This window comes from Sceloporus occidentalis, unplaced genomic scaffold, assembly GCF_023333645.1.
Source record: "Sceloporus occidentalis isolate IW3139 unplaced genomic scaffold, rSceOcc1.0.p SCAF_173, whole genome shotgun sequence".
Lineage (NCBI taxonomy): Eukaryota > Metazoa > Chordata > Lepidosauria > Squamata > Phrynosomatidae > Sceloporus > Sceloporus occidentalis.
Genome location: NW_028317153.1, coordinates 608970 through 737276, shown reverse-complemented (window position 1 = coordinate 737276; position 128307 = coordinate 608970). Strand labels below are relative to the sequence as shown.

Sequence of the window (128307 nt, the reverse complement as noted above, 5' to 3'; positions counted from 1 at the left end):
CTGGTGAACTCTTTGCTGATTTGCTGGCACATCGTACTGACATCAGGCCCGTCACCTTCCCAGGTATCTCCCCCGACCGCGAAGACGTCGTTCCCAGAAACGGTGGACAAACTCTCTGAAACCGAACAGAGACATAAAGATGGACGGACCGTCTGACACCTCTTACTATACCTCCCCAGAGCGAAGCTGCCGATGTAATCCTTTCGATGGATATATATTTACCATGAAGCTGCTATGTGGATACCCTTACACTCCAACTCTTTATAGGATGCAGACGCGTATTATTCTTACCTCTGTCGTCCGTGGGTGGAAAAAGTTTACGTGGAAGCAGTTTTCCCTTCCTGCGTTTTATTTGTTCCTCGCTCCGTATGGGTTGGATGTCCTCGCAGTCGTTGTACACACGCTTCAGGTTGGACGTGCTGCCGCGAACTGTGGGACCTTTTGGTACACCGCTGATTAATTCACATCTTACAGAACATTTTATCATAAAAAGGGGGGTTCTGACACATCTTCACTTCCTATGGGACACTGGTAGTGTTTAAATACCCCAGTGGTGCATCTGTTTTAAAGTATCAGTGGGCCATCCCAAGTAACTGATCTTCCGGGAGAACGTGGCACAGAGAACAAACTCTGGGTATCACTTGGAATTGCCCGGCATTGAGTTAAAGCACAAGCCCCATGGCAAATATCAAGCAACTAATTGCCCTTTTGTGTTTATACCCACCACTGTCGACAGTTTTTTACTGAATTAAACACCAACCCAGTCACTTCTGTGACTCTTTTGATGTTCAAGCATGACACTTTTTGACGTAATGAACATACATACAAGGTGCTGTCACACGGAAGCTTCATTGAGGATAAACAGGACATACCAGATTTGTGATTATTCAGGTTTCGCATTTCACAGCTCGACCTCCTCCTGCTACTGTCAGGTTGGCCTGATACCGGGTTATTGTCCTGAAATAAAAGGTTCAGTACTGCTTCGGTACCACACTTTTCATCACCGAGAAAAAAAGTAATTTTTAATAAACAGAAATCTGGGTTTGTCGGACATTCTGTTCTTTAATTTTTTTTACATGTAAGGAAAATTCCAGCTACCGAAGAAATGGAAACCTGCACCGAATTCATTTACTGCCTCTTACAAATAAGATGTTTTTACCTATCATGTCACAAAATCCGTTTAGCTCCAAATAAATGTGATTAGGTCCTAAGCTACATAAGCATTAGTTAATCCATATGTATTTCCCTATTATTTCCCTTAATGGAAAAAGCATCTCAAGAAACCTGGGCACACTGTCTGCATCCAGCTGCATTAGGAGCTGGCCGAGTTTGGACAGGGGCAGGTGCTGAACGCAACAGGTAAATTAGAGCAATGATACAGAACGATGCAATGAAATATGAGTAACATGCATGACAAGGACCTGGGCTATTAGTGGCTCTTACTCACCTGTATCTGGGTTTGCTTTGTCAGGGCTGATTTGGCCACTTGTTTATCAGACCCGGGAGTGGACGTGCTTTTTGGCAGCTCACAGTTTTCCTGCTCGGCTTCCTCTGTCGAAGAAAGCTCCTGATTCACACCGCCGGTTACAGGCTGATCCGGGGTCTGATTGCTCAAAGCGCGCTGCAAGTGGAGGCAACAAAACTTCTAAAGGTTCTTTAAAGTGGGAAAAAACCACAAGCTGCCTGTGACCTTACACTATAAGACACAATTACAATGGTGATGATTCCCAGAGTCACTCTGCATGCCCATATAACCACCAAAATAATAGCGATTCGCTATTGAACAAACCCAAAAGAATACATTTAAAAGTACAAACATCAGAATGAATCGTCTCTGTAAAGCGAATTGGTTCTTGTATGATTTTACCAGAGACGCGATGCTGGAGGATGGAGAAGAGGACTTGTTTCCTGTAATGTCCTTTGTAGCCTTTTCTTTTCCGTACGTGCTTAAAGACTTGTCCATGCATTTGGCCCAATGATTGCTCCTGTCTACTCCAGAAGGGTAAAGCTTTGGTGCTGGGGTGATTTTTGGCGCCTCAGGGGTTACTTTTTCTGGGGATGATGCATCCGGTGACGGGGACAAAGATTTTGCCATAGTGTAATGTTCGGCGTTTAATTCATTATCCAACGTGTATCTTTCAGCTGGAATCAAAAATGCATTTTTATTGTATGATACAGAACACTAAACCTACTAATGGCCGGTACTATTCTGAGCAGTTACATATTAAGTCCCTGGGCTAACAGGAACCCTACCTGTCCGCCGCGGCTGTTTATACTCACATCTGTTTTGCTCGATGGAAGCTGGGCTTGTAGGAAGGGATTCTGGCTTCGGACTGACTGTTGTTGTCTTTTTCTGCTTTGCTGTCTTGGTCTCGGTTTTCTGGGGCCTTTTGGGGAGTTTTCCGACATTTTCAGGTTTCTTCTGTTTTTCAACAGGCTGATTATTATAAAATTAAAGTCATCTAATAAACCTGTCGCACTCAGCACTAAGAATGCAGGTAACACTTTACAAGCTTACTTTACATGATAAACTGAAAACAAACAGAAACTAAAGAGCACAAGAAAAAAGGAGGAACATGACACAAACAAGACACGTACTGGGGTTTTTTTCAGTAACTCATTCTGAAATGTTTTCTCATTTTTTAATAACCAGCTTTAAAATATATTAGTCAGACAATAGTAAAATATACATTGAAACAATCATCTATTCAGGGATGGATGAAGAAGCTGAGCAATGCTTGTATCACCAGAGAGCAGTGTGAAGTACACGAAAAAATGCGACGCCTAGCAGATATGTTGCACCAATCTACCTTTTAGGTTTGTGTTCTTTTAATGCCCCTCCAACAGGGTAAGATACTAGTCATGTAGGAAATGGAATATCCCTTTCCATCTAAAGAAGAGACTCTGAGGTCCTAAAACTATACATCTTTTTCTATGTCGAACAATTAAAATGTATAAACTTTGACTAAAGACCCCAACAGGATACAAAGATAGTTAGGCTACTCTTTCACACCTTCTACCTTTAAAAAAAATTTATATATATATATCTATAAAGAAACAAAATGCTGACCGTAAACTATAACCAAATGAAACGCTTTCCTGTAACACTGCATTGTTTTTGTACTTTTGAGAGCTTGTAGGACTCCTCTGCCCCCTGGTGGCTATAGAGTGAAAGGACAAAATAACTTTTCCTGCAGAAATTACACCCAGAATTATTGAAGACAGTCGACTGAAAGATAAATTGCTCCCAAGAACTTGTAAAATTATATTATACAAATTGGCGATACCTACATCACATTTAGCGGCTGCTTTGCATCCATCCCCCTCCGATTCGGGTCCAGAATCTGAAAGCTCCTTGTAGTTTTTCTTAGTGACAGCTTCCCTCTGTGGACGTGTTTTTTCCCCCTTTTCGGCTTCATACCTCTTATTCTTTCTGTTTACATTTCTGTCACGTGGTTCCTTTTGCAAAAAAAAAACAACAAACCCAAAAGCAAAGATGAATTTAATCTATATAAACCCATCCAGACGTAAATAAAACTCTCCACTAACTGCAGGTTCTCAACCGCTTATATCATCCAAAAATACCCAAACAGTAGATAATACAGACTTTGGAGTGTGTTTCTCTAATTAGAGCTGTTTAAGTTCAGCACACCTAGTCCCTGGTATCCTGCGATCCCAAACTGAAAGGTATATTTCTCTGCAGTTAAGTACAAAAGAAAAATAATGCAAGCCGTCCAATAAAGAGGTACACTTCAGAGCCAAAAACTTGGAAGAAGGTGCCTTCTCAGCAAAGGCACCCAACGTACACCTGCTTAGGGGATTCCTTGGGATATCCAGGGGCCACAATTACTGTGCTGCTTTTGGAAGGGATGGCAATGCAGATTTAGAAATGCGATTAATTACCTTGCACGCTTTATTTTTTCTCTCCTTTGGAATACTTTTAAATGCGTCCACTAATTTATCTACAACAAATAATACAAACAAACAGAGAAATTAAAAAGCAACGGCGGCAAAACTGGTGTCCGGATAAAGAAGCATCAGTTGTAATCGGTTGAAATATAACAAACATAAGAAAATAAATTATGAATAAACCAGGGACATATCCATGTTCCCGATGACACTGTTACCATCATGGAACATGGCACACGGTTACATATTTTTCTAGTCACGGTATTAATTTAAAGTCCTCCTAATAGCTCTGGAATCTCCAGACAGGACGCAGAGTTCCATTGGGTTAACCGATCTCTGGCTTGCGCTGGCATCGTGAGGCAGTATTGGTAAGATGGGATACGCTATTCACCTGATCTGCAGGAAGAGCCTGCGGTTTATGCCGTGATTGTGTGACTTGAGAGAACGCTAGAATGCTGAATGTGTTGGGCTTTCACATAATCTACTGCCAATGCTTTCATTTCAGAAAACACAAATTGGTACAATACACAATAAATCCAGTCACTTACGTTGCGCAGCTTCCTCTGCCTTTTTTCTCTGCTTTTGCTTGCCGTAACCTACGATTTTCGGTTTGGTTTTGCTCCCGGTGTTTCGTAACCAGCTAATGTCGGTTTTGCTGTCATCAACCCCTCTATCAGTATCCGTGTCACTGAACAGATGCTTACGGGGATCCGTTTTAGGCTAAATAACAGAAAAACACATACCGTTTGTGAAATCTGCTTGCTGTTAAACCCATTGTCCTTAAACCCATTAAAAACAATGCATTGTGAGCCCGTACATGCACCGGCTTTGTCATGAAGGGGTTAAACTTTAGTATTACTTTTCCAAATCTGATCTACTTGCTTATCAGTGCAAAGCATTACATGTAAAGCAGGAGTGCCAAACATCTGTGCAACCTCTGCACGGTGTATCAGGGTGAAACATGGACCCTCTGTGTATTGCGAGCTGTCATCATATATGTGCTCGGTCTGAAAGTGATCCCAGGGATCTGGGTGATGAAAGGGTGTGCGAGGGCATGTCTGTGAACACTATGGGATCTTGTGAGTGCATGTCTGATTACTGTGAGTTCTTTTATACATGCGTGTCTGTGTGCACTGTGAGTTCTTAATGAGTGCCTATCTCTGATTGTTGAGTTGTGTGTATATGTCTGTAAAGGCTGTGAACTGCGTGACTTAGCAATATGCGTTGTGTGTCTGTCTGTCTGCGAGTTGTGTGAATATTTTTAGGGTGCTTGTCAGGCTGCAAATAAACTTGTATTTACACCACAAATAACTAAACTTACCTGTGAATTGGATTACTTTATGACTTGAGTTCGACCCCCTGATGTAAATACAACACAGGGATGGGGGCATGTATGAAAAACTATTTACTCTAGCATCCGACAGACAGACACACATGGTGACTTTATAAAAGAATCCCCATTGAGTGTGATACAGCGGTTCTAAGTGGTGGGGACTAGGAATTAGTAGTGAAATGTTATAAAAGATACATAAACACGGCTTGTTGGTTACCAATGCATTTGTAACAAGTACTGCGTAAAATACAGATATAAAAAACACATTAACATACAAGATCAGTTAACAACCTTGGAGCTGACATGTAATAACAAAAACCCTGTAGTGAAGGAGTAATAATCAGAGGCCTTCCCTCATGAGATTCATTTTTACCTTTCTCAAGGTATCTTTTTGTTTGGCATCAGTGGATTTCCTATAAAAGAGTAAAACCACAAATGTTTTCAGGATCCCACGATGAAATATGTTACTAGTTAACTGATTAATTTCCTTGTTCACATCATAAGAATACTCCCGCTAAGATGTAATTGGTGTCACGTGACATCATTTCTGTACACAGAAATTAGTTTGTGAAACCATAGTCTTACTCTGAACGCCTGGGTGTTACGCCGGTTTCCTTTGATAAAGATGAAACCTACGAGAAAGAAAAAATAAACTCACTTTTCGTGATAAACCAAGTCAAAGCACAAGGCAGCCTCCCGACAAACACCTACCCCAAGGTTTATGATAGGCTCATCAGATCCTCGAAAATGAAAACTATAGACATCGTCCCTGCGGATAACAGGAAAACATTCAATCAGACGGTGTTCTGGTCAGAGCCGGCCTTAGGCGTTGCGCCCCCCCTTCACCCCCCCCTCTGCCCCTTCAAACTACCCCTCCCCTCTGCCCCTTCAAACTACCCCCCCTCTGCCCCTTCAAACTACCCCTCCCCTCTGCCCCTTCAAACTACACCCCCCTCTGCCCCTTCAAACTACACCCCCCCTCTGCCCCTTTAAACTACATCCCCCCCTCTGCCCCTTCAAACTACACCCCCCCTCTGCCCCTTCAAACTACACCCCCCCCTTACCTTGTTGCCGGAGTCCTGCGGTGAGAGCGGGAGGCATCCGTCTTCTTGCTCTGCCGCTGTGCCGGCATTTAATGTTGAGCGTCGGAATAGTCCGGCGCTCAACACGAGATGCCGGCACCGCGACGGAGTCACGGAGAGTAAGAGGCGTCGAGCGGTTGCTGAGAACTTCACGAGCAACCGCTCGGCGCCCCTGCCCGGGACTTAGATTAAAGCATCGGGTTTTTTTTACTTTAAAAAAAAAAAAACAAACAAAAACCCCCCCGATGTTTTAATTTAAGTCCCGGGCAGGCGCCCCTGCTGCCATGGCGCCCTGTGCGGTCGCACACCCCCAAGGCCGGCCCTGGTTCTGGTTGATGAACGTAAGACCCCAAATAATTTGACTTACTCGTGCTCCTTTGTATTAATACCAAACTCTTTTGGTTTTCGTAGATTGGAGCTTCTGTTTTGTTGCTTTACCTACACACACAACATATATGTTTTAAAACGTCAACTTTCTGCTCAACGCAGCAATCTCACACTTGATGTCAGATAGATTGCGTAAAATGTCACAACTAATGATGGTTTTGAGTGTAACTGCCCCAGTGCTGGGTTTAGGACAAATCCTTGAGCTGGTACACACTTTGCAAATATTCAATGAGATGAGAAAAAATATTGATTATGAATTATTTTGCATTAAAGGTGACTAAACTAAAGAAAAATATATATATGTGTTATTGAATGGGAATTTCTGCCACTGTACGGCAGTTGGTATAATACCCATGAAGAAGAGAAAGCTAGAAAGCTTGCAGTCTATTATACTTCACTTAGCCATAAAAAGGTATCATCTTAGCCAAATTTGCTTTCTCTCTTTCTATGGCTAACAGAAAATAAGTAAAAGCTTGAATGTCCTTTACCTTGTTTGAGTGCAGCGTAAAACTGTTTGCATTTCTAAAATTATAAAAAATCATTAGATTATCATTAAACACAAGAAAACACAATTCACTCAGTTCCCAGAGCACACAAAATGAATACACAATAGTGACATTTCCAACTAATAAAACTAAACCTACCGCAACAAATGCTCCTCCCCTGGCTTTTTTGTGTATTTGCATCCAATGTTACTGATTAATGACTGAGTTGCCTCTTTAAATGCTTTTTCCTTCTCGTGCTGCTGAGAAAAAAAAAAGAATGTTACAGGGAATAAGATAGAAAGAGAATAATAGTAAAAGGATATGCCAGTAATCATGTGCGTGTTAATGCATTTGGCAGCTGTTGCTTTTAAATTAACTATTTATCGGCACAGAGGGGTTCGTCAGAATCCCCTACTTTCGGTTTGCAGGTCTCCTTAATCTACTTTCCCTTAGTGTACAAAATACAAAGCAGTAATGACGACACTAAGGAAACCGTACCAAACACATTCTACAACTTTTTATACTACTATTATGTTACCTTTGCTTTCTGGGCATCTTTTTCAGTGGAGCGAGGAAATACTTTTTGTTGTGGTCCAAGCAAACTTGGTGCCTCCTCTGCATCGGTGGAGAGGCCTTTCTTCCGAGGTGACACATGGCTTTGGTCACTGATCCTGGACATCTCATTTGGTCTTCTGCATTTGCTGGGGTTTAAGGAGGCCGCAGGCCCTGTCCTCTTTTCTATGTGACCTATTGTTCTTTGATCTTGAGTTGTGATTTTACGGGGCTCTGCTTGTTGACAGGTCTTCTGGTTACTGATGGGGTTTATCGCCTCCTTTGGTGATCTTTTTCCATCAGAGACTGAACTGAAAGATTGCTGCTTGCCAATTTGGTCACTGACACCTACATCTAGAAAGTATTGTGTACAGAATTTGTGAGTAAAGAGGATAAACACAAAGTAGAGTCTCCTCTACAGATTAGAGTCTCCTCTAAAAAAATAATTAATTAATTAAAAAATAATAAGGCTGCCAGCCCATGTTTTACCTCGATTGGACAAAAATACTTTTGATACACTTATCATCTGTTTCATACACTTAGCGCTTGGCTGCATTGTGCGTTTGTCTCGGCTGTATTCTTGTTCTCTGTGATAACTCTCAGCAAGACCTGGAACTCTATAAAGAGGAGTCAGAAAAATATATTTCAAAAACCCTACTTAAATTACTTGTTCAAATGCAGTCTTTTTCACCCCTCTATATGAAACTGTAAAATCAAATTATATATTTTCACAAATGTCTTCTAACCACAAGGTAAACAGTACCACCAGACATGAACTGTCAGAATGTGATCCTAACAGGGTGGCTACAACAATTATATATATTTTAAAAAAATATGTTGACTTATTTAAATAGCGTATTATGAAATTGATCAGAAGTATAGCTTTGTCCGGATAGATTACATCACAAACATATAATGCATGTCTTCTTATCGCCCTTCACTTTATTTTTGCATGCCATAAGAGACTGAGAATTGCCAATTCGCTACCAAAGACACCAATGGAATGCCTGGAAATGCTACATACATTGGAGGATCTCTTCTGGTAACAGGCTGTGTGTCTGGAACAATGTCTGTTTTCTCCTCTGTAAGCCAAAAAGAATGTCACAAAGCAGTATCTTATAGGTATATAAACTAAGAAGCATTGCAGTTAACAATAAGACAATACTAACCATTGGAAAGACTCTGAACCTTCTCCACCACTTTCCTAATTTCTGAATTATCTGCTGATTTAAGCTACATCACAGAATAATAATGAAATAACAGAATAATAAAGATTTTGCCTACCTCATTTAACATATTTAATCCCCTGAGACCTACCTTCTCTGATTTTTGTCCTGCCCGGCTATCGCATTTATTTGAAACAGGTACCGTGCATCTTTCTGAGGATCTAACCATTTCTAACGGTGGCTTCACTCTTCCTTTACGTAATGTTGCTGCAAAAAATATGATCCACGTACATTTTAAACGTTTTTACATGTCAATAGGTCCCTTCCAGTCCGTATTATGATTTACTAAAATAATATATTTTAAACCTTAAACAAGGTGAATACTAATTTGAAACAGGCAACCAGGAAAGAATAAGCTGTGTTTAACTCACGTGTCCTGGTTGCAAAAGATGGGTTTATGATTGAGGCTTCAGAGATTTTACTTCTGCTTGGCGTAACCAGCTGAAAACCAAAAAAATAACAAATTTAAACATCTACAGGATTTGAATCAATGAAACCAGTACAGGTTTACCAATTATTAATAATCACTGACATTCATTAAAAGGTTTCGAAAAACAGCAAATCACGTTTTTGAAGTAAATACTGAATTAATGTTAACGCAATAAAAGACAGATGGGAGGAATATGCCAGCATAGAGGATGGTACAGGTTCCAGATAGGAAACATTTCTGTTCCACTGTTAAAAGAGAGATGCACAAGTAATAAGAACTGCACGGTCTGGCACCTTTCATCTATACATGTCCTCCTAAATTCCATGTCCATGGATATGTAAAACCAATGCCCTTTCTATGCATTCAGGCTAATGCTTGCCTTTGAATGATCACTCTGGCCATCACTCACGAGGCTGTGTTGATTAAGGCCTGATGTTGTTGAAGGAGGCCGTTTATGTGACTTGGCTTCACTCCCACCACATGCTTCTCTATACTTTGTAGAAAAGGAAGACTCCTGGCTCTCGGGAACAATAACCTGCATAACAAAGTGAACTCTTTGAAAAGGTTCTAGGACATGTTTCTTATTTGTAATAAGTGAATGAAAGTCAGATACCTTTCAATCTCTCCAACTATTATTTGTAGGTTTGTTAAAAGAAAAAAAAAAGCCCTTACCCAAATGTTCCAACTGTATTCTGTGGCCTATCAGAGCTAGAAAATGCATTTCAGCTGATGTTTGTTACATAAATTACCTGGGATCTACTTTCTTCAAAGATAATATGCACGGCTGCTTTAGCCACAGAACCTGTTCGGTTTTTGGGGATTGCCTAGAGTTGAAAAAATGAATATTTCATCAATGATTCAAAACCTTATAATCCATTACAAATGATAAAAGATGATAATTTGTGTTACATCTGTACTATCCACGTAAACACGACGTGATATACATTTATGTGGGATTATAACAGTATGATTTTATCACACGTAACAAGGTTATAAATCAAAACATAAATCTATTGATGCTTCGATCTATGGAAAACATGAAAACTGTACCTTACATTTATTGGCACCAAATATTCTTCTAGTAACATCACCAATATCGAATAAAGAGTGAAAATAGATCTGAATCTGCGACCCTCCGTGTCTGCCGACTGTTGCTGGTGTATTAAGCGTTATGGTTAATAACTTCTTATTCTCTATTTCTGTTGTGGGAAAAAAGAACACTTTCACTAGTGGATATTTTTAAGGGTCTCGTTGTTAACTTCTATGTACAAATATAAGTTAAGTTGCTATTTAACTACCATATTTGCTCGATTATAAGACGACCCTGATTATAAGACGACCCCCCCCAAAATCTGAATATTAATTAAGAATTAATTAAGAATATTAAAAAAAAGCCTGAATATAAGACGACCCTACAGGAAAAAAATTTTACCAGTAAATGTTAATTCATGTAAACTATGTAAACTATTTTAAAGCTATGATTGAGAAAAATATTTCATATTTTTCCTGGCGAGGGGAACTCTGATCTCTGACAGTCGGGGAAGGTCTGCACGATGGACGCAGACAACCCCCGCCACTAACCGCACCTCATTCCGGCAGCAGCGGAAGCTGTCTACGCGAATCGCGTAGAGCTCTACACGCTGCCCCGGCTACTCAGAAGCACCGGTAAGTTGGGGGGGGGGGCAGGAGGTCAGACCTATTTGAGGTCTGATTATAAGACGAGGGGTATTTTTCAGAGCATTTGCGCGGAAAAAACCTCGTCTTATAATCGAGCAAATACGGTATTTCTCCTATCTATCTTTCGACCTATAATGTAAAATTAAATATTGATGGATGCCATACCTGTTACACTATACATACTGACATCGCTTTCAGGCACACAGACTGTTTCCCACTGGTGATCCTGAAAACGGAAAGACTCAAGCATCTCAGGATATAAGGAGGTAAACACAGGGACGGAAAAACAGGATAAACTGAATGGAACATCCCATCTGGATTGTTCTAATAAACATAGGTACCCATGTTGCATGGACATTAATTCTTTATCTGGCGTGAAATGTACAGAATCTAAAACATCTAGTGAACAGCTGCATATTACTTAACCTACCTCCCCATCTTCTGAAACATAGAATGAAATGCTTTGGCTGCCGACGTTGAAGTCAATCCAGAATTCTTCTAATTTCTCATCAGAAGGAGCTGAGAGCTGGCAAATGTGTAAATTACATACAAATGATTACTGTATACATGGATATTATATTAACATATTTGGTTACATTAGATAATGGACCATTAGATAAAATGGTCAGGCTAGGGCAGAGCTATGCAATATTTGTGTTTACCAAGATTAGTTTTGTTCATTTTGGCTGATTTAGTAATTCACTTGAATAATGTGTTTGTTACCTTGTGATCTTCTAAGTGTGCAGAAAGACAGGGGTAGGTAAAAACTCTGAAAAATACAGATATTTGGGTATAAAAAGAAAGTAGTTGAAATAAATATGGTCATGTATGGGTTTCAAAAACAATAAATAAAAATGTTTCTAAACATAAAAGTTTATAGATATAAATGGATTTAGATTCAGGTTTTTATTAACTCAAATAAAACATTTCCAGGCTGGAAACCTGTATAGATAATAGTTTACCTTCTTTTGTCACCAAGCATGCCATTGACCAGGTTAAGGAACTTTCTGCAGTCCTGTTTGAAAACCAAATAACACATATTAGGTTTTTCTTTTTAAACTGTTTATATCTGGATTTATATAATAATCCAACATACTGTTTCAAACTCAGAGTCCTTGATGGCTTTAAATGCATTGGTCACAAACTCCATGTGGAAACACTGGCAAGCAAACTCTCCTCTCTGTTTTTCGGATGTCATTCTGCACAAAGCTTCCGTGATAGCCACTTGCAAATCATAATCTGTAACAGTAATTATTAATTATTATTGACGATAACATAAGCTATATAAACATTTACAGGCTTATGGTGCAAAAACTATACCCGTAGTGACAATAACAAGCTCCTATATTATATATAATAATATATATATATAATATATATATATATATATTATATAGACAGGTTCGATTTCATTAACCGCGACAGTTATCACTACTTTTTTTACTATCTGTACTTAAGCTGAATTTCTGAGACTGGTTTGTACCTCAGAATCTATACAGACAAATATAAAAACCATAATATTTCTCTTAGCACTATTAGATATTGTATAGAAGTAAAGGTTTCCCCCAGAAACACAATTATATGGAAATTTAGATCAATTGGAAAAACTTTATCAGTTGGACAAACTTTAACATTCTATATCAATAGAACAACTTACCTCCAGCATCTAAAAGTTGTTTACCCATTGCTGGCCTAAACATAACAATAAAATGAGAAATGCATTATTAAAACGGAAAAAAGGGACAAATCACATCTGTTACAGGGACAATTAAATAATTCCAACAAAATATGTGATTTTCCTCCAAGACGCAAAACCCAAAGCACACAAAACCTCTCAGACAATTGTTTTTAAATTCTGACAACGGACTTTGGTGCTGCCTCACTAAAAGCAGTCAGACTGAATGAAAACATAAAATAAGCAGAGATTATGCTTTATATTTGGTTACTTCAGAAGATTTATATTGCCCATTTCACAATTCACTGGGTTCATTCACACAATACAAGGACCTAAAGGGGGAGATAACACAAATTAAAGTATAGTGTATAATAGACAAAAAATATTTACATGGCAGACATGACCTCATCAGTACAAAGAATCTTTTTCCTGAGGTCTCGGGGCATTTTATCCAGCAGCGTGTTTAGTTTCCGCACCACCTACAAATATACAAATGTGTAAGCGTCAAGTTGCCGGCCATGACATATTTTGGAATAAAAATTAATTCACATTAAAAGGGAGACTTGAATTTAGACAGGTTAAAGGTGCTGTTCCACTTAGGCACAATATGAATTGAGCTCTCTAATATGTTAAGCAAATAAAGCTAAGCAGCCCTTCATTTCATTCTTTCCTCTGAATGTTTCATCACATAAAAGGAACATGGAATCATTAAAAAGCCTTCTTTCAGTTCCTCTGACAACAATCTGAGCAAAGATGCCTACGTCTATGAAGGTGTCCTGATAAAATGTAATATTTCATCAAAGGCAATGGACTAGAAGAATTTGAAGTACTGGTATTGTACTAAGTCATTTTTAGAAGTGAACAAGTAAAACAATATTTACCTCCTGTTTAATAAAAATAGCAATTTCTGTGTCAGCTAGTAAAGAACACGCCAGCCAAATAAAATTTTCAAGGACTTGTATTTTGCCTGTGTAAAGACAAAACAAAATAGATAAGGAACTGTGACTACAAAGAATGATGCTGCTTGCAGATTATGTGAAAACCATTGGTTTACTTACCATCGTTACTGTGGTTATGAATTACCTGAAATGTAAGAATTTAAAAAGAAAATGCTTTATTATATAAAGATGATGTAGTTCTGGTAAACCAATACAAGGGTATTTGCATGCATACTGACTGCAATAGGGGTACAAGTCTGAGGAGATTTACATGCATCTGTTATGGAACCAAAATATATCAGCAAGAAACGCTTATTGCTTTAATGAAAATAAGCTGGCTTCGACCAATATAAAGGGTCACACCTCCCTCAGGGATGTGGGAGACACAAGCTGCAGTTTCAGTTTGACTTATATCAGTTTCTGCAATTATACGGTTGACCTAGAGAATGCTAACATAATCTTTTTTGCAGCTGGCTGCCGTCCAACTATATCATTTGCATATAACGGTAGCTTGTTTACAACCCCTATCATATATAAACTTTGTACAATTTTCTGCCTTGTTCCGCATAGTTTCAGGATTAACCACATAACACGATTTATGTAACCTGACGCCCCTCTATATAAACTATAGTGTAAACGTAATAAAGCAGAGTGATTTTGGACCGGACCCAGAGTGTGTCGTGTGTCTTATTTCTCTCTCCGTGCACGTACATTTATATTCACATAATTTGGAGCAGTTCAACAATTGAAGAAAGGCTTTATTGGAAAGCATCCAAAACAGTTGGTGCCCAACGTGGGGCTCGAGGAAGCCGTACCCGTCGGAGGTCCCTCCCGGGGAGAGTTCACGCCGTGAGCTGACGATTGGACCCTGGGACTGCAGCCCAGTTACGAGGTAAGATCGTTTCTTATCTACCTTGTGTGTCTCTCGTTACTCACGTGTGTATTCGGAGGAGCGAACTCAGGTGATTGACGCACCCTCGAGAGGCAATAAAAGAACCCCATGTAAATATACTGTTGTAGTCACTTGTTGAACTGTGGTGCCTCCCTTTTCTGGCAAGCACACTGTAGTGGGAAGGAATCGGTAAAGTGTTGCAAGTCTACACCGGATCAACCCAGTTGCTCTGATCCCCAGACGGTGCCGTAAGACTAACACTATTTTGGACAGCCCAGTCGCCTGTCCCCAGTGCATAATATTACTACAGTGTGTGTGTGTGCCTCGTATCAGCAGGTTTCGGACGGTTGCGGACAAGGACAAGGTTACAATATCGTTGCGGAATGGGGAACGATAACAGCGTTCCAAGTGGGTTTTGTACGCCCTCCCAACTAGTTGCCGACAGACGAGGGAAAAGGTACATTAAGCAGTTATCTAAGTTGGAAAAACGATACAAAATACCCAAAGGAGGAACCTTATCTTGTGCAAAGGCTCCATGGATTAAAAACGTTATTAAAAAAACCTCACTGGACTGTACATCTAACCCCTGATAGAAGAACCAGATACAGACTTTGTGTACTAAAAAAAAAATAAACTTAACTTTTTAAATAGCTTTGAAATATATTTGTAAAAATGTTTTTTTTATTGTTTATTACTATTAAAATTATTATTATATACGCATTTCAGAAACTTGTATAAACCTTCTCTTTCCGTAGTTCTGTTCTTCTTCGGTTATAAAACTTGCTACAAATATTTCAAAAGGCACACATCTTGTCAATAAGATAGAGGACTTCTGATCTATGCTCCAATGGTTATGACCAGCAATGCACGTACATTGGACACATATTTAAAACAAGTTAATGTGGAATATGGTCAGTAATTATTGCCCATGGGGTTCATTTAAGTTTTTAGGCCACAGGTCTACGTTAACCTTGCCATAGTCAATATGTTTAACACTTAGTTAAAGCGGTTTACCCTTAGCATACCATAACAACATCAAAGAAATCTTCAGTGAGGTTGATTAAGGAATCGTTTTTCTCTTTTCCGCCATGTGCCAGGATGTTCCTGATCTTTTCAAACCAAAGAACCATGTAAAAAAAAAAAATATATATATATATATCATTACCTGAATGTCAGTGAAATCTGTAATGTTATAAATCACAACAGGTTAGTGAAAGAGAGTTTAGGTAACTAATGTAATGAACACCCATTAAACACTTATCTTTTCGATGATGCCTTGCTTTAATGATGCACTCAGCCACTCTTCGCCATTTGATGTCATATATTTGCCAAACTTACAAATAACATTAAGGACGGTTGAAACAGTCTTCACTTCTTGACGATCAAGTTCCTGAGACAATAGATCATAAAAACTGTAAATGATTTGAAATCCATTTCACATCGGGAATAAACACTTCAACATTACAAATGATCTAGCCCTTCTCAAATACAGCAGAGAAAGAATGTGAGCTTAGACCGATACTGTTACTTATCTCTTAGATACAATGCATAAGGAGTAAGATATTTAGAAAAATACTAATCAAATAACTAATTTTTCATGTACAGAGCCAGAAGAGCTACACAAACAATGTAAAATGGGATGAAGACAGCCCTCTAAAAAAACAATGCATATGGAAGAAGTTTGTATGTACTTTCATACGCATTGTTCAAATTGAATAAAGGGAAACAAGGATACTTACCTGAATCTGCAGCCCTGCTTCTGCAGAGGCCCTCCTTCTCCAGGACTTAAGCAGCCAATCAGTGACAGGAAAGCGCTTCTACTGAAATTAATAGAAGCACTTTCCATGCATGTGGGTCTAAACAGATCCCTGTCCGCTGTCATAGCCAGTGCTGGAGCTGACTAGAGATGTGATCAGCCGGACATATTTTCTCTATGGAAAATAGCTGGGGGATAAGGACAAAATGCATATGGGGATGGGGGGTGCAGACAACACCCTCTCAGTTATAATATGCATTACAGTACATACGATGACTGGAGTGCCCCTTTAATACTTAATTTAGAAGCAAAGTGCATAAAATGTAGGCACCCTGACGATCAGTCTGTGGAGTTTCGCTGTCAGCTGCTTGCTGCATTTCTGGGAACTTGGCTCCTTCTGTAGAAACTCTTCCAGGGGATCGAAATCGTGTCTTCTGAGCGCTTGGTCAATAAACGTCTCTAACTAAAAAAAAGACAACAAAAACCTCTTCATCAAAATGCAGGAATTAGTATTTTCTTAGAATGCTGTCATTACATCACGCGTACCTGCGTGTCTCCTTTAGGCGCCATGTTCAGAGTCTCACTGACGACCAAGAGCTAAAGGAAATCTGTATATAAACATAAAGTTATTGATTAGTTCTGGAAATAGGGACCTACCCCATATACGCCACCCACCACGGCTCCTGTCACTAACCCCACACTCCCATCACTAACTCCACCCCCAACGGCTTGTCACCACTCCATCTCCACAGTCTGTCACTAACCCTACTGTCCCAATGGCATCTGTCATTAACCCCAACTATCCATTGGCTCCTGTCATTAACTACATCCTCCGATTGGCTCCTGTTACTAACCTCATCCTCCCATTGGTTCCTGTCATTAACCCCATCCTCCCATTGGCTCCTGTCATTACCCCCATTGGCTCCTGTCATTAATCCCATCCTCCCATTGGCTCCTGCCACTAACTCCCAATGGCTCCTGTCATTAACCCCAACCTTCTATTGGCTCCTGTCATTAACTCCATCCTCACATTGGCTCCTGTTACTAACCTCATCCTCCCATTGGGTCCTGTCATTAACCCCATCCTCCCATTGGCTCCTGACACTTACCCCAGCCTCACATTGGCTCCTGTCACTAACCTTACCTCCCCAATGGCTCCTGTCATTAACCCCATCCTCTCAATGGCTCCTGTTATTAACCCCATCCTCCCATTGGCTCCTGTCACTAACCCCCAATGGCTCCTGTCATTAACCCCATCCTCCCATTGGCTCCTGTCATTAATCCCATCCTCCTAATGGCTCCTGTCACTAACTCCATCCTCCCAGTGGCTCCTGTCACAAACCCTGGGCTGTGTCCCCTGTTACTAACCTCCAACACCAATGCCTCTTGTCACGAACCCCATACCCATCCCAATGGCTCCTGTCACTAAGCCAACCCATACAATGGCACCTATCATAAATCCCACCCACAGTGGCTCCTCTCGCTAACCCCCATCAGTGGCTCCTGACCCTCATCATTGCCCCTGTCACTGATGTGTCTCACGTTATAGTCACCTCACAGCCTCTCATCTGGGCCGAACTGCGCAATTTCCCGCCACTAGTTTTGACTGAACAACTGCCACGCACTTGGCCTTTTCGTCACGTGACAACGCTCTTCATCTCCGAGGACAGCCAATGAGGCGCTGAGACAACGAACAGCCAATGAGGTGATTAGACTTAGGACAGTCAACGAGGTTCCGAGAATAAGGACAGACGACGAGGTGGGGAGATCAACAACAAATTAAATGCGGAGCCTATAAACAGCCAATGAGGTACTAGGACGTTGAGGAGCCAATGAAGTGCTGAGACTATGATCAGCCAATGAGGTGCTGAGATTATATTAATATCGGAATTGAAGGAGTAGGAGGCGGCTGCTTTCTGCCATGTGTGTCCAAAGAGCAATGAGGGACGTAGGCCTAGAACCCAGTGCCAGTGCCAGTGCCAGTGCCAGGGCCACAAGGGCCACACCCGGAACCAAAACCAACCAGGCATGTGGTTGAATGAGGTACATGTTAATAAACTCTGTCATGTTAATAACAGGGTAATTGTGTAGTGCTGAGCCATATGCATAGTGATGTTATTACACAGTGATGTTATTAGCTGTATGTTACGTGTTCCCTATATGCAGTAAGTTATTTAAGTGTGTCAGCGGGGCAGGTGCGGGCCCCTGTGGGCCGCTGTGATACTTTGCACTGATATCAACCACCATGGCCCAGGTTCAAAGCTGAGGCCACATAAGTCTCTAGAACACATTTGTGTGGTGGCTCCAGAGCCTCATTAAGACCACCTGCATGGGGGGTATATTAATGGACGCCGTCATACCTAGTTCTAGATGAGAAGAAATCATTTTTTTCCCATTACGTTCTGGGAACAGGAGAACCATGCGACGCATTCTTACCGTGACCTTCTCAGATTGAGGTTGAATCAATGAGTATAAGAAGTAAGTGATACGGTATCCTTAACGCTAAGGGTTAAATACACAATGACAGGTCTGAACACACAACTTTGCTTTATTTTGTCAGCGTGAAAATCCTGCATCGCAGATATTTCTGACCCCCCCCCCCCTGTCATTTGCTGGAAAAATACAACATTCACAAAACAATTAGAACGGCAGATAAATCACTCCAGGTGTGTAAATGCCAAAAATAAAACGCCTAGTTTTATGCCCAGTTTTTTGGTAAAAAAAAAATCACAAAAAGGGATTATGATGAACTGTAATTGGGTTATAGATTTTCCAGGAACAGGGCCTGAGGTTAGGACAATATCAGGCATATGTAGGTAGGTAGGATTGCCAGATCTGTCCGTATGTACAGCTACACGGATCTCCTGTATGTACAGCTACACGGATCTCCTGTGATCCCACAGTATAACAGTCTGTATGTACAGCTACACGGATCTCCTGTGAGTTCACAGTGCGTCAGTCTGAATGTACAGCTACACAGATCTCCTGTATGTACAGCTACACAGATCTGTATGTACAGCTACACAGATCTCCTGTATGTACAGCTACACAGATCTCCTGTATGTACAGCTACACAGATCTGTATGTACAGCTACACAGATCTCCTGTATGTACAGCTACACAGACCTCCTGTATGTACAGCTACACAGATCTCCTCTATGTACAGCTGCACGGATCTCCTGTGATCCCACAGTATAACAGTCTGAATGTACAGCTACACGGATCTCCTTTGAGCTAAAAGTATAACAGTCTGTATGTACAGCTACACAGATCTCCTGTTTGTACAGCTACACGAATGTCCTGTGCGGTAACAGTATATCAGTCAGTATGTACAGCTACACGGATCTCCTGTGAGCTCACAGTGTATCAGTCTGTATGTACAGCTACACGGATCTCCTGTGAGCTAAAAATATAACAGTCTGTATGTACAGCTACACAGATCTCCTGTATGTACAGCTACACGAATGTCCTGTGCGGTAACAGTATATCAGTCAGTATGTACAGCTACACGGATGTCCTGTGAGCTCACAGTGTATCAGTCTGTATGTACAGCTACACGGATCTCCTGTGAGCTAAAAGTATAACAGTCTGTATGTACAGCTACACAGATCTCCTGTATGTACAGCTACACGAATGTCCTGTGCGGTAACAGTATATCAGTCAGTATGTACAGCTACACGGATGTCCTGTGAGCTCACAGTGTATCAGTCTGTATGTACAGCTATACGGATCTCCTGTATGTACAGCTACATGGATCTCCTGTATGTACAGCTACATGGATCTCCTGTATGTACAGCTACACGGATCTCCTGTATGTACAGCTACACGGATCTCCTGTATGTACAGCTACACAGATCTCCTGTATGTACAGCTACACGGATCTCCTGTATGTACAGCTACATGGATCTCCTGTATGTAGAGCTACACGGATCTCCTGTATGTACAACTACACGGATCTCCTGTATGTACAACTACACGGATCTCCTGTATGTACAGCTACATGGATCCCCGTATCAGTGATTGTATTCGGAACTATTTCCTGATTGGAAATGTATTTTCCCGGCTGGCACTCAGGTAAACGCGTTAGTCTGTAGCCCTTATGCGTACTTAATACTGATATTTTGAAACACACTGCAATACTGACTACCAAACATTCCTGAGTACAAAATGTAAAAAAAACTTCAACGGACCATTATAAATTAGATTTGTCTTTAAATCAACCATTTTTGCATAAAAAGGTACCTCAAATGACATAATCTTTCATACTGTGCTATTCATAGTTTGTAAATTATTGGGGTCGAGGACCTCTTTAAGTTTTAAATATATTTTTTCAGCCCAAATATAGGCCAAACCTGAAAATTTTAAAGCAATTTTTCATAATTTTCTTTTTAAATTAAAAATAATAAAGAATTGGCTTTAAAATTGGTTCCAAAGTTGCATATTATTTTTGCATTATATAAATCCGATGCCTTTTCTTTTCTCAGGGGGCTGGAGAATGCAATCTTCTAGCAGTCGGTTACCCCGGTAACTGCCCCCCGAAGGGAATTTTTTCACCTCAGTCGGGTGCGTGACGGCCACGAGTGCTGGTAAACAGTTAATATAGAATGCAGGATATCCCAGAAGTCCATGTTTTTGTGGCTCCTAAAGGTTAATGAGGGGCATTCGACTTTTTTATACAGAAGGACTTATTTCTAACCAAGTTGTCCAAAAATGTGTAGTTTTACCGCCAAGTATTAGTATTAACTGTTTGTCAACCACATTGTGAACCTTGCAGCCGATGGGTATCCAATAAATACGGTTAATCTGAGTACTCCCTTGCCATTTTAGAAGTATGCCGGGGGGGGGGGAGTTCCTGAGAACCCCATTCTTAAAAATTATAAAACATTAAATACCTCAGTGTTCCTCGGAGGTCACCTTCAATTCCATGCCCGGGGCATATTAAGGCAACACAAGAGGGAACTTTAAATAAATTCACTTTTACGTCAGTGTGCTCCACGACTAAACAGAAGCATTCACCGTGTCGGCAGATGTTCACCTTTTGGCACGAGTGCTGCATGTGCTAGATTTAAAACACAATGCCGCGCAGGTGCTTTCAGACTGAAAGCTCTAGAATCGTGACCTTTCATGTCTTTGTGTTCCGTGTCCCCACCCCCGACACATTGTTCATTTCTGGAAAACATTTCACTCCATTTTTTTTTTATTTTAGATAAAGTGAATCCAGCTCTGCTCGCTGTCTTTAGGCATTTTCAGAGAGTGGCTCCTGTACGTGAAGCTGTAGTTTTTGCCCCGGTTGTTATCCCAGTATTCTTTTCCGTTAACCTGGTACTTGACGGCAAAGTGTACGGCCGAGCAGATGTGCTGCAAATACGGGGGAAGCGGCAGAACGAATGAAAATACATCGGACTCCGGGTCGCTGGATTTGTCGCTGCTTTGCCAAAGGGCGTGTGCTTCGTAGTGAGTCTTCCAATCGGTGAAGGAATATCTAACGCAGACCAACTTTTCAAAAGCCAAGTTGAGAACTCGGATGGTGCCCGAAATCCCCAGCTCCACCGAGCTGGTGACCTGTTCCAAACAGACGCAGTCCTGCTGCAGCCTGCGCCAGAAATCCCTGCCGTCCGACGGCAGCTGGAAATCCGGCTCCAAGTATAGGATGGAGAAGTCCAGATCCTGACTGCAACACAAGTCCGAGTTGATTGACAGCCTGGAGAGGACATGCAGGGGGATGGACGGGTAGTCGCCAGCATTGAAAACCTTGATCTCGGCCAGCTCCAAACCAAGGGAGTCTGCAAACCTCACTTTATGGCATCCAGGCCGGCATTTAGCGGCACTTCTCCTTTCGGGAGAGCAGGGAAGTGATTTGGTTCTCCGACGCATTATTGGCCGGAGTTCTGGATCGCAGCTGTTGCTTACTGTGCTTTGCGTTCGGGGAAGCTGTCGGAAGGCATGCTGATTTTTGGCGATCCCGCCGGCCGATCCTCGACCACCAAATCCCTCGGCCAGTTGCGCGTTCTGATACAGGTTATTGATGTAGCTCAGGCTGCGTGGAATACACTGTTCGACCTGTTCTTTAAAGCTGCGCGGCAGCGACAGAGGATGTATTGCATAGGACATTGCGATAAACTGGTGGGAATTCAGTATTTAGAAGACGTTCTGATTCTGCTCCGGTAACTATAGTCGGCTCATGTCCTCAACACTGTATCGTCCGCTGCCCAGGTCAGTTAGGATGTCTGCAAAAAGCCCCATTAAAGGACACGGGTAGCTTAGCCCACCTTTACCTGCCCAGGCAGGAGCCCGTCTGTTGTAATGACAGCTGACCACCCCCGATGTGGCTTAATGTCTCCGCAGCCGAGACCTTCCTGATGTGAGCTTTGCGAGAGGACAGAGCATTTGACGCTGAGCTTATCGGCGCATGCATTGAGTGCTCCAGAGAATCCTGGAAGAGGCTGTTGAGACAGCAATAGCTTCCAACAGCCTGGTGACAATACGCTGTTCCTGAGTCCGCATTTCCTATCACAACAGAAGCGAACGGCTGTGGGAATTGGTGTCAGATGTCAGCGTTGGAACACCCTCTCTTCTGATTGGAGCAGGGACCTGTCTATCACCACATGCTGGCCATGCCCCTTTAGGTTTTAGGAAGCTGCTTGTCACAGCTTCAGGAAGAGATTGATGCCTTTCGAGCACAAGACAGGGCTGTGCAAAAATAGAAACGGTCTTTAAGGAGACAGACATAAAACGTCAAGATGGCTGGAGATAAACTAAAGAATCAGCACAATCTTCAGTCATTCTATGTGTTTTATGCCAGCGGCATACATAAGGGTTAACTCCAGTCCATTGTGTTACATTTATATAACGCCAGCAGATTCTGTAGCGCTGTGAAGACTAACAATAACCTTAAAACAAAACAAAATACAATCTGACAATGAGATTACAAATAGGGAAGCGTGCCCTGATCCCAGGAGTTTACAATCTATTATTATTTATGTTAATGGTACATGGTATGATATATGTTTTCCCTTGTGTGTAGTGATCCCGGACACAAAACAGGCACCGGCAGCTGCATCCCATGTGGCCGCATAATCCCAGTGACATTTTCTTTACACGTATTCATAGCACTTGAGAATGCGGCGCCGTGCGCTTTAGCAGGTTCACACTCGGGTGATCCCGATTGTGCGAGCTTTGACCCATGATGCTTTGCAAACGCTATGACAAAGGCTGGATAGGAGGAGCTGTGGACGAATTTTACCAGTGACATCAAAGCAAACAGTACCAGGGAGACCGTAGCCAAAGGAAAAGAGACGTCCGCTGGGAAAAGAGACGTCCGCTGTGCAGATCAGAATACGTACAGCATCAGCAAATTGGCCGGGGTGACCCCCCATCTCTGGAATTATCCATGCAGGGTGGATGACCGGCACGGATCTGTCCTTTTTTCAGGTTGCTGCGTTACGTCGGGCTGATTTTCTTTTTATTTAACCCCTACAGTGCTGCTGCGGTGTCAAACATGATGTCACTGTGGTACCCGACGAGATAAATCGAGTAACAGATGTACGCGTCTTATATGTCGTAGGGAGATTTCTGTATGATGCGTCTCCTGGAGAGGATGGGATCTAATCCGTATACATTTAGGATTTTGGCTATTTACAAAAGCAGTTTTGTAAATAACTTGCAACGTTTTCTCGCTACTCTTCCCTCTCAATATTGTTTTACTGTTTTCTCTCTCCCTCTGTTCCAAAATGCTTTAATTGTTTGCTTAAATGTAATATACCGGTGCAAAAATACCAAGATAAAAAGGTGTTGGCTTCAGTCACGAATTATTATTCTAAGCAACAGAAGAGGCGTTTTAAATGTTTCTCCCCAAGTACCTGAGTTAAAATCCGGATTTCTGTTTCTTGATTCCTTTAATTCTGCTTTTAATTAAAAAAGGGATCTGTTTTCAGTTCAATTATCCAGACTCTGGAACGTCTTAAGATTCTACTCCAAGCCATTCCTTATTTTAGTTGCCAAAAACTCTTTTTTCTCTTCTTTTTTTTCTTACACTGTGCCTCTGGATCCAGCAAGAAAGATATGGTTCATAGATTTCTGGTGGGCCTCACGGGATAAAGGTAATGTAGGGAACCTTTACTTTACTGAGAGGGTGGTAGATAAGCTGTACAGCCTCCCAGCAAGGGTGGTAGAGGCTACTACAGCATAGGGATTTAAACATGCATGGGATAGACATACGGCTCCTGAATCTAAGACGAGACCAACGACTGATTAAGGTCTTTACAGCAGGGAAAACGGACAAACTAGACGGGGCCGATCTGCCCGCAAATTTAGGATGGAGAGCTGGAAAATTAAACTGCATCGTGTACGCCCTGCTTTGCACTGAACATAGAAAGTGTTTGGTATTGTCACGGCCCCAGCGGTTAGACCTCCCGGGCAGCAGCCGCGAGGTAGGGGGAGACCCCCCGCTTCGGTCCGGCGGCCGCAGCTGCCGCAAAGAAAGGGGAGACCCCCCGCTTCGGACCGGCAGCAGCAACCGCCGCGGAGAAGGGGGAGACCCCCCGCCTCTGCACGGCAGCCCCAGCCGCAACTGCCGCGAGGAAGAGGGAGACCCCCTGCCCCCGCACGGCAGCCACAGCCACCGCGCAGAAGAGGACGACCTCCCTCATCTACCCAGCAGCCGCAGCCACCACGGAGAAGGGGGAGACCTCCCGCTTCTACACAGCAGCCGCAGCTGCCGCGAGGAAGAGGGAGACCACCTACCTGCACGAGATCCTCCCAGCAGCTGCAGCCGGGAGAAGCGTCCTTCTCTGGAGTCCGGACTCGCTCTTCTGTACGCCACCTAGTGGCGCCGGCAGGTACTACCCCAACCTATATGGGAAGATTGAGGAATCGCCAACCACAAGATGGCCGCACAGGAAGTGACATAACGGCACCTTGAACTTTTGGCGGGAGATCTCCAATTAGTGCCTACTTCCTGTGCCTATTTAAGAGGCTTCAGAACTCTGAGACTTTGCCTTCTGATGGTCGTCTATGCCTTGTGCTAGCACCCAGATAGCGTTTACCTGCTTGATTCCTGTATTTGACCTCGGCTTGCTCCTTGACTATCCTGATCTCTGGTATCCTGACCTCGGCTTGTTCATTGACTATCCTGCTCTCCGGTATCCTGACCTCGGCTCTCTGGACTATTCCTGCCAGTCCTACCTGACTACGGGTCTTCTCTGTACGCTGTGTCGTGACAGGTATGAAATTATGTTTATTTCTCTCTTCTGGTTGCAGAAAAGGACTCGATACGTCAGGCTTGATGAGAACGACTTGATGAAATCCCGCAGAATGTAATCACCAGAGGTAAACGCGCCATTCGTCTCTCCCGGGACTTTTCTTTTCACCGAGCCGTTTTAACATCCTTAGATGTTTTACCACCCGACTTCACAAACACCTATCAACAACAAAAGCGTAAGCATTTTTTTTGTTTGTTTTGTTTTGGGTTTTTTTTTTAACCAAAAAAAGGATATTCCTCTAAATAGAATTTCCATTTTAGATGATCTTGAAAGCGAATGAATTTCAGTGTAAACTGTCTGCCGTGAAAAAGAAATACTCGGACGATATGCTGCAACCAGTAAGGTACAGTAATGTTTAACCCTTTCTTAGCCAGAGACCCTCGTTATTATACTTGGAATCATCATAATTAGAGATGGCAAGGTCTGGGGGGAAAATAGAAAAATTGATAAATAATATGTTTACGACACAGCATTCCAGCTATATTACATGAAGATCTTTATGAAAGACGCACAAAAAATGCCAGCTCCTTCAAATCCGATTGGGCGACTGTCAGGGCCGGCCCAAGACATTGTGCTGCCTGGGGCGAAGTGTGAAGTGCTGCCCCCCCCCCCCCGTATGTGTGGTTTATAGTCCCCCCCTCCTGTATGTGTGGTGTACAGCCCTCTCTATAATGAAATCAGCAATTGTGTTTGATAAACTCTGAAGAACCAATTTAAGTTTCCTTTTTCATAATATATTCAGATTGAAATAGAGTAAATAACACGATACCTTCACTTTTCCTCACACTGATTTCTGGAGTTTTGTCCTTTGAAGTGACTAGAAATTCAGGAAGGTGTTTTATCTCTGGATAAATAAAAATTACAAAGTTCTATTTATCCCTACAGTAAGTAAAGTGCCAGGGAACAGATAACCAAACACACACCAGGACAGGCTCAGCCACACCGACACCCAAACACACACCAGGACAGGCTCTGCCACCGACACCCAAACACACACACACCAGGACAGGCACTGACACCCAGACAAACACACCGGGACAGGCTCTCCCACACTGACACCCAGACAAACACACCAGGACAGACTCTGCCATACTGACACCCACACACACACCAAGACAGGCTCTGCCACACCGACCCCCAAACACACACACCAGGACAGGCTCAGCCACATCAGGATGGGATAAGCTACTAAGAGCATAAAAAAATGCTTTCGACATTGCTGCTTGTTGTGTGTTTGCCACCTTTGTGTATCTGTGCCCCCAGCCAGGCCCCTTTGTGCATTTTGCCCCAACACACCCCTGTCTATTGATTTATTTGATGCCCCCAGCCAGCCCCCCACCCTTGTGTTTTGACCCCCGCCTTTTGCACTGGTTAATTGTAATGCCCCCCCTTACCCATGTGTATTACCCCCCCTCCCCTTTGTGTATAGATTGTCCTAATCACCCTGTTGTGTACTTATGTCCCCAGCCACCTTCTAGGGCAGGGGCGTCCAAGTTTTTTCTGCAGTGGGCTACTTCATCAGAATTGTATACGTGCGCGGGCCGCACTCATTTTTCACTGTGAGAAAATATGGCCTTTAATAAAATATGCAGATTAAAATAAAGTAAATAACACAAAACCTTTACTTTTCCTCTCACTGATTTCTGGGCCTAGAAAATTTTGTGACTACAAATTCAGGATTCAGGATAATAAAAAATGAAATAGTTCTATTTATTCTAGGGATCCACCAAAATGAAAATTCTGGACCAAAACATTCACGGTTCACTTAGCCAAAACCGAAAATGACCCCCCACCTTTAAAAATAACAATAAAATAATAATAAAAACAAAAAAAAATAGCAATATGACTTGGCATGATAGGACTGTGCTTGCTGTTAGCAATCACACTCCTATCATGCCAAGTCAGCCAGTACATGCTGGTACAGGGTGGCTGTAAGTGATGTGCAGACCCCATACTGCTGGCAGCATCAATACACAAGGGGGTCCCAACATGCGACGTTGGGTGGCTTCCTTGTATTCCAGCCCGTCCGCCAGGATTCGGGTCAATGGGATGCTCACTGAATCCTTTCCCATCACGAACGGAACTAGGCAGGGCTGTCCGCTGTCTCCTCTGCTTTTTATATTGTCCCTGGAGCCCTTTTTGGAATCTGTACGGCGGAACACTGATATTCGGGGACTCCGGGTTGGAACGGCTACGCACAAAATTTTGGGCTATGCGGACGATTTGCTCTTTGCGATTACGCAACCGCAGTTGTCTCTCCCGATTATTCTCCGGGAATTCTGGGACTATGGCGAACTGGCGAATTTAAAAATCAATAACTCCAAGTCTGAAATCCTTAATATTAATCTCTCTGACGCAACTGCTACACTCTTGAGTTCTAGTTTCCCCTTCAGGTGGTGTAGGGAGAAGATGCGTTATCTGGGTGTCTGGCTCGCAAATGATATGTCCGCTCTCTATCGCCATAATTTCGCCCCGCTACTGGTTGCGATCCAAAAAGACCTCAATGGGTGGGCCCCCCAGCATATCTCGTGGTTCAGGAGAATCAATGCGATTAAGATGAATATCATGCCTCGGCTTCTATTCCTTTTTCAGTCGCTCCCGATTGCGATTCCCTTGGCCTTTTTTTACCTCTGTGAGGTCCATGTTTCTAAGATTCATCTGGATGCGGAAGCAGTCCAGAATCAAATTTACCACACTGTGTAGGACGAAACGATGTGGCGGGGCTGGTCTTCCTAACCCTCGCTTGTATTACCAGGCGTGTCATCTTCTCAGGGCTTTGGAGTGGTCCCATCGACCTCTCCATAAGCTTTGGGTGGATATTGAGTCTGCGGCGATTACACTGCCGCTGCATCACCTTTTATGGCTGCCTCGCCATCATTCCCGAGCTCAAGCCCGCGGCCACCCATTTGTGTCCGCTACACTGCAAGTTTTGCATTCTTTACACTTGACACACGCTTTAACGACGTATCCTTCACCCTTGTTGCCGATTCGGAACAACCCTGACTTTCCTTCGGGACAAGGGGCAGGCCCCTTTCTCTCGACTTCACTGACAGATAAAGCCCAGATCTCTATGTTTTTGGTTGACGGCAAGTTGCGCCCCCTGACGGACATTGTGGTGGACAGACTACCTACCGCTTTAGATAAATTTCATTACCTTCAACTGAAGAGTTATCTCGCTACGATCCCTCGGAGGTGGACTCTGACTAGGGAACTTACTTGCTTTGAACTCCTCTGTACTGGGTCTTCCCTGCCTGCCCATGGCATCTCGCTGTTGTATCAGCTTCTATTACAGTCCATGACCGCCGTCCCTCTGCACTTTCAGGGCTATTGGGAACAGGCTTTGCAGGTTTCTTTGAGCCCCCAGGAGTGGGAAAAGATTTTCCTTCTTACACACAAATGCTCACGTAGTACGAAGTTGCAGGAGACTTCATATAAGCTTCTAGCTCGCTGGTACCGGACCCCTGTGGCGATTCATGGCGCCTTCCCAGACGTGCCCGATACCTGTTGGAGATGCATGGCGGGGGTGGGTACGCTGCTACATATTTGGTGGGAGTGTCCGAGGATAGTTCCCTTCTGGCGATAGATTCACGCACTTCTGCCGAGATTCACGGATTACTCAATTCCGTTTTCCCCTGCCACCTTCCTTCTACATAATACCTCCAGTTCGATCTCCAGTTATAGGAAGTCGGTAGTGCCTCATCTTTTTAATGCTGCAAAAGCATTAATACCCCTTCATTGGAAGGACCCCGTACCTCCTTCCTTCAAGGAATGGATTGTGAAAGTGGAAAGCATTAGAACATTGGAGGAACTAACTATGTCTTCTGATGATCAGACTGTGAAGTATAATAGGACGTGGTATTACTGGTTGGAGTATGTTGCAAGCCCTGATGCACGGTCCATACTGGGGATCTAGGTGTGGGCGTGGTGCTTCGGGTGCTGTTGGAGAGGCTCCCCCCCCCTTTATTTTTTTTTTTCTCTTCTCTTCTTTCTTCTCTTTACCTACTCTTCCGCTACTCCGTACTGCCCTGTTTCCCTGTTCCTTTCCCCTCCCTGTAGCCCCTTGTCCTACCCTTTTTGTTTCCCGTTTGTGCTGCCCTTTACGTTGGTCAAATCACTCCATGCTGCTGCCAGTTTCGGGTGGTACTTTGATTACAGATGCAGACACGCACTGTTGAACTTTTGTACCTGTACTTTTGGTACTTTCTGTAAATCTCTTATGTGACAGTATTATATTCTGCCAGTTCCGCTGCGTCGGGACTTATGTTTCCCTTCCCCTTCCCTTTTATGGTGTGTTGTATGTCTCCTCTACCCTATCCCCATTTCCTGTTCTACTTGTATGAAAAATTAATAAAAATATATTTACAATACACAAGGGGGACAGCTAGCTAGGTTTCAGCATGTACTGGCTGACTTGGCATGATAGGAGTGTGATTGCTAACAGCAATCACAGTCCCATCATGCCTAGGTTCCAGCACTTACACATCCAACCAGTAAATGCTGGAACCTAGGCATGATGGGACTGTGATTGCTGTTAGCAATCACACTCCTATCATGCCAAGTCAGCTGGTACAGGGTGGCTGTAAGTGATGTGCAGACCCCATACTGCTGGCAGCATCAATACACAAGGGGGGCAGCTAGCTAGGTTTCAGCATGTACTGGCTGACTTGGCATGATAGGAGTGTGATTGCTAACAGCAATCAGTCCCATCATGTCTAGGTTCCAGCCCTTACACATCCTTGCTATCACACACACACACGCACACTCATTCATTCATTCATTCATATACTCATTCATTCACAGATTCATTCCCTCAATCACGCATACTCATTCAAACACCCTCCCCACCCCCTTACTTGCACTCGAGGTGCGGCCGCATGTTGGACGCCCCTGCTCTAGGGGCATGAATATGTCTCTCCATGACTCCATCCCTCCGTCTATCACCTCAATTATTTTTTTTTTTAAAAATACTTACTTTTTCTGCTGGCTTTCTTCCATTGACGTGCTCTTCTCCCTCGAGATCTTCTCCTTGTCACGCGGTCACAAGCAACTGTTCTGCGTGAGCCCGCCCCCTTGAGCATCTTCAAGGGGGCGGGACGAAGAGCCGAACTGATCGGCATGCAGGCAAGCCGACCGCTTTCAAATAATTAAACGGAGGCGGTTTTACATCTGTTTTAAAACCGATAGCCGCATCGGATGCGGAAAAAAACGGCGCTTGGGGCGGCAAAGTGCCGCCTCTTCAAAAGTGCCGCCTGGGGCAATTGCCCCAGTCTGCTCCATGGTAGGACCGGCCCTGGCGACTGTGATCTCTCTCCCCGTCCAATCCATGCAGGAGGATTAGAGGCGATCTTTTGGGGTTTTTTTATGGTTTCTTCCATCTTGTTGCATTTTAGGGAAAGGGGTGGGGGATTACCTGTTCTCATGTAGAGTTGAAATGTTCTTAACGTATACAAACCTCGTTGTTCCATTTGCAACAAAAAATACAGTTTTAAAAAGCACATTTAGTTAATAATTTACAGAATAAGCTGTACTTTTATTTCAAGCATTTTATATACGCCACATTCCATGTTCCCAGTGTAACAAAATCATTTTAAATTTGTAAAACACTCTACTCTGCATTTTTTATTTTTTTTTTTCTGAAATTTCAGTTTTTTCCAGAAAAAAAGGATGTTTTCCATTTTTTTTCCAATGGCTTCAAAATTCTGGGAAATTTTACATCTCTATTTGTGATAGAAGCAGGGATGCCCTCATCGGAGACCCTTTTCACAGCTGTAATCGGAGATACAGACCTATTGTGTTGAACCCACAGGCAAAATAATGAATTTTGTGGGCGCATTAAAAATGCATGCTACAGCGGCAACCTGATAGTATCTTTATTTGTGTTAGAGATAACAGCCATATTTAAAAATTTCCTAAAAAAATCCACGGCAAATTTCTCTGATGATTATGTCTGTTTGGTTATAGAATTCGGAATATCTGCCAACCCAATGATGAAGCGCAGAAGGGGAAAAAGGCATCGTTACAGGGAGGTTATTCCAGCAAAAGGTTGGATACAGACGCTGTGGGTTCTGTTAACGGTTTGGGAGGGGAGTTCAAAATCACGCAATCCGTTTGTTCAAACATAGAGCCAAAGTCAGCATGGACCCTCCAACATAAAAGGGCCACGGCAAGTATCAGCAGCTCTCAATCTAAACTCGAGCCGCCGGAGGACTTCTTCCTGGACTTGGAATCATTACGTTTCGTACGAGAAGACGAGGACAGCGCAAGCGACCTCTCAGACTCTGAACGGATTCCCATTCCATCGTCTCCTTTGGCACCCCCAAAGCTCAACCTCAAGGCAGAGCAAATTGCCCCAGGGTATTTTGATGACCACCTGGACTCTAAAGGGGCAGATTATAACTATCCCGATGTCCTGCCTCCTCCTTTTAGCTCTTGGAATCTGCCCCAGCTGGCGGCTTTCGTTAACGCAGAAGGGAAACATACGATGCCCCCGGCGGCGTCCGGCTTTCCAGGGAGATACATTGACCGCCTTCTCCAGTTAGAGTGGCTTCAGATGCAAACGGTAGAGGCTGAAAAAAGTAAAGCCTGCAAATCAAGGCCTCAGACTGCCCCCAGGATGCCCCTTAATGAAAAAACCCCGGGGCGAATAAAACCATGGTGCAACTCATTGCCTATAAAGCAATCATCTCACCCGGATGATTCTAAAAGTACTAAGGGTCCAGAGTACAACTGTCACAAAAAATACCCCTGCCATGATGTCCCCACGCAGAGCGGCGCCCGTAGATCCAGTACTATGGTGGGATTATCTGCGGTTCAGAAACAGACCCAAGACGGCAGGTTCGTCACCAAGAAAAGACAGAGCGGAAGCCACCAGCATGCAAAAGACTTGGCGGCAGTGGGAAATAAGCCTAAAATCCAAAGTTTTGGTAATATTAGACCGACGAAACTCACGTCTGCTGCAGAAAGCACCACAAAGCTTATTAAATCCACTAGTAATATCAGGACTAACGGATCATCCTCCATAAAGCACGCTACCGACAAACAGTCTGGGGGGGAACGCAAATTAAAATCCGGATCGGTCAAACTGACTTCTAATAAAGAAAAAACAAGTCAGTGAGACGGGATCCATTAAATACCAGATACGTTAATTTATTTCATAATAATTAGCACAAAACCATCTCTTTCGATCAGGGAATTTACCAAAAGATTCTAGAACGATCAAGAATAATATTTTTTTAAGCAAAGCCTGCTGATTGTTGTCTTATTGTTAGATTGGCCATAACTAGTGGTGCGCGGGTCCTCGTTTAGGTTATCTGGCTACAACTTGAAATAATTACAGCTTTAAATATAAAATTGGGGAATTTGCGTAGATCACAAACGTTTATTGACGGGTTATTACTTTTTATTCATACTTGTTATTCATACCATGGGTCACAAACCTTCCAGAATTTTCTGTAAAGGTTTCTAGTTACCATCGCTGCTTTGCCGGGAATTTGCTTAGGATACAAAGTAATGCTAACGGGACTTGCATTCTCCTATTAAATCAGTAATATCCTCCATGGCTACTCTCCGATACGGCTGTTCTTGTGGAAAAAAATTACTTTTTAATGATATACATTTGTATGTATATACCGTAATATGTGTGTGCGGAAGGAATTAAAATTATTGGGTCCCAGGACACATTTTTTTTTTGTCTGTGCCTATAGGAATTAATGTTGCGTTTATGGTATATGTATTTCTCACACTGTCAGCATCTTGTGATCGACCCACTAAACGGTGCGTGAAGGGGCAGCAAGAGGTCTGGGGTCCATGGGTGACAGCTCTAAATTCCACTTGGAGTTATTGTAAATGAACTAAAAAGCATTCTTATCTTTATGATAATGGTAGCGACCATATTACAAACCTGTAACAAAATTAACCCTTTTCATTGACATGCTTCTCAGCATATGCATAGTTTGTGAAATATCCATCTTAAAGCACTTTTTACCACTTTAATTTCCATTTGCTGTCTCGACCATCGCATTCATCATTAGCTTGCTTCCAATCTTCCAGTTCCATGCACATTTTGCCACACATGCCAGTTGTATCCTCTTTTCAGAGATGATTTCCCTGGAGAACAGTCACAATTTTGCTTCCATCTGATCAATTAGTTCTATACACTGCCAGCGCAACTCGTTATATTCTATTTAATCCACAATAATAATAATGAAATTTTTTTTTTCGGTATCTCTGTATAAACTGATTATTCATCCCTTCTTTTTTCGTGATTATGACCACAAGGTGGCGCCGTCACCCTCTGCCAGCACCTTCTTACCCGTATTCTGTTGGTCCAAAGCCATCGCCTTACGCTTATTAATATAAAACTAGCATGAAACTCTAGATTTGTTTCCACCGATAGTTAAAAATATAACAATAATGACTTTTTTTTTAAAGTATTGAAAGATAGTAATCACGTCGCCTGTTACAGTTTGATTACGTAAATCACCGTTGAATCTTTGATTACTGAAATGAACATTTGCTTTACAGTACACATTTTTCTTCTTATCCCAACAGGTCCAGTAGCTTTGGTGTTTGTTGAGTAATTAACCCTAAAGTTGATTGGAGGATTCCCTACCAAAGATTTGAGGCACATCGGTCAAGAGCAGTTAACATGTTAATGTTCCTAAACAAACGCCTACATGTGCCATATGTGATTTATTAGCCTAAAGATTCTCACGATGCGGTTTATATGTATACAAGTTATTTTATGTCAGACCAGAGACAACCTGAGATACCAAGGCTGGTTCAGTTTGCCCGGCGGCAGTTTACGACTATCTGGAGGAGACTATGGCTTCTGGCATATCAAAGAAACTTTAAATGTTCAGGTTTCCGTGATGGACACGGACATGTCTGCACGCTACCCAAAGGGAGCACTTAAGATGAGAATTTATTGAGTGACTGCCGACGACAACCCAGTTACTCCCTTGTATTCTCTTTAACCAAAAGCTGGTAATCCCGGTTGATCTCATGGTAATCTAGCACGTTCATTTCTGTCGATCAAAAAACTCAGTTGAGCAACTCTTCTCTGTTCTGTATCTACACCTTCTCCTGGTCTTCATTCTGTCCTGTTGGGGTGTTGTAACAAGTTGTCGGTTGGTGAAATCCAATGGTTTCCTTTATGGAACACTGTGACGTTCTCATCCTGTAATAGGTCATCATTTTGTAGAGTTCTAGACTCTTGATGAGTTTATATGTTTAAGTGTTTTTTTTATCTTCAGCAGGAGCTTCATGTCAAAATATTCATGCATTCTATATAACTATTAGAAAACCCTTTTGTGATTATGTTACAGGCAGAAATGTCCTTGTTTTCAATAAAAACAGCGAATGACCCCAAACGTTTTAATAGTAGTATATACTATATATATATATCTTAATGAGATGTTAAATTGTTCCAATCAGGCAGGAAGATGATTGGAGAAGGGAAACAATTTCCGACCCTTTTGACATTAACGTCGTAATGTGATTATCTTTTTAGGGTAGGATATATCTAACCATTTCTGGAATTATCTATTTTACATTTCTCTTATATCTATTTATATGTAACCCTTACTCATGTTTCTAAATGTTTATTAGCCACGTCCTGCAGCAAACCTGGTGGCCCAAATGTGACAAAATCCGGCATGTCCCATGGATGTCCACCAAGCCCTGTCCTGGGTACTGGTCTCTGTATACGCACAATTTGGCAGAGACTGGCCAAGGGAGAGTTAAGATGCCTTTGTGAGCACAGTCAGCCTGCTTGGAGTGCACTCCGTAGTTGAAGGGGTTAAGGGGTGTGTGGAAGCTGCCCTGGCTGAAGGCAGGAACATCACTGGAAGGTGTTTCCCTGCGTCAGATACCTGTATTGCCCTTCTGCTGATCTGCAGGTTAGCTCCACACTCCATTCACATGCTGGAGGGGGGATTCAGAGCATCTGTGCTGTGGGTTTTGATGGGTGGAACTGGGGGGGAGGGTACAGGATCTGGTCAGACTGGTCTCAATGAAGCGCTTGGGGCTGTTTTTCACACACCCAGGATATTTCTTTTTAGCAGCTCAGCGTTCGGGACTCCAGGCTACACGAGAGCCCCGTCCGTCCCTCCACCGTTAGCTCAGCTCCTGGAAAAATGAAGGTCCCCTGCCTTCTTCTCCTCCTGATTTTTGCGGTGAGTAACGGTCTTTTCTGGCACGAGTTCACTCGGGATGCTAGCGAGAACTTCAAAGAACGGCAGCGTGAGACCAAACCAGGTCTATAGGGGACTCAGATTCTGCAGAAGCATCCGAGAACCCATTAGATTTTACTATGTGACCTCAGGTGATGAGTTCGTACGGGAGACTTCGGGGGGTATATGTACAAAGACGTCGCAATAAACGGCGACACTATGGCATGTATAGGTCAAGCCACCAACAGATCCAACGCCAAGAATGCGGTGGTTGATTTAGCCTTCTTCTGTGTCTATGTTTCAAAGTTCTTTAGGCATGTCGATGGTGGCTCCTTCATACACAACGTGTCTTATGTTCATCATGGTGTAAGAACATTCTTGCCTTGTGGGTCTTATTGTTGCATCACGTGTAAAGGGACATGCGTGTGCTATTATTGTTGCGTATGAAGAACCTCGCTACAAAGTATAAGGCAAACAAAAGCATGCGTAGATTATAAGAGCAGATGAGGACTGATTAGACAGGACGACGTCGATTCTCCAGATGACTTTAAGACTTGTTTCACACTGAAGACTTTAATGTCCCTCAGCCTTTTCCCGATCGTCTTCTCCTTGGGTTTCATAATTTCCCGTAGATCTAGATCCTTCTTTTCACTTTTAATGTATTTGAAGGTTCCTTTGACCTTTCTCGCTAGGTTGTACCGCTTAAAGATCTTGACCCTTCTTGAGTAACGATGGAGTAACCAGAATTGTTCACCAAATTCTAGACCCATATTATTGATTTTAGTCTAGAATGTTCGCTTGTTCTGAGACCTTTACGCCGCCCGTCTAGCCCGAGGTCTGCGGAGAATCAGTCTGGTACAAGCGGAATTAAGAAAACTTTAATTAATAGTATTTTTACTGTTGGGCAGAAGGCTGAAGGTGACCAGAAATCTCATCTCCTGCTTTGGGGGCAAGGAAGCTCTGCAGCTTCCTATTGGCTGGAATGATATAACGTTCTCCTTTTCAGCCAACAAAAGGAACTTTCGTCTTTGTGATTTGGTGTAATATTTGTTTTATTTTTCTAATTGATTTAAAAACATTCATGCGATTGATATGTAGGTGTTGGTTATAAATCACGTATGTTCCGGGCCGTGTTGTTATTGGTAAAGGTACCTCTCGTGTAAGTGACTCTCGCTCGGTTGGATACGGGTGCAGCCCGTATCATATTTTTTCGACAGGTTTACTCATTTTACCTGTAATTGGGCTAAGTCTGGCTGTTATATTTCAAAATCTTACAGCCCCCCCCAAAAAAATAACCCCTCCTGAATTGGTATCATTGTACAGCACAACTGCATATGTCAGGATCTGTGTCAGTGACTTTGCTAGTGGTGGCAGCCAAATGGTTCCAATAAAGGAATCAGTGAGTTGTTACTGAACAGAGTCACTTGTATTCAAGCAGGGATTCCAGCTGTGATATAGCAGGGAAAAAAAGCACCAATTGGGATGTGCAGAGATTAATAAATGAGAGAAAAATATGGAGTTGGTTCCAGTCTGTGTGACTCTGAGAATCTGCCCCATTCACCCTGAGACCCTTAGAATCTGCCCATTCACCCAGAGACTGGGGTGAAAACCTCTGACAATCTGCCCATTCACCCTGAGACTGGGGTAAAAACCCTGAGAAATTGCCCATTCACCCCTAGACTGGGGTAAAAACCCTGAGAATCTGCCCATTCACCCCGAGACTGTGGTAAAAACCCTGAGAAACTGCCTATTCACCCCGAGACTTGGGTAAAAACCCTGAGAATCTGCCCATTCACCCCGAGACTGGGGTAAAAACCCTGAGAAACTGCCCATTCACCCCTAGACTGGGGTAAAAACCCTGAGAAACTGCCCATTCACCCCTAGACTGGGGTAAAAACCCTGAGAATCTGCCCATTCAGCCCGGAAATTCTGAAATTTGGGTAAAAACCCAAGACTCGGGGACAATCCTTCGGCACTCCGAGGCAAACTCACGATCTGTTGAAGAACAAAGAACCTGGAATTTGTATGCAGTAGTTTGTTATTATCACCCAAAATTACCCCCGCGGGCAGTTACAGATCTGCCACAAACTGACTGAGTGACCCGGGGAACGGGAACAAAGCCAACGTCTTGTGAGAGTGTTTAAACGATGGCTTTCTTTTCTTCTACCGCTCGTTGTGTCCCGGAAACCGCAGCGGGTTTCAGTTTATGGAGGAACTTCTGCTGAGCTTTTTTAATGAAGTTTATTTGATTTATGAAGATTCATCTCTTTTGGATCGTTATCTCAGTGTAACGAAAGTATATATATATATATATATATATATATATATATATATATATATATATATATATATATATATATATAGGTAAAACTGCGACAATTCTGGTACAGTTACCATAGAAACCATTAGAATACTTACCCGCGGAATACTAGGGTGTTTTAGATCCCCCCTTATATAAAAGATCCCATTTTTTTAGTACAATCCGTTTCTATAGAAAACAGGAGGTTAACCCCCCAATCACAGGTTTTACGCCTTCTATGTAGAAATGATAGAACAAGAGGAATCTAAAACCAGAGGCTGAGATGGAATGGAAGGAAGTTTTACTTTACTGAGCGGGTGTGAGATAAGGGGAACAGCCTCCCAGCAGAAGTGGTAGAGGATAATACAGTGAGGGTATTAAACATGTATGGGATAGACCTACGGCTCCTGAATCTAAGACGAGACCAACGACTGATTAAGGTTTGAGTCTCAAATTGATCTATGTATTGCATTAAAGGTTAAACACGTTACATTAATATTTATTGGACAGCGCTACGGAATATGATGGCACTATATAAAGCAATAATAATATTATTCAGAAGAGCTGTACATAAATCTCTCCTGGGAGCACAGGGCACACGAGGTTAAATAAAAGGATTTTTTGGAATGTTTTTGATCTATACATTTGCAAGCTGTTTGGCCAACGTGGTGTCTTCAGTGTTTTGTTAACGGGTCCATGTGGGATAGTTTGCGTTTATCACTATTTGTAGAAGGGGCAGTTAATGGAAATGCATCCAGACTGAGAGCTCTGAAGTCTCCCCTTCATTGTCTGAAGACAAGATATGTCCCTAAATCATTCTCCAGATGACTTTAAGACTTGTTTCACACTGAAGACTTTAATGTCCCTCAGCCTTTTCCCGATCGTCTTCTCCTTGGGTTTCATAATTTCCCGTAGATCTAGATCCTTCTTTTCACTTTTAATGTATTTGAAGGTTCCTTTGACCTTTCTCGCTAGGTTGTACCGCTTAAAGATCTTGACCCTTCTTGAGTAACGATGGAGTAACCAGAATTGTTCACCAAATTCTAGACCCATATTATTGATTTTAGTCTAGAATGTTCGCTTGTTCTGAGACCTTTACGCCGCCCGTCTAGCCCGAGGTCTGCGGAGAATCAGTCTGGTACAAGCGGAATTAAGAAAACTTTAATTAATAGTATTTTTACTGTTGGGCAGAAGGCTGAAGGTGACCAGAAATCTCATCTCCTGCTTTGGGGGCAAGGAAGCTCTGCAGCTTCCTATTGGCTGGAATGATATAACGTTCTCCTTTTCAGCCAACAAAAGGAACTTTCGTCTTTGTGATTTGGTGTAATATTTGTTTTATTTTTCTAATTGATTTAAAAACATTCATGCGATTGATATGTAGGTGTTGGTTATAAATCACGTATGTTCCGGGCCGTGTTGTTATTGGTAAAGGTACCTCTCGTGTAAGTGACTCTCGCTCGGTTGGATACGGGTGCAGCCCGTATCATATTTTTTCGACAGGTTTACTCATTTTACCTGTAATTGGGCTAAGTCTGGCTGTTATATTTCAAAATCTTACAGCCCCCCCCAAAAAAATAACCCCTCCTGAATTGGTATCATTGTACAGCACAACTGCATATGTCAGGATCTGTGTCAGTGACTTTGCTAGTGGTGGCAGCCAAATGGTTCCAATAAAGGAATCAGTGAGTTGTTACTGAACAGAGTCACTTGTATTCAAGCAGGGATTCCAGCTGTGATATAGCAGGGAAAAAAAGCACCAATTGGGATGTGCAGAGATTAATAAATGAGAGAAAAATATGGAGTTGGTTCCAGTCTGTGTGACTCTGAGAATCTGCCCCATTCACCCTGAGACCCTTAGAATCTGCCCATTCACCCAGAGACTGGGGTGAAAACCTCTGACAATCTGCCCATTCACCCTGAGACTGGGGTAAAAACCCTGAGAAACTGCCCATTCACCCCTAGACTGGGGTAAAAACCCTGAGAATCTGCCGATTCACCCCGAGACTGTGGTAAAACCCCTGAGAAACTGCCTATTCACCCCGAGACTTGGGTAAAAACCCTGAGAATCTGCCCATTCACCCCGAGACTGGGGTAAAAACCCTGAGAAACTGCCCATTCACCCCTAGACTGGGGTAAAAACCCTGAGAAACTGCCCATTCACCCCTAGACTGGGGTAAAAACCCTGAGAATCTGCCCATTCAGCCCGGAAATTCTGAAATTTGGGTAAAAACCCAAGACTCGGGGACAATCCTTCGGCACTCCGAGGCAAACTCACGATCTGTTGAAGAACAAAGAACCTGGAATTTGTATGCAGTAGTTTGTTATTATCACCCAAAATTACCCCCGCGGGCAGTTACAGATCTGCCACAAACTGACTGAGTGACCCGGGGAACGGGAACAAAGCCAACGTCTTGTGAGAGTGTTTAAACGATGGCTTTCTTTTCTTCTACCGCTCGTTGTGTCCCGGAAACCGCAGCGGGTTTCAGTTTATGGAGGAACTTCTGCTGAGCTTTTTTAATGAAGTTTATTTGATTTATGAAGATTCATCTCTTTTGGATCGTTATCTCAGTGTAACGAAAGTATATATATATATATATATATATATATATATATATATATATATATATATATATAGGTAAAACTGCGACAATTCTGGTACAGTTACCATAGAAACCATTAGAATACTTACCCGCGGAATACTAGGGTGTTTTAGATCCCCCCTTATATAAAAGATCCCATTTTTTTAGTACAATCCGTTTCTATAGAAAACAGGAGGTTAACCCCCCAATCACAGGTTTTACGCCTTCTATGTAGAAATGATAGAACAAGAGGAATCTAAAACCAGAGGCTGAGATGGAATGGAAGGAAGTTTTACTTTACTGAGCGGGTGTGAGATAAGGGGAACAGCCTCCCAGCAGAAGTGGTAGAGGATAATACAGTGAGGGTATTAAACATGTATGGGATAGACATACGGCTCCTGAATCTAAGACGAGACCAACGACTGATTAAGGTTTGAGTCTCAAATTGATCTATGTATTGCATTAAAGGTTAAACACGTTACATTAATATTTATTGGACAGCGCTACGGAATATGATGGCACTATATAAAGCAATAATAATATTATTCAGAAGAGCTGTACATAAATCTCTCCTGGGAGCACAGGGCACACGAGGTTAAATAAAAGGATTTTTTGGAATGTTTTTGATCTATACATTTGCAAGCTGTTTGGCCAACGTGGTGTCTTCAGTGTTTTGTTAACGGGTCCATGTGGGATAGTTTGCGTTTATCACTATTTGTAGAAGGGGCAGTTAATGGAAATGCATCCAGACTGAGAGCTCTGAAGTCTCCCCTTCATTGTCTGAAGACAAGATATGTCCCTAAATCAGAAAAGAAATCCCCCAGCAGAGATAAGGCTTTAAATTCTTGTCCTGGAAGGATAAACATGACCTGGGAATGTGTCGCATGCCTGAACCAGCCTGAAATAAAACATGCCGTAATATACAATGATACCGAGCATATCGCATTCATTGCAGTACATTATTATTACTATTATTACTGTTATTATTACTTTTATTCTTATTACTGTTATTATCATTACTTTATTATTATTATTACTATTATTATTATTACTATTATTATTACTACTTTTATTATTATTATTATTATTATTGTTATTATTACTATTATGATTACTACTTTATTTTAATATTATTGCTATTATTATTACTACTTTTATTATTACTATTATTATTGTTATTTTTGTTGTTGTTGTTATTGTTACTATTGTTATTATTATTATTGTTTGTAGGATAGATTGCTTTATATGGCACCATCATATTCCGTAGCGCTGTACATTACCCATTATTCATCATAGGCTCAGATTATTTATTGCCTTAACGCAGAAGAATTATTTATTGATGGATATAGCGCCATCATATTCTGTAGCGCTGCACAACGGGCAAACAAGACACAACAAGTAATGCATTGTCTAACCATTTGGAATTTAAGAAGCAAAAAAGGGAGGAGGGAGCTGCTCAAAGAGCTTACAATCTACAGCTATTAGCACCTGTCATGGTGACTCCCCTGAAGGGACGGGGTTAATTGTCATTGTGAAGGGACAGTTTAAGGTGCACGCCTGATAGTAAGTGTGTTACACGTGTGGAATGCGTGAGTCTGGCCTGTTTGGTGGGTAATTCACAGACGGATGTGTGCAGGATGAGTAACATTCTTACGCAAATGGTCCCACCTGAAGAAGAGACCTCTGAGGTCCATAACGCTAAGTACCGGTATATCTGAGATCAGAGATCTTACCATGCCGTCTAAACACTAAAAATAGTAAGTGCTCCTGGCTGTCGTACGTATAGCGCTTGTAGAATCCATACACACAGCAAACAGGCAGCTGCCGGCAGATCGGCCCCATTCGGCCCCCGTCTAGTCACCTGTTTCTCCTGCTGTAAAGACTCAAACCTTAATCAGTCGTTGGTCTCGTCTTAGATTCAGGAGCTGTATGTCTATTCCATGCATGTTTAATACCCTCACTGTATTACCCTCTACCGCTTCTGCTCAGAGGCTGTTCCATTTACCTACCACCTATATATGTAATTTTTATAAAATTATTATCTGAAGGAAAAAATGACTTTTTTTTTTTTAAAAGCTATGTTTAAGGGGAAATAAAACAATGGTAGGAGGTGCCCTTTCCATACAATGGACACCATTGAACAGCTTTTGCACTATGTGCTCAATATCCCTCCCTCCCCCATCCTCGCCCTTCCCCTCTCCTCCCCTTCCATTTACTGCCATTAAACCCTTAAGCAGATAAAGGTTCCCTTTCTGTTGTCTACTTTCATTGTCTTTTATCTTTGTTACTTACTCCTTAACAGCCCAAGGAGGCAATGCTTGTTTTGTCCGAATTAGGCAAATGTTTGCAAGAAGCAAAAGCCTCTACCACTTCTGCTGGGAAGCTGTTCTATAGATCTACGACCCTTGCAATTTCCACCACTTTGCTACATTGCCTGCCTGTGTTTAAGCCATTGGAAATAATAACCCCCACGAGCCTCTCCTCGGCACGGTATTCCTAACACAATGCACTGCTTTTGGACCCCCCCCCCCCCGAATGCATAACATTACATTTATCAACATTAAAGTGCATTCATTGGTTCCGTCATTCAGTTTATTCCACCCTGAATGTCTACATTGTTACAGACTTTCGAATTATTGTCGGAAAGGCTTACTTTATACGAGTTATTGGTCCATTAAATGTTAGGGGCAGCAATTACAATTACTGTCCCCCCAGACAGACATATTTATAGGCTCTCATCACTCTAGCAACTAACTTGTACAAAAAATTCATACCTCCCGCTTCTGCAGTATTAACTATAATAGATAAACTTAATTGCCCCTTACAAGTCCTGAACATGCCACAACGGGGTATTAAACGTCTAATAATAACATGCGGAATATACGCTAATCCCCACCGCATTAACTTAAATATATTTAATGACTCCAGTAAAATGGCAGTTATTACATCACGGGCTGTACTGGGATTAGAGAACAGATCTCACCTCTTCTTAAGTAGTAATGGGGGAAGTCCCATGAAAAAAATATAACCCCCAGTGCTGTATACGGTAATATAACCCCCAGTGCTGTATACGGTAATATAACCCCCAGTGCTATATACAGTAGTATAACCCCCAGCGCTGTATACAGTAATATCACCCCAGCACTGTATACAGTAATATAACCCCCCAGCACTGTATACAATAATATACCTCCAGCACTGTATACAGTAATAACCCCCCAGCGCTGTATACAGTAATATAACCCCCCAGCACTGTATACAGTAATATAACTCCCAGCACTGTATACAGTAATATAACCCCCAGCACTGTATACTTTAATATAACCCCCAGTGCTGTATACAGTGATATAACCCCCAGTGCTGTATACAGTAATAACCCCCCCAGCTCTGTATAGTCATATAGCCCCCAACACTGTATACAGCAATATAACCCCGAGCGCTGTATACAGTAATATAACCCCAGCGCTGTAAACAGTAATATATCCCCCCAGCACTGAATACAGTAATTGGCTTCTTCTTTCCTATTGGCTGCTTGACCGTTAAAAAAAAATAACATGAAACGTTATTGTATATTTGGGTCGGGGTGCTGAACACAGCTGGAGTAGGTAGCCCATGGCGCCATACCCTCCGTTATTGTTTCTAGAGTTTGAGTTTCCAAAACATGCCTCTCCGTTTAACCCTTTATCATGTCACAGAAAGTCTGTTAAAACCCAACGAGCCCCAAACTCACAATCCCACCGGCGCGCGCCTTCCCAGTTTATGTTCTTATTTATGGGTCTTCAGACTGTTAATAATCACATGAGTGTAAAGAGGTAGAGATTTACTGCTTAACCCAGCGTCACGGGGTGGGAATTATTGGAAGAGGCATTAAAGGGGGGGCAGTCACGGCTTTCACCGTCACTACATTCATTTCTCAAAACCACAAAAAGCTTGTGCTTTGTGTTCGTCAATCAGTGTAATACGTAAATATTACCATTATTGAATAATTCCATTGGTTCATTGGGTTCTTTGCTCTGTGTCTGTAAGTGATGATTGAGCCGAGGGCAGCCATTGTCCTGGGATGGGTGGGAGGCTGTTTCCATGTCAAAGGAACCTGCTGGGTCCAGTCCAAAACCGTGTTGTACGTGCGCAGACACCGAGGTTTGACTGGGATTGGTGAAGGAACCAGCGAGGAGGCACCCGATAGATACTGAACCAGGCCATATATCGTAAATGGTATCCCTGATGATATCTATTCTGCCCCCTCTATGCTGTCACCAAGGCTGCGTAGAGGGGGCAGAATTCCAGATTGACGTCTAAGCAAGATTGATGAAGATCAAAAATCTAAGGAATATATGAAACATGTTAAGATCACCCGTATGACTCCGAGCCTGCTTTAGGAATGTGAGAAATGTGTTAATAATGATGAACATGTTACAGTGTTACCTATGGATGGGTGTTGGCTCCTGCCTGACAAGGGGCTCTACACGGCTATTGAAGAGAGGACAAGTAAAATTATGTCATAAACAAGCCCAGTGAGGAATTGTACTGTGCTGCAGAATATGACAGTGATATATAAATTAATGTATAGTGTTACTGTAACTGCATTCGTAACAAGGTGCCGGCAACGATTGGATGCAAAGCCACAAAGTGGCAGAGGATTCAGCAAGAAACACTCAATCAGATTAAGATATCTTCTGTGACATCATGGATGTGCCTAGGGTTAGTAGCACCTAGGCGAAGTATTTCTTCAGCAAGTGCACCCACACACTCTACTACCACACACTAACACATACTCTCTAACAACATATGCTCAACACGCTAATACTATATACTAACACACGAGCTAACACCATACACTAACACAGACACGCTAACACCATACACTAACACACACTCAGGGCCGGCCTTAGGGGTGTGCGACCTGTGCGACCGCACAGGGCGCCATGGTTGCAGGGGCGCCTGACCGGGACTTAGATTAAAGCATCGTTTGTTTTTTTTTGTATTTTTTTTTAAAACTTTATTTAACATCATTCATGTTAAATAAAGTTTAAAAAAAAAAACGATGCTTAAATCTAAGTCCCGGTCAGGGGCGCCGAGCGGTTGCTCTTGAAGTTCTCCGTCGCGGTGCCGGCATCTCATGTTGAGCGCCGGACTATTCAAGCTCTCAACATGAAATGCCGGCACCGCGGCAGAGCGAGAAGACGGATGCCTCCCGCTCTCACCGCAGGACTCCGGCAACAAGGTAAGTGGGGGGGGTGTAGTTTGAAGGGGCAGAGGGGGGGTGTAGTTTGAGGGGGCAGAGGGGAGGTGTAGTTTGAAGGGGCAGAGGGGGGTGTAGTTTGAAGGGGCAGAGGGGGGGTGTAGTTTGAAGGGGCAGAGGGGGGGTGTAGTTTGAAGGGACAGAGGGGGGGGTGTAGTTTGAAGGGACAGAGGGGGGGTGTAGTTTGAAGGGGCAGAGGGGGGTAGTTTGAATGGGCAGGGGGGTAGTTTGAAGGGGCAGAGGGGAGGGGTAGTTTGAATGGGCAGAGAGGGGCGGTAGTTTGAATGGGCAGAGAGGGGGGGGTAGTTTGAAGGGACAGAGAGGGTGGGTAGTTTGAAGGGGCAGAGAGGGGGGGGTAGTGAGGGGGGGCGCCAGAGGAGTAGTCCGCACGGCGCCACAACGCCTAAGGCCGGCTCTGCACACACTCTCTAACAATATATTCTCACACACACGCTAATACTATACACTAACACACAGACACTCGCTAACACCATCCACTAACACACAGACACTCGCTAACACCATACATTTACATACACGCTAACACCATACGCTCACCCACATACTAACACCATACACCATCATGCGTGCTAACACCATACACTAACACACACTCAAGACACGCTAACACCATCCACTAACACACACACTAACACCATACACTAAGACATACACACGCTAACACCATACACTAACATACACACTAACGCCATGCGCTCACACACATTCTAACACCATACACAACTATGCGTGCTAACACCATACACTAACGCACACTCGTGAGAAAAACAAGGGCAAGGTGTAGACAGCAGCTGGTTCCCTTGGGCTGTTCTTTTTTTTTTATATATGATAATTATACACGTTACAAATAGTTTGCTCCGGTGTCTTGTAAAACTTCAGAAGTAAAATCATTGAGATCGAGGAATCTCTGGTACCTGAGGCGTGTTAATATACTTTGGATTTTGTAACAAAGGAGGCGGCGTGGCCTTTACCAGCGACCATCATTTCCTCTAAATCTCCTCGGCTACTCAGTGTCATTCTTCTAGAAACATGGTGGCTACTTAAGGAGGAACCAAAAAAAAGCTTCAAAGGTGTATTAATAAACTTTTCATAAACCTCTGGTTATATTGTCTACGCAAAGCGGCATCGCTGAGAACATTCACCCAAACCATTATCAAAGAGCGGCCCTTCGAGGTGCAAAGGCTACGGAGCTTACTGCACCAAACCCTCTCATTTTGGAAGCGTGTAACATTGGATTCCCCAAGGCTGGGGACGCCATCATTTTATTTTGGGTCTAAAAACAGAATAAAATATTTATTCCAGGTGTGTGTTGGCAAAAATAGTAATTTTACCTAATATTACTCCCCTATATCAATAGCCATGCAGAACCATCTCCTCAGCAGCCAACCACTTTTGGCCGTTAGTGAATAATCTTTAGTATGTATGGATATAGGAACCAAATAATTACTAGGCCCTGTGCCCGGCATGGACTATACGCCATTAATCCTTTCTTTTTTCCATAGAATCACAGCGAGTTATTTTTTTTAAATTGCTTTAAGTATTTCCAGCGACTTGTTTGTTGAGGAGGCAACATAGTTACTGGTTACAAGTTTATACTGGAATGGATCACCTCGTGCCCATCCATGTGTAAATATTGATACTGCATTAAGCTTTTTGTTTGACTGGTTTCTTAGTTATTTCATCGTAAATCTTTCTTTCCCTTTGCCCTCGGCAGGCATCCAAAATAATTGACCCTGCCCGTTATCGTCGAAGTAATCAGTGTTATTTTTGTGTTTGTGATCTAAAATCACGTTTGCTTAAGCTTTGCTGGGCAAACAATTTAATTTATATTCTTTTTTCCTGCTATGACGTATTGATTGTCAGGGGCCACCATACATAACTTCTGATAGTGTGGTGACCGTTGTAAAAATATAAGTTTAAAAAGGTCAACTATCCCCATCTGACAAGTTCTTATTGTCTAGTCTCTAAAATCCGAGGGGCTGCAGAGTAGAGTTGGACAATTTAACCCCCCCCCCTTTTGATTTCTGCCGTCTTTCTATGTGGCTGGAAGCCAAGTAGATCAGTCAACAAAACTAGTCATCAACCCTACTCACACCTGAACCAACCCTCAATATATCATACAGACAAAAAGAAAGCTGTCCTTTTTTTTTTATATAATTAAACAAACTTTATGAAAACTGAAATTTCCCTACTTTCAAAAAGTTTTCCCTAATTCCACTGAGATCATTCTTCAACACAGCGGAGGCCATGAGACCTTCCTCACCTCTGTGGTGGAAAAGGGGACCTCTTGGAATTAGGGAGCTGTTATTTGTGCCCCCGTTGGCACAGGTCCCTGGTGTTACATACAAGTGTTGGTCAGAGGTCTTGGAGATGATGGTCTTCACCTCAAGAAAGAGCAGTAACCCAAGAGCAGGTGGACATGCTGTAGAACCGCTTGGAGAAGACATGTTCTTCTGGGCTTTTGGTGGAAACAGAGTCTCATAGACCTACTGGAAAAAAGCTGCTTAGAACTAGGCAAGGCAAAAGTCGATCCTAAATGTAGCGAGAAGGTTGTCAACATCAATCTTTTATGGCTCAAAAAACACGGATTATTTTATAAAATGGGGTTGGGATTATACAACATTTTATAAATATATATATTATATTGCCTATAGCATTAATGCTTAAACAGAGGTCGGACTTGATCTCTATCCATTTATCTAGGTAAAAATTCTTCCTGACGTTTATTTTTCCTTAAAAGTTCAAAATGTTTATTATATGTTTTTAAGTCAGCATTTGGGCTGAAACATTTCTATAAATGTATTGTATGTTTTAACTTGAAATGTTATATATACATATAGAATTTCATCCTGTGTAGTAGCTCCTTCTGTCCCGATATTAATTCTCACCCCTATGGTTGGGACGGTTCCAATAAATACAAGAATGTTTTTGTCCGGGGGCGATACAAAGAGCACTCCAGTGACCCGTTTATTAACAGAAAGGTAGAAAGAACCAGAGGTAGCCCTCTGAGACGGGAAGAGCAAAGATTTCAGACATAACAAAGGAAGGGATTCTTTACAGTGAGGGCAGTAAAGGTACGGAATCCACCGCTGAGAGAGGCGGTTCTATCAGATACAGGGGATGCCTCCAAAAAGGGTAAAAAGCAGAACATACAGGGCTGTAAATGACAGAGTAAACAGTAATAATATTATTTTAATTAATATTAATGTTTCTTGACCCAAGGACAAATCTGGTCACCTTTTTTGCCTTCTTTTGGATCAAAAGCGGGAAGGATCAGTAAACGGGGGGAACGTGATGGACCTAGGTCTTTTCAACCTAAATTACTATGTTACTACGACCTTCACGGGTCTTGTTTCTGTTTAGAGTATCAGAGTGTTCATTACATTGTATCCAAAAACAATTGAGCCCTACACGCAGACGCATGGGGTTTGGGAAGTGTTTAGGCGTCGATACTTGTGATGGGGAGGGGGACTGTCAATCAGCCCAATTTTTTGCCCCGGGCGTAGAGGGTGATTTAGGGAGAGTCCGTGTGAGTGAATAGAGAGGTGCAGTGACATGACTCCAGTGTCTGTGGACGCAGTCCGCACGCCGTCTTTCTTTTTGCACGAATGTGTCTCTTTATGTTGTTTATAAGCCATCAAAGGCAGGCAGCCGGCATTCCGAGCACTCCTCGCCACCAAGGGGGGGCCGCGTATTAATAAACCCAAACATTCCTCTCTATTTTCTCCCTATGAGCAAATTCACACCGGGTAACGATAATGTGTAGATTTTTTTTGTCATTTTCTATGACAGAAAAAATAAGGGAATTTCAAAATTAACAAAATAAAATAAATGATAAAAAAATGCATAACAAAGACTTATTTTGCATTTTTATATGTTTATTATTAGTTCTAAACCCCAAAAATAAATATATGAATGAATGAATTATAATTACTGTAAGACCATACCTCCCAAGTGTCCTGAGGAACACTTGCTCTTTAGGACCCAAATCCCTCTGCCACATTTTGACTCCCCTGTAGTGTTCAACTGACGTGAAATGATGAACGTTTCCGTGTAATTTAATGATTTTTTTCCTTTTTTCTTTTATAAATAAGGTGATAACATACGGCGAGGGGAAGCGAAAACAAGAAATCACCCAAAAGAAGCATATTGCGAAACGGGTACGTTCTTCAACTTCGGGGCAGATAAATAACATAGTAAGGCTGGGGGGAAAAAAAGTCCAAAGGGCAAATGTACTGATGTAAATACCCTCTCTTGCCCAAAAAAGGAACCCGTGTCATTCTTAAAGTCCTTGTTTCGAGGTTTTACTGAACCTTGATATTGGCCTCCATGGACATTGGACCTCTTGTCAATCTTCTCCCCTATTTGAAGAAAAATGGGGTTTATGTTGGATTAAAGTATCAGCATTTCCAAGCCATAGACAGTATTTAATTACCCCGGCATTGTTAGTCCATCTGCCCCATGGGCTGGGATTACATAGTATAAGGAGGCAGCCTCATTGTTATGTCAAGATGTGCGCCCTGAGCCTCCATCTTGATTGTCATGGATTGTAGTGTCCCATGGGTGGACATCTTGACGATGGGTGGTGTTTGCATGTTGTCATTACTAACTTTTCCTAAATGAAAGCGGGGCAATTATGATGTCAAGTACTTGACAAGTTAGAGAAACGTCTTAAATAAGGAATCCCGCAGTAATTATACTTCCCACGACTTCCATCAACAGAGCCTGATTCCGGCAGATAGCCTCCGGCCTCTCCGGCGAACGAAGAGAAGGTGGGTCCTCACTACGCTGGTGTTGGAAGAGAACGACAACGGACCTTTCCCCAAATTAGCTGGAGATGTAAGAACCACAATATTCTCGTAAATTCTCACACAAAAAAATTCTCTTACAAAATAATAATAACAGCCAACGTCGAAGCTTTTTATGGGACCTTGTTAAGGTTTAATTGTTTATGCAGTAATAAAACTTTTTTCTGTCTCCGGAGGCTTAAAGCGGGCCACCCATCAAATGTTTTCATTCATACCGGATTTAAAATTAGTTTTTATAAATATTGCTGTTTTCTTTTTTAGCCCAGTTGTATTTTTTTCCTCATGATATAATTTTTTCAGGAAGCTGCATATCAGCCATTTGTATGATTTTCACTCTGTTATCTGATCCCCAATCTATTAGACCCCTTATCATACTGCCTGTGACATCCAGTCTGACTCTCTGACTAATGAAAGTCAATGGACTTCATTAGCATTGCCATAAAGCATCAGCGCTGTGTGGTGTTTGAGCCGGGAAAGTCACCCAAAATATCACATGACTGACAGCAATGGTGGCTCCAGGTCTGCAGATAAAGGGAGTTTATTGGGGGAAAACCAGGTTTTCGTCACAGACTGACATGGGGGTTATATTACTGTATACAGCACCCGGGGGTATATTACTGTATACAGCACCCGGGGGTATATTACTGTAAACAGCACTGGGTATTATTTTTGTATACAGCGCTGGGGGTTTATTACTGTAGACAGTGCTGGGGGTTGTTACTGTATACAGTACTGGGGGGTTATTACTGTATACAGCACTGGGGGGTTATTACTGTATACAGCACTGGGGGGTTACTTATTACTGTATACAGCGCTGGCGGTTATATTACTGTATACAGCGCTGGGGGGTTACTTATTACTGTATACAGCGCTGGCGGTTATATTACTATATACAGTGCTGGGGGGTTACTTATTACTGTATACAGCACTGGGGGTTATATTACTGTATACAGTGCTGGGGGTTACTTATTACTGTATACAGCGCTGGCGGTTATATTACTATATACAGTGCTGGGGGGTTACTTATTACTGTATACAGCGCTGGGGGTTATATTACTATATACAGCGCTGGGCGTTATATTACTGTATACAGTGCTGGGGGTTACCGTATTTGCTCGATTATAAGACGACCCTGATTATAAGACGACCCCCCAAATCTGAATATTAATTTAGGAAAAAAAGAAGACGACCCTATAGGAAAAGAGTTTTACCAGTAAATGTTAATTCATCTAAACTATTTTTTTTTAATAAAAGCTATGATTGAGAAAAATATTTTGGTTTTATTTCCTTCTATTTTCCAACCTGTCCCCCGGTTATGCACATCTGCCCCAGAAATGCCTTATACCCCCTATATACCACTGTGCCCCATGATATGCCTTTTAACCCTCTAAATGCCACTATGCCCCATGATATGCCTTTTAACCCTATATGCCACTGTGCCCCATGATATGCCTTTTGACCCCCTATGTGCCACTCTGCCTCCAGAAATGCCTTATACCCCTATATGCCACTCTGGCATTTAGAGGGTTTAAAGGCATATTATGAGAAGAGTGACATATAGGGAGGTTTAAGGCATTCAGGAGGCAGAGTGGCGTATAGAGGGTTAAAAATGCATTTCTGGAGGCAGAGTGGCATTAAGGGGGTTAAAAGGCATTTCACAGAGCACTCTGCCTCCAGAAATGCCTTGTGCCCTCCATTTAACACTCCCCCGGCCCCCCCCCCCCCAAACATACCGGTGCTTCTGACTTCCCTGTCATGTAGCGGGGGCAGCGTGTAGATCCCACACACGTACACTGCAGCCGGAAGGAGGCGTGGCTAGCAGCGGGGGTTGTCTGCGTCCATCGCGCAGACCTTCCCCGACTGTCAGAGATCAGAGTTCCCCGCACCGGTACGAATCACGTAGACATCTACACGCTGCCCCAGCTACACACCGGGGACTCAGAAGTACCAGTAAGTGGGGCGGGGGGGGAGACAGGAGGATCCAGGTCCCCTGCAGCTGCGGGGGATCTGGATCTTAGTCATCTCATAGTCAGACCTATTTGAGATCTGATTATAAGACGACTCCGATTATAAGACGAGGGGTATTTTTCAGAGAATTTGCTCTGAAAAAAACCTCGTCTTATAATCGAGCAAATACGGTATATTACTCTATACAGCTCTGGGGGGTTACTGTGTACAGTGCTGGGGGGTTATTACTGTATACAGCGCTAGGGAGTATTACTGTATACAGCGCTAGGGAGTATTACTGTATACAGCGCTAGGGAGTATTACTGTATACAACTTTGTATTCACATTTAATGTATAAGAGAGAGATTATTGATCACAAATGTAAAATGTAAATGAATTAAGTACAAACATTGGGATGATTATTTGACTATTTGTGGACTCTCTGGTCTTTGACCATCCTGCATTTTCTGATACAGGAGACGATACATATTATTTACAAATGGCTATAAAAAAGATGTTTTAGGTAAAATTGGTTGGATCTAGCTTAATAAATCCGGTCTCTGAACCATCCTCAGCTTTTCAACGATCGAGCCGTCAACTACTCTATCAAATACCTTATCAGCGGCCCTGGGGTGGACCTCCCGCCTGAGGTTGGTCTCTTCACCATCAATGATCAGACGGGTCAAGTCTTCGTTCACCGACCCATTGACAGAGAGAAGACACCTTACTTTGAGGTAAACATATGTATATTTCTTACCATTCCCTAAGGGGACAACGAGTAGGAGAAGAGCCAAAACGTTCCACAATTACTGTGTTTATCCCAGTCACCTGGGAACGTGTCCGATGTCTCACGGTCTGGAGATTGCGTGACACATTCACACGGGCTCTCCGTAGCGTGTGATGGATGGTGTGAGAAATATTAGTTCACAGGAATCCAGGGCTCAGGTAATTTTTTTTAATGGAAGCAACCATGGTACCTCTCAAGTGGAAGAATCTCTTTCATTCACACTGGATCCAGCAGACATTTAAAAAAAAAACACACATTCTCACACATTTACACATACTTACACGCTTACACATACTAACATGTACTGACACACACATGAACTAACATATTTACAGACACTTACACATACTAACACACTTACACATACTAACACACACATGAACTTACACACGCACACTAACATACTCACACACATACATAATCACACACTTCTACATACTGTCAGGACCCGGGCGAGCATGTCTGGTAGGAGTCCATGTGCAGGGGATACGGGGGACTCTGTCTGTACCCCTTTATGCATGGTGACAGAGAGATAGGTACAGACAGAGTAGCAGAACTGGAAAGGACGGGAGCTGAGGCAGAGAGACGGGAGCAGAGGAAGGTACAGGCTCGGGTGCCGGTACAGGCTCGGGTGCAGGTACAGGTACAGGCTCGGGTGCAGGTACAGGTACAAGCTCGGGTGCAGGTACAGGTACAGGCTCGGGTGCAGGTACAGGTACAGGCTCGGGTGCAGGTACAGGTACAGGCTCGGGTGCAGGTACAGGTACAGGCTCGGGTGCAGGTACAGGTACAGGCTCGGGTGCAGGTACAGGTACAGGCTCGGGTGCAGGTACAGGTACAGGCTGGGGTGCGGGCCCACTGGCAGGTAAGCCCACAGGCAAGTTTAGGTACAGGTCCAGGTACAGGTTCAGGCACGAGTACAGGCTTATGCTCGGCTACTGGATCATGCACGAGTACCAGCTCAGGCACGGGTACGGGAACGGGTTCAGGAACGGGAACGGGTTCAGGAACGGGCACGGACAAGCTCAGGTACAGGCAGCGGCTCAGAGCAAGGCAGTCCTACAACTTCAATGCCAAGGCCCTGACTGATGGGCAGGTCTTATAAAGGCAGGGCTTCACTCAATTCATGAGGCGCAGCTGTACCTGATAATCAGGTTCAGATCACTCCAGAGGGAGGAGGGTGGCCACTAGTGGTAACTGATGTATTAGCCTGACGTATGATTCAGCCATGGTTCAGGCAGCAGAGAGTGGACCCTGACAGTACCCCCCCCTCAAGGAGCAGCCTCCGGGAGTTCCTAGGACGGCAGTGGTGTGGCAGTATCCGATGGTGCTGAATGCTCTTCTTGCCCGTAGAGCATTTTCAAAAACGTGCAGGTCACCCCGGCGTACAATAGTCCCATTAGACGCCATCACACACTCTGGTGACATGGTCTTGGGTGTGCTGGCCTGGGCACTCCCACAACCCGGGGTTACGAAGGTGCCGAGTACATAGGGCTCCAAAGAACGGGATTGGGCTGTGCAGGAACTGGACCGGTTCGGGGCCGACATGCCAGGCTTACCAGACTTCCGCTCACGCAGCTGTTGCTCGTAGCGGTTGAGGTCTTTCCTATGCACGATTGTCCCATCAGACGCCAGGACGTTACCGGGGGCCCCAAGGGAGTGTCTAGCGGTCTAGGGTTCCTTGTTCTGGTTCCTAGGAGTGATGGGAGTGGTAGTCCCAACCGCACAAACACCCGTGGTATGTTGGAGCTCGGGTGTGTATGCCATATCATCCTCTGAAGAAGCATCGTCCATGTCAGACCAGTCAGGGTCGTTAGACATGGTCTGGGGTTCCTCTGACATGGCTTCAGAAGGCATAGGTTCACCTGGTGCCGTGACATGAGAAACCTCTGGTTCACCGGGCTGAGGAGACGGGGTGTGGTCCAGCTGTGACAGGTTGCTGGTGTCATATACTGGTTCCTGGGCACGGGGTTGGTCAGTGTGGGTTGCGGGTGGCTTAGCAGGTTTCCACGGACAATATGTTATCCTATGACCGGTCTCACCGCAATAATAACACAAGTTGTCCTCTCGCCGTTTTTGTTTCTCTTCTTTGGTGAGAGGCTCACGCTTAAAGCTCTTCTGTGGAGCTTTCTTGCACTTCGTCTTGGTCATAGGCTTTTGTTTAGTGCTATCGCATTCCAACACAGACCTTACGGATTTGCACAGCTGCAGAAGACACTCCGCCAGTACCTCCAGAACTGCAGTCATCCCCGCGGACTCCTTGGCATGGCCTTGGCATTCTGTCAGGACCCGGGCGAGCAGGTCTGGTAGGAGTCCATGTGCAGGGGATACGGGGGACTCTGTCTGTACCCCTTTATGCATGGTGACAGAGAGATAGGTACAGACAGAGTAGCAGAACTGGAAAGGACGGGAGCTGAGGCAGAGAGACGGGAGCAGAGGAAGGTACAGGCTCAGGTGCCGGTACAGGCTCAGGTGCAGGTACAGGTACAGGTACAGGCTCGGGTGCAGGTACAGGTACAGGCTCGGGTGCAGGTACAGGTACAGGCTCGGGTGCAGGTACAGGTACAGGCTCGGGTGCGGGCCCACTGGCAGGTAAGCCCACAGGCAAGTTTAGGTACAGGTCCAGGTTCAGGCACGAGTACAGGCTTATGCTCGGCTACTGGATCATGCACGAGTACCAGCTCGGGAACGGGAACGGGTTCAGGAACGGGCACGGGCAGGGACAAGCTCAGGTACAGGCAGCGGCTCAGAGCAAGGCAGTCCTACAACTTCAATGCCAAGGCCCTGACTGATGGGCAGGGCAGGTCTTATAAAGGCAGGGCTTCACTCAATTCATGAGGCGCAGCTGTACCTGATAATCAAGTTCAGATCACTCCAGAGGGAGGAGGGTGGCCACTAGTGGTAACTGATGTATTAGCCTGACGTATGATTCAGCCATGGTTCAGGCAGCAGAGAGTGGACCCTGACACATACTTGCACATACTCACACATTTACACATTCTTACACGCACTAACACACACATGAACTAACATACTTACACACACATACAGTAACACACTTACTAACACACACAAACTAACATACTGGCATACCACAAAATGTAGATTTTGGATACTCACTATGGATAACTGGTGACTTTCTTTTTTTTGTGTCTTCATACAACTCTGATTTCCCTCTTTCTCCAAAGTTACAGATGTTATATATACCAGTAAGACATAAAAATAAAAAATATTAACCCCTTGATCCTTAGAAATTTCCAGAAGGCCTAATATGAGCTGCTCTTGTGATTTCAGATTTGTTTTGATGCTGCCGACAGATTGTCCGGAAAAATTGTAGACAAATCTCTCATTTTTAATGTTGAAGTGAAAGATAAAAATGACAACACTCCCGAATTCTCCAAAGCGGTGTATGAAGTCTCCTTGAAGGAAACGGCTAATCTTGGTGAGTGCGGTAATCGGGGAATGGGGACCGTGGTTTGTGTAGCAAACCGTATCTGTGTGTATGTGTCACAAAGTGTGAAGATCGTGCATCCACATTATTCAGGCATCCATTATTTGGCCTGTGATATTATAATTATTATTATTATTATTAGTAGTAGTAGTAGAAGTGGTAGTAGTAGCATCACTATTATTACTACTATTTGTAGTAGTAGTAGCGTTCATTTTATTATTAGTAGTATTATTATTATTTTTTGTATAATTAGTAAAAGCAGTAGCATAACTATTATTATTAGTAATAGTAGTATAACTATTACTTTTATTATTATTAGTAGTAGTAGTAGTAGTAACTATTACTATATTACTATATTACTATTTTTATTAGTAGTATAACTATTACTATTAATATTATTATTATTATTATTAGTAGTAGTAGTAGTATAACTATTACTATTATTAGTTATTGTTGTTAGTAGTATTAGTAGTATTACTATTATTATTATTAGTAGTAGTTTTAGTAATAGCAGTAGTAGTATAACTATTATTATTGTTATTAGTAGTAGCTGTAGCCGTAGTACTATAACTATTATTATTATTACTTTTATTATTAGTAGTAGTAGCATAACTATTATTATTATTATTATCTTTTATTTATATGGCAACAAGAATTCCCGCAGCGGTTCTTACAGTCCCTGCATTCAAATGGTCTGACAAAACTAGACTAAGACGAACTGATACGTTAAGAGCCCGGTTTGCAGGCTTACAATCTAGAGGAGTTTGTTATACTTTGACCGGTTATTCTATAGACTTCCTAAACAGGAAGCTATTAAAAAAAAAAAAAACATTCAAAAATACAGAATAAAATAGTAAATGAAAAAAAACCTCTTATTTTTTTATTTCGGCTCCCCGATTAAAATGCAGCTCGCACTTTTATAATCAGAATTTGGATCCTTTTTCGGATTAAAATATTGCATTTTTCCGGGGTCTGAAATCCTAGGGATTGTCTATAAGGTGCGTTGTAATGCGTATCTATTTTAAGTGAGCGTAAGGACTGAATGTTCTCCCCACCCCGGTCCGTGAAGACCTTTTCAGTATCCATCGGCCCTTTTGGTTTTGGAAGCCGCCGTCTATGTATATATGTAAATAAGGAACTTCTGAATAACGACAGCATTGTACTCCGTCTCCACCCCCCCTTTTTTTTCACCAGAAAACCCAGTTTTACAAGTTTTGGCGTATGACGGTGACAAGCAGGACACGGCAAATTCAGACATCACCTACAGCATCGTCTCACAGATACCGGCCCTTCCCAATGTGAAATTCATTATCGATCCTAAATCCGGATTGATCCGCGGCCAAGGGTGCTTGAACTATGAGGTATGGGGGCTGTGATGTCATGAGTGAGAATGATGCAAATGCACGTTACAATGTGATGCATATGAGATTTATAGATCGAACTTTACATGTATGATTTAACCTAATCTAGCGGATCTAAAGCGGCTTTTCCACTTGCAGTGAGGGTTTGGCCAAAGGGCAAATTGGGCAAATGCCCGGCGCACTGGTGCCCGACAGCGGCTCCCACTTTATGGGCCGCTGACCTTAAAACACTGTGGCCAAATTTACTTCTCCAATCTGGTTCTGGAAATAACCTATCAGTGTCTCCTTTTGTGTCATGTGACGATTAAGCATTCCCTATATAATTAGGACATTTAAAAACTGACGGGATTAAAGAATGATTTCTGGCCAGGTGTTAAACATTGCTGTACTGTTGTTGGATTTTGTTAATAAAGTAACATTTTATTTATGATTTTTTTTCCGTTTTTAATAATTTGTCATCATATTTCTTATAGCAATCCAATACGATTAAGCTGTTGGTGAGTGCGCGTGACAATGGACTCGAGCCTCTCTCCTCCACGGCCACCGCTATTCTTCGAATCGAAGACGGAAATAACCAGAAGCCCACGTTCCCCACACTAAATGTAAGAATTTTACCGGAATAGAGGCAGAATACATGGTAATCGGCGGGTTTTCTGGATACAGTAAGGTGTAACTGTGTATCGACCTCCCGGAGTGAAACTTCAGAGCTGGCTTTACAAAGCGGTGTCAGTATTTGACACAGCAGCGAGTCTTCTGTTATTGCAGCTTTCTGGGTGTAAAACAAGTTGGGTCTCCTGATGTTATGGATCTCTTATTCCAGTACAATCTGACCGTGCGAGAGGGGGAAGTGAAGAACGATTTACTAAGAATCAAAGTGGAGGATAAAGATTTACCGCAGACACCGGCGTGGAGAGCCAAGTTCAAAATCCTGTCCGGAAATGAGAAAGGAAATTACAACCTCACGACGGATCCGAAGACAAACGAGGGCATTCTGGGCATTGTGAAGGTAAACCGAGAGATGAAATAGCTAAAGTGCAGACAGATCTTGGACACGGGGTGGTAGCTGGGTCTACAAAGCCCAGGTCTATGGTCACATAGAAGGATAGCCAGTGCTGGGGGTGAGTTTAATGAGCAGAGAACACTAGGTTTAAATAAACTGGTGATTGAAGAGGGTTTATTACACTTGGTGTTGAATATCTTCATACATTAATGCAGTGACAAATTCTAGCAAGGAAATTTCAGCAATTATGTCAACCCCCCCCTGCTGTTGGACTCTGCTGCCCTCTGCTGTTCTTACCTGCTCTGTGCAATTGGATGCTGCTCTCTGCTTCCCTCTGCCATGCGATTGGATGCTGCTCTCTGCTTCCCTCTGCTGTTCTCAGCTGCTCAATGCGATTGGATGCTGCTCTCTGCTTCCCTCTGCTGATTTCAGCCGCTTCCTGCTGTTGTTCTCTGCTGCCCTCTGCTGTCCTTAACTGCTCCCTCCTACCACATGTATATATTGTATTGAGAATGATCCTGTTCCATTGCAGCCTTTGGACTTTGAGGGAACCCCTTTGAAGGTCCTTAAAATATCTGTGCAAAATGAAGAGCCATTATACATCTGCCAAAATTCCAAAGTTCAGGTGGACAACACACCCCAACTGAACAATGTGACTGTCACTATAACTGTTATGGACATAAACGATGCTCCGATTTTTCATCCTGCAACTCAAATAATCAGAGAAAAGGAAGGTCTGAAGTCAGGGTCCCTCCTGCTGAAGATTAACGCTACAGATCCAGACACGGTTCCCAACAGGATCAGGTGAGGTCAGGGGTCTCATAGATTCAAGTGATTTAAAGACTTATCTAAATCCAGTAAGCCTAGAGTTAGCACTCCCCATAACTAACACACACAGTAACACGCAAACTCGCTCTAACACCCACTCACCCTTACACCATACACTTACACGCACTCATGCTCATGCTATTTCTCCTACTCTCCCTCTCGCATACCCTCTCCTAGGTGCCAAAAGCCCTGACACACATTTGCACTACCACCATACGCTGACATCCATGCTAACACCAAGTACTAACAAGCACACTCATTCTAGCACTGTACACTAACACACATGCTAACACCATGCAGTAACAAACATGTTAACATAAAATGATCACACACTCTAACGCCATATACAAACACACATTGACACTAACACCATTCCGTAACACTCACACTAACACCATACTGTCATACACACACATACTAACACTGTACACTAGCATACATTCTAATACCATACACTAACACAATCACTCTAACACAATCACTCTAACACATACTCTCCATCTACTATTCTCCTCCTCTCTTCCCCTCTCCCACACCATCAGTACGCCTCACACAGCTCTTCCCCCTTCCACTTACATTGTGAGAATCCCTGTCTTCAATGAAGCTCATAGACCGTGTGGACTGCCGCTGCTCCTGAGTCACGTAATACGTGTTATGTGACCCCACTGGGCACCTTGGTTATCATGCGCCTGGGTGCCGGGCACCTGCCTTATCATGCCTAAATCTGACACTTGGCCACTTGTAACTCTGTAATCCAGCTTCTAATACCTGCGGCCCCAGACCCCTTCTTTCTAATGACTTTATATTCTTGCACGCCTGCAGAAATCTCCTTGTGATCCCTTCCCTCCTATTTACTTTACAGGTATGAGATCGCGCATGACCCTGCAGGTTGGGCCACCGTGGACAAAAATACCGGAGAAATCAGAACATTGAAAGAACTAGACCGCGAATCACCGGAAGTCAAGGACAGCGTCTACACTATCATTGTCAATGCTATAGACGACGGTAAGAACAGATTCTTAGTGGACCTCGGCCACGTTCTGCTTCCAAAATCGTCCCTCAACAAGAGCGTGTATGTGCACTAAGGGGAAATGTATTATTTCATATAAAATATTAATAGTAACGTTCCAGCTGCTTTATGGCACGACGACGAGAGTGAAAAAAATTATAAAATATTTCATTTTCATAAAATTTTGCCCTAAAGATCTCACTGTCCTCCTTTCTCTTCTGGACAGGTGACCCTCCGCAGACAGGGAGCACTACCGTACTCCTCTACCTGTCCGACCTCAATGACAACACCCCAGAGCTGGTCTTGCCGTACGTGGAAAGGTGCCAGGCTCTCAACAAACAGGCGTTTACCGTGCAGGCCGTCGACAAGGACCTGGATCCGTTCTCCGGCCCATTCAAGTTTGAACTGGGGGATAATACCAGAGCTGTGCAGGACGTCTGGAAAATCGGACGGAGTCTCGGTCAGTCTCCGTAAAATGCCTCTCCTGTGCTGTCCATCTTGACCTTAGGGCCACATGTAATGCAGCCATATTTATAAAGGGGGAAATGTAGTTGGTTTCCAAGGTAATGGCTCCACATTTAACGTTTTAACCCAGAATTGGTCTGGATTAATATGATTAAAAGAAGGCGAGTGAAGCGCACTCCTTGACTCTTTGGAGGACCTTAAATAACATAATTAAAGGAATGTAAAAAAAAAACCCAATATGGTGGAAGACGCCCTAGGCCCTAACAACAGATAGGTTTATGTACACAACAACTAACGATCGATAACAGGAAACTATCCCATTCTTCGCTATCTTTGTAGTTTTTAATACACATGAGGATATAATCTGCTTCTGTTAACATGGATGAGTAGATGGTTCCGGAACCTTCTTGGTCACGGATCATATCGTCACCGTAGGGCATTTTATTATGTGTTTCCTCTTCATCCCAGGTGATTCCGTCGAACTCTTAATGGTTGATGATCTTCCACCCGGGAACTACACGGTTCCGTTGTCCATCTTCGACAGGCAGGGCAGTTCCAGCAAGCAGGTGCTGAATATTCGAGTCTGCGGCTGTCCGGACGGCCTGACCTGCGAGAAGATACAGCCAGCAGCTCATAGCTTGGGCGGAGGAGCCATCGGAGTAATAGTTGGGGTTTTGCTTTTGTTCCTGCGTACGTACAATTCCCTAAATTTCTATTCCGTGACCCGTAAATCAGATAAAGGAGCCTGACCTTTGCCCGCTTGTTTTCTGTAGTGGCCCTGTGTCTTCTGATGTGCTGCTTCTGTGGCTCCGGAACCAAGAAGACCAAAACCTTTTTGCCCAACGATGAAGGAAACCAAACCCTGATCAACTATAATGAAGAGGGAGGAAGTGTGCTGTCTCAGGTATGACATAGATCCTATTTGTTTGTGAACGGTGTCTACGAGATAATGTATCAGACAAAGAACTTTCTGAAGCGCATCCCGTGGCCCACAGACTCTTAAAGAGTTGTCCACAAACGAAAAGCGTAAGCAAACTCTCCATGTGTTGAGTCTCCGCCATAAACGTTGGTCGGTATTTAAGATAATCCAACGTTGAACTTGTTACATCATGGAATTGGTCGTATGGCTGACTGAGGATAGAACACGCTAGACACCACGTATCGGCCGGCTTTACGCTGTCTTCTCGGTGATAAAGGTCTGTAGGACCTTCTTTCCTTCCCATCGATGGCAAACTCACAAGCTGTGTGTCTTTTTTTTGTTGCCAGACAAGCCCGACGGTACTTATTGGGAATGGAAATGGGAACATCGGCATGACTAAGGTAACATCCGTTGTGTTCTTTATGTGTTGCTTTCACACACACACACTATCATCTTACCCAAAACTAGGATCTGCCAGGAGATCGGCCCCATTCAGCTACCTGTTCCTTCTGCAGTAAAGACTCAAACCTTAATCAGTCGTTGGTCTCGTCTTAGATTCAGGAGCCGTATGTCTATCCCATGCATGTTTAATACCCTCACTGTATTACCCTCTACCACCACCCTCTTGTATATGCGTGCAAATCCCAGCTTATCGCGCCATATCTTCTTGTAAACTAAAGGGAATCTTTTTGGGTTTTTTCTTTACAGAATGGAGTAGGGGTTTATGCATCTGGTTCAAAACAAAACTCACAAAACCAAAATGTTGCCCAGGTAAGGACGTTTTCTTATGGGATTCCATGTAGGATTAATGTAAATTTTCGCACCCAAATAAATGTATTATAATTCTGCGACGGCTTATTCTGTGGGTGATAGGTTATAGAAAGGGGCCGTATTCTGTGTCCCTGGTGGGGGCTTATAGTGTCTTCACGTTCTGTGGATGACATGGCTCCATGAGTGGAGAATTGACATGACGTTCCCACTCTGTGTCGGTGGGATGATTATAAAGGGTTTTCACGGTCTGTGGGAGTGGGCATTCCGTGTCCATGAGTGGGGGATCCACAGGGACCTTTCTTTATTGTTCGTTTTATCTGAGTGACGATTAACCCCTAACACTACCTATTTTTTGTCCTTAGCTTCAGGGAACACAAAAGGAAGCATGGAATCAGGTGAGTGTTTTCTGCTTTGTCTTACACCCAGCGACGGTCTTTCTAAAATCCGCAGAGGTCACAAAAGTTCCCGTTTGATCAGAAAACTTTGATTTTGGTGTCCTGCGCAAGCTCACGGTATAAACTCATAGAATCTTTATATTTTTCTTGCACAGGGTTCTGGCTTCTGGTTGCACGCAGAGAACAGCAGCTATACCCCGGTGAGTACACACCGCATTCATTAACGGGTCCAGCAAGGTGGACGTTGGTGGGGTCAGATCCAATGGTGGTCATACTGAAGCCGGGGCCCTGGGGGGAAATTATGTCCACCCCACCTGTACATGGTAGCATGGATCTACCCTAACCCTGCCTACCTAATTGCATGAGGCCAATTAATATCACTAGACCATGACTTGCTTTAATGGTAGAGGATCCACTTTTGGCCACCAACAAAACCTTCGTTAGATATAGAGGCTACCAGAACCAACAGGGAAAATACACCTCATGGGGAGGAATAATCATGCAGTTAAGATGGCTTCTTTAACATGTAAGCACCCTTTAGTGTATAAAACTGTGACATGTAAAATTTGAGGGAAAGCGATAGATGTTTTTAGATACAGTGTTGCACAAGATTTCCCCCAAAAAACTTTTGATGATTAAATAGATTTTTGTGGTTAAGGCAGAAATAAGTTGCTTCGTTACCGACGTCCTAAAATATCCTTTCTGACGCTGTTTCCATTTCATTTCACAGAACAGCAAAATCCTGAGGGACGGAACGTTAAAGAATAAAGGACTCAACGTTTTTGTAGAGAGGGTTGGAGAAATGGTGAATTATGTAAGTGTCGAGACGTGAAAGAGAATGACCTCATCACAAGGGCCTTCTGATTCCACAGGGTACGGGGTGTCCTAAAGTACAGACAGAAGGCCGTTGCTTGGAAGAGACCCCCAAATATCCAAAACCCGAACCTACGCCAATGGTTCCGTTACTCACAAAGCATGCTAAGCAATTAATCGAGGAGCTCCATGCGCCATTGAGATCTTTGTATAACGGGGGGCAATTTCCCTATTGGGTGGTCAGGCTCCCCGGCGCTCCATCTCTCTTTTGGCCGGCTTGGGAGATCACAGCTCTCCCTTATAACTGCCCCGTAAACACTATGGAGCACTGGAGCTTACTCCGTTATGCACATGCCGCGTGCCGGGCTATGACATCATCCCCCGGAGCTCGACACCATAGATGGCAGCTGTCGAAGTAAGCGGCTGGGAGTGCCCAGCCAAGATATGTCTCTGGCGGTCAGGACTTATTTTGCAACAAAATGCTTTTTGGGTACGACCTGCGGAAGAGGTCTTCATCGGATTGATTCATACATCAGGAACGTTAACTAGCCTCGAAACTTTAGGTTTTATGAAACTGCTAAAATGTCCCAAAAAACCCTCAAATTAAACCGATTTCAGGAACATTCCAAAAAAAAGGCTTCGTATCCATCAAGTAGTTGGCTTTCAATTATTTTGGATTATGTCCAAACCCGGGAAATGTCACACCCTGATAAACGGTGCGGATCACCCCGCAGAACATGATACTTCCTGAAGCTACTTTTCATTTGGAGGCACCCGCTTCTGCTCCTGCCCCGGGCACTTTGCAATCAGTTAAGACACATCTCCTATATATATATATATATATATATATATATATCGTGCGGTTTTACAGGCAGCCCGGTCTCTGCAATGGTTTCCAGGTGCAAAGTCAGGACTTTATAGATATAGGAAAGTGCAATGTCAGCGTTTTATAAACTGGGTCATGCAGTTTATCTTTTTTTACACACTTGATTATTCCATGTCTTAAATAACTCTCAGAGACCACAGTTTCCGGGCATTATTCAACTATTCCCTGTTTCAGCTTAATTATCCTTTTATTATATTTTGTTATTTATTTTATTGCCCCCTCCCCCGGGTAACTCAGTTTGGAAATACCCTAGAAACGCAAGAATTTAGGGGTGAAAATATGTATGATGAACCCGACGGTACTTTTTTTATTCTATAAATCACACTTACACTTACTGCTCCCTTGGTTTTAATACCCCCTCCCCCGGATAATTGTACAATCCAGTTTGCTGGGTATTTGGAAATACCCCAGAAATGTAGAAACGTGTAAAATTTACCCTAAATAACATTTTTCATTATATGTTTTATGGAACATCTGTTATCTATATATAAAACATAAGCACATTTAAGATACTTTGCTGCGATCGAGCGCGTCTTGCGTGCAAGCAGAGTTGGCCAATTAGAGCAGGCGGTTTCTCGACCAGCCGCTTCCTCCTCGAACAGCCTAATCCTTATCCGTCTTTCTGTCTTTTAGAAACTACAAGCATTCATTGACAAAGACGAAATCACCGAATACAAGCCTCGGACATACGCCTACGAAGGAGAGCTGGAGAGAATGGATTCGGGGAGCTCGTTCTCCATCGCAGACAATGACGCCGACCTCTCCTTCCTAAACGATTTGGGTCCCAAATTCTTAGCGCTTGGGGACATTTGCCAAACGAAATGAGGACCTATTGACGTTTTAATAATCGCTATTGTTACGCGGCTTCAGGGAGGGGGCTTTCTTTAATGTTGCACTGAACGTCTTGGGGTAAAAGGGTAGAATCTGAAGTGTAAAGACCCAGCGATGGCTCTCGTGTTTTATTTGTCTATAGTAAAGGATAAGAGGTAAGTGTTTGGCTACGATGCTTGCGTTGGGTCTTTTAGGGTTCGGTACTGTGCTGTATATATGACGTGGAATGCGATTCACAAACCTGTGGATTTTAATGGACGTTCTGGAGGCAGATCTCCAGTATTCGGGGGCGGTGGGGTTTATCGGAGTGGCGAATGAGAAGGACTACTGGACGAAGAACGCAATGGGGCTGAATTGGGAAACCTATTGGAATGGCTGTCCAACGTGTGTCCTCAGCTTCTGGAAAACCTCAACGGGACAATAAAATAAATTAAATGGGATGGAGGTCGTAGAAAAGCCCCCAGCTTAACGGAGCCATGGCGAAAGGATTTCATACACCATGTAGATCAATGATTCCAGAGTATGACATCATCGCAGTGACACACAAGGCTATTACCTCGCTACTAATATAACATTAACTACTGATATTTCTCCACCTTGAGTTACATCGGCAAGCGAAAGAAAACAGATGTTTCATACACTATGTGGATCAATGGTTCCAGAGCATGACATAATCGCAGTGACACGCAAGGTTATTGACTTGCTACTGATATAACATTAACTAGGGATATTTCCCAGCCTTGAGTAACAACTCAGACTTGGCGAGCGTTACCTGGGGGTATTTTTATTGTTTAAATCAGGTTTCTCTTCATACCCTTTTTCTGTATAACTCTGAAACACTGGAAAAATACAAAAAAAGGCTTCTCGTAATGTACATACAATTTAACCCATTAAAATGTATTTTCTTCCCTTTGTACCAGTAAAATAAAAATTTCATACAAACTTATCGATGTTTTCTCATTGATTTCGGAAGATATTTATCCACAATTGGAGGTGTATTTTTATTAACAACTTTAAATAATAGAAAAAAAAGCATAAATAAACAAAAAAAAACATATTTTGATTTTTTTACACAATTATGTTGATTTTTTCAGATTTTTTCATTGGTGTTAATCAGGGCCGGCCTTAGGGGTGTGCGACCTGGGACTTAACTTGAAACATCATTCATGTTAAATAAAGTTTTAAAAAAACCCAAAAAAAACCCTGATGCTTTAATCTAAGTCCCGGGCAGGGGCGCCGAGCGGTTGCTCGTGAAGTTCTCAGCAACCACTCGGCGCCCCTTACTCTCCGTGACTCCGTCGCGGAGCGGGCATCTCACCGTGGCAGAGCGAGAAGACGGATGCCTCCCGCTCTCACCGCAGGACTCCGGCAACAAGGTAAGTGGGGTGGGGGGGGATTCTTCCACTAGAGGGAGCCAAAGCTCCATTAAAAAAATCAACAGTTTCCATTAAAAGAGTTACTCTACAAATTTTTTTTTTTTAAATAAAATTAGTTTTTGCTCCAGTTGACTAAACCCCTGCGTCTGATGCTATAATAACATGTTTGTGCATTTACATATCAATGCATGAATTAACACGAAGAATGTGTGGGATGTATCTGAGAGTTTGTACAAGTTCCCCAAATCTGGAAAATTTACTGACCGTAAAAACACAAATACAATTAAACTCATCAATTTGTGACATTAGTAAAAAATATGTATTAAAAAAAATAAATTATAATGATAAAATATATATTTATAATAAATTAATAAAAACTATATGTAATAAGTAGATGGGTCCTTCATGGAGCCCTTTAGTCACCTGGGTCCAGTTTGTTGATATGAATACACGGCATGATATAAAAACCTGGGCTGCTTGTAGCCAATAGAGACTTGAAATCCCCATCCAGGCCGGCTACGATTGGCCTAAACCTAAACTGGGCTTTTTATGTTGTGACCAGTATGAACCCATGAGGTCACCAGCCACCTAGAGATTGAGTCGAATTTGTACCCCACTGGGTCCTTCTGTGTTTAGTTTCTCTCTCTGGGAACTGGGACCTTTTCATCCACCATTCTAGAATTATAGAACCTGCCAGCAGATCGGCCCCATTCGGCCCCCCGTCTACTCTGCCTGTTTCTCCTGCTGTAAAGACTCAAACCTTAATCAGTCGTTGGTCTCGTCTTCGATTCAGGAGCCGTATGTCTATCCCATGCATGTTTAAACCCCCTCACTGTATTACCCTCTACCACTTCTACTTGGAGACTGCTCCACTTATATACTACCCCCTCTTCACACGGAGTCATGAAGAAATCTCGTCTTCCAGATAGAACTAGTTTTATTACAATAAGACGTCTGTTCATTAAGGGGCAGCTTGGCAGACAGGTGCTTCTGATGAAGCCACCTCGAGTTGACTCTTAAAGCCGTTCATATACGTTTGGAAGGTTTGTAGAGATCACTCGTCTCTCATTCTCTTTATTTATGATATTAAGGAACAAACGGCTTCTTGCACTCAGAAAGCTCTAATCTAGCAGGAACATTAAAGATTTTCCAGAACTCTCGGTTAATATTGATGACAAGTTTACAGCACAAAGTAGCTGGAGGTATCTGCATGAGCTTCAAGAACATGTACAGACAGATACCTCCCCGTACGGCGGTCCGACCCCTGGTGCGCTCACACTCCAGGGACGCTCTAAGGCAAATTCGTAATGCTCTATACATTTCATGCAAACCCATGCACCATATCATCAGAGCTCCACGAACATCCAACACAAACCCCCATTTACCAGGACTTCATGTGACTTAGTGCCAGGGGCGTAACTAGACGCCTCAGGGCCCGGGTGCGAGAATCTGTTAAGGGCCCCCCCACCCCCTCACCCCCCCACCCCCTCACCCCCCCCCCAAAAACGATTTTTACCCAACAATTTTTTTTCAACTAATTCAACAAATTCAATTTACATATTGAATCATATCTGTAAAAAAATCAAAGAAAAAGGGGCGCATGTACAAAGGGCATAATCCAGGGGTGTCCAAGTTTTTTCTGCAGTGGGCCACTTCATCAGAATTGTATGCGTGCGCGGGCCGCACTCATTTTTCACTGTGACAAAAAATATGGCCTTTAATAAAATATGCAGATTAAAATAGAGTAAAATGACACAAAACCTTTACTCTTCCTCTCACTGATTTCTGGGCCTTGAAAGTTTTGCGACTACAAATTCAGGATTCCCTAGATTTATTCTAGGGATGAACTAAAATGAAAATTCTGGACCAAAACATTCAGGGTTCACTTAGCCAAAACCGAAAATGACCCCCACCTTTAAAAATAATAATAAAAACTCACATGTTTAATAAAAGTAGGTAACACACAATTGGACAAAATTAGCAATATGACTTGGCATGATAGGAGTGTGATTGCTAACAGCAATCACACTCCTATCATACCCAGGCAACCAGTAAATGCTGGTACCTAGGCATGATGGGACTGTGCTCGCTGTGATTGCTGTTAGCAATCACACTCCTATCATGCCAAGTCAGCCAGTACATGCTGGTACAGGGTGGCTGTAAGTGATGTGCAGACCCCATACTGCTGGCAGCATCACTACACAAGGGGGGCAGCTAGCTAGGTTTCAGCATGTACTGGCTGACTTGGCATGATAGGAGTGTGATTGCTAACAGTAGTCACAGTCCCATCATGCCTAGGTTCCAGCACTTACACATCCATCAAGTAAATGCTGGAACCTAGGCATGATGGGACTGTGATTGCTGTTAGCAATCACACTCCTATCATGCCAAGTCAGCCAATACACGCTGGTACAGGGTGGCTGTAAGTGATGTGCAGACCCCATACTGCTGGCAGCATCAATACACAAGGGGGGCAGCTAGCCAGGTTTCAGCATGTACTGGCTGACTTGGCATGATAGGAGTGTGATTGCTAACAGCAATCACAGTCCCATCATGCCTAGGTTCCAGCACTTACACATCCATCAAGTAAATGCTGGAACCTAGGCATTATGGGACTGTGATTGCTGTTAGCAATCACACTCCTATCATGCCAAGTCAGCCAGTACATGCTGGTACAGGGTGTCTGTAAGTGCAGACCCCATACTGCTGGCAGCATCACTACACAAGGGGGGCAGCTGGCCAGGTTTCAGCATGTACTGGCTGACTTGGCATGATAGGAGTGTGATTGCTAACAGCAATCACAGTCCCATCATGCCTAGGTTCCAGCACTTACACATCCATGCTATCACACACACACACACACACACACACACACACACTCATTTATTCATATAATCATTAATTCACAGATTCATTCCCTCAATCACACACACTCATTCAAACACCCTCCCCACCCCCTTACCTGCACTACAGCTCCTCGATGCCGCTCACAGACTTCAGCAGGGGGCGCGGCCTCCCTCTGCCTTCTCTGCTAAAGCACAGAGGATGTAGGATGTCACGTGAACTCCGCTTCCTCTGTGCAGTCCAGAAGACCCTCCTACAAGTAAGTAGCAGGGCTTGAGGTGCGGCTCGTGTAAGATCGGTTGCCCTGGCTGCCGATCTTACGCGGGCCGCACCTCAAGGTCTCGCGGGCCGCATTTGGCCCGCGGGCCGCATGTTGGACGCCCCTGCCTTATTTAAAAAAAAACCAAAAAAACGTAAAAAAGATTTCGGGCGGCCCCTTGGCTTGGGCCCCCCTGCCACCGGGGCCCGGTCGCAGTCGCAACCCCTGCGACCCCGGTAGTTCCGCCACTGCTTAGTGCCCTATCGCTGGGTATTTGTGTAACTGAAGAATAAAGATAGTTTTGTCCTCTGACCCAGGTTTTGTGTCCGCGACTCCTTCTCCCTCCTCCCGGGAAAAAGGCGACGTAAGAAAAGCCATGAAACATGTCTAAGCTTTTACTCGAGTCGCTGATTAGCCAGAGGGCCAAACAAGATATTTACCCGGTGAAACGGGGTTGGGCTGCAGACCCTTTTTATGTCCTCAAAACAATTCCGCGTGCCGAGCGCCAGACAAATGAGTTTACTGTCAAAGTCGCTAGGAGCTGGTGGCTGAGCGATTGGACAGTTCAAGGTGCAGAAGACCTTAACTACAACAATGTGGTCAGGTCTCATTTTGAAAATGTTCTTACTAATTAATGCTTTAAAGTTTTCAAAGCCGGCTTACTAACACAGAAACCTAGAACAAGCCAGCAGATCAGCCCCATTTGGCCCCCGTCTAGTCGCCTGTTTCTCCTGCTGTAAAGACTCAAACCTTAATGGGTCCTTAATCAGTCGTTGGTCTCGTCTTAGATTCAGGAGCCGTATGTCTATCCCACGCATGGTTAAATCCCCTCACTGTAATAGCCTCTACCACTTCTGCTGTTCCACTTATCTACCACCCCCTGCAGACATTAGGGATTGTGGGTTCTACCATTTGTTGGGGTTGTTAATGTTGAAATATATCCATTGACCTGACATCCTACAATATTATTGCTATGCTTCTATGATCTAAATTCACAATGACTTTTGGCACACAATGGGTTACTCATCAAATTATAGATGAAACCAGGTGAATTTACATTTTCTATAAGAAATAACCACTGAAATGTATCCATGTTACGTATTACGAGACTTTGGGACGTAACACAAAGTACCTTTAGCTGCCTCCTAAAGCTGGATACAAATGTATCTCTTAGTGAGTGATTTACCTCGATTTACCAATAACAAGAAAAAAACGAGTATATTCCTCTAACGGAATCCGGATTTATTCAATGTTACGAGACAAAAGTCTCCAGCTCCGAGTCACCTCTCTGCTTCTGTCATCGTGTCTCGCGTGAATAATACGGAACTATAACGTGAGGTCATTAGTATTCATTTCAGAAAATGTTCTCAATGTTCCCTAAACGTTCCCATCATGATAGAATTCCCATTATGAATGGAACTGGTGGCCATTACAAATTGAATATGGGGCCTGAGGCTTATTGCCCTTTGGAGACACAGGGAAGGCAGGTGAAAGGGTTAATAATTCAACCCCATCCATGATCCACCATGGTGCTCCTGCCCCTTGATATTTTGGAATGTTTCCATAATGTCTCCGTTCCGTGGTGGAAATACAGAAGCTGGAAATCAGCTATGAATTTATTTCAGAAGAGTTAAAACTCGAGTGGATCTTCACCAACCCACCGGAGATTTTCAGAGCGCTCAGAGATTTATTGGCTGAACTTGTGAAATTTGACTTTGAAAATGTTAACTTCCAGGAAATGGCAATTCCAGGCAGAAGTACCAGATATCTGGCGCCTCTGCCGGATTCGTTCTCCACCCTCCTTGTCCCTGGCGAATCTCAACAAACATCACACATTTTTACCATTTTTACAATAAGTGACATTCTCCTTACATGCCCCAAAGCCAAAATATTTCCCCCAAAAATGCCCAAAGCGTTTGAAGTGACACAAACAAGAATGACCATTTTTTGATACAAAGTGACACAGTAAATGGCTGTTCTATCTCACCGGCAACTGAGCCTCCAAAAACCCGGTAATTAAGCAGTGGTTCAGACACCAGGTACCTAAATCTAAAGTACATTTTTCTCCATGTTATCGGGTAATATGTACCATTTAACCAAAAATACATTAAACCAGGGGAATCCAGGCTTCTCCTCCCATCAGTGGAACAGAAGCAAAAGCTGAAACCCATGAGCCTCATCTCCAATAAAAATGGATCGTCTAGGCTGGTCTCCAACCCATTCCTCAAGGGATACCAACTATCCTGGTTTTAACTATCGCCCTATTGGAATAGAATGGGGTAGTTACTAAATCCGGGCTGCTTTGTGTGCTTGAGGACGTGGTGAGGAACATGTCCACGATGGTCATCTGTCAATCCAAGTGGGATGGTGCCAGATGGGGTGGGTCACTGGCCTTTGTGGCCGCTCGCGTGGTACACCCAGGGCTTTTTAGTGGGGCGGAAGGGTTGCCCCTGGAGCGTAAAAACATCGCATGCGGCCATGCATGTCCAGCCATCGGCCACATGTCGGTCATTAAGCGGCTGTTGGCCTTAAAGTGCCACATCGCCTTTCCTTCTCAATCCGGCCCTGGTCCGGAACCACCGTTCTCCGTGGTGGGCTCTGAATCCCCACCAACTCTCTTATGCAAACCCTGCATCTTCATCGTTAAGTTGAGGGTTACAGGTGTCTATTGTACTCCCCTCGTGTTGACTCTGGCGAGGGCTGTCGGGTTTTAGGAATAAAGAGATACTTGTTACTTTCTTACAAAGATGGGATAGAGACGCCGTCGGAGGACAGTTCCTGGTATGATGTCACTGATATGATCGTGTGGATGATGTCCTTGATACATTTGTCCTGAGGGTTACTGGGGAGAAGAGTTAGTCTTTGTCTCAGGAGACAATCAATCGGGAGGTGAGAAAAAGAATGTTAAGAACGCTAAGCGACGTTTATTAAAATATGATGTTATGTAACGGCCGCGGTTTCATGAAATAACCAAGCGCTGTAGATCACGGGTTTTTGTTTTTTTCCCCCCTCTTTTGATTAATTCGTCACGGTTTGCGTTTCCTACCTGAGAGATTTTGATAAATAACCCAATTTGGTTTCATACGTCGAGTGTTTATTTGGTGTCTGAAATGCAATTCGTGCGCTAACACCGTAGAGTGTGCGAGTATTAAGGGCTGACAGTTTTATTCATGAACGTGCAGGATTTCTATGATTTTATTTATTTCCCAACTTATAGCCTTTTTTGCTTTTTTTTTTTTAAAAAAACAACCATTTTCTCCCACGCGGAATATTGCTTAAATTCTACTAAACGGGGGAAAATATGTTATTTCACAAAAGGAGAAACGTTAGAACAAAAGGCCATAATCTACAACTAGAGGGTGGGGCTTAGATGGAATGGAAGGAAGTTTTACTTTGCTGAGAGGGTGGTAGATAAGGGGAACAGCCTCCCAGCAGCAGTGGTAAAGGGTAATACAGTGAGGGTATTAAACATGCATGGGTTAGACATACAGCTCCTGAATCTAAGACGAGACCAATGACCAGGGGAGGGCTGGCAGCCTAAGGCCTGGGGGGCAAGTCTAGTCACGTGGCCCATTGCACCACCAAAGCGACTGCGAGCGACATTGAAAGCACCCGTCGTGCGGCAGTTACTCCACCAGCGCCCAGTGAAATTAAAGCAGCCAGCGTGCACGCACCTCGCCGCCCAATGGCCGTCCCTCAGCTCTTCATCCCACCCCTTTTAAGACGTGGGATGAAGAGCTGAGGCACGGCCATTGGGCCTGACTGCCGCACGACGCACCTAGAGTATTTGGCACCTGTGGCAGATCCTGTATGTGGCAACCCCCCCCGTTTCTATGGTTAGGCAAACATTGACAGGGGTACAGCATAACTGTTATGATTATATATTGAGGCACACATTGAGGGTGGTACAGCATAACTGTTATCATTATATACTGAGGCAGACATTGACGGTGGTACAGCATAACTGTTATCATTATATACTTAGGGATTACGCTGTACCACCGTCAATTTTTTTACAGCAGGAGAAACGGGCGACTAGACGGGGGCCGGATGGGGCCGATTTGCGGGAAGTTTCTATGTTTTTATTACATGGATTGAACGACAGATGACAGATAAATTGATTGATTAGAAAACTAACTATAGTTTATCTTGATTTGAGAACCTTCCACATAAACAATATTAAACCCGCCATATATGTATCCCATTCCCATCTTACCTTCCTGTTCTCAGGATCTGCATGATTATTCCTCCCCATATCTCTCCCCATCTTTGCGTTACTGATTGTGGATGATTGGTTCAGCCGGCCTTTTGTAATGTATCATTTTAACAATATTCTTTAGTGGTCGTGGACCCGTTTAAGTTGGAAGGTAAACAAGTTTCGGCAAAACGTGTTGGGGTTCATGGGCCGTGAATCGAGGAACAGGGTCTGGCCCTCAGGAGAAACAAGACAGACTCGGAGGGCCACATTCCTCCTGTACAGTCCGAGCGCCCGTCAGGACGGGCAAATAGTTATTGTGCACGAGGAATGGCGGTGGCTCTCTGATGATTTATTAGCCAGGGATGGGTTACACACCAGGGATGGGTTACACACATTCGCATCTAGGGGCCACGGCTACACCCAGTATGCCTCATACCGCTAACACCAGCTGAGGGCAGGGCCCGTATATTTTCAGGGGCCATAGGCATACCTGGGAACTCTTAGAGCTTGCCTCTGAGTCTCAGGATTTTTGCCCCAATCTCAGGGTGCAGGGGCAGATTCTTAGGGTCTGGAGCTGCCTCCGTCCTCTCCCCCGCCCCTGCTGTGATCATATATAAGACTCCCAGTTGTTGCTTTTGCTCCCAGTACATTATGCATCTTCAATGACAAGACAAGGTTTCCATGACGACCAGTGTTAGAACCATGTGGGGTAACACATTCACCTAGCCACTTCTTAGAATCTTCATGATGGGCTATTAATTAAAGGGTTAATATTTAAAGAGCCCCAGGGGCCGCTCATTTAGGAAGTTTGGATTCCCTTACGGGGCCCTTATAAAACTCTACGGCGACTGCATGGAAGTTGATCAGGACATAGATTTCAGCTCAATTTGCCCCTCGAGAGGCATTATGCCCCCCTCCCCCTAAGTTTGGTAAATCACCCGTTACTGGTTTCTGTGGGGTAATATATCACGCCACAAATCAGGGCGAAACGCTAATGAAACCGGGGGAGATTTATTAGACGAATCTAAACCCTCGTCTGGTAAAGATTTACAGCTGAAAGGGCTTCCTATACAAACGGGGGACGGGGAGGAATAATTTATGTCTTTCTAATAAAATGCTTCCCGTGTTACGTATCCGCAGATTGAATCCTCCGTCAGCTGCTTACTGGGTTAAACCGTAACCCACTAGGCATGAGCAGAACCCCCCCTATATATTACTCCTATATAAGAGAGACGCAGAATGACCCCTGAACGGGATATGTTCTTCGCGGCCCCCCAGACCCCAGTTCTACGCGGTAGACATGGCTAATGGCGGCCTTGCAGCCAATAAAACCGGCTTATCTTGCTTCATGAGCTCAGGTTAAAGGGACCTGTTTAAATGAGCTCCCTCCGTCAAACTTAACTCTGCCTGGGGAGGAAAAATAGACTGATAACATTATGCGCTATCGCAAGAGACCCGAATGGCCCCTGCCCCTCGAAAACCAGACAAGGTCCATTGAATTCTTCAGCAGATTTCTGTGTTACCGCAGCACGTTCATTAAATCGTAACCCGCAGGCTTTCACGGATTATTTCATCAGATCTAACAGGCTTCACACGGCGGCTGCAGCTTCTTCTGCGCAGGAGTAGTAACTTCAACACACCTGGCGCCACTTTCCAGCCGGGTCACGCGGGACAGACGTTGTGGTCCCTTTAAGAGACAGAATTCCAGCACATCCCTGACTTTCTTTTACCGGATCTCAGCCACGAGAAAAATTCTAAAGTTATTAAAATTTTAATTATTATTTATTCAAAATTTTGGGGAATTTTTAGGACACAAGAAAAAAAAATCCATTAATTTCCCCCAAAAAATAAAAATAAATTACACATATATTAAAAGTATTATAGGTTTTTTTTTACATGTAACCAGGTACTAATGGGAGAAAATAATGACATATTTCACAATAGAGATTTTTTTGTTATCCTCTTAAATTTATACTTTACGTGCAAAGCAAAACTTTCACTCTGATATAATTTTTTATCCGATATACTAAAATATTTCAGCGGGTTTTGTTAAATAAAAAAATCCTTAGAAACAAAAAACATTATAAAACAAGTCTGACTTTTTTTTGTGGTCATAATTTTAATGAAACGTGAAACATTTTTGGAACTTGTGATACTTTTTTAGTGAACCCGTGAAATAAGCAGGGGGGGAAATCCTTACAATGTTTTAAATTATATTTTCAATCCCTGTTTAAGAAACTTAACTTGTTTTAGCCAAACAAAATAATAAAAAATAAAATAAAATTAAAAAAAACCATATTGTGTTTTGGATAGAACCAAAAATAAAGTAAAAAAAATTCCTAAATTAAAATTAAAAAAAAATTAAAAAAATAAAACAAAACAATAAAACAATAAAATTAAATAAATGCATTCTCACTGCTTTTGAATCTATTTTTTTGGAAAAGAGGACAAGCTTTCCCAAGATAATACATCTCAGGAACCTAAAAAAAAAAAATTAAAAAAAAATGTCAACGTTGAAGTTTGATGTCCTCCGGCACAGGTAATTAGCATACGTGTTCTTGTGTGTAGTGTAAGCTGAAGTCTTGCACACACATGGAAGGAATGTTGTATGGGGTGTGAGGTTGCAAACCAAGTTACATTACACCCTCTCGCCTCGCGGACATTCACCTTGGACATGGGGAGGATTATCATGAAGCTCAATTTGCTTTTGATTTTGGTAAGAAAGCTAATTTTAATATTACTCTTTTTTGGGGGGGGAGAAAAAACACAAATTACAAAAAATTGAATGGTAGAAAAAAAACTCTTCTGAATTTGTGTTTTAATTTGCAAATTCCAAGCTGCCTTGACCACTCGCTAGCACTCTAAGGCTTTTGTGTTTTCTGCAATGATTAGGCGTGGAGCTTGCTGGACCAGCTAATGTATGAAATAATTCCCCATTTTGGGTTAATTGCTTACATTCCAAAAAAACCCCCAGCTCTTCTGGATAATTGAAGATTTAAAATTGGGTAGTGGAGACTGAAGTTCCCCATTTTTGTGGCTTTTTGGGGTTAATTGTTTACATTTAAACATTACTGGATAGTTTTCCTGAAGATTGGAAATTGGGTAGGGGAGATTGAAATCCCCCATTTTGGGCGCTTTTTGGGGGTTAATTGCTTACGTTTTAAACATTTCTGGATAGTCTTCCTGAAGATTGGAAATTGGGTAGGGGAGATTGGGATTCTCCATTTTTGGAGTGTTTTTTGGGTTAATTCCTTATATTTAAGCATTTCTGGATAATTTTCCTGAATATCTGAAATTGGGTGGCAGAGATCCCAGTTTTGGGGATTTTTGGGGGGTTGATTGCTTATATTTGATTATTTCTGGATAATTTTCTTGAAGATCTGAGGCTTGCTGATAGAATTGAGCCAGGCTTATAGATCGGAGATTATTGATAACTTAATCAATAAGTGCAGAGGCTGTTAACCCATCAGGACATATAATTAGTATATATTATATTATATTATATTCACGCTGGTTTAAGAAAAATCCAAGACATTTGAAAGATTTTTGTAATCTGAAAACGCGTAAAGAATTTTTATTGGCGTAACAAGCATTTTATTGGAATGTAACACATATGTGACATATTCTAAAGAAACATTGTATCTTCTTCTAAATGTATGTAAATGAACAAAGTTGATACGAAATATCTAAATGGTCCCAAAATCCAAAATGTTTGTTAGGATTTGGGGGAATCTTTTAAGGACAAAAAAAGTTTAGGGTCCTTTTTTATATCATAATGATGGTACCAAGGCGAGTATTCGGCTAACATCAGACCAAACCAGGCAGGTCCTTGTGCATGAATACAAAGATGAGTCACAGATTTGAAGCTGAGCTAACCGCCGGAAATCTGCTACATTTGAAATCCGGAAATCGGGAAATTGCAGCAAATCTCTGCGTTTTTTCTTAGACTGTTTAGGGCAAATAAACCAAATATATATATATATATATATACTGTATATAAATTAATTCAGGTTAAAAAAATCTATAAAGCTAAGTGGGAAATATTACCCTTCCCAGGGGTAAAAGGCAGTATCTGGGAGGAGAGGGGTGGGAGAGACCATCTGCATTACCGAGGTGACAATCGCTTCTGGCTTTTGAAGAGACAGAAGTTATGAGTCCCACCGAGAACAAAATCTTCTCCTATTACTGTCCTTTTATTAGCGTGTTGGGTTCCCTGCTGCACCCGGCATATTTTGGGAGGATAGCAGGCTGGACATCAGCAAAACCCCTGTGGGTGTTGCAGATAGGAGGGTTCAAAGTATCCTGTTTAGTTTGGCCAGTCCCTCTCCCAAGCAGCTGTGCCCCTCTGCCCCCCCCCCCTATGCCTATCCCAAATCTCTGTGCCCCTCTTCCTTTCCTTGATTCCCTCCCTTGATTACTACCGGTGGAGGTTAAGAGAAGCGGTTTCGGGATTTAACCCGGAGGACAGGACACTAAACCTTCATGTTCTGACATGTCGGGTGAAACTTAGAGGACATGCTGCTTTTCACAGCAGGCTTTCCACCTTGTTGAGTTGGTTCTTGTCAGGTGGAAGAAATGCCCTGTGGGGCCGATTTAAAAACTCAGCAAGGTCACAGTGAGACATACTATACTGACGCCTGCGTGTGTGTATGAGTATGAGTTGTATGTGTGTATTTATCCGCATAATATGTGTGAGTTGTTGGTGTATAAGTGTGTGTCTCTGCGCATAAGTGTGTGTTTTGGATCCCTTTATGAATTCACACTTTGCCACCCTGTTTGGAGTTGGACCCCGTTTGGCTTCACGCCACCCCCTTAAGGACTAGGTCTTCCCGGTTTCATTGCTGTCCCTGGAGAAAGTCTGGCAGATGACCCATGAATACCTACAGTACATTTATTTTGGGCAGAAGATGTCTCCAATGACTTAGAATCCCAACAAAAGCAATTATTAACAGCAATATGTATCAAGAATTACTCCAGAACTCATTTGGGGTAACTTCAGATGCAATGGAGAAGAGATCTAGAACGTCGGGTTGTTTTTGGCTATTGACACAGCCTTCTGGCAATCGTCAAATGATATCATTCGTTATTCTGTGTCATTCGAACAATGGCCGGCGTTTGTTATAAAAGCAGCAGAAGGTTCATGTCCCCTTAGGCTTGTTTTATGTATAAAACTTTAATATAAAAGAGAACATGAGACTCTAGATAAAAATAAACATCGTAGGAATTTGCTGATTAGGAGAGAGAGAGAAAAAAATCTTCCTAGAATTTTCATATTCATTTAGAATTCTGGGTTTAAGAATTCTGAGTATTTCTGAGTGGTTTTTTTTAAGTGTTAATTTAAAGCAAAGGAGTTGTGTAAGTGGAACAGCCTTCAAGGGGAGGTGGTGAGGCTATCATGACGTTAAGACAGGGCCAAGGACCATGTAAGGTTTGAGCTCTTAGAGCAGGTGGAAAAAAGGGCAAAATATACAGGCTTTATGGCTCTTATCTGCTGAAAATATATGTTTCTGTTCAGCCCTTAGATCTAGTTTTATTGTCGGCATGGCTGATAAGTTTGAAGATCCTTTATCATAATCAAGTAGGACTTTGTGTCCCCATTTAATTATTTGTCATCACACTGTCTTGATTGAAGAAGACGCCAACAGACCCCAACAGAACCTAAGGGCCAATTGCTGAAGATAAGAGTGTTAGCTCCTGTAATCAGCAACTTCACAGGCGAGGGTAATGTTTAATGCATAACATACAGGCGCTAGAATAAACATTCCCTCATCCAAAAGCGTGTCTGTAATCTCCGTTCTTAGTACCTTAAATCACCTGGAATAGCAGAGCAATCAATGTGGTGTATTCTTTCTCTTTTGAAGTGGCGTTTGTAAATGCTGGTCTTGAAGGGGCGCTTACTGGAGCTGCACATGCTGTCAGTTTGCAGAATTGCGGTCTAGAACCCTTTCATTTAATGCATAAAATGTATGACTCAAGTTGAGTTGCGATGAGTTACATCATCCACCTTGACTTAGTTGACTGAAACTATACAACGTATCTATTCATGATGGTGAAGTTAATTGGCAGCTCAACACAACTTGAAATAATTTCAGGTGAACTCATTTATAGGCTGGACTGGAGATGAGGCGGTTCCGGCACATTGTGGCAAGTGGGTGGCAAATTACATATAAGTCAGGTTAACCAGAGTCTCCAGCTCGATAAAATCCAAATGACTCATCAAGAGAAGGTGACCATTGCTACCACTCAGACTCAACTCAGACTCAAATGATGACTCAACTGACAGACTTGAGTGACAGACCCAAATGTCCGACACGACAGACCCGACTGCGGAAGACTCGCAATGTCCGACACAACAGACCCAACTGTTGTAGACTCATAATGTCCAACACGACAGATCTAGGCTCAACATGTAGTTCTCGTGAACAGGTTTTGAAGTTGATACGTTTTTTGGGCCACCATAGAAAAAGTCCTTCTGAACTTCAGAGGTTTCAGATGGAAAGAGAAGGCGAGTCTTTAGTTGAACTTGATACCCTTTATATACCTTCAGCACCTCAGAGGTCTCGTCTTTCCATCTGATGAAGACACCTCTGAATTCCAGAAAACTGTTTTTTCTATGGAGGCCCCAAAACTGGTATCAACTTCATAACATATTCACATGACTTGATATTGAGCCTAGCTCTGTTGTGTTGGACATTATAAGTCTCCGGCAGTTGGTTCTGTCATGTCGGTGACATTATGAGGCTTCTCTTGCTCTAATATGACTATATCCATCGGACATTCTCATCAATTCTTAGAAAACTGGAAAATATTCAAGTCAACGTATTCAATATCAGTATAAATGACGGAAAATGCAATGTTTAAGGATTCACTATATATTGAATGAAATACATTTTATGGATATATCATATAAAAAAAGAATGAATGCACTTGATACATGTAGTAGAACCCAATCTATATTTTATGGTTCCATGTTTTCCAACTGACCCCTGAAATCTCAGGGAGAAAGGGTCTGTAATAAGAAAATTCCGCTTATGTTATATATTTTTTTTCTAGATGATATACGTCGGGTTGTCAACGCAGTATGAAAAAGTCACCGGCCGCCACGCGGGACGGAAACACAGCCTCAAGGTACGCGCTGCCCTGTGTGTTGGACAGATTAATTTTATAGAATTACTATAATGAATAAAAATAATAATCGAATATTATTTTAAATAGAAATTAACCATAAATTGTCATTTTATATTTTTTTAAATGGATTTATTGGATTTTATAGTGAAAAATCCAGCCTGCCATGGAAAGTTTTTACGCCAAGGAGTATTTTGGGCACCCCGCTAAGCTCTGCAGTGATTCGCTGTTATGACCAACCAATAAGAAAGGGGGGGGGGTCAAATGCATGATGGGAAAGTGTGTTCTAAACACCAGAGATAGGTAGCACTCATTGAGATGTGTTGAAAGGTTTATATACTGAGAGAGTTAATATTTAATTAATTAATATATATTCATAAAAATAATATGTAAATTAAATGCTAAAAACAGATTTTTTTTCTCCCTCACTTTGTGGTTTACACCAATTTAATAACATCGAAAATATAGATTATATACAAAAAAAAAATATAATATTTAAAAAAATAAATCTACGATTTCTAGAGTTTCATTTTAAAGCAGAATTTAAAATAAATAATTAAAAATGAAACCAGCGCACACCCTAAATCTCGCTATTCACACCATAAATCATCTTGCCATCCTCTCGACACCTGAACTTTTCGCCTGAAGTTTGGGCTTTAAATATAGCGGTCGCCCTACGTTCAGACACGTTCGCGCGTTAATGTGAGAGAAGACATGAATTTATTCAGTGACGGCATTAACATGTTGCCGCTAACAGAATGATTATGAAATAACCCAGGTTACTGCCTAAGGCTCTTGGTGAAGTGGAAACCCTTGCCGTAGGCCAAAGCAAACAATATTTATCCCCAAGGTCGCCCCCCCCTGCATTCTGGGAGTTCATTGGTTAAGACTTCAGGACAAATCTATACTGGGAGAGGGCTGTTTGACAGATTGCAAGCTCTTCAGACCAGATTTTGGTCGCTAAAGCAAATCTTCATTAGCTTAGGTTCTTTATTTGTGTGTCAAAGGGAAATATTACGTTTTTTCCTCCCCATCTCACAGATCAAGACTGTTTATTTTTAGGATAAAGTGAGCGATGTGGACTCCTGAGTCCGGCAGGGTTGGTGGTCCGTGTTGTGACATTTTGGAGGAATGTCAATAACTTTTGAGGAATGGAAGCTCAATAAATAGCTTCACATTAACACCCCCCATTAATACCCCCCAATGCTTTGAATGGTCAAAGAGCTACTTGAAGAGAGGGGCACCAGGGGAGGAAAGAGGTGCATCGGAGGTGGCGAAAGAGGGGGCACCAGGGGAGGAAAGACAGCATCAAGAGAGGAAAGAGGGACACCAGGGGAGGAAAGACAGCATCAGGAGTGGAAAGAGGGGCTGCAGGGGAGGAAAGAGATGCATCATGGGAGTAGCAAGGGGCATCAGGGGAGAAAAAAGGGTACTGAGGAGGAAAAAAGAACACAAGGGATGAAAGGGGGCATCAGTAGAGGAAAGAGGGAAACTTGGGTTTTGGAAACAATAGAGGGACGTAAAAGCAGACATTTGGGTGGTATGGCTTTTAATGAATAAAATTTAAATAATTCACTATTTCTTTGTTTCTATCTAACTCTAGTAGGCCGTATTTACCGGATACAGAATATACGGCGTTTGCCAACTCGAAACCCGATATATAGATACAGTCATTCAATCTCTGGCGCAGCGAAAGTTATTTACAGCACTGCTGAGCACGCCGGGCACTTCCGTTCCATGAAAATCCTAATTAATTTTAGTCGGTACAACATCACAGACCACGAACTCTAAACCCTCGGCTCGTAGATACTAATCTATATTCAATATTTATCATCTCTTTCTGTGGCAGGATGACCCCTCTCTAATCAATTCTAATTAGTGTTCCCTCCGTATTTATAATCCACCCTGCGTCCCCCCCCCGCTGCTGAATCCCCTAATTAACCCCTTGAATGGTCTGTGCACGATAATGGAAAGCATTAGTTACAAAGTATCATCAAAGACATTACCAATGAAAATGTATCCCCTGCCTGTAGGCAGACTATCAATTAATAGATTAATACGGGTGTCACATTCTATGATTTTTTTTATATATAAATGTTGTTTTCTTTAGAAATTGGAGTTCTTTTTTAGCGCTTCTATATATTTCAACAGGTAAAAAAAATAAAAAATATATATTTTAATCTGAATACAGGTTGAGCGGTATCAGGAAGGTTCCTAGATGTTGGCTGGAAGAGCCATTCCCCAAAAGACCGATTGACCTACTTGTTAAATATCTAATAAAGCTGTGTCACAAAATGCCATAGATCACGGTGATTGGTTAACAGTGAAGAAGTAAAATGAATCATTTTATCTGAGTTAAAAAGTGTCAGTTTGTTCTCAGCGGGGCTCATTTTCATGGAAATTGTCCAAAAATGGGAGGTCATTAGGCCTTCGGTATAACAAAGTGACTGGTTTCGTAGAACTGCCAATTGGCCAAAGGGTAAAAGGCGTAAATATTACAGGTCACACCGGTTTCTGTTTGTTAAAGAGGAAGTGATGGGTACCTTTTTCGTCCATGTTGTATCCATGGTTGGTTATCTTGTGTTACAATTCTTGGTTGGGAGATAAGTCCTCTTCGGTCTTTCTGCTTCCTATTTGGAGAACCTGGTGGCCTTGCTGTCCCTGGTGGGCTGAGCCAGTCCCTGATAGAAAAGCACCATAGAGATCTGTCACAGTCTGTGAAGGACAGAGGGGACGGTGAGACTTCTAAGCGATCTTCTTCTATAATGTAGGAAGTAGAAGCTTACCATGGGATTTATCTGCTTAACATGAATCGTTCTCGGTGTCCTCCTTTAGTACGTTGTTGCTGTGAATTTCCTTTCATAGGATTAAAATTCTCTTTATTTTTTCTTTGTTTTTGGGGATGAGGTCTCATAGGTCACCCTTATGAATCTGAACAGACTGGTCATTCTGGTTTCCATGTAAATCAGATGCATTTTGTCGGAACATAGAACACATATTAGCAAATACCTCCCTATGACATGTAAATCACTCTCCAAACTGGTTTTCAAAATATTGTCCATCATTGTCAATGTATGGTTTTGGTCACTAAAACCAACTCCCTGTATTAGTCCAATTGGAGAGCTAATTGGAGGTTGTTTTGGTAAGAGGTCTCATATTTTGTCTTCCCGTCTTTCAGCAGAAATCTCTGCACCGTGGAAAGCGAGCCTGGGTCATCGACACGTTTGAGTTGGAAGAAGAACTGCCCGGTCCTTACCCAAAGCTCATTGGCACGGTCAGTCCTGTTCACCTCTTTTCCGCCTACCTTATGAAGACGCGCATGGGGTTCTTTTAAGAGCTGAAATGAAAGACCCCAGAAAACAGGCATCAAAGCTGGGGCAATTAACAGCTCTGCTCTTCAGCCACCAGCCGTTTTAGCTTAAATGCTGCCCCTGACAAACCTCAACCTTCTAAGCCCATGCCCAGTACACTGGGGGTAATAAACACATAGAATGGTCATCTCATACATACATGCCTGGAAGGTCCCGCTGATTCAGTGGGTGGTCCCGCTGACATGGCGGGATACATGTAGTTGTTGGAGGGGGAATGGGACGAGCCGTAAAGTCGCTCCTGCGACCTGGAGTTTCCTGCAGTGACCCTGAGACGCTTTACCTCGGGGGCCAAAATCTGAGAATTCTCTGGTATGGATACATATATGTAACTTTTTAGAACATGAAAACACAGCTTTATAGGTTTATTCAGTGCACTGAACTGTAAAATGTAGAATCTGTTAAGATTAACAGATTACAAATTACAAAAACCCCCCAAAGCAGACGGTCTATCAGCTCTACCCCAAAATGTTTAAATCCTTTTAGAACCCCTCGTTCTACTTATTCCTACATTCTATACAGAGTCATTTTCTGTTTTTTTTTAAAGGGGTAAGAAGGTATTTACCGGACTAGGCGTTATTTACTCCCTGGATCTGACACACCTTGAAAGAGCCTACAGGGAAACATACTCCTTGTTTGGCCATAAATCATATTTTCTCCTGTTCTTCAGGAAATGTTATTTTCAATGGAAATGTAAAAAATAAAAAACAAAAATTTTTCATATTTTATTACCTCTCTTGCAACATCAGAAAATTCATGACGGATCGTTTGCTGATTTAAAAGCCGTTTATCACCCGCAAGTAAAATGATTTTGGAGGGTGCCTGGAGGTATCAGGTGATACATTTCCATATAGATATAATTCACCATTAACACCGTAGTGTCCATAATCACTCAGAACTGGAAGGTATTTCACCATCCATGAGCTGTATCCATGACCCCAGCTTAGTAGGTACCAAGTTGAACCATTTCTTCCTGAAAAAAGTTACATTACCTCTATAACCCAATTCTACAAGAAACACTATAATTCTATTGAGTTACGCATTCTATTGTTTAGGAGGTTCCATGGTCAATAGGACAATCCTGGTTTGGGACTTGAGGCCAACAATGCCTTTGTTGACCTTGTCAATGTCACCCAAACATCTCTGGGTAACCCCCAAACTTCTGTAACAGTCTATCATATTTATTACTGTACCCTTGTAGAATGTGGTGGAACCCCAGTGAAGTTCTCATAGCCCACCAATAGCCGCAACTTGAACCAAAACAATGATGTTCCTTTCAAGTCTGTAACAAGGGACACAAGACGAAACAATTCCACTTTTGTTATGTATTTGCAAGTCAAGATCTCTGTGGGTTATAATGAATTAGTTGTTCAAACACTCTCTTCTATGTGGTCATATTTAAATGTATTTCTGTTTAGAGAGGGGTCACAAGTCACCAAGGCACAGCCATTAATGGTCTTTCTTCTTCATCCATGTCCGGCAGGTGAAAGTGGAAGAAGACTATCAAATGAGGTACAGGCTGACGGGGAAAGGCGTGGACGAAGACCCCAAGGGGCTTTTCCACATTAACGAAGATGATGGATCTATTTATGTGCATCGAAAAGTCGATTTTGAACAAACAAAAATGTTCCACGTGAGTCCACTGTCTGAGGATTATATAGAAGGCAATGAACCTGACCCCGATGTACTAAATCCAACGAAATAGTAAATACCCTTATGACCCATATCACATAATCACCTTCCTGCCTTAACTGTTTCTTAAAGGGAAGTCCCATGGAAATAAATATTTTTCTCCTTGAGTATAAATCCCAGCGCTGTACACAGTAACAACCCCCCCCCAGTGCTGTATACAGTAATAGCCTGTAATCAGTAATAGCCTCCAATGCTGTATACAGTAATATAACCCCCAGCCTCTAGGTTCATGACTGATCTGCCCATGTTAGTGACAGAAACAATCCACCTGTGCTCAAGCAGTTACAGGCTGCTGTTGGGAGCATTAGACGACAACATTTGAGAACTACCCACGTTGGCGCCAATGCGATTCTCCTTTGCAGCGAGACAGCGGACCGTTAGCCGTTATTGTTTCTCTCTCTCTCTCCTATTATCTGATCTCCTTTCCCCAGATAATTTCTGATAACTCTCCATCTGCCGTACGCTTCCCCCCTACCAGCTGCTACCCCCGGCGCCGCTCTCGTCTCATCCAGCCGTCGCATACTTTCTGCCCCAGTCGCATTTTAATTGCACCGTCTGTAAAAATTGTCGGAAAACTTTTTTCTTTTTTTATTCTTTTCCCCCCCCCTCCCTTCGCAGTGGAAATTCAACGCCATCAACAAAACCTCCCTTCAAGTGGGGACCAAACTAGGGATTCAGCTGAAGATCCTGGACATTAATGACAACGCTCCGCAGTTCAGCAAAAAGTCTTATGAAGTCTCGGTTAATGAAAGCGTTATCCAAGGTACAGAACACACCATCTGCTTGCCGCTCCGCTGGGTCACCCCGGCAGCTCTCCCCAGCTAGCTGCTAATTGCACCGCCAGCCTTGCACGCACTTCCACACGCTTTCCCCTCGATTTAATTGCTACCTGATGCACCGATGACTAACTGCGCTCACCGAAAACTTTAAAAAAAAAAAATCTCCCTTTTTTATGATACAAATTATCAGTCGACATACAAATACCTCAACGCCCTTCGTGTCATCTTCCAACTGGTTGAAGGTGTCTTTGATTTGGTTTTTTTTTTTTCATGTTGATTTAACAAAATACCAAATTATTTTCGTGAGCCGAAAGCTGAACTCTCGTAGCTCAACAAAAGGTGTTTCTAAACATTTACAAAAGTTTCTTCTTAAAAATATATATTTTTTAAGACAAACACTACCTTAACCCTCTTTCACCCTATTAGAAATGAATCGTAGCTATTTTATAATAAAATAATATTTATTAGAAAAAATTATAATACAATATTAGTAATAACAAATAAAATAATAATAATAAAATAATAATAATTTGTACGGGGTTCTGAAGTGTCCCGCAGTTTTGCCGCTATAAAGATTTGTATAATAACAATGGTTTTCAATCAAAGACGACTTAAAAAAAAGAAAAATAGGTATCTGTTTAATTTTTTTAATTGAGTATAATTGGTTTACCCCCGCTAATGAGGACGTCTGATCGCCCTACTGGAAATTAAGACCCTTTTATTACGCCTACATCCCTTACAAAGCATTATCGGAACTTTGTAAATTATTTGCGCTCGTTACATCATCCGTAGGCATCTTGTGGACAGGTCAGTCTTGTGAAAATGAATTTTTGGGATGTTATCTTGTTATTTTGGGATTAAAAGAGCATCCTGGAGGCTTGGCTTTATGGTTAGTTAATTGGATAGAAGTGCCCGCCCTCTAAATTTTTTCCTTGTCTACTGAGAAGGTGGTAGATAAGTGGAACAGCCTCCCAGCAAAAGGGTAATACAGTGAGGGTATTCAACATACATGGGACAGGCATATGGCTCCTGAATCTTAGACGGGACCAACAACTGATTAAGGTTTAAGTCTTTAGAGCAGGAAAAAAAAGAGGGACTAGACGGGCCGAATGGGGATGATCTGCCGGCAGGGTCTATGTTTCTAATATCTATTAATGTTTTAGGGTACTTACTTCGGACCCCCCTAGAAAAGAAATATGAAACATTGTGTGTTACCAGGGTGACAAAGCTTGGCTTGTGTTTCAGGGAACACGGTCTATACGGTACTCGCCTACGACTTTGACGAAGAAGGAAGCCTTAACTCCAGGGTGGATTATCGGATCGTATCCCAAACGCCCGCAGACTCTGAGACCGAGTTCACCGTCGACAGGGAGAAGGGATTCATCTCATTTAAAGGATGCCTGGATTACGAGGTGCCGCCTTACTCTCTTCTGTCGTCACTACGGCAACAGCTAAACCATTTGCTAAAATAATATTCCGTCTCTTTTCTTAAATCTAGGATTTTACCTCCTTAAAGGAATGGGCATTTTTATTTTTTTATATACTATTGTCCCTTTTTCTCTAAAAATGTACGCAGAACATTTCTTCATCTACGCCCCCGTTGGTGCGTCAGTGGCACGACGGGTCGCGGCCGGGTTCCATCCCAAACTATCTGCCGGGAGGGGGATTAATGGGGTACCTAGTGGTATTTTGGGTTAAATGAAGTGCTTTATATGTTTGTTTTGCTCTCTTAGAATTCCTAAGGAGAATATTAGAACACAAGATTTTTTTTCTTCATTTTTTTGTTAAATGATACATTAAAAGGTTATGGAATCTTTTTTATTTGGAAATTCTTATAAAATAAACTCCAAAATTTTATACAAACTCTAGAACTTGTAGCTTTCCACGACTCGTATGAGTCATTTATATTTTGTTACCAAACGCCCACTTCCTTCCCTCGGAATGTTTAATAAGAGTCTACGATGTTTTTGGAAAATTTACTTAAAAATGACATCATCACCATCATCATTTTAAAAAAAAATTTGATTTTCCTGCTAATAACTCTTTGACAGAGGAATAAAAATTACAAATTGGTCATTGAAGCCAAAGACAACGGAGCAGAAATCCAGCAGAGCAGCCAATGCGAGGTTCGGGTGACGGTCTTGGATCGGAATAACCATTCTCCGCAGTGGAGTTCGTCGCAGGTACGTCGCTCGATCTCGAATACCCGACAGAGTTTTTTTCCGGTGACACAAAATAATAACCAGTTATTTCAGCTTCTGTTTGCTCTCTCATTAATTAACGGGGATTTGTTAAACGAACTGCGTTTTTTCCCCAGCGTGTGGATGCTCACCAAACACAATAACGCCATGTTTAATTAACGAGCTGTCTCACCGTCATTTTGTGTCACGCTGATCCGCAGTTTGTTCATTTTAACAGAATTCCCCCGGCGGAGAGGAAATTTTCTTCTCTAATAGAACTCAATATGTGTTGATTTTAGAAACAGGAGAATAGTCACATTCCATTAAAAATTTCCTGTCCTCTGTTATTTCTTGCTGCTTTGGTGAACGATAGGATCCAGTGTACTCTGCAACGAAGGATCATGGGAAAGGAGGGGAAAATTTGCCTTAAATGCCCTGGTTTGTGCCCCTAATCTATTCTCACCTATAGCTCCAAACAGAGGTCCCAGAGCGCGAGGTCAACGTGACCATCTTAAGGTTTGGAGTCACCGATGGCGACACGCCTTACACACCTGGATGGCGGGCCGTCTACAAACTCGTCTCTGGGAATGATGATGGAAACTTCCAAATAATGACAGATCCCAAGACTAACGAAGGTCTCCTTACTGTCGTAAAGGTAAAAAAAATTGAAGACGCAGATACCGAGAGGGGGATGGTAGAAGAAGGGTAGGTTGTTGGGGAACACAACTGGATGCATTTGCCCCAAATACCATTAATACCCTCAAAAGTGATACGGCTTTAGGACTATAGGTGTTTGACGCAATATAATCCAATGCAAGGGTCAATGGTCTGTCCATGTATACACGATACAACCAAACAGGCCATGTATTTAACTTTGTATCTGGGTCGACGAGGCTTAAAACTTGATTTCTTAGTATGTATGGCATGTGTAGCCAACATGAAGCCCCTGGCCAACGACCTTGACACATTTTTGGATAGTCCTATTACATAATTTTTTTCTCCTGATAACAGTTATTATTCACCGCCTGTTTTGTGCTTTGCTGTAAACATTTTAATATTCTAAATGCCAATATTTATTTTATTTCTAATTATAATTAATATAATTTTTTGTATTTATGATAATTATAATATTTATTCTAATTATACATTATATATAAAAAAAATATTAAAATATATAAAATCCACAGAAATTTGGGGGGTTAACAGGCCTAATTGTGAATGAAAAATGACCACTTTTAAGGACAGATGTGGTTTTCTTCACTGCGGCTCATAGAAGCGAATGTTGGCTGAGTTTCACGGCGGGTAATCTATCATTTCCCCCCGAGTAAGGAGAGGCTGGTGAGATCCCGGGTGTAGCCGACTGTATAACAGTGATGGATCAGCCACCTAATCAGTTTTCAAAATGAGAGATTGTGAAGATTGCAAGTCCTTAAAGACGCTGTCATGGCCACCCATCAAATCCTAGCGAAGATGACAGAAGTGTGGAGTTTATTTCAAACAGATAAATTATGGCTTCTATTGATTGAGAGGGACCCACCGCCGGGAATTAAGCAACTCAGATTCCTGTTGATGTCAACCATATTTTATAAGAACCACAAGTTTAAATACATTCAATTTGTATATTTATGGTTGTTAATTGCATAGATTCTGTTGATAAGTGTAAATAGCTTCATGCTTCCTTTCAGAGGCTGGTCCCTTGTAGCTATGTTGGCTGCACCTCCATGATGGCGGCCTTGTCAGGAGGAGCTTGGAGGAGCCATTCTGAATTTTTGTTTAGAAGCCATCGAACAGATGATATAATGGAACACAGACTAAAGATGTAGAATATCAGTATAAGGATAAGGTGTTATATAGTAAAATGGTGCAACAGAATAATTGTGGATAGCATCTGGGTCACCCAAGGTGGAATTTTGGGCAAATTCTAGGCATTTTGTATCATCGCGTACATCATTATGAATATATGTCTTCTTTTGGTTTCCGTAGCCACTGGATTATGAGAAGGTCTCCCAATGCCAACTCTCTGTTCAGGTGGTCAACGAAGAGCCTCTGCATAGCTGCAAAATACTGAAGAAGACCCTGACAGGATTGTGGCAATTAGATAACGGCAAAAACCAAATTGCAAAGTTGATGGAGGAAGCTACTAAATCTGTGGTGGTGGATGTTCTCGATGTGAACGACCCCCCGCTGTTCATTCCGGATAAGATAACCATTTCAATGCAGGAACATTCCATGGAGAGCGGGACTGTGTTGGGAAAAGTGGAAGCCAAGGATATGGATTTGGCAAAACCAAATAAAATTAAGTAGGTATCTTGAGGGTTATCATAAGACGGAAACATATTGGATACCACCACCATGTGGTCGGTTTACCAAGAGGTTTCCAACAACCAGGAGGGCTCAGATTTCTATATCCAACAGTCTGACTTAAACAAAGAAATGTCTGTGGAAACTCTCTTCCAGAATAAAGCTAATTTACGCAATACATACAGTGTTCTTAGACATGTCATGTTTCTCGGATGGTTATAATTCATGCCTCTTGTCCCTGTTTGAGTTTTTTAAATAACATTTTCTAAGAAAACATTTAGCCTCAAGGACAATTTATGTGACTTTACCCGTATCTTGTTTGTCAGGTATGTTATAGAGAATGACACGGCTGGGTGGCTGTCCATGAACGAAGATACTGGAGTGATAACAGCCAAAGCACAGATGGACAGAGAGTCAGAATATGTGACTAACAGCAACTACGTCGTGAAGGTTCTGGCCGTCGATGACGGTAAGTGTGTGTTATAGCCGTGTCCTGTACATTTTCTCAAAGAACATCGAGACGTGTCATGAAATGTCTAGATATTTCCATAAATTGAGATGTGTTTGGTAGTCTGTATAGAGCTTCAACCCAACTCATTGTGCAAAGCCTCTGTTTTTTCTGGGTGCAGACTGATCTAGATCTTTATATGGCTCAATCATGTCGGGGGGGGGGTACAGCCATAAATACCCTCAAAAATACCCATACCCAACTAAATTAACTTATCTGTACCACTGAGCATGCACACTCAACATTTCTTTAACGCCTAAGCCTACAAAACATTTCCTGCACCCCAATACTCTAGAAAAGGTTCTACCGATTACCTAAACATCTAGATGATCCGCATCCCGCAACCCTAATCTTTATAGCGACACATTTCCTTTAGGTCTAAACTTTGTAACCCAAGAAACCATCACCCATTTTCTTTTTGGAGAAATATTCCTCCATTATCTTGTTGTAAGGCAGCACTAACTTTTAATCCTTTATTCACTTTTTTTTTCTAGGGGTCCCCTCAATGACGGGCACGGCCACATTGTTTATTAGCCTCAAAGATATCAACGATAATGTTCCCAGGTTGGAGAGTCCATACTTGACCACATGTTACAACGAGGAGGAGGCCCTCATCTCAGCATTGGTCATCGACAAGGATTTGGATCCATACTCTGGGCCGTTCCACTTTGATGTTCTAGACAAAGACTATGAGGCAAAACATTTAGAGCTGATCGCAAATAGTGGTAAGGGGCAAAAAATAGACGGGATAAAACCCACTTTTGTGGTGATATTCACTTATATATATATGGTACCGTTCAAAGGTTTGGGGTCACTTTGCTGTTTTCAGGGAGTACAAGGAAATTTCTAGCTGCAACATAATTGCAAAAGGGTTTTCTAACCATCAATTATCCTTTTAAACTTAAACTGGGATCAGCGAACACAACGTGCCATTGGAACACAGGAGTGATGGAAGTGATAAAGGGCCATTGGAACACAGGAGTGATGGGAGTGATAAAGGGCCATTGGCACACAGTAGTGATGGGAGTGATAAAGGGCCATTGGAACACAGGAGTGATGGGAGTGATAAAGGGCCTCTGTACATCTATGAAGAGATTCCATAAAAAATCAGCCGTTTCCAGCTACAATAGTCATTTATAACATTAACCTCATCTGCGCTGGATTTCTGTTCCATTTCATCTTATTTTAAATAAGACCAAATTTGTCTACCCCCCCAAAAAAAAACAAGGACATTTCTAAGTGACCCCAAACTTTTGAACAGTAGTGTGCATATATTTAATATTCAGATATATACAATGTATATATATTTATATAAAGCAACTGTTGATGAACTAAACATACTCCCAGGTATCTGGAGCCTCTTCCTTGTATTTATATTCTTTGTATAACATGTTCCAGTTGTTCAGAAATGATCTCAAAGTCTTCTAGAGATTGTGTAAATTCCATTCATCTGCCTTCTGACAGCTGGTAACAGTTACTTTTCAGATGACGGGTAGTAAACCAGCCCCATATTAGTGAACCTGCTGATCCGGTTATTGTAAGAATGCATTGAATTTTCTCCGTACGCATCAAACCTTCAATTCATAGCGTCCCCCGGGGCCAGAGCTCACAGCGAGAGGCCGATAAACAGCAATAAAATAACTGGGCGGAGGCGCCCGCTCCTCACTGAAACCTCGGCATTATCGCCTCGGCCGGTGGATTTGTTTGTAACATGTAAGACCTCCGATCATTTGTAAAAAAAAAAAAAAAGTCATAGTCACCGTATAAAATGAAGAATATATATATATTGTCTTTCATTTATAAAACTCCAACTTTTATATATTATTTATTTATTGCAAAGTACAATCCGATCCGTTACATATTCTCCAAATGAACGCGGCTCTTGGCGGATTGTACTATAGAGACTTGATTATGGTGGAAACCAAATGGTTTAGTTAGCGATCGTTATGAAAACCATTAGTGGTGAGGAGGTAAAGATAGTGTGAATAAAGTCACCCATATTCAAGCAGGAATTCCAGCTGTGATATAGCAGGGAGAAAAGCCCCAATCAGGACACTGAGTATCTGCCCATTCACGCTTATACTGGTGTAAATACCCTGAGAATCTGCTCATTTACCCTGAGACCATGAGATCGGGGGAAAATCCCTGAGAATCTGCTCATTTACCCTGAGATTGGGGTAAAAACCCTGAGAATCTGCCCCATTCACCCTAAGATTGGGGAAAAAACCCTGAGAATCTGCCCCATTCACCCCAAGACTGGGGTAAAAACTCTTTGAATCTTCCCATTCACCCTGAGACCCTGAGTATCGGCCTATTTACCCTGACAACCCGAGACTGGGGTAAAGATGGACTTGCCATATTTTGTTTTCTTTTGATGGATGCCATGTTTTGGCCTCACCGAGATCTGTAATCCCTGACAGTATACTCTGGTAACGTCTTCCGGTTATATTTTAGGGGATACGCTCCAGATCCGGAAACGGAAAGGCGCTCACCAAGGAAATCATACTTTGAACCTTGAGATCTACGACCGGCAAGGGACCACTTCGTTCCAGAAACTCACAGTGTATGTATGCGACTGTCTTGATGGAGATGCTTGCGTAGAAAAGATGAGTGGCCCACCTGTGCTGGGTGGAAGTGCCATTATTTTACTACTTCTGGCCATCGTCCTATTCTTGGGTATGTATTATTTATTATCCACTAAAACCTTAAAAATAATCAAATGTGTTTTTAAGGACTCATCCTCCCTCATCTTCTTGCAGCTCTCAGTTTGCTTTTGTGTAAATTCCAAACGAAGAAGGTGATGGTCCCTGTAGAGAGCGAGCCCTTGAACTCCATCATCGCGTACAACGAAGAAGGGGGCAACAAGGACTGTCAGGTGCGAACCCCTCGGGGGCTTTTGGGATGCTGTTCTTGGCCAAATAATCTCATTCTATCCATAGGCGGCCAAACAGTCCAATGATATCAATCCAACCTGACGACTGGCCATGATCAAGCTAACTACAACTACAAAGATAAAGTTTTAACCCATCTAGGGATACATTGCGATGCCCAATTTATTCTTCCATAAGTCACTCTTTCTGGTTACTCCATCAGGCAGAAAAGATGTAGCTCATCAGAGCTCTTACGTTCCATGATTCTTGGCATGAACTCACCATGACACGCTCTTTGTGCTTGTTTTTTAGGGGCCAGCAACTTTGAGTGAAAACGAGGATGAATTTACATCCAAAAATCAGGTAATAGAGCCATTGGTGTTAAATCAGTGATGCTGTGCGGTAGAAGCTATGGGGTCGCCCTAAAGTATCGTATCGGGCAAATGGTCCACTAGATGGACAAGTGGGCAGTTGCTCCTCGGAGTTGGCGTTGGGTCCATATTTCTCTAAAGACGCTTTTATCCTTAGAGCAACCATTAATTGCGCTCTATAGTGTGTGAAGGAACTGAGCATCAACCGACCTCTCATTTTATTCTTTCCTCGGAAAAGACAATCACATAAAACACACAAAGGAAGCCTTTTAAGGTTCTAAGGCAGCAACCTATCAGTGCCTGCTTTTTTGTCACATGACAATTAAACACTCCTGGCCAATTTATGAATGACAACATTTTAGACTTTTATAATTAATTGTAAGAAGGATCTGGACATTCAATCCTTAGAATCATGATCCACTTTAAAAGAGTAGGTGGGACAGCATCTTTAGTCCATTTACAATAACTTTTATAGATAACTCAGTCTAGGTTGGTTGAAGAGAAGTTACTTTTTTCCTTGGTTAAGCTTGGTTTGTTTAATGGACTCTAAACAAAGAGTCAATGTTGATATATTGGGTCAATTTGATGTAAAATTACAGAAGCTCACTGGACCTCAGGGGTCTTCTCTTCAGTTGGAATAACAGACTAAGGAGGTCGCAATATGACAAAAAATCCCAAAAGTTTACGTAACTTCGACAAAAGGCTCACAACTAGGAGATAATTAAAATAATTTACCCCAAGGAGTTTCTGAAGGACAACACTGGCTAGAACCAAGGTCTTCTATTATCTCTGGCCACTGGAGAAAATAACTTCTTTTTTTTAATCAGACATAATTTAAGCAAAATAATAATAAAAAATAATTTATTTTTCATTTTAAAAACAAAATTTATTTTTAGAAGGTAAAAGACGTCTGAAGTTGGATATAATTTCCCCTTTCTTGATATTCTCCGCGTGACACGACAGAGATCCGAGTCTTTTAATTTAAAAACCTACGACTCGCAGCAGAAGTTCTAGATCAGCAAACCATTGAAGATAATAAGTAATTTGGCTGCGATATTTCCTTTAACGCTGAAACGAGGCTCGTTTTATGGCACATAAAAACTTGTCAGTATCCCTGTAACCTTCTTAACAAGTCATTATCGCTACGAGACGGAACATTGTGGATTCTCGACGTGCGAATTCAGCCTCCTTCCTTTATCTTTTACCGAACCCCCCCCCCCCGTCTTTAACTCCTAATATATGATCTGAACCAATAAATTCAAACTGAAACCTCTACATTTTGGAATATAATTTTTTTGTAATGTAATGCAGGGTGACCAAAATTTTATTTATTTTGGATTTTCCTGGTTCGTTTTCAGACACCAAATTTTATTTTGTAACCTTTTTGTAACCGTTTGGATGAAATTCTGAGTTTTGTAAGGAGAAATCCACAAATTAGGCAAACTTTGTACAAATTGTAGACGTGTCTGTTGCTACTCCACAGGGCAAAATCAGCAATTATATTACGGCTATTAAAATAAGGAAGGGTCCCCAAAAAATAATGGGTGATCAGCAATCAATGGACTGAGCTGAAAATAGTAAATTTTAACACGTTTTAAAGAGATTGTGGAATCAGGAATATATGTTCTAAAAAAAAAAAGAAGAGATCAGTCTCTATGATTGTTTTGTAATCTAATTTAAATGAACATTTTGTAAGATTCTAGCTTGTAGGCGCTTAAATTGGGCATTAAATGAAATTATCCTGTAATCCTGTAGGGGGCAGTAGGCATCGTAGCTTTTACACCCATGGTGGCCCTTTTAACTCAGACTGGGTTATAATACAAGGTTCTATCTTGGTGATCTTGGTGACCCCAACATTCCTCATCAGCGACTTCACAAAGAGCCCGCGGGATGACCATAAAGCATTGAGGAACGGGAAACCTAAATTTCTCAAAAATTTTGAAAATTGCTACAATGTTTGGATGCTTTTGAAAACCTGCAAAATGATAACGTAGCCTATGCAGCCTTAGTTTCCCTTAACACAGTAACATGGTGATTTAGGTTGCAAAAAGTCAATCAAGGTCAACCTCGATGTTGATCCAGAAGAAGACAAAAAAATTACGCGATTTCCAATTGTGCCCCAAAAGAGAGAAAATTTCGCGCCTGGTTTATCACGACTTGTCACTTTGTAACCATCAGAATTCAACCCAACGCTTACGTCTCACAATTGAATGAAATTTTTCCTGATTTTTAATAATCTCAGGCCGGTCGGTCTCACATCTTTTGCATTTCTTGGCAGAATGGAAGCGTTGAAGCGGACGGAGCCTTATACCGGCAGTGCACCCGCAGATTTTCGGTAAGTACCCCAAGTCCATGCATTGATTTATTTAGAACCGTCTATAGTTTTGTGCGTTTTGTAAACTTATGAAGGTATTTAGTTTAAAATGAATCAGTGGGGACCTCAGGGAAGCGGGGATCTGCTCCAAAATCTGGCAAAACTAAGAGACCAATTAGTTCCACAGACTGTTACAAAGGCTGCCCCCAGTGGCGGAACTACCGGGGTCGCAGGGGTCGCGACTGGGACCGGGCTCTGGAGTTCTGCCACTCAAGGGGGCCCAAGCAGGGCCGGACTGGCCCACCGGGATACCGGGAAATTTCCCGGTGGGCCAGCAGATTCGGCCGGCGGAGTGGGATTGGAAGCCGCCTCCGGCGCCAGGGGCGGGCTGGGCAGGGGGACAATTGCCCCCCAGGCTGCCTGAAATCTAATCTAAGCGGCCGCTGGGTGCTGATGCGGCCGGCCGGCGCTACTATAATACTTGTTTTTTTAATTTAATATGGCAAGCTGGTCCGGCTTGCCATATTAAATTTTAAAAATGTATTAAAGCAGCGCCGGCCGGCGGCATCAGCACCCAGCAGCCGTGTGCGATGGCCGCCTAGTGATGGGAGCAGCGTGAAGGGTGAAAGCTCCCCCCCCTCGCACGGACCTTTCACCCCTCACGCTGCTCCCATCACTATGCGGCCATCAGGTTGCTGGGAATGTAATCTAAATGGCCGATGCGTGCTGATGCCGCCGGCCGGCTCTGCTTTAATACTTTTTTTTTTTTTACTTTATATGGCAAGCCGATCCAGCTTGCCATATTACATTAAAAAAAAAGTGTTAGAGTAGCTCCGGCCGGCGGCATCAGCACGCATCGGCCATTTAGATTACTTTCCCAGCAATCTGATGGCCGCATAGTGATGGGAGCAGCGTGAGGGGTGAAAGCTCCGCCCCCTCGCACTCAGACTGCTGGAGCACCGGATGTCGAGTCAGTGACATCCTGTCAGGATAGAGAAGAGAACAGTGTGCAGCTACCAGAGGACGGAAGTCAAGAGAAGTAGAAGGTCAGTAAACTAATGTATTTTGTGTACAAACTGTATAATATTTTTTTGTATTTGTTAAAAACAAAAAATTGGAATGTGTGTGTATGTAAGTGTGTCCCCCTATATGCCACTCTGCCTCCAGAAATGCCTTATACCCCCCTATATGCCACTCTGTCCCATTATATGCCTTTTTAACCCCCTATATGCCAGAGTGGCATATAGGGGTATAAGGCATTTCTGGATGCAGAGTGACATATAATGGGTCAAAAGGCATATCTGGAGGCAGAGTGGCATATAGGGGATTAAAAGGCATATCATGGGGCAGAGTGGCATATAGGAGGGTATAAAGCATATCAGGGAGGCAGAGTGGCATATAGGGGGGCATAAGGCTTTTTTCTGGAGACAGAGTGCCCCATGATATGCCTTTTAACCCCCTTTATGCCACTCTGTCTCCAGAAATGCCTTTTAACCCCTATATACCACTCTGCCTCTCTAAATGCCTTTTAACCCCTATATACCACTCTGTCTCTATAAATGCCTTTTAACCCCCTATATGCCACTCTGCCTCCAGAAATGCCTAGGGGGTTAAAAAGCATATCAGGGGGCAGAGTGGCAAGCCTGGGGCAGATGTGCATAACTGGGGGGGGGTCAGGTTGGCGAATAAAAGGAAATAAAAGAAAACAAAAAAATGTAGATAGAAGGGGGTAGGGATAGGGTAGATAGCCTGAGAAGGGGGGGAGAGGGGGTAGATGGTGTGAGAGGAGGGTAGATTGGGTTGGGGGGGCCCTTAACCCCTTCACGACCTTTGCCGGTTCAGGACCGTCATGACAAGAAGGTCACTAAATGACCTTTGACGGTCCTGAACCGTCAAAAAATTAAATAAGCTTAGAAAGTGATCAACGATCACTTTCTTCGCTTAAACGGCGTTACTGTAATGCCTCGATGTCGAGGCATTCAGTAACGCCGAGATCAGCATCGGGGGCCATGTCTGGTCCCTCCCCGGGGCGTCAACAGCCGCCATACATTGTAAGTGTTTAAAAGCGTTTAAAAGCGTCTAAACTTAAATGGTGTCGCTGGAATGCCTCGATCAGGAGGCATCCAGCGAGACCAAACACTTACCTTTGGATGGGCTGTGACCGCTCCGGAGAGCGGCCGCAGCTGCCGGTGATCTTCGCCATCAGCAAGATGGCGGCGGCCCGGGAAAAAAAACAATAAAGAAGAAAGAGTTCGCTAGATGCTAACATTTAAAAATAATTATGCAGTGATGTCACTTGATGAACCATCCAGTACCAGCAAAATGTGTAAAAAAAATATAAAAAAAGTATTAAAAAAATAAAATAAAATAAAAAAATAAAGTTTATTATTTTGAGCAAGTGCTAAAATTTCTCAAAAATCTCAACAAAGAGTTAAAATAAAAGCACTTCAAATACCCAAGGGGTGTCTAATATATAAAAAAAATGGCTGATGGGGTAAATTGGAGTGGCCGAGCTCAAAGATAGGGCATAGGTACAGACTGACCAAAATGGAGAAAAAAAGCGCACTTCCCAAATGTGGCATTTTAAATCTCAAACAACCCGACAAACCCATGCATGTCGGGTATCACTGCACTCAGGAGATGTTCCTGAACACACATTGGGGTGTTGTTTGACAGTGACATATACCAGAACCTGTATATCTATAACTAAAGTACAATTTGTGTGAAAAAAAAAAAAAATTACTATTACAAAGTTTGACAAAGTGTAGTTCTATAATTGGTGCATGGAAAGGGTTAAAATAACAGCATTTGGAATACCCTGGGGTGTCTAGTTTTCAAAAATATATGGTTTGAATGGGTTAAATTGAGTAAACCGGCTTCAAAGATATTCCAAAGAGGAGATGGAGGCAGACTGACCAGATTTGTTAAAAAAGATTTGGAAATCATAAAACGCTGCTTGTACTTATTGCCCTATAACTTACAAAAAACAGCAAAAAAACATAAAAACATTGGATATTTCTAAACTCAGGACAAGTAGTAGAATCTATTTAGCTAGTTTTTTTACTTGCTTTTTTAGGTGAGTAAAAGATTTTTCAAATAAAAGTCAAAAAAAGTGTTTTTTTTCAATTTTTCACCATGTTTTTTTTATTTTTTTTTATAGTAAATAAGATGATACGATCAAAATAATGGTATCTGAAGAAAGCCCACCTTGTCCTGAAAAAAACAATATATAACTTATGTGGGTACACTAAATGGGTGAGGAGAAAATTACAGCTGAACACAAGCACCACAAAAGTGTCAAAACAGCCTCGGTCCCACAGGGTACAAAATGAAAAATGAGCCCGGTCCTTAAGGGGTTAACAGATTCTGGCACCGGGGCACTGAGGCTTCTAGTTACACCCCTGGCTGCCCCAGCCAATCAGCTTCCACCAAAGGGGGAACGGGAAGTGGAGATGGCTACTCCTATCTATATACATACCTCCAGTTACCTGGAGCCCCCTCACCGGATGTGAATATGAGGCCCCACTGACGGCGGTGGGTGGTCCCGCTGATGTCGGTGGGTGGTGCCGATGATGTTGCTGCTGGTCCTGCTGATGTCGGGGGACACACACGCACCATTATAAGTGCTGAGATATGACATCATATTGCTCCGCCTTTTAAAGATGTACAGCACCGGATGGGAGTCAGCTATGGAGGCTGTACCGACACAGCGTGGTCTTCTATAGTGTAGTGACTTGGTTGGGGAGATCAGTGATCTCCCTTTTAATGGCCCATTGAGCAGTGGCTCTACAGGAAGCCTAATTGCCCAAAAGGGGCAATTGGCTACCTGTTATACCGCAGAGGGGCTGCTGGGATGGGCTTAGGCCAGGATACACCACAGCACACTTGGGGGATTATAAACCAACGCCTTAGGCACAGGTGGAACCTAGTAGACGTGAATGATCACCTTGACAGGTGCCAAAGATGTGGGGTTTTTTTAAAATGTCTTTTCCCTATAATAAGAGAAAATAAACGTTTTTTTTCTTTTTGGAATAAATTTCACAACTCAGCAAACTGGTGAAATATTTGCAGGTTTGTGGAGGAAGCCCCGGAATAAATTTCCATCCTTAATAGTGAAAGGTAGAGCGAAAACAAGTGAACGCTGACTAATTATAATTAAATGGTTGAATTTTTTTTACTCTGACCGAATCAGCAGACTCAACTTTTTTTTTTTTTATCCTCCACGCCCCTGGGATTCCGAACAGCGACTTTATTTCTGACGTTCGGGTAAAAATTAACAGAGGGAAGACGGACAGAAAGATGTAGAGAGAAAGTTTGATTGCCAAAAAAAACTACAAAAAAAATCAAAACGAGGCATGAAACAAGGTCATGTTTCAAAAATGTATGGAGTGATAGGATTGGAAGATCAAAGGGTAGAAACCGTTCCAAAAAAAAGTAAATATTTACATTTATTTTCCTAAAACACGTTCTTTTTTTCCGTCTCAGAGCCCGGCTGTTGTCGGCCATAATAAGGCGAAGGTCATGCGTTCCAACAGCCTCCAGGTAAGGAAAAGCTAACCTTTGTTTACCGGGAGAAATTCTAAATATTATATATATATATATATATATATATATATATATATATATATATATATATATTTATTTATTTTTCATTGAGTTGCTTTTATCTTCTATTTTGACAGCCTCGCTCTAGTTACTACTCCGCAAACCGTCACTTTGATCGAGCCACAAGCCAACGCCACTCGGTGAGTCCCATCCAGGTGAAATTACGGCCATCTGAAAAGGGTGACGTTGCCATGGTTTTCTAACAAACAAAAATAACCCCCAAATGATTGGGATTGAGAAACAAGAATAAGGAGGTTGGATTAATTATTGGGTCATCAAAAACGGGTCGTTTATTAGAATTTGAGACATTTTCAGTACGTCTTTATTAATAAATGTCTATCTTTTATTTTTTCTAGAGTTATCATAGAGGGAAGAGAATTAATCTGATCGATCGTGGAACTGCCCACCGGAATTCTGTACGTTTTAAACATATAAATCGATGAGCACACCAAGGATCAGTATCCTCTAGACCTTATTGGATAGAAATAGATATATGTCCCACTGAGGATCCGTTTGCTCACTTTTATTAGTAATTCATTAATATTAATTATTTTATTTGTAATAACGAGTATTTTGAAGCTTTATGAGCTTAGTAGTAGTAAATAATATGTATATGTAAAATATAATAACTTTATATATCTATTATTGTTTTATACAGCTCATCAGAGGACAGCTTCACTCCATTGCCGCTGCCAACCAGTCTATGAGTAGAAGACCTTCAAGGATGATGGAAACCATGTTGAAACAGGTAGGGCATACATTATGTTAAAATTCAGCTACAACTGCCATGGAGATGCAAAAGTGTTAAATATATGGTTTTTTGGGGGGGGGGGTTGCATATTAGAAATGAGTGTAGAAACACAGAACCTGCCTGCAGATAGGCCCCATCGGGCCCCCGTCTAGTTGCCAGTTTCTACTGCTGTACAAACTCCAACCTTAATCAGTCGTTGGTCTCGTCTTAGATTCAGGAGCCGTATGTCTATCCCATGGTTAGATTATAGCCTCTTGTTCTAACATCTGTCCTGCTTTGGGACGAGGAGACGCTGTTAAACTAAAACTGATCAAATATTTTTCTTGCAAATATATATATATATATTTCTCATCATACTTATTTTATTAAGGACACCACTGAGACCTAGGATTCTTTCAGTTGCTTGCAGGGGGAAGTAATTTTTCGTTGCACCCTCCACTTCCTGCAGTCAAAATCATCTAAACTATTGGAAAAAAGACAATATATTCTCATTTTTCTGTGTCCATCAGGGTACAGAAACTTCAACAACACTAAATATGATGGCGAAATTTTAAAATACATTCAGGATGAACCCTGCGTGAGCCATAAATTGCTCAGAATTGGTTACATTGTGATTGTCGCGCGGTGTTTTATCCCACTGCGGAGAAAAAGGAGTACAAAGCTCCTAGCTTTACCCATGTCTGCCACTGACCCAGCTTAGAGTAAACATCATCACGTGACCCGCCAAGCAAATAAAGCTCCTTATTTTTCACCATTTAACACTTTGCACCTGGATACTTTGTTTCGATTTCCCAGGATGCCGCTGAAGCGATGGTTTCAAGCGGGGTCAGATATGGTGTCGCAATTCCAGCTTATTACGAGGTTCCCGTACCTTGTTTGGCATAATTCCATTTCTCACTGCTGAAAATGTGCAAGATATGATCCCAGCGCAGTCAAAAATAAATAAAAAATAGAAAAATAATACCAAAATAAAATAATAATAAAAAAATCTATGGATTTCTTAAGAGTGCTCGGGGGGAATATGAGGACTAAATTCAAAAACAACACTCACAGCTTTAACATAATTAAAATAATTTATTATATTTCCCAAAATGTTGCTTTTTATAAGCTCATTATAATATTTTTGGAGATCAGATCTTCTGAAATACAGCGCTACGGAACATGATGGCGCTATATAAAAAAATACTAATAATGATAATAATAGTAATAATTTACAACATTTATTAACAAGAACAATTAATAAAATACAGGATTTAGGAAGCTATATTGAGAAATTTAAATGGATTTCTAGAATGCCCTAGTAGGAAAAAAATCTGAATTCTTTCTTATGGTTTCATTAATTATCCCAATTTTTTCATTCCAGAAGCTGAAGACCCATGTAACCGACCTGGATATCTACAAACCGCATGTATTTGCTGATGAAGGACAATTATCTGGAGCGAGTTCCCTGGAAGCCATCACCATCGCGGGGAGCGTGGTCAACTTGGGAAATTGTGAAAACTTGGGATCAAAGTTTAACATTTTGGAGGACATCTGTGCTGAGCACCTGCTCAACCGATCCAAGGAGAAGCCTTCGACATAAGGAGTCGGCGTTGGACGTTCGTTGGATTTGGAAACCATTTTGGAGCAGTTCTAGAGAGGTGCGAACTTTGCGCTGAGCTGAACACGATGACCTCATAGGAAAAATGTGTTGAGGTTGATGTACCCAGATACCATGAATGAAACGTTCAACCTAGAACTTGCTACACTGTATATAACCAATGGGAACCTGCCTCACACCTTCCCCCTTCTGTTGGTTTAGATATTATCGTTCACCTATAAAGAAAAGAGATACTGTTTCCTGATGATATCACTGCTCTGTACTCATCTACCATCTGAAAACTTTTTTGTATTGTTGCCGAAATGGGACTTCATTGGTCAGGGAATGGGACCCCTGGAGTAATTTAGCATATTCCTTAAACTGGCTGGAAGCAATGAGAGGGAGCCTTCCTAATTCCAGTTGACATACTGGTATCTCAGTTACATATCTGAGTACATTCTCCAGTAAGCACCGTGACACGATGCTATTGTGATTCCTGTAGATACAGTTTATGGATCTCTGCAATCCATAAAATTCCATTATCCATGATGAGGGTCCGTGGCCTTAATGTCTAGACAATTGAAGTACAATCAGTGACTCTGTAATGCCTGGCTATGGCTAAAACATTAGGGCGAAGGGTGGAATCCAGATCTGGTGGCATCTGGTGACAGTCATCGGACCTTAACAGACGCATCATCGACATGTCCTTAAACCAGTTCTTCCCCAGTTCATATCTTATTGTGCGTTAGTGGAGATGGTGCTAGGTAAATATTTTCTATATATATATATATATATATAGCCGATGAATAACCTTATTATGGAAATGGATGAATTAAAATATAATATGTGATACACAGTTATAAGAAATCTTCTGACATTTCACGCGCTTTATCATAACTTAGTAAATTGTTACCTTGGGTTTTTTGTGGAGCCATTAAAAGCATTTATTTGATTTTTAAGACCAGCAGAGGGAGCAACTTCACCTCTAATACGCGATCTTTTACTTAAGGAGGGAGAGAAGAAATACGTCAACAGAAAATTGACTTCTGCGACTCAGGAGCGAAGCTTCTAATACAAACTATTCAGAAGTAATGCCCCTCCGATTGATGAAAGTCCGCTGTGTGTATTAATACCTGAAACCTTTAACCTGCCAGCAGCCGGCCCCATCCGGCCCCCGTCTAGTCGCCCGTTTCTCCTGCTGTAAAGACTCAAACCTTAATCAGTCTTTGGTCTCGTCTTAGATTCAGGAGCCGTATGTCTATCCCATGTATGTTTAAATACCCTCACTGTATTACCCTCTACCACTTCTGCTAGGAGGCTGTTCCACTCATCGACCACCCTCTCAGTAAAGTAAAACTTCTCACTTTAGATATGGGGGTCTCTTGCGTCAAATGCAAGGGATTCTGGGCACTGACAACTACACTTCATTCTTATATTGATACAAGTGTTTCTTTTGCCAATTGCAAAGAATTAACTGTACTTCTACATCTACACCACATTCTATCACAAAGTATTCTGGGTAAAAGATATTGGCTGCTCGCATAACCTATTATAAAGTAAATGCTAAATATCACCAGTTGTCTGAAAATTTTTGATAACTGTCAAAATCATTTTTTTATTTTCCCCTCCATAATTAATTTGATACATTTTTGTGGAGGAACCGTTTTTAAAGTTTGGCTCCAGAGCTTTATATCTGTTTATGCAAATTGTTTTGCATACTCAGAATCCAAACATCAGGGAAAACTCTGAACAGGATATACAGAACAACTTGGAATATTATTTTATCGGTAAATAAAAAGAGCTTCCTCCGATGATCTGTAAGCAGCCCTTCTGTCTGCCTTCCTTTGGAGAAGCGGAAATCAATCGTCCTTCTGATCATCCTTCATAATCACGACCGGATCATTAAAATAGTTTTAGACATGGGGTAAGTCTATGATGGCTGTCCGAGCCACGGTAAGCAGATGCCTGTTCCTTCACAAAGAAACATTCTTTACGACGATTCGCAATTAAAAAAGAGCGCAGCCAAATATTGACTTGATACCATATGTCCACCACTTGACAAATGTCGATGGAACCCAACGTTGTTAATCTGTGTTGGAGCAACAAAGGCCTAATTGTCTTCTCGGTTTTTCTTTTGTGTTTTTCAATCTTAACGTTGACCAAATATCATTGACACCCATGCCACCCTCGTGCAGTTGACCGTTTGGTCTTCTGGGAGGTCCCATCAGGGTAAGGAGAAGATGGAAATATCTCATGTCCCATTTTGTTTTGGCCGGAGGATAAATTAACTTTTTAACTATTAATTTAAAGAAGTTGCTTTTTAATCTAACTCATGTCCTCAGTGTGTTCTTCATTGGGGTGGCATTGGCTCTGCGTGTCCAACCCAACGGCCGTGAGACCTTCGCACCGAGCTTAGTCTTAACCTGGAGCAGGAACAGTCAGCAAAACACCATGTTGGCCCCTAAAATAAAACAGAAATATCTGCTTCAGTGTATCACATGTTGGTGGGTGAAGGATAAAAAAAATTCAAGCTCTGGTTAAAACCGATTTTTTTGTTGCGAAGCTTCATTCTCCTGTTATTTGATGACACAGATACGCGTCTATTCAGGCAGCTCTCTGATTAAATGGGATCTCTTCTGGAAAAAAAATAACTCCGGTCTCTCTCCTTATCACATTTTTGCACCGCGGCTGCCAACCATTTATATTACTTAACCTTTTCTATTCTGAGGCTCATTTATTACCGGGACGTGTTGGGTTGGAGAGATAAAAGTCTTCTCTTTGCAAAGTGTATTTCATGGGATGTAAATGACCTCTAATCTGTGAGAGAGTCCTAATTGTAAACGGAATTCGAAAGATTCATGAATTCATATCTTTTCGGCAGACAATTCCAACTCTATAGAAATGTGGAAGCTGATAGCTAAAGGACGGTTAATCGATGCCACCAACTTCTTACCCCAATCTGTGGTCATCACCAAGAGTGGATTTACATGACATATTAGTGTTTCTAACGATGATTTCCTTGAATAAAACATCATGTTTCCTAATATTTTCCAACAAGATCATGGAATGTCTTGGAAATGTATCTTTAACAAAATGGAATGGTCGATACTTTGATATGATGGTCTACTTTGAAAGTTAGGTTGCAACCATGAGTATCATTCCAAGAAGGATGAGTCAACATTGTCCATGGAACATCTACTCATTTCCAAAATCTCATGGAATGTTCACATCATAGAATATTCAAAAACTTAAAGCTAAATCAAAAAAAACATTGACCAGCCCTTTTGGTCAATGGCCAACGCAAAATGTCTTCATGTTACTTGGGTGTCCACCAAGACTTCTGAATTTCCTGTTTTAATATAAAAATGTAAAGATAACAACCTCATAGAAAACTCTAGCTTGAATTATTTCTGTAGAAATGATTGCATTATACGAGGCAGAAGGATGGGCAGCGCCGATTGGTCGCCACTGGTCTGGATCAGTGGGCAATTACATGAATGGAAAATTTCAGCATCTGTCTGGATTTGATGTCATTAATTCATGCAAGCATGTAGTCTCGGGGAAAACAATGCAGCATGCATCTTCCCGTCCAAGCCAAGATTTCACTATGAATTATTTCAGGTTATTTTTACTGGTTTGAGAAAAAAAAAGAAAGAAAAGAAAAAATTAAAAGCCAGAGAGAAGAAATATAAGAGAGGGATCTGTGGATTAAATTACACATAGACAGGGAGAAAAGGATTTAAAAGCAACGGAGGCTTGGGTGAAATAAATTATGTACAGAGAGGAAGTGATAGAATGAACGGAACATTCTGATAGAATCAGAAAACTAACAACAGGCCTCTCAAATAAATGCTCCAAGAGGCAGTGAAAATGGCAGGCTGGCTCACCAATGTGAAAACCCCCCAAATGTAGTAGAATTGGAATAAATGTAACGCTTTTTAATGTAATGCAACACGTTTTGCCCAGTGTTTCAGTTAATTAATTCCCATTATTTATTAACCTTTAAGTGGCTAACCCAAAGCATCTATAGAATACACCATCATGGGAAGGAATGAGGACCTATGCAAAAATAGTTATCATAATGTTAGGTATTAAAATATTTTTCATAGATATTATGTCACAATATTTATTATTCATAATAATAATATTAATAACAATAATAATCAAAAAAATATTAATAATAATAAATATATTGTAAAATAATAAAACAAAATAGCTCATATTAAACAGAACACATATCTTTTTGCCCAGGTTCTCTTAAAGTTTTTTTTAGACGTCCCTGATATTTAATGGTATGGGATTTAAGAAATGGCCAGCTACGGCGAAGGAGGCTCAAACTATTATAGATTGAAACATTTCTAGTACTGATAAGAGATGGCCCTGGAGAAATTAGAGTGCAGAGGATTTAGCAGCCAAGTGGGTGATAGAAGTGATTCTCAACAGCTGGAAAAGTTGGCGTTTCTGTAATCACCAAAGGTTCGTATTTTTTTACTTATTTGGAAGCAGAAAGTTTTGCTACTTTTTAACAATCAGTACCTTCAATTTCCTTGAACTAATTATTTATAGAGACCAGAGGGTACGTCAGCGTCAGGATTAATTGGGATTGGCGGTCAGTGGAAGGTGGGGGCCAGGGATTCGGGGGATTCTCGTACAGAATCTCTTATTACCGTCTCTAATTTGAGGACCGAAGGCGAACGTCGAGTATCGAGATACCATTTTTATTTTATTTTGAAGATGCAAACAGATGTCTCCTACCCAGCAAATAACACATTCCTCTGCACGTCTCTTTGTTGTCAGAGAGACAAAACTGTATGGATTTCTTTCCCCCTCAAGAACTTTACAAACATTTGCAAGATGTCAGGGATAATTAGACAAAGTAGAGATGTAAAACCCAGCGTAAAAAATGTGTGTTTTGTAAAGATCAAAAACCGTCTGTTACCGACGCAGAATGAAATAAAAAAAACAAAAACCCAACGCATCGGCCTAAAGAAAACAAACTCATTCTTTCTTCTCTTTTGTAACTTGACACATAATTTAAAAACTAGAAATCCAGAATCTGCAGGGACATCGGCCCCATCCGGCCCCTGTCTAGTCTGCCCGTTTCTCCTGCTGTAAAGATTCAAACCTTAATCATGGTCTTTGGTCTCGTCTTAGTTTCAGGAGCCGTATGCCCTTGCATGTTTGATACCCTCACTGTATTAGCCTCTACCACTTCTGCTGGGAGGCTGCTCCACTTATCTACAACCCTCTCGGTAAAGTAAAAAATTCTGGTTGTGGAGGTAACCAGGTGACTGCGAGGTCTTTATGTTTCGTTAGATGACATCATACTCCATATTTGGAGAATCAGAAAAAAAGGATGACATCAATTCATAAAGTTTCTAGCTAAGCATAGCTGTGGGATGTCACATGCCTAATGACATCACCACGAGCAAATAATCATCAAAGACTTGCTTACACTTACACAGACTTATACAGAAGCCATTTTTATTTGATAGTGGAGACTCAGAATGTGTTGACCAATGATCTACTTAAACATAAACCTTCAATGTTAGAAACCAGTTGGGCGGGTTCTAGAGTGCGGCCCTAAATAAGAATTAGAAAGACACCCGTCTCCGGGGTATAATTCTTATAATTAAGTGCTTTTCCGACATTTGTCTTTGATAGATTACAACATAGAAGACTTAATCCATGGAATGTTCTAGGACTATTGGTTACCACCATCCATGGTCCTGAAGTTCTAGACTCTCCTTATTCCCGTACAGAACCCCCTCCCCCAATACTACGTCTCTCAATTAAATTCCACTCTTTACGTGCGATTCCGGTCCTTCATTAAAAAGAAACATTTTTAACAGCTTTTTAGGACGGAATAAAGAGAAAAAAGGATTCCAGCTATCAGCTTTGGCTGAAAGTGCCGTTAATACCCACGAACTCCCGTGACTTTCCTCTCTTTCCCCGGCTGGACGCAGAGATGCCTCCCGGCGTTTTTTAAGCTGTTTATCGGAAAGGCCGCTGTTTAGCGCAAGCAATAATTGGTTTAACCCTTTCTCCCCCAAAAGACCAGTAATACGCGGCCAAATTTAATTCCCTCCTCCGATCTTTACGGAACTCTCATCTTACACGTTAATAAAAAATAAATTACAAAGAGAAGCCTAAAGCGGGAGAGTTAATGAGTGTTTTTTTTTTATAACTTGAGAAAGTGGCAGCGATGGTTAGCAGGGTTATTCGGATGGAATTGAGGGTGTATCTCAGGGGTCAGTATTGGGACTGGTTGTTTTTAATATTTTTATTAGTGATGTTACAGAAGGTCTCTATGGTGAGGTTGGCTTTTTTTGCAGATGATACAAAGGTCCCCAACAAGGTAGACATAAGAAGTTAAATGGTAAATGATTTAAGTAAATTAGAAGAATGGTGGCTAGCATTGCAGCTGCAGTTTAATGTTGATAAATGTAAAATAATGCACTTGGGACATTAAAAATCCCAAGTCAGAACATAGCATTGGGGGCCCCTGTTCTTTCAGTGACAACAGAAGAGAGGGACTCTGATAATTGTTTCTGGTGGCACTTTATAGCCTCACTTACAGTATGGTTTTAGAGACATTCTGGAGAGAGCTCAGAGGAGGGCGACTAAAATGGGGAATGGATTACTAGATAAAAGTTATTGAGAAAGACTCAATATGTCCAGGAGGGATGGGAGGGAGAGAGTGAAAGGGGAGAGAAGAGAGAAGGTAGGAGAGAGAGAGAGATGGGGAGAGAAGAGAGGGAGGAGGTTGGCGAGAGAAGGGGGAGAGACTGGGGGACAGAAGACATGGAGGAGATGGGAAAAAAAGAGAGATGGGGAGAGAGAAGAGAGGGAAGAGGTGAGAGAGAGATGGGGAGACAAGAGAGGGAGGAGTTGACGAGAGAGATTGACGACAGAGAGAAGAGAGAGAGGAGATGGGAGAGAGAGATAGACGGGGGAGAGAAGAGAGGGAGGAGATGAGAGAGAGAAAGAGGAGGGACAAAGTACAGTGCAATGTCCCATAAGACATCTCCTTAATTTCTCTAGCTGTCAGTGGCACAAAAAGCCGAGTCCACCTTGATCTCGAGTCGATGGAGAGCAGTCAGCGCACTCCGGAACAAAAACCAGACACTTCACTACCGTCCGTAAAAAAAAACAAGTTTCCAGCTGAGAATTCAGTTTCAAATGAAAGAAACTGTCCAAAAAAATGAAAAAATAGGAGAAATTCCATTTTTAAGACTCATCCTGGGAGACCTGCAGATAGTTTGAAGTCAGCGAAGCTGCCCAAGACGCAGAACAAGAAATTGTAGGATTTTGGCTGCGGGTTTAAAAAACGCATCGGATCTCTGACTGTCAGCTCCGATCTCACGGAGGTCTCTTCCCGAATTACCTCCAGGCTTCTTATAACAACAATTCCTATCTTATTATTCCTTACGTTGGATTATCAATATTCTCAATTCTGCGTCTGAATAACAACTACTCAGAAATTTTATTTTATTTATTTAGAAAAAAAAAATTCCCACCTTGACTTACAAATAAAAAAATCTTCTGCATATTTCTGGATTTTTTCTGGATAATATAAATTCTAGAAAAGGGACATTGGGGCAGTATACAGGGCAATTTACCCTTTCCAGATTTATTTTATTACTCTCCCACCTCAGCACACATGGGGTAGAGGAGAAGAAATTATCAGCCCCCTTCGGTTAGGGGGATCCCCGTTTCTTCTTTTTTAATTCATGTTATGTTTTTTTATTTAATTCTTAATTGTAATGGATTTGTGGGGGGGGGGTTTGAATATTTGCGAGGACATACCCTCGCCTGAAACACGCAAAATTTAAAGTCGCAAAGAACTCACAAATGATCAAATCTGCGAGTTGGTTTGTGAGTGTCAGTATGTGAGGGCATCGGACTGGAGTCAAGTCTAGTCAACCAAGTTAACTCTTAACTGGACCGGTCACATGACTTCTTACTGATTAGACCCAATTGTTAAACAGTATTCACTCATTGATTTACCTTGAGGTCTTAAACTTTTGGATTTTATGGATTCCCTCTGTGAGTGGGAGATCATAATAGCAATGAGTACAGTGAATTCAGTCCTGTAAGTCTGACACTTACTGGACCCCTCTGGCCCATATTGTCTACCCATTTCTCCTGCTGTAAAGACTCAAACCTTAATCAGTCGTTGGTCTTGTCTTAGATTCAGGAGCCATATGCCTATCCCATGCATGTTTAATACCCTCACTGTATTAGTCTCTACCACTTCTGCTGGGAGGCTGTTTCACTTATCTACCACCCTCTCAGTAAAGTAAAACTTCCTTCCATTCCATCTAAAGAATAAATTAGCACAATGCAAATGCTTCCGCTGTGCCTTGGAATCTTATCTCCGTTCGGTCAGATAAATCCAAGTGGTTCAAGCTGCTTTAAACACATCTGTTTTAGCAGTTCGCTCTTTGCAAGCATGCGCGACCTCGTTCAGTAGAGGATTATTCCCTAAATGAAGGCTATTTTTTTATGTAAAACCCGTCAAATCGTATTAATGAGCGCTAATCGTTGTCAGTTTCTCAGACAGCAATCGTCTCGAGTCTCTATAGAATTATTGACGTCTGGACGGAGAGCTGTCGCCGGCTTCCTGCGAGCCTCGTTAACCCGACGCTGGTCTGGAGCATTGATTTTCGGCTTTCCGAATAATGCAGGATGGGCTCAAAGGGTTAATAGACGTGATTCAATACAGGTCAACAGCAATACCGCCAGCAGCACAAACTTGGCCATAGGCCAGCCGGTGCTAGTGCTCGCTCAGCCGCTCCATTGGTGGGTCTTTGTATGAGGTCACCTGTATTCAAGCAGGGATTCCAGCTGTGATACGGCAGGAAGAAAAACACCAATTATCATTAAATCAGAGGAGAATATTATGAAGTCGGCTCAAGACTGAGTGACCTTGAGAATCTGCCCCATTTATCCCAAAACCCTGAGATTGGGGTTAAACCTGCCCATTCACCCCGAGACCCTGAGACTGGGATAAAAACTCTGAGAATCAGCTCTTTCACCCCAAGAACCTGACATTGGGGTAAAAACACAGAGACTCCGGGGGCTAAACTCTGACCTCTGTGCATATCGTATGAATGATGAAGTCACCAGGAATCTACAAACCTTTTTACGGGGTCTCTCGAAAAAGGTAATCTGGTTTAGAACGGCTGAGGAGCAAGTATTGCAAATCAATAATAAATTATTGATACCCGATAATAATCACTAATCAATACTCAATAGCTGATAGTAATCGCTAATCGACAATTGATGTCCTCCTAGAGGAGAAAGTCCTTTCAGAGAAGGAGGCTTTTTGTATCCGGTCATGATTGGTCTTCTGGTGACCTTTGAAGCTACAACCAAGGAAAGTTGTTCTAATCATGTTGGAACACGAGGCCATAATCTAAAAGTAGAGGAACAGAGGCTTAGATGGAAAGGAGGGGAGCTTGCTTTACTGAGAGGGTGGTAGATAGGTGGAGCAGCCTCCCAGCAGAAGTGGTAGAGGGTAATACAGTGAGGGTATTAAACAGGCATGGGATAGACATACGGCTCCTGAATCTAAGATGAGACCAACGACTGATTAAGGTTTGAGTCGTTACAGCAGGAGAAACGGGCGACTAGACGGGGGCCGGATGGGACCGATCTGCCGGCGGGTTCTGTGTTTCTAAGCCCTCCCCGAGCATTGGAATAAACTATATCTAATACAACAGTCTGTATTGTTGTAAAAAGTAAATAAACGCTACCGATGAGAACTGAACCCGGGCGCTCGGTTATCTTTTATCAGCCAGTTTGCTCTTTATTGCCGTTTAACAGAGGAAGAAAATTATGAAGGTAAATTTCATTCTAGCCCTAAAAAAAAAACCACGCGTGGCTTACATTCCTATCCGGAGCGTATTTCCTGTATTCTATTAAACAGCTATAAAGAAATATTAGCCCATAAATCCTCTTTCCTCTGGATTTTGAGTATTAGACGTTCCTTTTTGTATTGGCTGCAAAAAAATAAATAAAAACGAAACAAAAATTTTACGCTGGTTTTGGCTACGTGCCGGCGGCCGGTTGACGTCTCCCGTGTTTGTGAAGATACAAAGGTCATTATCCCTACTTGGTACGTGGACTCGTTCTTCGCAACCCCCTCGTATAATAATTCACCCCATATGCAAATCAATCACTGCACTCATTTGCAAATGAGGCCGTTTGGCTCGATTTAATTTTTGAATATTTTTGGCGTTCATTCTTTCCATATTGGATTTTTTTTTTGTGCATTTAACTAAAATAAATAGCTTTTACTAGGAAGCGAATAAATGTTTTTAAGATTCCGTCCTATAGTTACCAGATCCCCCCCCCCACTCTTTCCCTGGGTTCTTCTACATCAAAATCCTCTAGAATAACATTTCAGAGAAATTTGTGAATGCCGGCGCACCCCGGGAAGTGTTTTAAACAGTAAATATAGTGATTTTATTCGGAGTAGTAGCCCGCGGTTTGAGGCTACTCCGTCTATTGACGCGAACGCTTCCAGCTCTGTTAATGTTACCGTTTGGCCGTAAACAGGTTTTCTCCATTCCCGGGATATGTTAACAACCTGCTCTGCTATTTTCCCACCGCGGTGCCGCTAATTGCCTACCATGTTTATTTAACTCCGTAGTAACTGCTGGGTTTTTTTTCTTCGCAGGCGAATGAATGAGTTATTTGATGCGGAATATGGCTGTTAAGTTCTTTTAGCGGATAGAACCTACTAGGAGCTTCTATTTCCTAATATCTCAGGAGGGTTGGAGAAATAGCTGCCCCCTGACGGGCTGAGATCATTTCCAAACAGAAAAAGAGATGTGTTATAAAGCTGTATATTACCCAGGGGTAGAAGGGCAAGTAGGATGAATTAGGGACTGTCTGGGGTGAGAGGGAATTAGGTATCCAGGAGGGGCAGATGAAAAGCTGAGTGTCCACCATCTTCCAATGTCCAATCCACATCCCTCTTCAAGGGCTGTATAGGAAGCCAATGAACTCCTGCCCGTCGTGCCATAGAAACTTTCCGGTAGATCGGCCCCATCCGGCCCCCATCTAGTCACGCGTTTCTCCTGCTGTAAAGACTCAAACCTTAATCAGTCGTTGGTCTCGTCTTAGATTCAGGAGCCGTATGTCTATCCCATGCATGTTTAATCCCCTCGCTGTATTAACCTCTACCACTTCTGCCGGGAGGCTGTTCCACTTATCTACCACCCTCTCAGTAAAGTAAAACCTCCTTCTGTTCCATCTCAGCCTCTGAGCCTCTAGTGTTAGATTGCGGTCTCTTGTTGTAACTTTTCTCCTCCTCCCCTCCTGTCCTTTATGTATTCAGATCATCAATGAACAGACGTGATGCTGATACTGTGCAACTATTTCCGTGACACGATGTTACTGTTAATAAATCTTTCATGTCATTTCTGTATCTTTTTCGGTTTGAGGACGCCGAGTTCCGTTGGTGTCCTTGGACGGGATTCTGTATAAAGCACGTTATCCTAAAAAGTGGCCGCATCCACCGGCAGAAGATATTAAGTGGATCTGATTTAAAGTTAAATGTTGATTTTCAGTGTTTGTTAACGAAATCTGTTTTCTCCTTTTCCTTGTTGTGTCTTTGCACCCCTCACGCCCCAACAAGCTCAGTGGGTCGTTCCTCTTGTTCTTGCCCCGGGCTGCCCCCAAACCTCTGACAAAACAATTAGCCGGGGTCTTCAAGCTCACTGACATAAAACCAAATTTTTGCCAAAAGTAGAGCTCCGTCCACATTGTCTCCTCATCAGGAGACGCAGGTAACTCCGAGAAGAACATCTCTGCCCGGCAGTCACTTCAACGCCTCGAGCGAACTCATTAAGGAGCAAGTGAGAGCGAGAGACAGACCCAGACGGTAGGTGAGACGGGGGGGGCAACAGCCGCATCTTGAGGGTGACCCCGTCTCGTAATTTAACCGAAAACAAAGAAAATATGTGGAGGACGCGTCAACCAAGTCTTCAGATAGGATAAACTCTCCGAGGGACTCCCTACCATGCATTTATTCTGCATGGAGATGGTCTAAAAAATCAGCACTCTTAGTAAATAAGGAGAGGTTTATTCTATACAGACACCTAGTCAAGGGGGTTCGGTTATTAGTGATTTGGGGGGCAATGGGGGGAACCCTTTTGATTTGAGAAGAGCCACTCAGCCCCTTTATGGGGTCATCCGAAATACATGCAATTCTCAGGTTCGGCTGCATGGCATTTAACGTTTTACCCATAGAGGGGGATTTGATCTCACCTGGAAACAACAGAAATAAGTGGAACGCCCCCCACACACACACACACACCTTACTATTAACCATTTAGTAGACAATCACATGGATTGTATACTTGGTTCTAGTAATAGAAAGCCATGACATGTCTGGACGTAAAGTTATTCTGAACGTCATCAGAATTCTGCCCATGTATCCTGAGACCGGGGTAAATACCTTGAGACTCAGGGGTAAAAGCTAAAATGTACCAAATATGGCTACTGTGTGGGCAACTTACAAGAATTACTGTTACGGTGAAGATTACCCCCACTCTTACCCCAAAAATAGAACATACTCATTATAGCCGTTTTTAGGGATCCGCGCCCTTTAGAAAATCACAAGAATTATGATCTGCAAGATTATAGACCCCCTACAGCCCTAGAATCATCCCCCCCAGGGTGGGGCTATCACTCCAGCTTTAAACTATTCATGAAGTTCCACAATCGAAGGGTTAACCCAGACTCCGCTCTCCTCATTTTCTCGGCTTCAAATGATCTAAAATAATTTCACGTGGAAACCAGGACACTCGAGAAACTCATCAAACATATTTGTTTATCTAATAAAGCGCCGGCGGGTTATCGGGGAAAGTTATTAAGAGAAGACAAACTTCGTGACCAGATTCTTCGTTACTTTGTATCATTACGGCTTGATCTGTTTCAACTTAGTGAATAAATGCCTTGGGACGGGGGAGCTCGCAGCCAGAAATGAAAAGGCTTCCTGTAATTTACATATTATTATACGAAGAATATTAGCTCAGAAATGTGCGATCCCCGGTGGAAATTCATCGGTGTTTTTAATGTTGGTAAATATTTAAATATCAAGAAAAAAACACAGATTTACCAGCGCTCCCCAATCTGCTGCAAATGTAAAACATGAAAACCTGTGTAGGATGATGATTTCTGCAATGGAAATGAAGCCGGGCCCCAGGTGTGACTGATAAAATAATACAAAAATTACCGCATTGCGTTACTGCTATACACTGCTTCTTATCATGGACTAAACTGTAGGCATGGAAGATCGATGGTTTGTTCGCTTCCCAGTGCTGGCTCAATAAAGTTTTTCAGTAAAGGGCAACATTTCGAACCTTAAGTAATTCACTACTTCTAGATAACTTGTCAGTTTTGCTGTGACCAGGAAATCGATGTCACATTTACCTAACTCTTAACACTTAAATGAGTTGGGAGATCCAGGGAAGGAGCCTAGAGCGTCAAAGATATCTGCTGTCATTTTTACTCAAGTAACTGCAATATGTGCTACTTTTAATAACACATATTACTTATCTGGATATTTAATATCTAGAAAGGATGTCTACAAGCGGTTCCATGTAGCCACTACCCATTCTCCATATAAATACTTCATATTAGTAATGGGGGGAATGTAACAATTCACCATAGAGTTAATAATGGAGGAAATGTAACGATTCACCATAGAGTTAATAATGGGGGGAATGTAACAATTCACCATAGAGTTACTAATGGAGGAAATGTAACGATTCACCATAGAGTTAGTAATGGAGGAAATGTAACGATTCACCATAGAGTTAATAATGGAGGCAATGTAACAATTCACCATAGTGTTAATAATGGAGGAAATGTAACAATTCACCATAGAGTTAGTAATGGGTGGAAATGTAACAATTCACCATAGAGTTAGTAATGGAGGAAATGTAACAATTCACCATAGAGTTAGTAATGGAGGAAATGTAACGATTCACCATAGAGTTAATAATGGAGGAAATGTAACAATTCACCATAGAGTTAGTAATGGAGGAAATGTAACGATTCACCATAGAGTTAGTAATGGGTGGAAATGTAACAATTCACCATAGAGTTAGTAATGGGTGGAAATGTAACAATTCACCATAGAGTTAGTGATGGAGGAAATGTAACAATTCACCATAGAGTTAGTAATGGGGGAAATGTAACGATTCACCATAGAGTTAATAATGGAGGAAATGTAACAATTCACCATAGAGTTAGTGATGGAGGAAATGTAACAATTCACCATAGAGTTAATATTGGGGGAAATGTAACAATTCACCATAGTGTTAGTAATGGGGGAAATGTAACGATTCACCATAGTGTTAGTGATGGGAGAAATGAAGCAATTTACCATAGAGTTAATAATGGGGGAAATGTCATCTGTGGCCGACATAGTAACATCATCTCAAAAGGGAAGAGATTCCTTTTTCACTCCAAGGCAGTCGAACTCACTCTGGACCATCGTTACCTGATTTCCTTTTTACTCACGATAACCCTGCATTCATTTCATATCCAACAAAACATCTAAACATTTTTTAAATATATCTCAGTATGAATTATGCATTAATAAAAACAGAAATTCTCTTTTAGAATGCAATCTTCTTAACCAGAGTTCATACTCAACACAACTTTATATCACAGCATTTCCAAGAAGCGAGTTTGAATTAGCACTTGGCAGGTACTTCAATTTCCGCTCAATCTCCCCGTCAGAGAGGTACCCCGGCTCTGGATTTAATTATAAGGACTGACTTTTCTGTAGTTTTATGTATCACGTCTGAATTGTCAAGGTTAAGTGTTCATTTGAAGGAAGCGTGATGCCACTGGGCAAAATTAACAGGTCATTAAAGTCTCTCCCTATACGCAATGTGTCCTTGCATCATAGGAAAAGACACAGTAGGGTGCACTTCCACAGCCGTTACAACCCCCTTCTCACTTTGCACAAGGTTTATGTTTATGTGACATGAACTATTTCACCGTGGGTTAAGATTTTAATGCCAAACAAGATACACGACTCGGATTTGTAAATATCCCCTTAATGGATTGCTAAATAAACCAACACATTTTTTTCGAAGTGCTGTGTTACAGAAAAAAATGTAACAGTAGAGAGAGAAAAATTATCCCCCAAAAGGGTTTGATGGCTCATTAATCTTCTCTGCCACATCTGCAGCGTATCATGGCCAACATGTTAAAGATAATTAGTTAAGACGTGTCTTCTTTCCATGTTTTGGGGTTTCACTTGTGGAAATAACCACGGCAAGAAGACTACTCAACAGAAGGAAGATAAAAAAGATAGATGTAGAGCACAGAAAGGATCCCATGGCAGTGTGAATGCTTCTTAAACAGGTTGCTGCATCTACACAACCCCAGTGGCCAGACGAGGTATAGCAAGTAAATATAAAATTATATAAAATTAATATTTTTGGCCAACATTCTCAAAAAACCATGTAGCAGTTGTCAGCCTACATTCTTTGTCAGCTGACTGCTGGAATGTGCATACATAGCCTTGTTTAAATAATTACAGTGTTTTTATTCTAATTCACCCTTTAGATTAGAATTAGATTAGAATCCTTGGACCTTAATTCTGTGTTAGCCTGAAACCCTTGCAAAAGCTCATCTGCGTATATGAGTGAGTTAAAGTATTCATAGCCGGAGCCGATCGACCATAAGGGAATAATAAAAAGACAATAAGAAGGGCAAGGAGGATAATATCCAATGCAATCATTTAATTTCCATGTTACTAAATGAAGGCAAAAGGGATAAAAATAATTGATCAGTTAAATACATATTTAAGGGCAGACGCCTAGACTCCTTTATGGCTTGAAATTGGGTGGTTTTATGGATCTCTCTGCCAAAGCTACACGACTTGAAAAATAATGAGATCTCTTGGCTGGAAAAGAGTTTAAAAAAGTCTCATGAGCTAAAATAGTAGTGTGTATATTGATCTGACTGCTGGCAGACACAATAAACTAATTTAAGAGACATTGGGATGTCAGACAAAAGTATTAGAAAATATTTAAATTAAGCGTAACAGACTTAACAGACATACATTTCCTCTTTTGACTAATTCTAAGAAATCTGTCCAGCGGAACCAAGTAGCTACAAATGTCACTGGATCCCAGAACAGGTCCCTCTGCCTGATTCTTCTATATTGGAAATGTCCCTCCAGAGAATAGAACTCTTTCTAGACTCACTTTGGATCTTTTATGTAACCAACATGGACAATGCTGTTAAGATGGAGCAAAAAGGGAGTAGCAAGAGTTGGGAAAAGTGGCCCCTACAGAACCTTGCCTATATTCATCCAGTACGTATAGCTATCTATAGGTAAGACTAGGCATAGGGTGGCTGGTCCAGGGTATACCTGGGTTACACGTCGCTTTTCTGGGTCACAGGAGCGGTGTTATGGCCCCACTCCCCGCCCAGCTCCCATTCAACCATGGCTTTTTCCTGTATGTAGGGCCCCCGCACACAGCATCATCGGAACTGTTCACTGACATCAATGGGACCGCTCACTGAACCCCCCCCGCAATGTCAGCGAGACTGCCCACCAACGTCAGAGAGACTGCCCATAGATGTCAGTGGGACCACCTGTGTAGTCTCTATTGTTCACTTCCGCCCGGCACCGTGGAGGGAAAAGCGAACAGGAAATGATGTCATATCCTGACACTGCCGAGAATAAACACCTACAGTGTTTACCTATTTCCGATAAGCTAATTAAGAAACACCGGAGAACCTGAAATCTAGCATGAAAAAAAGTTTCTACGGGTTGCTTCGTAAAAGAGTTTTACTTTTTGAACATGGCTTCCTCTTTCATCTTTGATCAACAAAGGTCGACATACTTTTAGGGATACATAAAACAAGCAACCCAACTCTACGTCTGGAAATCCTTTCTTTAAAGGGAATATGGAAAGATCTCTTGTACGGGACTGAGATAAATTCTCACCTGAACCCACAGATGGCAGCGTTGCATTTCCGGCCGAGACCCATTTCCAGAACGGAATGGTGGATTGAGATCTGGAACGTTTTAATTGGAACACACAAACAATGAATGCGTATTATAATTCCTACTCTCGGAACACCAACATCAATACTATAATACCTCTGATGTTCGGCTGTCACCATCTAGAATAGTCTCTCTCACCTTTGGTGCATGGAGATCACAGATACATTTATGGATTATTTTACATTAAGAGGAAAGTGAGAGGAGGGAGATACGAGGGGGGGGGGTTCAAGATTAAATTCCACTGTCTTATAAATCTTCCTTATTCGAGTGCTTTGAAAGCCAGGTAATGATATCTTCAGATAAACATACAGCCCAGGACAATCTAATCTGCCCGTTTTAACACCTTTCTTTTTGGTTTATGTTTCCAAAAGGTTATGTACGCCCAAGAAGGAGTTAAACGCCTGTTCCTTCCGTCTGGGATTGATCGATTCGATGATGTCATTTAGAAGACAAACGACAACTAATCTTCAGAAAATAGGTGGAAACAGATATTGTATTTTTCTTTCTAAATGCTAGCGGAGGATGTTTTTTCCCCTCTACTAAATTCTTTTTTCGCGCAATATTACTACAAAGAACCTTCCAGACGTTTCTAGAATGGAGGACAGATTCATAGTTTTAAAAAGACAGTGCGGACCCCCGTGGCAAACAATAGATTGCGTTAGAATGAGGGTGGTTTGGTGATACCAGTTTTGACCAGCAGGTCAACAAGCAGAAAATCTAAAGCCTATGAGTTACAAACCACTAAGGTTAGTGTTACATTGTATCAGAGGGTTAAAGAGAACTGAAGCGTGGCTTATATGATATGATTTACATACTGTATATATCACTGCTCGATATATACCGTATTTGCTCGATTATAAGACGAGGTTTTTTTCAGAGCAAATGCTCTGAAAAATACCCCTCGTCTTCTAATCGGGGTCGTCTTCTAATCAGACCTCAAATAGAGTCTGATTAGGAGACTAAGATCCAGATCCCCCGCACCGCTGCAGGGGACCTGGATCCTCCTGTCTCACCCCCCCCCCCCATCATACACACACTTACCGGTGCTTCCTGCTGTATTGCCGGGGCAGCGGGTTGACGTCTACGCGATCCGCGTAGACAACGTCCGCTGCAGCCGGAAGGAGGTGTGGCTAGCAGCGGGGGTTGTCTGCGTCCGTCGCGCAAACCTTCCCCGACTGTCAGAGATCAGAGTTCCCCGCACCGGTGCGGGGAACTCTGATCTCTGACAGCCGGGGAAAGTATACGCGACGGACGCAGACAAACCCCCGCTGCCAACTCCACCTCCTTCCGGCTGCAGCAGAAGGCGACGTCAACCCGCTGCCCCGGCTGGAAGCACCGGTAAGAGAGGGCTGAGAGGGGAGGGGAGGGGAGAGTGTGTGTGTGTGTGTTAGTTAAATGGGGGTATAGGGTGTGTGTGTGTTAAATGGGGGCATAGGGCATTTCTGGAGTGGCGTTAAGGGGGCATTTAATAGAGCACTCTGCCTCCTGAAATGCCTTATACACCTATATGCCACTCTGCCCCATAATATGCATTTTAACCCCCTAAATGCCAGAGTGGCATATAGGGGTATAAGGCATTTCTGGAGGCAGAGTGCTCTATACAATGCCTTTTAACTCCCTTAATGCCACTCTGCCTCCTGAAATGCCTTATACCTCCCTATATGCCACTCTGCCCCATAATATGCATTTTAACCCCCTAAATGCCAGAATGGGATATAGGGGTATAAGGCATTTCTGGAGGCAGAGTGGCATATAGGGGTATAAGGCATTTCTGGAGGCAGAGTGGCACATAGGGGGTCAAAAGGCATACCATGGGGCACAGTGGCATATAGAGGGTTAAAAGGCATATCATGGGCCACAGTGCCATATTGGAGTGGCAAGCCTGGGGGCAGATGTGCGTAACTGGGGGACAGGTTGGAAAATACAAGAAATAAAAACAAAAAAAATATTTTTCTCAATCATAGCTTTTATTAAAAAAAATAGTTTACATGAATTAACATTTACTGGTAAAACTTTTTTCCTTTAGGGTCGTCTTATATTCAGGCTTTTTCTTTTTTTCCTAAGTTAATATTCAGATTTTGGGGGGTCGTCTTATAATCAGGGTCGTCTTATAATCGAGCAAATACGGTATTACTTACTGGGTAAACCTCTGGGGCTTATTAGATAAGGCGAGAGTTGGCACAGAATCATTGTAACATCCTATTTAATTTATGCATCCCAAGTACTCATGTTTAGTTTGGCCAGTCGCTCTTTGGGCCTCATACCCCTGATGCCCATCTCTCCTCTCCCAATGCCCCTCTTTCCTCCCCTGATGCCCCTCTTTTCTAGGAGCTCAGAATCTTTGATGGGTATAAGGGTATGACAGGGTTCGGCAGCTCTAAAAGTCTAGGTCATGACAGAATTAGTCGTGTGCCATGAAACATCTAGGCAGCAAAATTACCCTCAAAACAACTATAGACTGAGGCAGCAATTTGCCCCCCAAGTCATGTTCTTTCGGGCCGGGGGACATAATGTCACGTTGCGTGACCCCGTGGTAGTAGCGCAGCAGTTTGCACTGTGTGCGAGCTGCATTAAAGACAGGAGTTGTGTGTTTTGGGTATGTTAGTGTGTGTCTGCTGTGTGTGTCTGGGTATGTTAGTGTGTGTATCTGGGTATGTTAGTGTCTGTGTCCGTTTACATGTGTGTATATCTGGGTATGTTAGTGTGTGTGACTGTGTATGTTAGTGTGTGTCTGTTTATGTGTGTATATATCGGTATGTTAGTGTGTATATCTGGGTATGTTAGTGTGTGTGACTGTGTATGTTAGTGTGTGTGTAATTGTCTAAGTTGTGTGTTGTTGTGTCAGTGTGTGTATCTGAGTATGTTAGTGTGTGTCTTCTTATGTCTTTGTATGTCTGGATATGTTAGTGTGTGTGACTGTTTGTGTGTGGGTATGTCACTTCATGATACGTTTTATTTATCATGATATAACATAATGGATGTTTTTGGTGGGCGTGGTTTTGGTGGGCGTGGTTTTGGTGTATGGGGGGGGCAGCCTTTCATCCTTGGACCCAAGCAGCACACTTTCTTGGTCCTGTTTGTGCATATGCATGGATCTATTCCACAGAGCACGGTACAGCACAGAGCGCACACACATTTAACCCTGACGCCGTGCCTGCCTCGTTTCTGAAACGGCAACCTTTGCTCCATTGTAACAGATCTCACATTTCCAACCAATTAAATTTAATTTATGTCACCATTTTGAATTTGCTAAATTGTTTGTTTTTCAACAATAATTTCATACAAAAACCATAATGCAACATTGTTGCAAAGAGGCCCAGCTCATGAACAAAGCCCCCTTCCCCTGACCCGTCACCCCTTCCCGCGGATCTCCGGCTGACACTTCCAAACCAAAAATCCCATTATAAGCCTGATTTTTTTTTCGTGGCCCTTTTGTGTGCGTGACTCTTATCTGTGATCAGCAGAATTCAGGAAATTTTAATCCAGAGTCTTGAAGGAATCTTATCTTAGGGCTGGTAATAGAACACACAGCTCTGCTTTGCATAAACCTCTCCCTTAAACGTGTACATCTATAATTGGATTCCTGTATGCCTCTGACTTTGTCTGACATTACGCAATGTTTTCTTGTATATTCATATGCTCAAATAATTTGGCAAAAAAAATTTCCATATGTGTTTTGTTCGACGCTATGAAAAAAAATAAATAAATAGAAACCCGTTGGATAATATTCTGTTTCTGGCAGCGATATGACCAATTAAAAATATATTATAATTAAGAAGAAATAGAGCGTTTGCCAGGAAACTTGCGGAATGTAACCATCGACCGCAAATTCCGACCTAACGTTATGTGGGAATGGTCCTTGGGGATAATATATACGGCTTAAAGGGAAACACACACCTAAAAATGTTTTCTTCTATATTTGTTGCAAGGACTTTGTATATTCTTTAAAAGATCTGTTTTTGGAGACCCAACTATCATGGGATATTCATATTGTTTGGCTTCCATTATTAGACCACCATGGAGGTCCTCCAAAGAAGGGACCTCTTGAGGTCTTCGAGATGACGCCTGAGCCAAGGTGCCTTTACATCTGATGATTACAAAGTGGAATAAAGCTGTTTGAGATTTACTGCAGTTGATGTAACATCAACTGTCAGAGATGTTCCTACCCCAACACCCTTCTTCTGTGTATAATGTATTGACGCAACATACAGAAGAAGAAGAAGATGACCCATGGGATTGGTGGTGATACTTGACTTGTCAGTCCATAGATACACATAGAAGCTGGAGAGATTAGAATGTATCGTGCCTTAGTATACAACCCTCTTTAAACTCTATATATAAAATTTAACCAAATCTAAAGCCAAGGGCAATTCAATATTTTGGTTTTAAATGTAAATATGATTTGTTTTTTCTAGGATAGGTCTATATGACAATACAATGTGAAAGAATACAATGTATCAGCTGAATAAAAAAGCCAATGTAGCTATTTTTGGACCAATTAGAATGAGAGATCCAGAGATTGGTAGTGACCGGCTGGCGAAGGCATCCAGACGACTCGAGAAGAGCTTCGTCTGACCCATCAGGGTCTGGCACTTCTCGAGCTAACGGACACGAAACAGCTTTCTTGAAGCAGGCTTGAAGTCGGGAACGTATTCTCGACAAGTACACGACTCAGGCTGGAAATATAAATGGAAAAATTGCTGGAGCTGAAACTTTCTAACCAACGTATTTATCTTTGTTATTGGTTTCTAGGTGCTTTTTTTTGTGTTTCTTGTTCAGTGGAATAGACAAGGCAGATGCCAGTACTTACAATTTAAGCAGACGATTGGAGATGAGGAGGGGGGGGAGGCAATAAGATCTCTCTGCAAATATCATCAGAGAGCAAAGGAAAACCCAAAGTCTTGTATAAGCTGCCGAAGACATTTATTCCCGCCATACACGCATGACCGGAGAATACTGATCTATCCTGACTGTAAAAACTAATCAATAGGGGGCACCGCTGCTCGTCCTTGCTTTCGAGTCTCAATATGTCATGCTATGACATCATAAGTCCATGAACACCGACAAAAGGGGGGTTGATTTGATGGTTGATTAGAAGGGCTCAGGGCATTGATTAGATGTTCTAGCTTTGCCATGGACCTCGGCTTCCCTTACTTTTCAACTAAACATATCCAAAACAATTACATTTATCAAACAAAAAATCTCAAAAAAAGAATAAGATATAGGAAGTATTAATAAATCAAATTAGCTGTGAAGGTTACGTTTTCTCTTTAGAAGATGAGAAATGAGCAGCAGGATTCCATATTTTCCTGACTACGTTTTGATGAAAATCAGCGCTAATTACCCTATTTTCCAGCTGGGTCTAGGTTATTCAATGTAAGGGAAGACAGGGACCCCCGATCAGAAGTCCATACCCTGCTGGCTCGTCCTGCCGAGCTTTGAGCCGGGCTTCACGGAGAATCGTTGTACTTTTTCCTATAAATTCTTTAACAGAGAGTTTTTGACCCTGTAAACTTTCAAAGTGTCCTCCTCGTTCCTGAAATCTATCATCTCGCTATTTTACATTTCATCGTCGTACTGTGGTGGGGAAGTTTTCTTCCATTTGCCAGAACTCTGTTATTGCCCTATTAATTATGCATTGGGAGACTTAATTTTTAATTGGAGCTTCTCTCGCTCCCTCTCTCTGCCTTTTTTCCTCCTCTTTTCTGCCTGTTTCGAACGTGTTCTCCAGAGACACTTTCCCTGCTGATCGCAATCATCTCAATACTTTAAAAATTTGTGTTGCGAATACCCCAGCTGTTCCGAGGACGCTCCGTACCACTGTTGTCCACATAAGATATTATCTTAATATATTTAAATATTATATTACTGATAAAGTGATTATGGGTTTTCTAACTTATTACTTTGTATATTTGTTTCTGGCTCTCCTTCTGGTCATCTTAACC

At 42.3% G+C, this 128307-nt stretch overlaps 3 protein-coding genes across 3 annotated transcripts; 2 read left to right on the top strand and 1 right to left on the bottom strand.

Moving 5' to 3' along the window:
• Positions 1–21544: 21544 nt before the first annotated feature.
• LOC149279271 (protein phosphatase 1 regulatory subunit 3D-like) lies at positions 21545–22453 on the bottom strand. Its single transcript, XM_089501387.1, has one exon. It carries the CDS (start codon positions 22451–22453, stop codon positions 21545–21547), a length of 909 nt encoding a protein of 302 aa, XP_089357513.1.
• Positions 22454–29416: 6963 nt separating this feature from the next.
• Positions 29417–66180, top strand: LOC149279270 (cadherin-like protein 26). The gene is made up of 19 exons (XM_089501386.1): positions 29417–29472; positions 31564–32161; positions 50010–50075; positions 50638–50754; positions 53246–53404; positions 56752–56908; positions 58112–58269; positions 58743–58871; positions 59090–59275; positions 59802–60073; positions 60960–61102; positions 61333–61566; positions 62040–62261; positions 62345–62475; positions 62838–62891; positions 63624–63656; positions 63812–63856; positions 64387–64470; positions 65989–66180. Exons 1-19 carry the CDS (start codon positions 29417–29419, stop codon positions 66178–66180), a joined length of 3036 nt encoding a protein of 1011 aa, XP_089357512.1.
• A 6986-nt stretch (positions 66181–73166) lies between these two features.
• LOC149279269 (cadherin-like protein 26) lies at positions 73167–105309 on the top strand. The gene is made up of 18 exons (XM_089501384.1): positions 73167–73256; positions 81917–81991; positions 85167–85262; positions 86840–86989; positions 87667–87811; positions 89073–89239; positions 89879–90010; positions 90477–90662; positions 91991–92307; positions 92635–92777; positions 93311–93541; positions 95271–95492; positions 95576–95691; positions 95999–96049; positions 98336–98392; positions 102857–102913; positions 103054–103116; positions 105091–105309. The coding sequence occupies exons 1-18, from the start codon at positions 73167–73169 to the stop codon at positions 105307–105309; spliced, it is 2517 nt and encodes an 838-aa protein (XP_089357510.1).
• Positions 105310–128307: the final 22998 nt, after the last annotated feature.

Excerpts from the sequence above, each read along its gene's own strand:
- LOC149279269 (XM_089501384.1), top strand. The coding sequence starts at position 73,167 with ATGTCGGTCATTAAGCGGCTGTTGGCCTTAAAGTGCCACATCGCCTTT. Across the intron at positions 98,393-102,856 it reads AGTGCACCCGCAGATTTTCG|AGCCCGGCTGTTGTCGGCCA; the intron begins GTAAGTACCCCA and ends TTTCCGTCTCAG. Across the intron at positions 103,117-105,090 it reads CCACAAGCCAACGCCACTCG|AAGCTGAAGACCCATGTAAC; the intron begins GTGAGTCCCATC and ends TTTTCATTCCAG.
- LOC149279270 (XM_089501386.1), top strand. The coding sequence starts at position 29,417 with ATGTCTTCTGATGATCAGACTGTGAAGTATAATAGGACGTGGTATTAC. Across the intron at positions 62,262-62,344 it reads GGTTTTGCTTTTGTTCCTGC|TGGCCCTGTGTCTTCTGATG; the intron begins GTACGTACAATT and ends TGTTTTCTGTAG. Across the intron at positions 64,471-65,988 it reads TTGGAGAAATGGTGAATTAT|AAACTACAAGCATTCATTGA; the intron begins GTAAGTGTCGAG and ends TCTGTCTTTTAG.
- LOC149279271 (XM_089501387.1), bottom strand. The coding sequence starts at position 22,453 with ATGTCCTATGCAATACATCCTCTGTCGCTGCCGCGCAGCTTTAAAGAA.